The 144,179-nt window shown below is 40.5% G+C and overlaps 1 protein-coding gene across 1 annotated transcript; it reads left to right on the plus strand.

The window, feature by feature from the left end:
* The first annotated feature begins 29,678 nt into the window (after positions 1-29,678).
* SATB1 (SATB homeobox 1) lies at positions 29,679-104,912 on the plus strand. The gene is made up of 11 exons (XM_087824923.1): positions 29,679-30,942; positions 33,614-33,848; positions 37,540-37,716; positions 38,483-38,609; positions 39,376-39,499; positions 57,432-57,543; positions 59,856-60,310; positions 67,656-67,868; positions 75,571-75,726; positions 101,950-102,153; positions 104,383-104,912. The coding sequence occupies exons 2-11, from the start codon at positions 33,638-33,640 to the stop codon at positions 104,872-104,874; spliced, it is 2,271 nt and encodes a 756-aa protein (XP_087681049.1). The 5' UTR covers positions 29,679-30,942; positions 33,614-33,637; the 3' UTR covers positions 104,875-104,912.
* The last annotated feature ends 39,267 nt before the right edge of the window (positions 104,913-144,179 follow it).

Consider the following 144,179-nt stretch of genomic DNA (forward strand, 5'->3'; position numbering starts at 1 on the left):
AATGCACATGTAATGCACCTAAAACATACCTGATGACTAATGTCCAACTTTGTTTTCTGTTCCATGTTGTTGCCAGCTTACCCTTTTCCATTACCTCTGTAATGGGCACCCACTTATGCTCCAAACATTAAAAGGAGCCAAAGATGGTGAGATCCAGGCTGGGACTGTATCCATTAGATGAAACGGAGTACATTTGCCCCAAAACATTAAATAAAACCACACAGATAATCAAGTCAAAGTAGGATTCAACGGCTGGTCCTGTTTGTCTGTCCCACTTCTTTGTACCATAACTGGAGCTTTGCTGTCCTTTCAGTTGCATAAACCAGCTTCCAAGTTATCTCCTGAAGATCCCAGAGTAACATTCTTGCATGTTTGAGAGGACCTCAAAGCGTGAATGATTCTCAAAATCCAGTGATTCCCAATGCACAAATCACAGATAACCTGCATATAAACCACCTTCATGGCACACATAGCAAATGCTTAATATTTTCCAAGAACGCTGGGGTAAGCGACTGAGGTAACTGGCTCAAGGACTCTGACCATCCTAAGCCCTTCCCAGGCCCTGCTGGGTCACCTTGAAGGCCCAAGGCCTCAATACCTTGGCATAGTGGCTCTCCTTTTATAGCACAGCAGTTGGCTCATTCACATCTAAGTATGTCTTTAAAAATACACAGTAGTGAATGAAAAATCGATAGTTTTGACGAATAAGCATCCATTTTTCCTACTTCTGGAAAAATTATCCCCAATTTATCTTGGAGAACTGTACCTCCCCACTCCCAGCCTATATGATCTGTGTAGGGTGGCTGCACTCCCAAATCCAAGGTGGGCAGTGGACCCAAGGCTGGTGAGTTAAAGAACCACAGCCTTTGACCATAGTGATGAGTGCAGGTGTGGGTCCACAATGCAATTGGATCCGGTCATGGTCACGTGTGATTCTTTCGCTGGAATCTTTGAGAAAGAGGAATGCTTTGTGCTGGGGTTTCTGTATCAAAGGAATAGAAGTCTGAAGGGACTAGCTTACTATAGTAAAAGGAAAAGTAGATCAAAAATAAAAACAGAAGTTAACGCAGAAGCAAGCAGAACCAAGAGATAATTGGTGACATTACTTGGGCAGCTAGATCTCCTTATGCCTAAAGCAGTCCTTACACTGTATTTTCCAGTTGAGGTGTGTGTTTGGTTAGGGGTGGGGGAGTAAAAGTGAAACAAAACCTTGATTTCTGAGTTGGATTTCTCCCCCTTACAACCCAAGTTCCCCAAATCCATGTGCATTTCTGGATCCTAGCCTATTTCTACCAAATCTGAATTTATGGACATGGAACCAGAAATTTGTCTTTCTTTTAAAATGTTTCATTGATTTTTTTTAGAGAAAGAGGAAGGGAGAGGGAGAGAGGGAGAAAGAAACATTGATCCAAGAGTGCCACATCCATCGGATGCCTCCTGCACCCCCCCCCCCCCATCAGGGATCGAGTCCACAACCGGGACATTTGCCCTCACTGGAAATTGAACCGGCGACCCTTCTGTACGTGGGACCACGCCCAACCAACTAAGCCACCCCTGCCAGGGCTGAAATCTGTATTTTTAATAAGCATTCGATTTAATTCCTATTCACACTAAAGTCTGAGATCTACTAATTTAACCCCCTTATTTCATGGCTGAGGAAACTGAGACTAATAAAGACCAGGTACCTTTCCCAAGTTCATTCAACAATACATATTTATTCTAGGTGTGTGGGAATTAAGAGTGAAAAGAGCAAAGATCCCTGCCTTCAGATATCAAACAAACTAGCTGGTTAGTGACAGAATCAGAACTAGCATTGAGTTTCACTGCTTTCTTCCTGGTGACTTGATTTCCCCAAGGTCATGCTCTAGCAATTTCCTTCCCTACTCCAATGCATATTGGGTCTAACATACGCACTTTTATTAAAGGCAACGATTCTACATTTGGGCAGCTTCCTAGCATATTCAAATAGGAGGCGTTTTAACAATTTCAAGGTAAATGTAACTACTGTATATGGTCTGAAATTTGCAAACATTCCCACGAAAGCAATAGAGGACAGGGAGCTCGAGGAAGAAACAAATGCAGTACCCACCCTTCCCCTCAGTCTCAGGTCGCCAGAAGGTCTTTGAAGACTTGCTTTTTTGCTAAAAAGTCATGCAAAATGCCACATTCAATCCCATTGTATGCGTAACTGTTTTAGTAGAAAAATAATTTCTTCCAAAATCTTTAAGTAACAAATAAATATTCCAGAAATAGAGGCCATAATTATTCTCTGGCTTCGTGTACCCCGGCACACCAGCGAGTCACCCAACGGGGACTTGTTTCTATCCCATTTACAGTCCAGCCAGTTCATTTTCTATTCTTGTTCAGGCTCCAGGATTTCTTCTCTATTAGAACACTGACAACAATCACACTAACACAAAAAGCAACTGTTAGTTTGTACTGAGCATTAACTGTGTTGAAGTGTTGTGCATCTATTAACTCCAGGAGATGGGTGCAACTATCATTCCCCGTAATATGGACGAGTAAATTGACGGAGGAAAATTAGGAGACTTGCTCAAGGTCATGCAGGGAGTAACTGGCTGAATCGGGACTACAGTCCAGGCAAGCTGACACCCAAGTTTCCTTTGCCTATATATACATATTAATTTACTCTGAAATTCACTGAAAATACTACAATTTGCCCATGCTGCTCCTTTGTATTCAAAAATCCGTAGAACATATAAAATGGGTGAATTTCATTGTATATAATTATACCTCAAGAAAGTTGAATAAAAAAATTACAAGTTGTAGATCCGAGTTAAGGATTTCAAGACGTGCTTGTTCAGTGAATTGAGTGGCTTTAGGAACATGGATGTGCTCATGGGAACAGAACCTACAAGGAACCAGTGAGCAGCTGGTTGAAAGAATACCTAGTATTTTTACCATTTTATGGGAATTTACGGGAGAGGGTAGGGTGTTCTTACAGATCAGACTGTGCAGTGGCTGGCAAGTATGGTTTCAAAGCAAGAAAGGAGCTGACAATTGTTTAGTGAACTCAGATTTTTATTTTATTTTTTTAAATCCTCACTGAGAATATTTTTTCCATTTCTTTTCAGAGAGAGGGGAAGGGAGAGAGAGAGATAGAGGAAGAGAGGAAGAGAGTGAGAGAGAGAAAAAGGAACATCAATGTGAAAGAGACACATCGGTTGGTTGCCTCCCGCACGCCCCCCAATTGGGCCAGGGATCGAGCCTGCAACTAAGGTACGTGTCCTTGACCAGAATCGAACCTGGAACCCTTCAGTCTGTGGGCTGACGCTCTAACCACTGAGCCAAACCAGCTAAGGTTGAACTCAGTTTTTTAAAAAATTGAAAAATTAAACCTTGTAAGGACAGTCTGAGGCCCATGGCTATGGGGCAGACTATGCTAATAATATAGGATGTCCCAAAAAAATGTATTCACACATTTAAGCTGATAGCTCAATTGATGTTTCTTTCTTTTCAGATTTAACCCATTGGAATTAATTATTCAAAGTGTGTATACCCTTTTTGGGACGCCCTGTATATTCTGATGGGTAGTAAAGAGTTTAGCCTTCACTAGAAACATACATGAACTATACAAGGAGTCTAGTGTAGTGTTACAGAGCCCGAGAGTTCAGGGTTTTAGGGTCTGGTCAGCCAGGATTCCTCACAGCAGGCTCAGTAAACTTAGTCCTAGACAGTAGGTATGCTGATGCTGTGCGGATCTTTGTGTCCTGCACTGAAGGACTTAAATGCATTTTTAAAAACCAATAATCTTTATCATAGATACAGAAAATTATATCGATCAATATAAGATCATTGTGCTCTTGAAAGATAATCTAGCAAAGGAAGCGTATGGCATAAGGAGCCTTCAGAAACGTGCCCTTCTTCTGAAACATTAGCTTTCTTTTCTTTCATTCATTAACCCTGCAAATATTTATCAGGCACCACCTGATAAATAGTGGAGGGTTGTGTACTATAAAATCGGCAGTGTTATAAAGAAAGGGCTTTGCCTCATCCTTCAAGACAGTACAGAGTACTGACTATAGCCTCCCAGGATAGAATTTTCCTGTCCCTTTTGCCACCAGAGAGTGATCTTCCTAAACAGACTTGATGGTGTTTCTCCCATCCTTACAATCTTTAATGACACCCCATCTCATACGAGAGACCCCTGCCTCATGCAGGGGACACTGACATTAACCTCAGTTTGACCACTACACATGCCCCTCCCCAACATGTGTACAGTGCTTTGAAGTATGAGTAAGTTCTCAACACTTAATATTTCAGTTTTTCATATAAGCTGAATTTCTAGCTTCTCCTTAGAAAGTGAAGAACTGACATTTGACATCGTTGGCACTGACTATCCCATTTTGATGGAATGTGTTCTCCAAGCCGCCACAGTTCCCACCGCTGCGTGTGGTGTCAGCTTGGTCTGCTTTGCTCCCTCGTAGCCAGGCCCGGCCCAAGGTGTACTAAGAGTTTGCAATCCCGGGTGGGTGGGATCACGTCTAACCTCGAGGCAGTGTCTGCGAGGTCCCTCACAATTTGGAACTACTTGGTTTCATCCTTCACAAAGGCCACGCTGAATTCTGTGTCGTTCCCTAGACAACAAGCTTTGTCCTCAGTGCCTTGCCTTGTGCCGGTCCCTCTGCTGGATGTATTCTCCCTGCAGCTCCCTTCTCTGCCTAGAGGAGTCTCACTTAGCCTCAGGACGCAGTTCAGTCCTCTGTGGAACTCTCCTAAGTCCTGCCAGAGGGTTACTTGTTTCTTCCTAAGTGTTCTCGCATTTTGTGCCTCTATTAGCATCGCAATGACTTTTTCTTTCTGCCTGCCCAACTGGAAAATGTGTTTCTTGAAGGGAACTCTTAATCATCTCCATATCTCCATTCCTGATCCTTAACAGAGGGCCTGGCATCTGGTAGAGAAACATGAACATTTATGGAATGAACAAAAAGATGGATGGATGGATGGATGGATGGATGGATGGATGGATGGATGGATGGATGAATACTTCCAACAGAATTTTTGTTGCAAGATTTTCAGGTTTACAATAAGAGAAGTAACTTACTCAAAATGAAATCTCAAATTCTGATAATGATAATGACATCTTCAGATAACAGTTCTCAAAAGTTCCTGTTTATTGTACCCTTTCCAGGAAAGCAAGCCTTGAAAAAATAAGATACATATAATATTAGTAAATATATAAAGAGTGACTTAAATTGATAGAGCACCATGCTGTGGGGGGTGATATGGGTGCGACTGTAGTGCTACCTTCAAAGAGGTAATAGATGGTGAAAGAAATCACCACACATCTCCCTGCAAGGCTGGCGGCCTCTGGCAATGTTGGCAGGCAAGAATGAAGCACTTGGGCCACACGGGCAGGAAATGATCCTTTGGCTGCAGGCTATCAGGCGGGGCAGTAGGAGTACGGCAGTCCTTCGAGCTGTGCACCACAGCTCTCTACTTTCGGACACAAGGCAGGCTGCATTATCGGGCCTCATGGCAATGATTCCACGGAACCATGCAACTAGTCCTGGTCAATAGTTGTGAGTCCAGATAACGCAAGTCACTTCTGGCCATATCATTTAAATGCCAGCATGAGACTCTTCAGGGTGATCTTTGTTTTTGCCACAACCACAGGAAACACTCAAGATGGCAACTGTTTCTTCAGCCTGGGACCCTGCGTAAGAAGACATGGAACAGGCCAGCTGTTGTGCCAGGGACTCATAGCATGACCAAGAAAACAACTCTCGAGTCACAGGCTGCTAGAACTTGGGATTGTTTGCTACTCCGGCATAATACAGCCTATCCTGATTAGTAAAGCAGACGTGCTCTGTTTTGCGGCAAATGACAGAAAAAGACTAATGGTTGGAAGTTTTAGGAAGACCAATTCTGTGCAATTTAAGAAAATGCAATATTAAAGTGTACAAAGATGAAATAAACTGCTTAGGATTTGATTCACCCATTCACACAATATACACTGAAGTCTACGGTGTGTTAAGTATTCTGTAGCTCAAATCCCTGCCTTTGTGGAGGTAAGTGGCAAGTTCCCCTTCACCCAAGACGTTTGCGTTGATGGCCCCTAAAGTTTTGACTGGAAAAATACCCTACAACCCAGAGCTTCAGGATGCTATTTCCTCTGGTCTAAAAAAGAAAAAAAAAAAAAATCTATTTTCTCAACCATTCCTTTGATTCAAACAATTTACTGATTTATTGAGTTGTCTTTTCACATTTTAATGTCATTTCCCCAGCAAATAAATTCCTTGAAGGCCAATATTGTTTTATCTCTCCTTTACGTCTTTCTCATACTATTTAGTAGGCAATATATTATTGTCTATTCTCCGAGGAAAATAATCAGCTTTTGACACTAGTTATTATTATTTTATATGTTTCAGATTTACTTGTCTTTCAACTATTTATGTTTATTTGGACTTATTAAAAAAAGTCTAGGAATACAAATGTATTACCCTAATAACTTTCAAGCAAAATGCCTTTTTTTTTTCTTCCCTGAAAAAAAAAAGTCTTAGCTCTGTATTATTGAATTTGTGGCCAGTTACAATGTTTCATTAACATCTTAATTCAGTAAGTACTTAGTGTATTCCTACTATGTGCCAGGGGGCAAGGTTTACACGAGATTATCAAGATATGTTACTTAATACACTTTACCCATCATTACATAATTCTGTATTATAATAGAGTCTGTGATCTCTCCGTACAATGCTATTTGTGGGGGAAGAAAATTCAAAAGGTTGGGGCAAAATGTTCCCTTGGTTTAATGCAGGGGAGCATATCACACCTTAAATTCTGAGGGATTACTTGATAAGTTGGGGGAGTAGATGAGTGCGTAAGGGAGAAAAAAAAAATCTTTTTTCTTTTTTTGTATTTCAGTTTCTGTGAAGGTTCATTTCAGGCTCTTAGAATTGGAGAATCAGCTGCCTGCTACAAGAAATTGCTAATAAGCAGTAATTAAAGACTGCGGATTTATTTATTCTTTCCATTCCAAACCTGATGTCATTCCCAGATGGCGATATTGGTACTGGTTAGGCAATTCAGCATTTTGGGAAACTAAGGCAGGGTTTGGTGTCTCCTGGGTCCGGTAGGGGAAGGAAGCGGTCCAGGAAAAAACAAACTTTTGTGCTTTATTTTTTGTTTTTCCCATTGCTATCATTTATACCTTGTTGTCTTGCTTTACAGAACCAGGAGCAGAGGTCTTAAAAAAATGAGGGCTAGTTCTCTAAAAGAAACTTTTTATATTCTTACGTCTTTGGAACTGTCGTCTCCGCCTAACATGACAATCAACTGAAAAAGACGGATACATTCCGGTGAATTCAACACCCATTGATAGAAAAGAACCGGCAGATGAGAAAGCAGCATGAATACAGGCACTCCTCTCCTTTATTTAGAAAACCCACACCAAAATACAGCACAGTTGACGTGTTTGTTACCAGGGTTTGAAAGTGGAGTCAGCCACTGTGTAAAAGATAAAATAAGACTGCACGGGGACCAGGATTTTCCCAGAGTGCTTTATTCATAGACATTCGACAGAGAGGACCTAACAGGCTTTTAGGAAAAACTGAATTCTCAGCCCACAGTCACTTTCCAGGAACTTCACTGCACACTGTGCTCCAGGCTGGCGGGATGGAGAGCTTAGCGGTCTCCCTCCTGCTTCCATAGTTTCCTCCTCTCTAAATACAATTATTTATGGGGACTTAATGAGAGAGCAAGCCTTGTGTGAAAGGAACTCAAGAAAGTGCAGCTTCTAAAAATACACCCAGGCGGCTCTGCAGTTCTTATTGTTACAAACTGACGTTTTGCAATTCAAGCCATGGACCTAACAACCACACACACACACACACACACACACACACACGAAGAGAAAAAGTAAAGACTATGTTTCTTTTTCCCTTTGTGCAATCCCCTCAACTCTGAGTAAACAGCAGTAATTTTCTGTTGTCCCATCAATGCAAATTTCCCAAAGACGACACAACACAAAAACAAAAACAAAAAAAAACCTGTTAGCTTCCTTAGAGTTGGCGGGGGAAGAAGGGCAAGAGGAGAGGGGCAAAGTTGAATTTCAGTTTCGCCTCGGCTGGGGTCCTGAGCCTCGCGTCGCCCCTGGTGTCGCAGGGCCTTTTGGAGTTTCCGTACCCTTTGGGGAACGTTTCCTCGCCCCTCCTCACCGGCCCTCTCCGCTTCCAGCTTTTTGGAGAAATGGGACCTCAGCTCAGGCGTCATGCTCAGGGAGCAGAGCAGCAGCCCAGCGCCCGATGGAGGGTAAACAGTAAACAGGCCGGCAGGGCCCGCGCGGGGTCCCGGGGTCCGCGCCCCTTCCTTCCGCCACGTGCTCCTGCGGGGCGCAGCGCTCCTCTGCGGGGTGCTAAGGGGGCGAGGGTGAGATGAAGAGAGATGCACGGAACAGGCTGTAGGGGAAGGAGGCCCTCTAGGAAAGATCGTCTTCACCGAACACTGACGAGAAAAAAAACTGGCCCGCATGCCCCTAGTGGGGAGTGATACATCCCACGCAGGCGGGGTTGGGGGGGCGTCGGGGCCTCTCACCTGACTTCCTCCTCGGCTGGCACACACTGCAGTCACCCCTTTGCTCCCCCTCAAAAAAAAAAAAAAAAAAAAAAAAAAAAAAAAAGCCCAGCCAAACAACGAACAACAAGAGGAAGCCGCAAGCGGCAAGAGGAGGGGTGCGCGAGGTGGGGGCCCGGGAGAGGTGAGGGGGTAGGGTTGGCGGGCGTCGAGAACCGCGCCGCGCACCCCCAAGCGCACTCCAAGGCGCCCACACTTACCCCTCGCGGCTGAGGGTCCGATCCTCGGTGCCAATCCCCGTGCGCGCCCCTCGCCCGCCCCCGTGCCTCCCGCCCGCCGCCCCCCAACACCCCGGCCCGCGCGCTGGGAGGGAGCCTGGGAGCGGCGCGCGGCGGCGGCGGCGGCTCGGGCTCGGCTCGGCTCGGGCTCCGGCGCGACTAGTGTTGCCAGCGGCCGCCGAGGCTCCACCGCCAGGGGGAGAAGCCGGGGCGGGCGCAGGGGAGGCGGGCCGGGCCCTCGCCGCCCCGCCGGCCAGCCCGCGCCGCACACTCTCCGAAGCGGAGGCGACGCGGGGTCCACGGAGCCCTAGGGCGCAGCGCGCCGAGCGCGAGGAGCCGCGGCTGGATGCGCGCCGCGGGGGCTGCGGGCTCCCGCGGGGGGCGCGCCGGCCGCTCCGCTGCGCCTGCAGACTGCGGGCGCGGCGACCGCCGAGCCGCGAGCAGCTCCCGCCGGCCCCTTCCCCCTCCCGCCCCCGCCCCCTCCCCCCCGGTAACATCTCCTCCCTCCCCCCTTCCCTTCCTTCCCTCGGCCCCGCGCGCTCGCTAGCTCGCTCCTCGCCTCGCTCTCCCCTTTAAACGCCCACTTCGGATGGGGAAAGAAGACAACTTGAAGTCAAGTTGCAATTAACTTCCGCGGCAGCCGCAGCTCCGGCGGCGGCGGCGCAGGAGGCAGAAGCCGCCGCCTCGGAAGTCCGACGCCGGTGCGCCCGCCCGGGGAGCCGTTCCCGGGCTCCGGCCCGCACCCGACAGCCACCGCCGCCCCCAACGCCCATGCCTGAGTGAGTTCTGCGCCTTTGCCTCTTTTTCTCCCTACTCTCGCGCTTTTATCTCTGTCTCTCATTTTTTTCGGAACCGATCCAAACTTCTTTGCAGCACCCACCCACCCACGGCGCCCGTGGCCTCCCCTCTCGGGGGCGCCGGGCGGCGGGGGTCTGCCGAGCCCCTTCTCGCGCGCGCAGCCGGCTGCGGAGGGGTGGGCCGCTAGGGTGAGGGAGAGCGCGCGGGACGGGGGACTCGAAGATGCCAGTCGCTCTCTCTCGGGGTGTGCACGCGCTGCCACACCTGCCCGACAGACCCTGGATGAACAAACTCCTTCGGGTCGTCAGTGTGACCCCTTTTGGAAGAGAAAAGGGGAGCCGAAAAGACCGAAGGAAGCCTCCGGAGCAAGGGGGAGCCGGTCTGCGCGCCTCCCAGCCGGGCTGGCAGCAAGGTGGCCCGCGGAGTCGGCCGGGGGAGTGGACACGCTCCCCCGCGGGGCGCGGGGCAGCCCAGCATCCTTCCCCGGCCCTTCCCCGCCTTCCTCCGCCCCCCGCCCGCGCCGCGGGCTGGGAGCGGCGGCGGACGGGGACCCGGGAAGTTTGTGGCAACTTCTCCATCCCGGGAACCACTCGGGCGCCGGGGCGCTCAAGTTGGAGCCAGGAGTTTGAAAGCCGCGGCGCTGCGCGTTCCCAGCCCTCGCTGGCTGTAGTGAGACCGGTCCTGAAGGGACTCCCGGCGTGAATGTGGGGTTGGAGACGGGCCGGAGGCAGGTAGAGGTGCTGCCCTGGTTGCAGGGACCGAGACGTCACAGGAGCGGCCCCGGGGTCTCCCTCCCGCGGTCCCCACTCGAGCGCGGCGGCCTCCTCCGAGCGCCCCACGGCCGAGGCTCCCGGGGCGGCGCAGCGCCGGTGGGGGCAGCCACCGTGAGAGGGGGCGACGCTGGCAGGTGGCAGGTCCGGGCAGTGACGCGCGAGTACCGGGGAAATTCACTGAGCGGGACTCTTGAGACGGCCCCAGAATACCGAGAGGGACTGAGGGCTCCGGCAGGAGGTTGTGGCCCGGACCTCCACTAGGGCGTTGCAAATTTCACTTACAAATGTCAACCACAGGATCGCCTCCCGAAGTGCCCTGGTTGGCAACTTTGACCTCTGCGCCCTTCCTCGGTGAACATTCTCGGCGGCATTCGGAATTTCCAGGCGAACGTTGTTAAGACGTGGACTCCACAGGGTTGTAAGAGAGACGGGGAAAACAGAAAGGCGCCCCATTTTCAGGGCAGAACCTGGGTTCCATGCTTGCGTCCTGGGAGGCCAGGCCACCTGACTTTCCCAGGAGGACAGAGGAGGGGGGTAAGAATGATTAAAAGTCTGCTGCTCGGTGCCAGGTTTTGTCCGAAGCAGTTCCCGAAATCTGCAGTGTTGGTGCTGCTGACGGACGGAGTAACTCATCCCACTGAAACTTTATTGAAATTTACATCCTGTCTAAAGTGGATTTTTCTGCGATGTCAGGAATATAAGATTTATTCTATAGTCAAAATGTAGCTGCAAAAAAATTTGCCCGGTACTTTAAGACTGGAGAAAACCAAGGTTGAGGTGTTTGCTCTACAAACCTTTAATCTGCTGTGTGGTACTGGTGCTATGATTTAGCAGCAGTTCTTTATTTCTATTGCATATTATTTTAGTAGAACAGTAGTACATTCATATACTGGCTGCTCCAGTCTGCTGGCAAACATTAGCATTCAAGCTTACATTTTTGACAAATGTGCAGACAGGAATAGCATGAATAGGCATCTTAAATATTAACAACCTAAGCATCTGTTGTGAAACAAATTCAATATATTTACTCTGTTTTTCTCACATTGTTAGAAAAGGTTATAATAAGTGCATAATTTCAACTTTAGTTTGCAGAAGTAACTGGCTGTATCTTTCACTACCTCTTCAAGTGTTTAACACAATCACCAGACATAAATACTTTAATTAACTTGGTTAGGCACATTATTAAATATACTTTAAAACAATGTGCATACTATGTAACAGTAGCAAAATATGTATCCTATTTCTGCATATTTTAAATCACTATGCATTTTATAAATATACCAAGCATGTTTATTCTTCATCTCCATTTGACACTTATTACTTCATGTTTTTTCTAATGGAAACAATATTTTAAATGTAGGGCTGTTCCGTCATATGTAATACATAATATGTAAACAGTAGCTATAAAATACAAAGCACTGTTAAATTTGAGTGTGCCTACATGTAACAAGATTGTACAAGAGAAATAAAAATCACTGCTCAATTTTGTATTCTTTTCCATATAATGAATACAAATGATGTATGAAAAAGAACAGAGATTTCCCTCCTAAAGTACTAGCGCCTTAAAATGTGTCGGGGGTGGGAGAGAATGGGGAGAAGGGGGGAAAAGAGATAAAGAAAACCTAAAGAACTTCCCCAAGTCTGAATAGTTATTTCCAGAATCAATGCATTCCTCATTTTCCCACAAGCTGAAATATGTAATAAATAATAGTTCTTTGTATGTAAAAGTATTCAAAAGGAATGCCTTTTGTTCAGTTGTTGTAATAAATTAATATATTCTCTGGTTGATAATCTACAAAAGTAGTTCTTTTGTCTCTCAGCCTCTGAAACAAGAACAACAACAAAATGAATATTGGCTTATTTCTGCAAAGAAGTCTGTTGCCAGCTATAAGAACCTGGGACTTAATAAGATATGATATGCTGAGAAAGACTACATTAAATTAGCAAAGACTGAAATATCTGGAGGAGATTTTGAATTATTTTTTCAGGTGACAGGTTGTGGATTGTAAATTAGGCCTAAAAGGTCAGGTGACAGGCACCTGTTCCTCATTATTGTAAAAATCTTTTGGTTACAAACATTATTAAGCTAAAGACAACATGGATATACAATAGGGACTCTATAAAGCACTCCAGTGGTTTGTCATCTGCTCTGTAAATTTCCAAAAGGGCCATACATAGATATGCCCTTTACACAAACACATCATTTCTTTCACGATATGTTATCTTGGATGACTCTTATTATATTAGTACTTGGGATTGATGAAGTATATAAAATAAATACGTGTCACTGGATCAGTCTTCAGACCATGTCTACACATGCTGTGGTTGAATGCAAAAATATTTTAAAACCCCTCTTTTCCCTTTACAATCCATTGGTTAATTATCAGGATTTGTTCATGTTTTAAATGAAAACCTCCCTAAAATGCCTTATATACTTTTTAGATAAGACGAGTTCCGCCTTAAATGATGCCATGAAGTATTTTGCTCAGTACTTGTACGTAAGGAGAAAATTAGTTGCTATATATTGTCATAGCTTTGTGGCATATAGAAATGGGAAGAAAACCACATTTTATGCGAATGCTGTTAGGAAGGGTGTCGTCATTTGATCTTAAAGCGTGCCACTTCTCTCAGCAGAGTTCAGTAATGTTTCTGTTAGAATTAAGGAGTGTGATTTGATTTTTATGAGTGGTTTACCTTTAGATATTTCAGAGAGCAGAAAAAGCACACATATTTAACGGGCCTAAGTAGCACAAGGTGTCAGAAAAGTAAAGGTGCCAGTTGCTTTTAATTAGCAGAGGAGGAGGATTTCGAGTAAACTCCGTAACTCAGATTATTAAATTTTTTACTTAAATACGTTCTCTCCCCCCCCTTTTTTTTGGCTTTGTACAGTTATTACTTATTCTGTTAAGTATTCGGTTTTAGCATTTGTGATCAGATTACAGAGCAGTCATTACTCTTGCTTTTCAAATTGATTTGGTTTTCAAACTCCCAAACTCTGGGATGATTTTAACAAATTGGTTTACATTTTGACAGAGCAGAGTTAAGTTAATTAATAGATCAGGCACGAAAAGTCATCCACGGTAGGGTGTATTTTCTGGTAAAATGAAAGTTATGGTGCAGCATCATGAGCATGAGGCTTCAGTAATCTGTTCCTCGTGTGGAATGAACACTTCCTACTTCGAGCTAGCAGGCACCTACTGTTTATTTACGCTGCATTAAACTGACAGCTCAGCAATCAGAGGAAAAATATTACTTACCTTCCTGAAGTAAGTACCAGTTTATAGGTTAGTGCACGTATTTATATTCCTGTCACCACTAAATAACGGCTCTGCCTCCGTTTTAATATCTACCTGTGCTGTATCCAGGGCTTCAGGCTCTTCCTGGTTGGGGGTAGGGGTCGAGAGCAGTTTTTCTCATTTCCCGGTGGCAAAACCTTAAAAGTCATTTCATTTCTTGTCGTGTGAGAACCAGTTGGAAGAAATGTTCCTTTACATACCTCAACTATAACCTCAAAACCCCCAAATAATCTGCATGCCACTTAAAATAGTCATCTTAGAGCAACCTCAGGACAAATACTTTCAAACACATTCAAGTGTGTGTTTTCTAAATTAACTTTCGACCGAGTTCCAGATAGGTTACTTAAACTCTTTTGATTACTTTGATGATAACTTTGATAAAGTGTCTTGCCTTCCAAGTCTTAGATGGAATGTTTCAGTTTTTAGTGGAAATCTGCAAATAAAAGTACAAAGTAGGGCCCGTGGGTTGCTTGATAGTGTTGTCTTTCCTCTGATTCCTTGTTAATCTGTCAACCCTGCGATAAGGGTGATTTCAGCTGTCTTACAATACTAAATGCATTTCTGGTTTTCTTTTTAAATGAAAAGTCCCTTCTCTTTCAAACTCCTGGAAACATCAAAACCCTACGTTCAAGTTGAATTCTCCAACGTATGGTTCACTTGAGAACATGCTTATTTTCACTTACATTCTATAAGTAGCTCTTACACTCGTATTCACACAGTTGTCAATCTCTCATGACATGTTTCATCGACATCAGAACAGAATGTGGTCTTAATACAGCATATAAATCAAGTGTGTTACACAAGTTTCTTCTGCTTCACTATACCAAAGAAAGAGTGTCTACTACGGTAATTTAAATACTCTCCGCCAGCGCTGTTCTCAATGGTAAGTCTACGTGAACTTGATGGCTTCATGGAGTGGGATCCACCCATTATTTAGTACTTCTGAACTTATGGTACCTTTTGCTGTTTATTTCTTTAGTCTTTTCTAAGATCCGATATTTCATTTCAGAGTAAATAGATACAGATTGTGTGTCTATGTATTCAGGGTGAGATCTAGTAGCATAGCATTTTTCCAGCATATTGGCCTATTTTTAATCTTTTCAGTTATTCCTTGTCACTTCCACTGTTGCTGTCTGAGGCTTGGTTCCTAACAGAAATTCTCATCATCTCTTTCAGTGGACTTTCAAAGGATGCAGTTCAGTTTATGCCGTGATCTAGTTTAGTTGTGAGAGATGGGAATTAGTTAACTGCTACCCCAGCATTTATGTCCCTAGATTCTCCTGAAATCTCAGACCAGTTATTTGACATTTGGTAGCGAAGTGTCTCGTAATCAGAAATTAAGACTTGGTTCAGCTTCCAGTGGAGGAAAGGTCTTGCTGGATACAACATTGAACTAGGCGGTATTTTATCATGCTCATGGCTCATTTTAGAACCTGCTTATTGTTGCACACATTTTGAGTACCTTGGGGTTCAGATCCCCCAAATGAAGCTGAAATGCGTGGGGAAGAAGCCGATGTCAGTAGGCACCTGGTTGTGCCTTTGCAAGAATGCCTGTGGACCTGCATGGCCCCCTCCCCCTCCCCCTCCCCCCTCAGGTGTGCAGGAAGCGGAGGGGGCGTTGTACAGGGTGAAGTGGGTGGACTCTACCCAGAGCTATGACCTGATTTGTGACGCACCCTCAGAACTGCAGTAATGGTCCAGCTGCTTCGCAGGCAACTGGTAACCACCTCATTTGGGGATGCTCCTGCCTTGCTAGCGCTGCCAGCTTGAGCTTCCGTCATTGACACCTCAGCAAAGACTACTTTTTGGTAGCTCTCCTGTAGGGCTAGATTCAGAGAGCAGCTTCTGATATTTGGAGGGTAAGTGCCAGAAATGTTGCCATCAATTCCATATGGAGAGTCAGGGCTACAGCCACAGGGAGAGGCAGACAGTGAGTGTCTGGGGGGCGGTCTCTGCGTTGGGATGATGCTTTTTCTCAGCTAGAGATGCTTTGAGACCAGATCCCAACAAAGATTCTTCAGTGGGCATTCTTTTTTGGGTGGCAAAATATGGTAGAAAGCTCCCAGGGGAAGGTATTAGACTGTCTTTCCTTGATATATTTAAAGAAAAGGGAATTCTTCAGATGCAGTTTTCCAGGAAGCCAGGCGTAGAGCAAACCTGATTGCTAGATGTTCCTTTCTAGTCTTACTCAATGGTTTCTGTAATGCTGTTAAGAGCATGTAAATGAGAATTTGGCCTCTTAACATTTATAATGTTAAGGACTTTAAGGTAAAAGAGGTTTTATGTTATAAATATTTTATTATAATAATTATTATAAATAAAATAGAACCCAGTGTACACAGATATCTTTTAAAATGAGATAGGCTTGAATAGAGCATGTCCATAATTAGCTGTTTGATGTTGAATGCAATTTTTTCCTGTCCCAGTGAACCAGACAATGAAAATCATTGGGAATTAACAGCATGGCTCTCTGGTTCTTGATAAAGCTAACCTTTCTTTCCCCATTCAAGTATTTTAGCAGTCACTGAGATACTAAACTAAAATTCTTACACTTTGAAATTTTAAAAGAATGTACAGAATTGGTAAAATAATCCCAGTACTTCCCATTGTGTCTTTACCAATCAAAATCATACCTAGATATCCTGTTTAATGTGAGCCAGATTTCTTCAGACTATGGGGGGAAATAACAATATTTTAATAGCTACACTTTATAAAACAAATCTTAGAGGTGGGCTCTTTCAGGTGGTTGAAAAGACTCAAAAACAATTTAGAACATTATCTTAAAAGTGAAAAAAATGACAGCCTTACTTTGTATGCAGTCATTGTATTTTAATAATACTGTACGCTTATTAGTGTTATTAGAGCAGTAGACAGTTAATTACAGCCTTTTCTGAGACATGTTAACTCTATATTAAACAGTCATGTAAAAAAAAATGATGTATATGCTTACATACAAGCTGCTGCTTGCTAGACTCTTAAAAATATGCTTTTAGAATGTATGGAGTCACAGTTTAGTCCAGAATCACCAAAATGTTTTCTACTAAAACAATTTAATTTTAGAACTTTTTTCACTGGGATACAGATTTTTCCTCCTGTTTTGTTTATATTTTTCTTTCCTTGTAGTTAGTATCGGCTTGATCACTTTTGCCAGTGGCATTAGAAATTGTTGCCCCTCAGCAGTTAGACCTTTCCCACATTGTATTTTCAGATACTCACATTTTCTTGCTTTATGCTAAACTTTGGGCAGCCCAAGCCATTGCAAGCTTATTGCCTTGATTTAGCCCTTCTGAATACTTCTTTTTTGTGGAATCCTTTCAGTCATTGTTCTTTTATCCAAGTTCTGTTTTCTTAAAATGCTCCAAAACCTGATACTTAAGATAGATTTGAGCAGTGGATCACAGTGGTAGTTCTAAGACTATTTCATTTTCCGGATTTCAGACCTGAGTTTTTGAACCTTGGCTTTGGACATGGCAGAACAAATGGGTGGCCAGATGAGTTTGAAGCTGGACTTAGCCTTACTTAGGCAATTCTATCAGATTGGTTAACTCTTTGAATTTCCTTGGTTAATTTGGATATGTAGACCTTGTAGCCATGGAATGTAGCACTAAAAAAATGCACTAGTATTCCCACTTTATGATTTTTAGGTGCTGCTTATATTTTTATTTCTGTAAGATATTAAACTACAGAAAAGAAATTCAGTGTAAGGTGCAGGTCTCTGTTATATAAAATAGAGAAAAGTTCACAGTTAACATTCTGTGCCTTGCAGAGTGAACATTCATTAAAGATTTGCTAAATTAATAATAAAACAGTGAATTTAGCTTGTGCCGCAATACTGATTTAATGGGGGGGGGGACCTTTCTCTCTAATTTTCTGTTTTTACTGGGTTTATCTGAACACTTAATCTACACATGTCCGGCTTTCTGGATAATTGAATGTTTTTCTGTCTTTAACTATGTGCTCTGTCATTTTTTGACAGTAGCACTGAGGTCTGTTTTATCCCTTATTGTCTGACCTCAAGGACTAGGTGAAGCATCTCTGTTCAGGTTCATGGTCCTTTGGTGTTTGGTTGTGGTAACAAGCTGTCTACAGAGCACTCCCCTGGGTCCTTACAGTTAGGCCACCATGTAATGGTCTTCCTGATTTTCTGGGACCAAAAATACTATTTACCAGTGGCCCAAGGCTGATTGACCTCTACCTATTCTTTCTTACAGTAATGATTTTTTTCAGGGTCCCATTGAAAAAAATATCAGCCATGATTACCACATAAAAATATACTTTTCATTGTAACTCTCTCTCTCTATTTTTTAATGTTTTAAGATTTAGGGTATTTATGTGAATGAAATTCCACTCCCTTCAAATTAATACTAGAGTTCCAATGGGGTTGTATTAGCTGCATCTGAAACATTCTGAAAAGTTCTGGGCATTCTATGAAAGTTATCTAAAAAACATACTTCCTCTTTAAATTTATTTTCTTTTAAAAACATGTATGGGGCTATTTGCAAGACAGTCCTGTTTAGTTCCCGGAAAGGAAAGTATCCCGAAGCAGTACACTGCTGTGTGACCTGGTATATTATCACCCACATTCTGTCTCTTTAAAAACAGTCTCCTCTATTTGCCCTATTAATTGTTGATATGTTGCCATCCACGAGACAAAAATTAGAGCTGTAATTAAATAATCATGTGATGCTCCTTAGTGCCAGTGAGAGCAAACTCATTTTTCCAGGCCCTGATGGTCACTGATTATTGTATTACTACTGGCTTGCTTTATTTATTTATTTATTTTTTTTCATAAAATCTATCCGTAGATTACCTAATGACTGTCCTTTCTTTTCAAAATTAAAGAAAGTAGAGAACATTCAGGCAGTTAATTGGCTAGACGTCCTCGGGGATGTAAGGGAGACATACCTTTTTTTGCTTTTGGTCACCTGGTAGGCTCTTTGGGGAGGCCACGTCAGTGGTGTGGTTGCCTGCCATTTAATTTACGCTGGTGTTTTGGCCGGGATGGAGGCATATGGGGAATGCCAGGAGAATTACAAAAGGAGCTGGGTATTAAAATTCAGAAATGATTAAAATTGAAATAAAAGGATGCTGCTTCTTTGCCAGTACTCTGGCAGTCATAATGACACATAGAGATTAGTTTCCACCTTCATCTTTTTCTCCTTTCTCATTTCCTCTTGTTTATTGTTGACACATTTTCTTATGTCTGTCTCCCGTCTCTGTATCTTTTTGCACCAATGTGCATTCCTACTTCTCTCTCTTTCCTTAAGCAGGGAGAAGCCTACTTAACCTTATTATAACAATAACAGAATAGGTTATTAATATTTAATATGCACATGATTAAAATTTCTCTCCCTTAAACATAGGTCAGCTGTATTATTATTAACCAGCATGTAATTTTTCATTTAAAATATTCTTATTCTGCCCTTGCTGTTTCTGAACTGTGGTCTACTTTAGTAGTGATTTAATACATAATGTTTAGAAAACTGTGGTCGGCTAGTGAGAAAAGAACTTACCAGTCATGGATAATCAATTATGCATGAATTCAAATGTAACAGATGGAATCTGGTGAGTTAAAGTTTCTCTTTGCCTTAGTGGGGTTTTTTTTTTATTTGTTTGTTTGACACCTGTCTCATAGACAGATAAACATCTCATGTGGCATGTGAGAAATTTCCTTCTCTCTCTATATTCTCTTTAAAGTGAACTTGACTTTGTAAATTAAATTACAGGGCAGATAATTTTTTATGTGGCCTTAAAGATGCCCAGATTCTTTTCATCACTTTGTGGAGAGGGAGGCCGATCCTGTTGACTTAGGAAGGCTCACCCAGCTGGCTAGCACAGGGCGGAGCCAGCCCCCATCCAGGTTCTCTACCTTCTCTCCACTGCTTCACCCGCTGTCATTTGTCCTGTTTTATGGGAGCTGCTTAATGATAGAGGCGCTACACTAACTCTGGGTTTTAAAGAATTTCTAATGAAGACTGTGGGAGACTAGTTTCAAAGTGTGTAATATTCTCTTGTATGACCCGCAAATAGTATCTGTGAATGTGTATCATAATATGCTATATGCACGTTATATCTACAGTTATTCACACTTGGATGCTGGCCAAACAATTGGATTTCCCAAATCTCTAGAGAATGCCCCAAGATTTGGTTTATATCCTAACCTGCGGCATATTGCCAGCCACGAAGATGCCTGTACACTTGCAATGCTGAAAAATTCTTAGTGACAAAACCCCTTTGTGCAGAGCGAACTAAAAAGTTATTTTTGAGAGCCTTGTTATCTTCATGGACATATAAGTTTAATTTTAATTAAGGATAGTGTGAATGTGTAGTGTTTTCTCAGTTGTAGAAGTAATACAATGATGGGTCTTGTCCATCTTTAAAGCAATACAGCTTCAAAACAGTTACAAGCTGGTTGCCATCAAAATTTTTCATAAATATGCTGTTTGTTTCTCTCCCAAGTGTATTTATATGTATATATCTTAAAAACACAAATGAAAATAGACTTTACAGACTAAATAAAAATAAATGATTAAAAAATAGCCTCAAGGCTCACTTGTTCAGTTTTTATAGTTATACAGAAGCATTATTTATCAACTTTTTGCTTCATATCAGCTGCAAATTTGCATATATACTTATGGTTCATGTTAGTTATTTAATGAATTAAATTCCTCAGTAAACACACTAATAAATAAAGAGGCAGCTGCAAAATTGGTAACTGGATATGTCTAGCTATAGCTATACTGCAAAACTATTTTTTTAGTATTTCATTTATGCTTTTATACATAATAAATATGTAATTTTAGTTTGGTTTTACTATGTATTAGTCTTTCTTAATCATGCATCAAAATATGTATCGTAGGTATGAACTTCAGTAAGATAATTTATATGTGAATTTCCAATACATTAAAAATTTCATCATTGATATAAAAGTCCCTAATATAAAAATAAATATGAAATCTGTAAGAACAGATGATAGGAAACAGAATGCAAGACAATATATTATAGAAAATGATGATAAAAATTATTGCATGCAGAAGTAAAAATTTTAATCCTAATTATTATCACTAAAATGTGACTGAAAATTAAAGTTGAAAGACTTTCAGGCTTTTTTAAACAAAAATTATATTTTTAATTTAAAAATATTATCTAAAGTCTTTATATAGAGACATTTTATAAGTTAACGCATTGACTACATTTATACAGTTGTTACACATCTGTGGCTGCACTGCATGTAAATGTTCAACACTCCAAATACTGTTTAATTGGAAGGGTCTCTATTTCAGGAATGTAGTTCATTTTTACTGCCTTGAAAAACATCCAAAAAGAATTTTTGGACTTAACGTACTCTTGTTTGTTTTTGTTTATGCTTCATTCTCTTCTTTTGCAAAAGTACAATAGCATAGAATAAAATCTGAAAAGAGAACCATTTTCTTGCATTAGAGGACCATCAAATTACCCACTTTGGGTGGGATCTTGGTCTCTAATTACCAATCCATGTTCATTATCCTTGGGTCAGGTATTCACCATATGAATTAATTATCTTGCATAGACTGGACTGTAGCTGTTGGCGGGGAAGGAGAAAGCAATGGAAGGTTGTCAGTGAGCATGGGGTGGTTCGTCAGGTTATAGCTCATTGTTTCTCTACTTGGCATGATGTTTTCGTGATGATATATATCCGCCAAACTTAGGAATGGGTGAAAAATTGGTTTGCTTTAGTTTTGTTTAGAAGTTTTCTTAATTGGGGTAAAAGATATATAACATAAAGTATGCCACTCTGACAACTGAGCGTGCAGCTCGGTGGCATTAATTATAGTCACGCTGTGTGCAGCCATCCACACAGTCGGCTTCCAGATCTTCTCCATCGTCCCCAACAGGACGTGCTTTACTTCTGAATTAACTTCTCCCTCGCTTCAGCCAGTTGCAAGCACGACGGTGGAGTTTAGTGGCCGCGCAGGTGCGATGGTTTCGGGCGGCGGCTTTCTTCCCTGATGGGCAGCTCCTGCCCGCTGCCGTGCGGTGGCGAGCGTGGCAGCACATCAGAAGATGCCCGTGACTGACGCCCGCTCCGCCACGAGGATCTGAGCTGGAACGCAGGGCCGTGGTAACCTCAGTCTGGTTTTCTCCCTCCGGTAAAGCCAGGAAAGATGCGCTTTGACACTCCCGTCGCTGCCGGCCGGGCTGGCTCGGCGCTTGAGCGTCGGCCTAGGATCTAGGAGATCGAGGTTCGATCCCCGGTCAGGGCACATGCCCGGGTTGCGGGCTCGATGCCCAGCAGGGGGCGAGCAGGAGGCAGCCGATCAATGACTCTCACATCATTGATGTTTCTCTTTCTCTCTCCCCCTTCCTCTCTCTGAAATACATATTCAAAAACAAAAACACAAAAAACAAAACAAAACATTCACATCACTAAAGATTTGGTTATGTCTTGGCTAAAAGGGTTGCTTGGGAACAGTTGCTTTTTGACGCTGTTGGCATTAAAATCCCCTGAGCTTCCCGAGAGGACTGCACGGCAGCCAGGACTGTGATGACCTGTCACAGGCTCTTGGGAATGGACAATGTGAACACTTCAGTTCTGCTTAAGTGCAGTGACTTAGCCTGGCAGTAAGTGGTACAGTTTCAACCGTTCAAGGAGAATCTCACTCAAGGTTGAAGTTTTCTGGGAGAGAAGTCATGCTTGACTGTGTTGACAAAAGAAATGGAGGAAACTGGGATGGTTCTGGCTCCAGTAAATAATAGACTGGTTTTAGAACTTTACTTCTATGTGTAATTTTGTGGTTAGTCACTTATGTCTGTGATGGTAAATCACATACCTGTACAGGATTTCTGGCACCTTAGTAAATCTCAAGCAAGTGCAAAATGCTAGTTTATCATGGTTCCTCAAACAGCATACCTTTAATTGACAAATCAGTGATCTAATATTTGTCCCCCTCCCTTTGTTTGTTTGAATGTAGTGACTTACCTGCACATACATTCCTTAAATTCTGAGCTAGTGCTGGTTCGTAGCACAGCCTTAACTTTTCGAGTGACCTCGGGATTGGGTTAAAAACTTCACTTGAGGATGTCCTAGCAGGTATATTTGATTTCCTAGCTTCAAAACATTACCTAACCAGGGGATGCCAAACTGGGCTGTGCATTGGAATCGCCCTGGGAGCTCTAAACAACGGAATGCCTGGCCATTGCCGTGGGATGCAGCATGGACATCTGGATTACTGAAGGAGCTCCTCCGGTGAAGCTGCTGTGAAGCACATTTTGGGAGCCAGTGAGCTAACTTCTGATCCCTGCACCTGGCTTTACTGTCTAAGATTGGGAGAATCTTCCTAAAATTTCTTACCAGCACTCACTCATAAAAATAGTTCTTGGGTTCCTTTGTTCCCTGTGATGACAGGCACTGTGAGGGACTCCAGGAATACACCTTTAAGGTGCTGACAGACTTGCAGTTTGGAAGGGCAGGCTCGCAAATAGGGAATGTCACACTGAAGGACAGGTGGCTTGATGGAGCATTGAGACGGGTACAAGGAACAGCTGGAGAAGGCTTTGGACAGAAGAGGTGCAATCAAGCTGCATACTGCAGATACGGTAGGAGGGAGGTCCCCAGGTGAGAAGGGGAGGAAAGGCACTCACTCCAGAAGCAGTTCAGGGGGGAAACTGAGGCAGCCTGAAACTGTAAGCATTCTGGTGGTGGTATCTACACTAGAGCGCTCAACAGCCATCACAGGAATCTTTCCCTGCTCAAGTTTTGGATCTAAGTCTAGATAGAAATACCAACTTTGATGGAATTATTACCTTTGTGTCTTGTTAAGGTTATGATCTATACTGACATCTATGGAAGGAAAGGTGGCTTTCAATTTTTATTTTTTGCCCAATGCATTCTTGTGTTTTTTTTTTTTTAAAGTAGTATTTCTAGGTAAAAGGCCCAGGTAGTCTCTCAGGTTCTAGAAGCCAACTACAATGGCTCTTCCTTTCCCTTTATCCAGCTTTCCCTAAACTAGCATCAACATCGGCCTCTCTTTGCTCTGCTTTCATAATGACCTTTGTCTATTAAAACCACATCACAAATTACCAGTGGGTATTTACAACCACCCCAATGTAATTAGGAAACAACTTTTGATCACTATCAGTCTGGCTATAATGGAAACCCCACTTATTAGGGAAAAAACACAAAGAAAAATCTCGAAGCCCAATATTTAGAGTTGATTATCACTGCTCCTTTATCTTCCCTGAAACATATTCAAGGTTTTTGCTATTTTTCCTGCAGTATACCATTATTCGTTTGGTATCAGGATGCCCTCCCAGTTTGAGTTGGTACCGATATTAAAGCTTCCAAAAGACCTATTTCTAATGGCAACGATGCTTATTTAATGTGGGGGTGGGAGTGAGGAGGGGAATGACTCTGTGGTTTTTAGCTTCACCTCTGAGCTATTTAAATGCTCATGGAAGCCCGCTGGGCGTGGCTCAGCAGTTCAGCATCGACCTAGGACCCTGGGACCCTGGAGGTCATGGTTTGATTTCCCGGTCAGGGCACATGCCCGGGTTGCCGGCTCCATCCCCAGTAGTGGGCGCGCAGGAGGCAGCCCATCAATGACTCTCATCATTGATGTTTCTCTTTCCCTCCTTCTCTCTGAAATCAATAAAGACATATTAAAAAAAACACCTCATAGAAAGCAGCATTTGGAGTAAATGCATATTATTTTAGATGTAGTACAGGGCCCTTTCAAATGCAGACGTGTCTAGAAAGTCATCTTAAATTTGTGTGCAATGTTACACAAGCCTCACTGCATGCAACTTTACAGAAAATGATTTCAATTTGGACATCATTAGAATGTTTAAAAGTCATTCAGCACCTCTAAGACTCCAGACCAGGTCCTAGATTTACTTAGTCATCTTTGAGAGAAGTTCCCTAGGTAAGTGCTGTCCAATAGAACTTTCTGCAGTGGAGGACATGTTTTATAATCTACGCTGCCCAATACCCACATGGGGCTATTAAACACTTGAAATGTGGCTGAGGAACTCGATTGTAAATTTTATTTAATTTCAATTAATTCAAATTTAAATTATAATAGCCACCTTCCCCACTGTTACCTCCTTTGGCAATTCTGTACAAGGGATTGTGATTGTAGTTAGCAGTGGGAATGGGTTGCAAGTGACACTGGGCTTTTTGCTCGCATTTATTTATTCATAATGTAAATAGTACAAAGACAGCATATGCATTCCTGGTAATGTGGCAGTGAGCAAGTCACACCGTCTCTGTTCTCATAGGGCTTACAGTCTAGTATGGGAGACATTTATTAACCCAATAATTACCCAACTTGCTCATTAAGACTGTGATGACTTACAAGAGAGAAATGCAAGAGGCTGTGAGAGTACAAAATGGGGGCTAATACTTTTTTGTAAGATTAGTCAGAAAGTTTCATCAGAGTTTCGTTTATTCTCTGAAACAAGGAAAGCATGAGACAGCCTCCCTTCCCCAAGTTCAAGGCTGGGTCAAGCTGGCTGCAGAACCCATGGCTCTAGAGTAGAAGCATGCCTTGCCATGACCTCCAAAGACGGCAGGGTCTGTCTGATTAAGCTGTGTGCATACACTTACTGCAAACTTCTGAACCTGAGCAAGTAGATTGTGTCTTAAACTAGGCAGTTGCGATGATGTCAGTCACAGATAAGATGTGAGAAGAAGGGTGCAAATGTTTACAGGATATTGCATTTCCTCTCCAATATATGTTTTGACAACGTTGTTTGGGCTCCAGCCCCAGCTTTTTTCCTCTCTGCTCTTACAAATTTGTATTCGGTCTATTCAAGAAACGACGTGGAAATCAGTCCTGACATCCCAGACAGACAAAATGAGACACATGACAGTGGAACATATGGCTCAAATAGACATCCTTATATGGCCAACACAGACCATATTCCCAGAAATTCATATATGGAAAACACCACCTGCAGCTAAAGCCAAAAAACAAAGAGTTGACAGGACAAAAAGAGCAATATGCTACGTAAATTGTGCTGCTTAAAAAATGTAGGGAGATAGCCAACTGTATTTGAATTTAAAAAGATGGAAAAAAAATGTCCTTAGAAAGTGCTATGGTGGTAAGCATTGCTTTGCTAACACAGTCACTGGCGGAGTTGCCATATCTTAAAAGCGTTCAAATTCTAAATGCTTTCTCTGTTTATTACAAATGTATGTGCTATTCAGAACTCTGAATGTGTTTTAATGCTTTTCGGATATCTGCCTGCATATTTATCTTAATACGGTGCCATCTGAAACATGCAGTAAGTAGTCCTTTCATTATTAAGTTTTTTAAAAAAAATATTGTATATCTGTTACAATATTTTATCTTTGCTACCCTTTTTGTAGCCAGTCTGAATGCCTTCTCGTGGGAAAAAAAAATTGATGCACTTAGTTTTAACTGTACATCCACATGTTAATTAAGTTCACGTATTTGACCTGCACTATTTCATGTTCCTGAGGTTGACTATTTTGATATCTACATTTATAAAGTTTATTTTGTTTTAACTTTTTCCAATACTTGCTTGCATCTTTACTGCCAAATATAAGATGCCTGTGTAGACTAATGTTTTTCCCCCTTGATAGTTTATACTGACAGGTGCCCAGGACAGTGGCATTTTTCTAGTTACCTTTCTTTTTCTTCTTCTTTATTTCAACCTGGGTTTATACTGACCAATGCTCAGTGGCTATAATGAGTATTCTAAGGGGGAGCTACTTAATAGTAATTAAGTTTGCCATTGTATTATATGACTTGGAGGGCATAAACCTCTGTGTATCACTTTACTTATGTCCTTTCTTACAATCATATAGTTCTAAAATAAAGGATGGTCTTGAGGGGAAATTAGTATGTACATGTGATTAATAGATTCATAACTGTACTGTATCATTATTGATAATAAAGTCATTATTAGGTGTTTTTAAACCTCATTTTTCTGTTTATCACTTTTTCCAAGTCCATATCCATCCTTACTACATACTTCTATGTCTTGTGTTTGAGAATTAGTTTGTAATTCCTGGATAAAAGATGCTATTCACATTTAAAGATTATTATTTTAATTCCCACCTTACATTAGCATTGGCTAAATCGTTAGGAGGCTAAGGCAATCAGGAATCTTTTTGTCTTATTTATTGTGTAAATAATGGGATAAATGTATTTACAATATTTTATTCCAGTGTCTTAATATTGGTATTTTCAGTAACCCTTTTTTTAGTCTTATCTTTGCTCAAAATTTGTTTTTGTTTAAAAACTTTCTTTTCCTCTTTTAAAAACACTCAACTTCAGGTGAAGTTGCATGGAAATTTTTATTTTTTATTTTTGGAGTCTATAATTTCTCTTAAATTTTTTATGTTGCTATTCTTGTAAATTTGTGCAGTGTGACACTAGAATGCCCTGTCCCTACTGAATACCAGGCAGGAAAACATGTCAGGCATCACCAGTTTGAAGCAACTATTAAAATATACATCTTGGAAATTCCTAACTTAATCTATCATGTTGCAAAAATCATTGTCATAGAGATAATTCACTGCTGTTTTTCTTTTAAATATTTCCTTATTTATTATATTTCTTATACTTTAATTAAAACATTCTTCTCCATATTTCCCCACTTTCAACTTTTAAAAATTTGATCTCATTTGGGTTTTTTCCTGTTTGTGATGCTGTGTTTTATCATCACATGTTCTTTCTTTTGCTCGAGGCTTGGCTTTGTATGTGCCAAGATTCATGGTTGCCTTCCTCAATTTCGACTAACCCTTCCAGTTTGTGGGTGAAACTTGGGTGCCATTAGAGTGATATATTTTCATTGTGTCTCTCCTAAACTTGTCCTCCCTAGGAGGCCATTATTTCCTATGCTTTATCTTCAGCTTTACCTTCTGCTTTTCTTAGATTTCTAGTGTAAACAGTGTCTCTAAGTGTGTATTGGTAGCTTTAAAGAGGTTAATTAGCATATTTTCCTCTTATCTCAGTGCTTGTGTTAACTTGTTGCTTTTTTATGAGTAACAAAATGTTTATCTGACAGATTTTTTTTTTCTTTTCCCTATTAGTAGATTCTGAAAAATAATTCTTGCAACATTTTTGTTTTTGTTTAATGATTAACTGCCTTCAGGGACTGAGACGTTAGTGCTCAAACCTAAGCCATAAACACTGCATCTCTCTCTATTTTGGATGAGATTGTACTGGTCTTCATTTTTATAGGAATTGCATTTAATAGAGTATCTAAATAAGAGGATCATACTCATGTGCTTAATGACCATTTATCCAACTGGGTAACTTCGCCTAGATTGCAGAAGTATTTATTGCAACAGCAGATGCACAGTATTTACCCACCCAAACTTTCTTGTCTTTCGCAGGTGTGAAATTAGTTTAAGGATGGTGGCATCTTTCCCTTATTAATAACAAGTCAGCTCTCTTTTATTAAGTGACCCCAATTCTGTTGAACTCGGCCACCGTGGACCACGTACTTCTTCCTCCAACGTGTTCTGTGGCTCAGAAGCGAGGGAGTTTTGAACCTCCCCCTGACTCGGAGAGAAAGCTCTCGCTCCCGTGGCTCTAACGTGGGCTCTGGCAATACTTTAGGACTCACCCTCTTTGAGGATACAGATTCGCGAGAGCGTTTCAAGGCTGCCGGCCTCGGCTCCCCGGCGAACCCCGCCGCCCCGCCGCGCGCCCCGGGGGAGCGCGCCCTCCCGACCGCCCCCCCCCCCCCCCGCCACTTGCTGAAGTACCCCTACCTCCGACTCTACCCCGACTCCGGCGCCGGCCCTCCTCCCGCGGGGCCGGGCGCCCTCCCCGCCTCGCCCGGTCCTGGGGTGCCAGCCCGCGACGCTCCCGGCGTATTCCTTTTTGTGGCTTTTGTGGCGTGTGGGTGGGTGGTTAGCTTTCCCCCGGCCCTCGCCCCCTCCTCCCCCGCACTTTCAGAGCCCCCCCCCCGCCGCCGCCAGCCCCGCCCTCCTCCCCTCGGCTCCCGCTCGCACACCTGCCCCAGCCGCCCGCGCGCCGCGCGCTCCCCTCCCCGCGCGCCCCTCCCCGCGCGGCGCGGCGCGGCGCGGCGGCCGCTGCCCGGGAAGCCCCCGCGCCGCCGCCCCCGCCCCGCCCCGCGCCCTCCCCGGCGCGCCCGGCGGCGGCCAGCGCGAGCCCTCGCGCGGCGCCCTGTTATTCTGGGTATTGTGTGTAATAAATGTCGGGCCGCCTCACTCTAATCAAGCTCATTACAAATTCTTGCGCGCCCGAGGCCGGAAACCGTGCGCTCCCCCCTCCCCTGCGCTCACTCATTCACTAGTTACTTGTCTCTCCGCTTTTTAACTCGCCGCCCCCGCCCCCTCCCCCGATCCCGGCCCTCCAGCCCGGGTTTTAATCCCCATCCCTTCTCCGCCCGCTCCTTGCACCCTGCCCCCCCGCCCCCCCGCCGCCTTCCTCCTCCGCTCCGCACCCCCTTCCTCCTCCTCTCCCTCCCCGCTCCTCCTCCTCCTCCGCCGCCGCCGCCGCCGCCACTTTCTCGCTCGCTCCCGCTCCCCGGACGCGGCGGATGAGCCGGCCCCGCTGGGGAAGGGCTCGGGGCGGCGGCGGGCGGCCGGGAGGAGGCTGCGTGCTCGGGGCTGGGGCTGCGAGCGGGGTGATTTTGTATTAAAATGAGGAGGAGGAAGAAGAGGCAGCCACAGCGGCGGCGGCGGCAGCAGCGGCGGCAGCAGGAGCAGCGGCGCGGAGGGCTGCAGCCCGGGCGGACGCGCGGAGCCCGGCGGGGCACGGCGGCGGCGGCGACAGCGGCCGGGATGAGTCAACTCATAATTTAATGGGGGCCGAGGCGGCAGCGAGGGGGAGAGCGCGAGCGAGCGAGCGAGGGGGAGAGCGCGAGCAGCAGCCCCGTCCGGGGACTCGCGCTCACACGCACACACTCGGGCGCGCACACACACCTCTCCAGGGCCACCCGGCCGCCGCCGGCCTCGGCGCGACAGCGGCAGCCGCTGCCGCCCTCCAGCCCGCCCGGGGACCGAGCGGGGCGCCGGGGCGACTCCCGAGGACGCTTCCCACCCCCCTCCCGCCCCCGTCTTGCATTTTGGGAAACTCCTCATCAGTTTGGCCGGGGTTTCTGGGTCTCTCCTCCCCCTAAGTCCTAGTGCCATTGTGGTGCTTGTTGTTTACCTCGGACTCCGGCTGAGTGAGAGCGCGGCGACTTTTTTTGGGGGGGGAGGGGGCGGGGAGTTTGTCGCCGCCGAGGCGGCGGCGGTGACTGGGGGTGCCTTCTGATTCTTTCCCCCTCTTCTCTCCCTCCCCCCAAAACCCTCTCTCTCCCCTTCACTCACTCCCTGGGCTCCCCAGACGCTCGCAGCCCCGCGTCAATGGGCAGGGAGAGGGTCCTCGCGGCTGTCGTCAGCGAGGGCCGACTCAAAAGTGGCATTTCAGTGCCTTCCCGGGGCTTTTTCCGCGACCTCCTACCCCCCACCCGCGCCGTCCCCCGGCCGCTGCCCTCGGGGAGGGTGCGAGGCTGTGGGAAGAAAGTTTAAGGTTTGTTGGTATCAGTCGCAATTGTCGGGGGGAGGGCGGCGGGGGCGGTGGGAGGGGAGCGAGGCGGCCTTGGCGTCCTGCGCTCTCGGGGGTCACCGGAGAAGGATCCTGCCAAGTGACAGCCAGAAGTAGACTTTCTGTCCTCGCACCGCAACCCCGGGCGGGCCGAGGGCGGGGGCACAGCGAGGGGAGCCCTTGCCCCTTCCTGGAGACCTGTCCGCAGTGAATTTCCCCCCTTTTTCTGTTGGAGAGAATCCTCAGTCACCACCACCTCGCCTTCCCAGCTCCACCAGTGCACAGCTCGTAACGGGTTTTGCTTTGTTTTTACGATTCTTCCCCCCAACGAATCACTTGTCAGATCAATTTTATCTTCGCCCTCCCTCCTTCCCACTCTCCCCTCCTCCCCCATCGAAAACCCCGTTCTCTGAGGTTAGATATTTTACAAACCATATACGTTGTTTTTCGAATTGTGATTTTTTTTTTTTTTTAAACACTCCCCCTCCCACCCCCACCTCCATGGCTACTCTTCTAGACGCTTATTTCTGCCCTTCCCCCGCTTAGGGGGGCGGGGGTAGGGGAAGGGAAAATAATACAATTTCAGGGGAAGTCGCCTTCAGGTCTGCTGCTTTTTTTTTTTTTTTTTTTTTTAATTAAAAAAAAAAAAAAGGGACAGAAAACATCAGTCTTGAACTTCTCTTCAAGAACCCGGGCTGCAAAGGAAATCTCCTTTGTTTTTGTTATTTATATGCTGTCAAGTTTTGAAGTGGTGAGTTTCAGGTCGGTTTTGCTAATTTCACTCAGTAAAACTGCAGTGTTTCTGTTTCTAGATAGTACTTTGCTTCTTTGTCTCTTTAAAAGGTCACAGTGAAAGCTTGGCCTGGATCGTGCCGGCCATATGGAATGGATAAGGGCACAGTCTCTGAAAATGGGATTATGGGGTTCTGTGGGGGCGAGGGAGGCCGTCCAGCCAGGAACTCGTTGAGAAGGATCCCACATTGCCGAGAAATAGGTTCTTGAAACCGGAATTTCGTGCTTTGCTTTTTCTTTTAAAGGGAAATAATGGCTGTGTCTGAATTCGCTGTTTTATTCAGTAATTATCACGTGCGGACTTAGTTTATGGACAGGGAAATGGGGTTTTTCAGAAAGCAGCCTGCTTTCTGTGTGCCAACCGGACGTTCCACGAAAATGGATTTTAAAAATGTGTAACTCAGAAGAAAACTCTTCAGCCTGGCATCTGTTGAGACCGTAGTTAGGTCCTGTGCTGTCAGCCCAGCAGGCCCAGTGGAGACTGCTCTGTGCGTTTCCAAACTGAGGTTTGGTGAACTTGAGCCTTGGGCATAGAGTTGAAATGAGTAAATTGGGTGTTTTATGTGCATGTAATTTTGCTTTATAATGTAAAGCTTTTTACAAGATGACTGATTGTTTAATAGATGCTTATAGGTGGGTATATTGGAAGGACAATTTTGCATGACCTATATGATGTTTTGATTATCAGTGCATTAACTACATTATCAGTTTCATTTGCTGTGTACTTTATAATGCTCCTAAGCCTCATGACTACTTAATATGTTTTGTAGCATTAACTTTGATGCTGTTATCTACTTTTTTTTCTTCCTCTTTTTTTTTTTTCTTCTTAAATTGCCCCACCGTTTAAGTATTTATGTTTTGAAATTCATTTTCTGCTCTAGGGTAAGGCAACTAATTTCAGAAAAAGCAGCTCTGTATTATAATCCATATGTAACATTATAAAGAGTGTTTTGAATAAGTTAATAATCATCGCTCTCTAATTTTGGCTTTAGTTTAATATAATGGAGGAGAGTAATCTTGATAAAAAGTGGTTAAAAGAGGCACATTTATTGTTAATGAACCTCATAACCAAAAACAGATGGGACCTCGATCAACGGTAAACCTTTAGTTCTCAGCGTGCCACCCTGGAGTACAAGGATAAATGGCCATTATTTCTCAAACTTTAGAGTTCCTCAATTGGCATTCTTAAGGTTGCTTTTAAGCCTACAGATTACCATTGCTCCCTCCTCCCCATTCACCTCTTTTCTTGATTATAATGGACAAAGTAATCTATAGTTAAACAGAAGAAAAATATGCTTATAGGAAAGCCATGCTAATATAAGCTGGCTTTCAATAAATTGGGTCTAAATAGCTTCTCCAGTATAATAATTTTTTAAAAGTACAAGAGATGTCAAATTACTAGACAGCTGGAAGAAAGTAGTAATTATCACATTCTATCTGATTTTCCTAAATATAATCCCTCCCCCTTAGTATTGGTAAGCCCAATACTTTCAGTACTATGAAAGTTCATAATTCCACTCACCTGTTCTTATCAGCTCTCGTTATAACTATTTTAGAAGTGACTTGGATATTGTACTCATTGCTTTATTATAAACTGAATGAAAATTGATGTCCACTGTACAACTGAAAATTATCTAAGTTTTTTTGAAGTTAAGATGTTTAACTTCATTGCATACTGAGATCGTGTTTAAAAACTGGCGATTGTGTTTTACAGAAATCATCAAGATTTTTTTTGAAAAGCCAGTTTGGCACTTGAATCTGATGCTTATATCACAAAGTATTTTCAGGTTTTTTGCTACTTAAATTAAGAGCATTCTATTACCAATGTACTCCTAGATATTAACTGTAAAACATATGAGTCCTAATGCTTCAGTATTTGAAGAACTCCTCCACTAACATCCATTTGTTTAGGGGTAAAATGATCCAATCACACCAAGACTTGACTAGACCTTTAACAGGTCACGTAACTCTTGAAACTTTCATAATAGAAAACTTTTTCTACAAATTAACCTGTAAAGCCAATGGGCAGTTTAAAAATTAGATGTTTGCTACCTTCTTTTGGGGTGGTGTATACATATATATGTACAAATTTTTTTATAAAATATGTACATTTATTTAAAATATATATACATTTTTCCTCTCATAAAAGCTATATGTTAAAAATATAGGTTTAATGAATATTTACATCAAATTTAATGAACATTTCGGACTGTGATAATTTAAGTGTTCCTGTTTGTTCTGTAATGAGTTTTTAATTTTTAAAAATTGGGACTTTATAAATATAACTTAGTTTCTTTCTGGCTATACTTGTGATTGTTTTAAAAGTAAGCCCATTTTCCCCCGCTTAGTTTTGTTGGTAGGTCACAATTACCTTTTATTCATGTGTGTTGGTACAGTTTTCACAAATGAATCTGTTCCCTTGAATGGACAAAGAATGCTGTTATCTAGAAGCATAGTAACATCTGCATCATATTATATATCTAGCTGAGTAATCTTACAGATACCTTATATTTGTGAAGAGAAATCTAGGGGTAAAAAATTTATATGATGTATGTATACAAATACGGGGAGAGAGAGAGAGACTCCCACCCACCCAATTCTAATGTCATCTTCTTTTTAAATTCTGGCAGGTGATCTTTAGAGGGTAACTGAGTATGGATCATTTGAACGAGGCAACTCAGGGGAAAGAACATTCAGAAATGTCTAACAATGTGAGCGATCCGAAGGGTCCACCAGCCAAGATTGCCCGCCTGGAGCAGAACGGGAGCCCACTAGGAAGAGGAAGGCTTGGGAGTACAGGTGGAAAAATGCAGGGAGTGCCTTTAAAACACTCGGGCCATCTGATGAAAACCAACCTTAGGAAAGGTAAATACTTCCGAGCCAAATCCTGGAAAGCTGTGAGCCCTGTGTCTACCCAAGGCCACTTCGTGTGGGTGTGGAGAGGCAGACCCATGTCTTTGTAGGTTATTTTCCTTGATTCTCTCTCTGATGTGAAGTCAGTTACATCCCTGGCTGCAGTGTTGGGCACATTTTGAAACTGAAGGCTCTGTGCTCGGGTGGAGCATCTTCCTCTCCTAGAGGCTGGAATCATTGGGCATGGAGGATGCTAAGGACTGAATTCAACATAATGGTCTTTAGCTACCCGAGGCTTCCGTTGATAAGTTGTTCTTGTAGTAGAGGCTACGGAGGTGGCTATTGCTTAAACTCACCCTGATTAAGAAGAAGACACTTAAATTGTTGGGAGTGCCACCCTCACTTTTTCATAAGATTGCTAATTGTAAAAGGCAGTTTCAGAGGTCATGGAGATCTTACGTGATACGATGTAAAAGTTTTGTGATGTCATTTTTGTGGTTTGTTTTCTTAAGAGCGAAGGTATTGTTTAGCCATGAAAAACCTGATGATTCTAGGTTTTGATTTCTGCTATAATTGGGTATTTTTGATAAAGGAAGGGCAGATTGAGGCAAGTTTATGAGGGGAGGACATGTAACTGTGAGTCCTTTCTACCAATTTTATATTAAACTCGTGAAGTTTAACAACTTTGACCGTGTTCAGCACTGTTGTTTATGTAAAGCAGTGTCTGTGCTGGTTACAATGTGTGTGCCTCGTAATGGTCTTTATTTTGTCTCTGAATAAATGTGTACAGGATTCAGATTTTCCTTACATTTGCTAAGCAAAGGATTAAAAATGCCATCTTTTAGCAACTAAGAATATTAAGTAGACAAAGTTAGAAGGCAGAGGAATTTCATTGTGTTTGATGCATAACATTTATCATACAATCATTTATTTTTTCCTTGGTTTGGCGAAAACAAAGAATATATTGATCCTGAAATGAACAGACACAGCAGTCCGTATTGTTAGATCTTTATCTATTAAAAATGGAAAAACAGCACTTCAGCAAATTCTTTGGCCTCTACTCATGATTACCCTATTTATTGATTGTTTGCCAAGAATGTATGCATCTTAAGAAAGCCAGGGTAAGAGCATTAAAAATATAATTTATTACGGCTTTTCAAACAGAGTGCATTAATATTGTACTGTGAAGCACTGGGGCTCTATAAAAAAGACTTTCTGACGCCTGCAAACATATAAGTTCCATAAATTCCTAAATAGGAGATTTCAGCTGTCTCTGGTATTATGTGATATTTGCACAGCAAACTTTAATGCCAGGACAGTTTTAGACAAGGATTCTACAGACTTCACTGCTCCTTATGGCAGACGTGCTGTTTACACAGGCTCATAAACCTTCAGCAAAAGCTTCTAAGACTGCCTCCAGGTTTAAATCATGTGGTATTTTTAGCATCCAGCAGTGACCAGTGCACTCCCCCTTTAATGCTGGAAGGTTATGAAGTTGCTGTAGTTGGAAGTCTCTCCAAACACTAGCACAAATAATCAGACAGTTCAGAGTAGGCTCCTGTTTAGCATTACTCCCAATATCGGGAGGGCAACTGTGACAGTTTGCTGGAAGGTTTAGCAGCTAGGTTTGGAATGAAATGACACCATTGTCACTTTATCACTAGCCACCTTTAGTTACCGACAGGGTACCTCTGAATAAAGTTGAAAATACATGCACTGTATTTCAGTAGTTTGTAAAACCTACAGTTATGTCATAGGTCTAAGGAACAGCATGTAGTAGAACAAGTCTGTATCATCTTTTAAGGGGAAAAATCAATGCGTGTGTTTTTGTCACACTAACCCAACTCTTTGAAGACATCAGGACCAGGAGGGGAAACCAGAGAACAGTAATTTCACTTCCTGCTCAAAGGATTTTTTTTTCTTAAAGCATTGCATTGGTAGGGACTTATTTCAAAATGCAGTTTAATTGTAGAAGGTTCTCTGTTTATTTCAAACAACAAAATCACGAAAGCCTTTTAGTGTTAGTGTTTTGTTTTTTAATCTTATTTTTGTGCATGGTTTCTGTTTGACAGGTGCTAGATAAAAATTGTGGCTGAGATGTGGCTTAACAAAAAGGGGTTGAATGTTTTTGTTTACTTGTTCAAGAGATTTTGCTACAGTGCCTTCAAGCCAAGAAAGAAATCACCAGTTTGTATAGTGCTATATTTGCTGTGGTCTCCCCAAGTCGTCTTCTGATCCCTGACGGGTTCTCTCTCTGGTATAAAACAGCTGAATGAATGACAAGAATATTGGCAAGCTCTACGGCTTGTTTTTTATGCCTAGCCTGTTGGGCACCTCCGGATGAGTTTGTGAGTTTTCTAAGTAAACCTAAAGGTTTTTTTGTTTTGTTTTTTTGTTTTTCAGAGCTAGCATCTCTTGTGAACAGTTCACTAAAGCCCTGGTGAAGGTGCACATGTAGAAAAATGTAGCTGTGTTACTGCCAGCTTTTGTTCGCAGAATAGAGCATTTTTAAAGGGCATCTCCGGTGTTAGTAGAAAATCCCAATTTTTTTTTTTTAGCTCTGGCTGGCATGCACTAGACATCCTCAGAAGTTGGTAGGATTCTGCGAGTCCAGAGGGCAGAGCTTATAGAGGCATTAATGTTACAGGACTAATTGAGGATCCTGGGTGCCCTGTTAGAGTAACCCTTGTCATCATTTATGGTAAAGATGATACCCTCCTGGCAGTTTGCCACAGTACAGTTCAGATGCATCTGCTTTTAACCCCTTTCTGTTCATCACTGGAAGGCTGGCAGTGCGCTGTAAACACCTTGAGTGCCACAGCATTCCGTGATTTCAGTTTCCGGAAGCCTCTTTTCTAACACTGGCGTGGCCTGTGCGTATTAATCATCTGGCTACTGAGGTACTACATTAGATTAAAGTAAATAAAGAGAGAACACCAAATCTACACAGATTCCTTTATCCTAACATGTCCTGATGAGGCCAAGTTCCTTGTCTCTCTGTCATGTTCACCCATTTACTATTAAAAAGATCGTTCATTTTAAAGACACATGGTTACTGTGATATCTTTTTTAGGTAGATTAAATGAGTAGCCATGAAAATAAATCGTATTTATCTACTTTATGCATATACTGAAATCATATATTTTGAGCATCACTTTGGTTAAGTTTTGTGTTTCTTTTATGTAAGCGTTTTAAAGTAAAATCTTTGAAAAGGAAGAAAAAGGCTAATAATTTTATAGTCAAAGATAATTTGTTTGGGCACAAACAAGAAATTTAATATAACAAAAGCCTGTAGGAAGCATGAAGTTGGTTCTCGTGAAGATGATTGTAGTGAGGTACATTTGCACACTGTATACCATTCACAACAGATCAGACAAGACACTTACTTCCCTCTCGTCAGCATTGCTATTTGACCAGAAAGGTAATTCTGCACTAACTAATTTTACTGAAAGCAGAGCCTGACTTACTGTAGGACCAAGTTCACATTCTATTTAAGTATTCCTCTTACAACTTTACAGAAGAAAAGACTGTGTATGTTTGCGTGTGTGTGCCTGTGTGTCTGTGCCCTGTCTGCCTGGAAACAGTCTCTCCCCTTCTCTCACTGTTGTGAAGATTTATTTTCATGGCTTAGTTTTTTTCCTCCCCCAGACTGTATTTCTGAAGATTGTTGGTTTGCATCTCTCTCTCTCTGTCTCTCTGATAGGAACCATGCTACCGGTTTTTTGCGTGGTGGAACATTATGAAAACGCCATTGAATATGACTGTAAGGAGGAGCATGCGGAATTTGTGTTGGTGAGAAAGGACATGCTTTTCAACCAGCTGATAGAAATGGCATTGCTGTCTCTGGGTTATTCGCACAGCTCTGCTGCCCAGGCCAAAGGTAAATAATGCGTATGTGGGGCTGGAAAAATTGCTTGGCATCCTTTGTTTACCTTGCAGAGAAAGCACTGAATATTTTTATTCAAAGAACTGTAGCCTGTGTATTACATTGGTTCCTTATAGACTGTGGCTTTAAAAAATTGGCTTAATTCAGTTTGGTTTAGTTAACACACATTTTGCTCATGTGGAATGTCGAGGTAGATTTTTTTTTTTTAAATTACTTCAGCTGAATCATTAGTATGCTTATTGACCTTAATAATCTGCTCCACTGAGGACCCACAAGGAAGTGAGGAGCGTATTTGAGCAGATGGACTGTTGAGAGTCAATTTGCATTTATGACTGAATATCTAGTTCTGTTTCTTTTATTCTGTTTCTGATGGTTTTATGGGCTGTAAAGTATTTTTCAATGCTGATTCCCTTTGCAATAGAGAATCTTATCTAAATCGTAAAGCCATTTAGAACTGGTTCAGCTATGTCTTATTAGAACTTCCTGTTAAGTTAGGGAAACGTGGCCTCTGCATAGGTTTTATTGATGGGGTTTGATTTCCAAAATAATAAACAACCCGACAGTCATTTACATAATTTCACAATTTGGAAAGCTAAGCTATGAATATTTTCATTGACCTGCCTTTTGGAGGGAAGGGAGTCATTCAAACAGAAATAACAATATTGCTCGTGGTGGGGGCCATGAAAGGAAAAAAAGACCCACCAGATATCTTATCTGAAGGGTACAACGTTTAGTGACATATTCTCTTTATCTGGAATAGGGCTAATCCAGGTTGGAAAGTGGAATCCAGTTCCACTGTCTTACGTGACAGATGCCCCTGATGCTACGGTAGCAGATATGCTTCAGGACGTGTATCATGTGGTCACATTGAAAATTCAGTTACACAGGTGAGTCAGGACAGTGTTCGAGGGGAAAAGGGTCTGCTTGCCTGATTTTTTTTTTTTAATGAAAGCATCTCTGGTCAACCTTTAATTTTTATTTCCTCTGTGTTTCAGAAGGGTTAATTAAAACTGATTTTGTCACCTTTCCCTTTCTGCTTTATTTTCCTAACTTCAGTGTAGAATTTAAAAGCAGCCCCCCCACCCCCCAAATTTGTAGGTTTGTGCAGGTTATCAAAAGACAAGACTTTTTATATTTAGTCAATTAAATGATGCATTACAAGAAGGCATTTTACATAAAGTTTACTTAAGAGAAAAATATTTTTGCATATCATGAACAGTGCCATCTGTGTACATTTTGTGAAAGAATGCCTTGTTCACTATTGCCGCGCTCTTCTTTATTTATATATTTTTTTACTGTTTCAATTCGTATGAACAGAGTCACGAAAGGAAAATGGTTAATAACGTTAATGCTCCTCCCGATGGCTCCTGAGAAAGCAGTACACCTTAAATTGTCTTCCCAAGCGCATCCGAGCAGGAAGGTAGAAGTAACATGAAAAAATAGCCACCACAGGCAGCTGATGTATAATTCATGCATCGATACAGCAGATGTGTTGTATAAAGTAATTAACTAATCGGAACAATCAGGAGACCGAGAGCAATCTCCAGATGCATCTGTTTGATGCGCAAAATGAAATCTGTCTGTCTTAAAGGAATGTTTTGCAGCGGGATGCAATCTTGTAATAATCCCCTTTCTAATCTATGTCTCAAATAGTTGCCCCAAACTCGAAGACCTGCCTCCTGAACAATGGTCGCACACCACAGTGAGGAATGCTCTGAAGGACTTGCTGAAAGATATGAACCAGAGTTCGTTGGCCAAGGAGTGCCCCCTTTCGCAGGTACTTAGCAGAGCGGGTGTGAAACAATGAGACCTCACGGCGGCCCTGGTTTGAGGCTGGATGGGGCTCCGCCGCCGAAAGCAACTGGTATGGGAAGCGAGGCTCCGCCAGAAATGCAAAGGGGCTTGACCACTGGTGACTTTAAAAAATATGCCCGATTCATCTGAACGGAGCCTTTACACTTTTCCTCCCCCGGGAGAAGAGGGAAGGAAAAACAGCTCAGCAGAAGACTCTGCCAGCTTATTTTTCGCTTCCCCTTCTGAGCGCTCCGAGCCTGGAAGCTGCATTCTCCCGAGGGCCGAGGGCCGAGGGCCGCGTGCCCTGTTCAAGGGACAGGAAAGGCGGCGACTCCAGGAGCCTTCGGTGAATGGGCTGTAAGCGTTAGCGTGGGAACCTTGGTCATGCTGCCCAAATAAAAATGAGAGTGCAGTTTCCCGAGACTTTGTTCATTACAAAAATAACACAAATTAACAAAGAGCAGTGAGTAAAAATAATTACAAAAATAAGAATAGAAATCTCTTCCCTGTAACTAAAGGCTGAGTGGTTATTGTTTGTTAGGATTTTCTCACCAGTTTGGGGGCACTGGTTTACCTTTTCCCCCCTCCCCCCGAGATGCCTGTTACACCACCAGGGGTTTTTCAAACGAGTGCTTGATTTTTTAGAATGAATTTTGATGGAGAGCACCTAAAACTATAGCTAGAGACTGTCCCTGTTTCTAAATGTAAAACCAAACATTTTTGATAGTGCTCAGCTAATTTCAGGTAAAAAAAAAAAAGCAAAGGTGCTACGAACCAGCTTTTCGTGGGCTGCCTGTGTGGTCACTGCGTAGACGTGGTCTAAAGCCATCAAACGCAGTGTGAGGTCATTCCATGACTTAGTATAATTAAAGTGCTGATCTAACTAGATTTTTAGGTAGTTGTTTTTTTTAATTCAAGTTTAAAATGTAATTCTGAATGTTAGTCTTGTTGGTCATTTGAACTTGAGCCGTATGACTGCTGTAAACATTTCTGCAGTTGAGGTAGTCTTAAAATGATGCTCATGAAGGTACTGGGCGCCTTTGGAAGGAAGCTTGTGAGCTTTCGTGCTCCCTTTTCATGGGAACTCCATGCGTTTCAGGTTTGCTGCGTTACAGTCTATCAGCTTTGCTTTGATATTTGTTAGCAGTTATAGGAGTGAAGCAAATGAATTAAGTTTATAGTTAATGATGACTTTCTATGCTTTTTTAAGGTGAGTGTTAGCCACAGGTAAAATATCCTCTGGATTGTTAAGTATGAGTTTCTTGAAATTCAGAGCAAACTCTTTTTGTCATTTTAGCTCATCTGCTTCTACCCTTCCTCTCTCACCCTTGGAGTAGAAAGGATGTGAATTTATACCCATCCAATAAAGTAATTTAAATTAATTAAACACAGTTAAATCAATGAGGATGATATAATGAAGCAGGTGACTCTTACCTCTGGGAGTTTGGGTTTTGCAGATAACTCCAAATAACATGTTACTTGGTTACTAGCATTTGAAAATTTGAAATGTCCTAGAAATAAACTTTTTTTAAATTCAGAGTTAATACTTGTAGAAACACCCAGAATAGGCAGCTCATGTATCTGCATGTTACTAAGTGTCCCATTGATATTGGAAGTAAGTTCAGGCAAAGATTTAAGGTATTTACTGTGAGCTGGAGAAGAGGGTACAAGTATTTATCGATATAGGCAGTGAGAACTAATTGTTAAATGACATCAGCATTCAGCCAATAAACTCCACCTCACTGTAGCTTATAAATATAATTGTGAATTTACTTAATGTTATCATGGGAAATGAATTGAATACTGGCAATTATAACATTAAACCGAATGACAAAATGAAATTTGGGACTTAGTTTTGGAGACATATATTTGGTGAATTTCTGGAGAGAGGCCTTTAGAAGAACATGCGTCCATGTGTATCTGGAGACTTTACTGCAGTCATTCAGTGGTGAAGCTAAGCTGTACTTTCAACACCAGTTGTAATTACAGTCATCTTTTCTTTAAAAGAATCTTTTGAAAAAATTCTGCACAGTTTAGCGGTGGCAGCAAATGTTTGCAATTAATTTAATATTTATACTATGAAAAAAATGCAGCCCGATAAATGAGGGACTTATTTTATATCCTGCTACATCATCTTCTGTTCTTCCTCTAGAATAAATTCCATGAATGTGATATTCAATTAAGAATGTTTTAATAATGAACTATTTTCCATTTCTTTTTTATTTTATTTTCTGTCATAACTTATTAGTTAAAGATGAGAAATATAGGCTCTCTAAGGCCTAAGCCCAAAATATATACTAAGTTTGACAAAACTTACTCTTTCTTTCTCCTGTGGCTAAGATTTGGTGATGAAGATACTATAGTGAGAAATGCATAGCAAATAAACATTGTCTCTGTCTTGTACAAAATAGGACCCGACACCAAGAAATCCTAAGTGTCAAGACCTTTTTACCCCCTGTGGGGTTTTGGTTCATTCATTTAAGAACTTCCAGCACACAACTCAGGGTTCACATTTTGCTATCCATTAAGAGCTTGGCTACAGGATCCCCTAAGATTATGTTGAGCAGAATGTCCACCCTGTGGGCAATAGCCTCCCTTTGCAGAGTAGTAGCCAGGAAGGAATGGGAAGGGGGAGCCAGCAGGAATTTGCCTTGTGGTGTCTGACAAGCCCTGCCTCCGATGCTCTTAGGAAGGTTGTCTCAGACTCCTAAGCAGAAGTCCATTTTGGACTTGGAATCATAGAACTAGGAGGTGTTACTTTCCCAGACTCCTCTCTGGACAGATGAAGGAGACAGTGTCCCTGGAGATTAAAGTCAAAATGCTGGTTAGCGACTGACCCCAAAGTCCTTTCCCAGTGATACGTTTTAAAGTGCTGATTTAAAAATGAATACATAATGTTTTGGTGCAGTAATGTTTTCTTTGATAATATTTACGAAGTTCTCTCCAGCTGCAGAAGTTCCATACATGTGCATGTGGTTTAATTTATCACTCAGACCTTTCTTTATTTCTGGTACTGCTTTCCTGTCATAAGTCTGCCCACATAGATTGACATCCATTGATTAAGTTTTGGTACCACATGTTTGTTTATTTTTGTAAAATGTTCTAAGACATAAGAAACGCCTAGCTTGTTAGAGGTCTGAGGTGGGGCCTTGTGTTGCTCTTGCTCCTTTCAGTGGGTGCGGTTAGGTAAGTCGGAGGTTGTATTCTGCACTGCAGGTAAGGCAGACAATGAAGACTGACTCGGGGACAGGAAAGCCTGTGGTCATGAGAACTTGGAGAGTATGGATTCGGGAGGTCAGTTGGGAGTTGAAAAAATACACATTTTGACTTAAAATGAAACATTTCATTTTGATTTTAGTTTTCCTTGAAGTTTTAGAAATTGACCTTAAAAATACTGGGTATATATATACATACATACACACACACACACACACACACACACACACACACACCCTTCAATATGAGGATAGATTCATTTTGTTGAAAGTACCATAAGTAAAAAGTCAGTTATTATTTCTGCCAGCCTAATGCCTTCCTTCTGAAAATGTTTAGGTCAAATATTCCTGAGAGATTCTCATCTGATATGTGCATGTTTACCACCCCTCCCCACCACGCACCTGTGTGTATACACACACACATCATCACAGCCTTCACATTTGTAAGGCACTGGATTGTCTTCTGTTTCATTGTTTTCTGTCTCTCACCTGGGGAAAAGTACCTCCAAGCCCAAGTCCTACACAGAGCAAGCAGGAATTGTCATTTTTATTTTCAAGTAGCAAAAGCTATATAAAATGAATGAAAATGTGAACGTTGCATTTAGAAGTAATATTGAGAAAAATGATTTTTTGGTTTTCATTTTCCTGCCTACATCTCAGGATCTAATATGTGTTAGATTTTTTATTATGTATTGGCAAAACAGATAAAAAAGGAAACCATCCTGCCCTCCTGAAGCTTAGCATTTAACTATGCTCATACTCTGAAACTTGACAGTCATTTCCACAGGCATTTAATAAACCTGTGTTAGTTGATTTTCAGTCTGTATTATAAATAACACTGGAGCAACAATTTGAAAAGCCCTATCTGTTACATATTTTTTAACTGCACTTTGTGTAATTTTTTTTCATAATTTTTGGACCGAAGTGACATTTAAAAACATTTTTTTAGCAAACATTGATAATCACATTCTCTCAAAGGATTATGCAGCATCGGTATTCATATATTGTATTTCCTGTGAGAGCCTAACCTATGACATTTATTCACATAGTTACATATTTATACATTCAGAAATGTGTATCCTCAGTCTGCTGAGTGACATGAGGATCCTATTTCCAATGTAATAATAAGGATGATCCATCTTAATAGTTGAGGTAATAATAGTTAACTTTCATTTAGTGCTTTTGATGTATCAAAAGCACTTCTATCACCCTGTTCTATATTTTCCCATTTTCAGTTCAGGAACCTGAGGCATAGGATGTTTAAATGAGTGCCCACGGTTCCATTGCTGGTAGAGGGGGAAGACTTCTATCTGGAGCTAGTGTGCTTAGCCAGGTATCCTCTTGGTCCCGTATATAGTGAAAGACTTTTTAAAAGGCTTTCTGAAATTAATTAATCTAATACTTAGATTTCTGTGAAGTACTGATAACTACTTAGAGTTTTCCAGTTGTGTTTCTTCTCACTATTGAAATTTTTCTCGTAACGTGTTTTTATATCTTTGATTTGTCGTTTGTACATTGACTTGCTTTAAAAGTACCATCATCTCGTGCCCTTCATTTTGAGCATGAGAGAGTGATTTCGATTACAGGCTCTGACTCCTGGAATAATCTGGTGTTTGAGGTTCCAGAAGGCTTAAGTGTAACAGCTCTGTGGCAGTCACTTCTCTCCCCCACCCTCACATCCACCTCGATCAGTAGGTATAACGGAGCCAGTAACCCTTTGTTTCGAGTGAACCCCAAGACAGTGCTAGGCGTTTCGTTGGAAACAGTGGGCAGTTCTTGTGTCTATTTGAAAGTATAGACCTTAGTCATCCGTTGGCCTGGTATTATAGATGAGAGTGTAGCTGGCAGCTCCACTTAAAATGAGAAAGTTTCCTGCCCTGGCCGGTGTGGCTCGGTTGGTGGGAGTGTCATCCCGTCCACCAGAAGGTCGCAGGTTTGATGCCCAGTCAGGGCACATACCCGGGTTTCAGGTTCCATTCCCCAGTCTGGGTGAGTACTGGAGGCAACCGATCCATGTTTCTCTCTCTCTCTCTCTCACACTCTCACTCTCACTCCCTCTCGCCCTCCCCCACTTCCTCCCTCTAAAATAAAAACAGTAACAACAAAAACAAGCTAGAAAGTTTCCTGTTTGAGGCGTGCTTGTAGGATTTTTGTACTTGGTCCTTCCTAGTATAATAGTACAAATCTTGTTCTTAATTACCATGCATTTTGGGGAATACCTATATTTCCTTTTTTAAAATTACAAAACATCCCAGTCTTTACCCTACTGACCATGGGAACACCAGCTTATGAATACCTGCTTAGCCAGGCACTGAAGTACTTGATACTAATTGGATTTTATTACCACTTTCAGCAATTGCATTAATGGCAAGATCCATAATGGAAATGGTAAACCAGTCTTATGTGCATAATTGTGTGAATTGCAGAACTTACACCAAATAATTTTTTCTGCCTCCATTTGTGAACCAGTTATTGCTTCATTCTAGTTCCTCATTTCAGACAGTGAGTTATCTGCTCTGTATTAATATTATAATAGACTCTACTGTAGAAGTGTCCTCTAAATTGCAAGTTTTACTTTTTGAATCTCATTTTTAGCTGGTTTAGATACATAAAGGTTTTACTGTAGCTTGGTGTTAGTTCTCTATCACCTTTTAGAAATATTAATCAAAAAAAGCTGAACTTAATAAAGCATCTAACTTAAAGTGGATTGATCTCAAGTATTTTATGGCCACTATCTTTTCACAATAGTACAACATAAAAGAGCCTAAGCCATGCCAGTTTAGGGATGCTTAACAATGTGTAAGTACTTCATTTTCACTTAATAGATTTTTACCTCTGCTTTGTTTTAGATCTTGAACAGGTTTCCTTTGACCTCAAAATCACTAATGCAAGAAAAATTACCATATCATGAGAGCATTTCCCCTATATTTTTTCTGATCTGCAGAATAATAAATACTTCTAAGGCTTAGGAGCAGACATGGCCTGGGTGAAAGCCTATTAAATGCTATTTTCTAATTGTTTTCTTTTTTTAAGTTAACCAGTACATGCTAATTAATCTGTTTTTCCTGCTAAAACAGAGCTAGCTTTAGAGTGCTTTTTGAGTGTCTTTTTTCACAATTATGACTTAAATTTCAAGTTGGGCTCTATCTGGATTTGCTTTTTAAACCTGCTTTATTTCAGGTCAGATTTTGTGCCCCGTACAAACTCATAACCAAACAAAAAAAAGCCCTAAATTCAGAATAATCCAAACAAACAGATACACCCATTTTTATTGTTTTTTTTTTTCTTCTTTTTCATTGGAAACCACTTGATCATAACAGGCTCTGAGCATAGAAAACATAAGAGAGCCTTTAACATAACAGGGGAGAGCCTTAGCCAGGGCTCTGCAGCTCATTGCCAATTGAAGTAAGGAACGCTCTGGCTGCTGGGACTTTTAAATCTAGACTTAAAAGTTATTTGTTCTGTTTAGCATTTTTAAAATGATTCTATTAGGAATTGTATGTGCTTCAGTTTTAATTTTAACTCATAATGATTGTAAAGCACCCTGGGATGCTTGCATGAAGGGCGCAACAGAAATGCAAGATTGTATTGTGTTCTAATATTCAGTATTATTACGGGGTGCTGGAGTTTCATCATGGGCAATTCATAAGGTTGCAGAATTCCTCATTGTAGAGAAGGTGTCTGACTTCCTTTAATAGCCTCTTTTTCTTTCTCTCATTCTTACTCTAAAACTTTATCCTTTATAATCATCCTCTTCTTTTTTTAAAAAATACTTTGAATCACAATATTTCCCCATGAACATGCTGATCTAATTTAATTTACTCAGGGGTTAAAGATGCAAACCAGATGATATGTTGAAAGTTAAGAGTGACACTTTAGTTGTTAGCCTTATTTGAGATCACATTGTTTATCTAGGTGACAGGACACAGGGTACTTCATTGGGTACCACCCCTGTCCTGGGCTTGTCCCATTTCACTGTCAATTCAGCGTTTATTCCCCGGCAATTAAAAAATAGGGAGCTAACTGAAACAAGTATTAACTGTTCGATACTTCACAAATAGATATTTCCCAAAACGTGTTGAAACTCCCCCGGGTTATGTTAACGTAGGACTGAGCGTGGTTGTGTTTTCTTCTTGTTTCTTAATGGAACTATTTTTTGGAGAAGTGTGTTTTTCCAGCACCTTCCTTCTGTCCCCCTTGGGTGGGTCTGCGCGTCCCTGCCCCGCGACATCGCTTTGACTCCGAGCTGGTGGCGTTCACATGAGGTCAGGCTGGGAGCTGGGGCACAGGACTGTCCCTCCCCAGGTCCCTCATCGGCAAAGTAGAAGACAATAGTGCCATTTTTTTCAGGGTGGTTATGAGAATTACATGAGTTAATACTTGTGCAATGTTTAGAACAGCACTTGGGTGTAAAGTAGTTGATTTTCTAAGACGCGGGCTGGAGAGTTTGAAATTGCGTGTGCAGGTGCTGCATAGTCCAAGAAACTTTGCTGCTATGTAGAAGATTTGATGTAAGCTTCCTTTTCATGGAAACGATCAAGAACCTTCCATTTGTGAAGAAATTAGAGGACCATGTTATAACTTATTCTCACTTTTAAGGGACCCTTTAGCATCGTCCTTGGGATCATTAAAAAGCGCTGATGTATTTTAAAATGGAAGTGGGGAAGACTCAGGCCTTGTGCTCTAAATAAGCACGATGTCCAGTTAAGCACGATACGTTAGACTGAACAGTGTCAAAGAAGAAACAGATGCCTCTGGGACTGTCGTCTGGCCGTGAGTTTTCCCCAGTGTCCTTTCCTATGACTTTCCTCACACCACGGCCCACGCTCAAGGCTCTGGTCTCCCCGTATGCACCCATCATAGTACTTTCTGCATTGTTCTGAAATTACCTGTGGACTAACTAGGGATTAAGTTTTATTCATCATCGCAGTCATGAATGCCCGCACACAGTAGGATCTCAAAAATATTTGGAAAACTGAAATACCCTCATAGAATTTTCACCATCTTAATTTCATGAACCAATAAATTCTGTCAGTAGTTTTATTATTAGTATTTTATAGCTACTCTTATCTGCAGTATCCTAAGTATCCTACCTTATAAAATATTTTTCTTATTAAACTGAATTTTGAATTTACCTAACCAAGAGCAAATTGCTTCTGAGCTGTTTTTTCCTAAGAAAACCTACTCACATTCCAAGCTGTTTCATATTTTTACTTACATTGTAATGTTCTTAAATATATGTATAAAATATATATGTTTGTAAGCAGAACAATAGTCTTGGGGGGATACATGGGACCCAGAGATCTTAAAAAATGCTATAAAAGACCTAATTATACATCACGATTAAGCACAATCTTCAGCACCATATTTCTATGCACATTTTCCATTTTTCATAATTGAACATATATTTCAGTGTGGTTACTACTTTTCATTCTGTCTCAAAAGTGTTATAGTTGAGATCCTCAATTTCTTTCACTGAATCTAAAATCACTTTGAGTTAGTAAAATCTCTTCACTAACATTTTTAGTTCCATTTTTCCATTTCTCAGAGTCAAATAATTTATAGACAAAGATGCTGATGCTGCCAACACAGAAATGCTAACAGTCAATACCACCCCATGTGAGCTCACAATGTCCATTCCTCAGTTGATGTTCTTGGTCCACATTTGGCCTTGGAGACTTTGTGTAAAGCTGTAAACATATAATGTGTGTTTCAGCTATATAAAGGTCCAGAATCACCTGAATTTAGGGAGAGCTGCAGGTGTAGATAACTGTCCAGCCATTCCAGAATGTGCCTCGGGGACTTGGTTTGTCCCTTTGTCCACCCCTGTGCATGAGCACCAGCTCAGCCTGGAGCACACACCTCCAGTGATGGACACGGCTCATTAATTCACGATGTCCAACCCATCCAACACATTTTTTACCATTTCACCACAACTAAGGAGGTGATTACCACTATACGGCATTTTCCTAAACGGAAGCATTTTTGTAATATTGATAGAGATGAATCAGATTAATTTGGTTTTTTTTCTGACCTAACCCAGAGGTGACATTGATTTACATTTATCTAGTGGACATGAGAAGTCTTGGTGGATAGCTAATAATAATACACAGAAATCAAGGACATGATTTAGCTCCTAGTCTCCTGTAAAATCTTGGATCAGATCTGAATGGGGTCCACAGACCCTGCAATGAGCTTCCTCAGGTTTGTGCAGACCCAAAAGTTATAAGGCACCTTTGGGAGCATGTGTGGGGATAGTTTGCCTAGGTTTCCTGAGATTCCCAGAGTTCTGTTGGCCTCATCAAAAGCTAAAAGCCAGACTGTTTTTCCTCCCCAATTTTTAGGCAGTGTGGTTTAAAATCTAATAGTATTCCTATAAAGAAGGAATGCAAAGAGGGAATATAAAATCTGTGAAGAATTACAGAGCCTAAATCTAGTGTTTACTTTTAGAAAAAGAGATTTTTCAAACTAGTTACCCATCCCACCCCCTCACTCTGTGGCTTAAAGCTTTTCAGTATGTTCTATGTAGGACCCCTGGAACTTAACACAAATTTAGTATCTTTTTTCTGCTATTTCTAAGCACAGATGCTAGAAAATTTGATTTCCACAGAGGATGGGAGATTTAACCACACAAGGGCCGTCAGAGTAAGGATAAGCAAGCATTCTCCAAATGTGTAAGTTGATAGAGATTTACAATTTTAGGAAACAATTTTTGTTATAAAAATCAAACTCATTGGCTTTAGATTTATCTAAGAAAAAACTTGTGAAAATCCTATTTGGAATAGCATAATGTTTAGCTGAGTGATGAGTATATTTTTAACAATCATAAGCAAGATACCAAGGGATTTTAACCATTCTAAAAATAGACTATAGTTGGGTACCTTTGCACAGTGAGTGCCTGAGAATGGATGATGAATATTACAATTGCATCTTCTTTAGTCACTAAAGGAGACCTTATAGGACCTCTGTTCGGGAAGACATACAGATTTCATAGAATCTTAAAGCTGTTAAAAGGGACCTTGGAGAATTTCTAGTTCAATTCCCTTCCTATTGCAGAGGAGCAAGTGTAAGCCTCTCTGTGCAGTTAATTTGAAATATTATACACCCTTAGTAATAATATACCTTTTAACAAATATTTTCTAATTTAAGCTCTTTACTAACATATTCAATTAATTTGAGTAAGAAGGTTTCAGTGTAATAAGAAAAATCTAGATAGGTACTTATACAAAAGAACTGAATAGAGGATCTGGTCAAAGATATTATCTGGGTCTTAGTAAAATTACTTTAATTACGTGAAAAAGCCATATGAACTGTGAACCCACGTTTTCTTTAAAAATTATGAATTGGATATTTAAATAATTAAATAAAATTTCTGTGTTTGAAATGATTGCATTTTCATCTTTAGGAGATGTGCTCAGAAAATTAAAACAGAATTGGATATGGTCTCTTTGTGCTTCCTTTTGTGTTCCTGTAGAGCTTTGTATTGAGTTTCCGTTTTTAGCGCATTTTAGTAACCCTTATAGGGTTACTTTGTGTGACAATGCCATTTTCAGGCATTGGGATTGATCAAGATGGCAAGAGCCATAACTATGACAATTGGAGTTTAAGTAAAATTTAGAAGTGATTAGTCTCTTCTCAACAAATTGAGATTCTGAATATGCCCCAGTTGTATCTCCCAAGAGAATAGCTTAGAAAGCAATAGAGGATCCAGAGGGAAAGATTTGGGGAACATAAGCTAACATGCACAAACAGAATATTACACTTAGAAATCCTGCCATTTGCTTCTCATAAATTGAAGCCCATTTTCCTTCCTTCCCACCCCCAAATACCAGATGGGGACTACCTGTTAATTTTCAACAAATTTGTTCCATGTCACCATCTCATAAGATGCCTTTTAGAGCTTGTTTGTAGGATTAAATATCCTTTGGGATTAAAAGAAAACCCCATTTTCTGAAAATTCTATTAAAATTGTATTTGAATGTGGAATTGATTCTATTTGACCTGAAATTAAAGTTTCACCTTTGAGTTTCCCACATGCATACCAAAAAAAAAAAAAAAGCTGTAAAAATTCAGGCCATAGGCAGGCAGGACATGGAGAAAAGGGAAGGGACATCGGAATGTACGAAGTCGGACTAATGAAAAAATAAAAACGTAAAAGAATAGAGAGCCAGCAGTTTGACAGATTGTTCAGTAAATGCTCATTTTATTGAAAATTATAAAAAGGTGCTTAATGCCTTTGTGCCATTAATACAATACATAAAAAGGTTACTGTCAAGATTAGTGTTCCAGTTCTGAAAATTAACTTTAGAGCTTTTTGCATCACTCTACATCGACTTAGAAGCTAAATTAAAGGCGTGTGTGTGTTTTGCATGTGCAGACATTTATCTCAGAAAACAATTATTTTAGACTTTACGCCAAAGACATTAGCAGTGATGCACTTTCATTTAAAGCTTGGACATAACTGATATATATATATATACACACACATCAGGCAAGGTAGAACCATGAAAATCTCCTTACAGAATTAAACCTGTGCAAGATGATTTCTCTTGCTGCCTCTCTAGAGTGTTCCAATTCAAAACATACATTTCCTTCCTACAGAAAAAGATATTCAGATTCCTTAGTTGAAATTAATTAGCATTCAGAAACCAGATAGCATGTTTTTGGGTATTCATGAGATCTCTGTTTGAAAAAAATGTTTTTAACTTGTAGAAATGTGTTGCAACACACAGATGGGAAGAAAAAGAAAAAAAAATCTCTTTAGCAAGCACTGTGTGTAAAAGGAATATTACATTTTGCACGCTCCTGATTGCTCTGTGTAAACAGTTTTTGACATCTGTCTTTATAGTTTTCGAGGAGAGGAAGACTTTGTTAAAAGAATCATTTTTATACAGCAGTCCCCATTTCAGTCTTGCTTTACCTGTATTATGAAAGCAGATGGTCTGCATGTCTTTTGAATATTTATAACTATCAAAAACAATCTCTTGCTATTCACCCTTAGGCTTATGAGATGTCAGGACTGTTCTGGTTGAAAAAAAATCATCTTGGGTGTTTACAGAAAGAGGATTACATTAAGCTGAAATGACTATACATTTTCTAGTTTAATATTTGTCCATCAGCTGTTTAATCGTATTTAGATAATTGTGTAAATAAGACGTGGTAGCCTTTGCCCTCTCTGCTGATGGAGCCTGAAAGCTTTAAACGGGGGTGAACCACCATTTTGTAGGTTCTCTTGCCCACCTCCGTGAAACCATCAGCAAGTCTTCAGCAAGTTTTGGTCGTGATATTCCAGACCTGTTTAAAAACACAGCAGAACCGTGAGCAAAACGCCAGGATGGAGCCCGCGTGCATTCTAGGGGGTTGCAGGCCGCCGCTCCGGCGTCCGGTCATTAGAGCGTCTTGTAACAAGCAGGTCGGTGCCACACTCCGGGCGCCCTGCAAGGTGACATGGCTTTCTCTCTTTTCTCCATGAGCGTGCAGAGCTTGGAGGGTATTTTGGAAAACTTTTGGTACGGTGAGGGTTAACTGTTTTTTGACTGGAAGCTGAGCAATCAGAGATAACAGATTTTGCTGTGGTTGGTTGATTTGGCAGAAAAGCATGAACAGTTTTGGTTTAAATGATTGAATAACCTGATTAGCATTGTTTTGGGGTGGGTTTTTTGTTGTTGTTAAAGGCACAACAAAGCAATTTTAAGGGTAATCAGATCACTGCCTTTCCCCAATTGATGAACTTCTTTTTCAGAAGGCTTCACCTCGCCCCCAAACCTCTTCATTGGCTACTAAGGTGACCAAGTAGAAGAATAAAAGTATCTTCCCTTAGTTTCTGAATGTGTTATAAATACATACCTCCAGTGTATGTCCCATTCTAGCAGGGGTTTGCAAGAATATAACGTTTTGAAAGATTATGTAACCTCCCCTGATTTCTTGTGGGGTTTTGTTGTTTTTCAAATTTAGAGACATGCAGTATTTTAGAGCAGAGGTCCAGAACGTTCTCACTATATGTGCGTCAGGCTTTAGAAAAATTCCACCCTTACCTTTTCACAATTAGAAAGGTTATAAATAATGTATTTGGCTGCAAAGGAAGCTCAGCCTGTGGCAGATGGTATCATTCTAGAGTGCCGGGGTTTCTGCGAAGATGGCATTCTTTCAGATCGGAACTTCAGCAGACTCCCAGAAAGAGCCGAAGCTCCTCCTAGGGAGTAGACATGTGCTTCATGGATCTTAGAAAAGCTTACAACTTGGCTCCTAGGACGAGTGTATCGTGTCACACTGGGGTTATGAGATCCACGGCCAATTTCTGCCAACTTTCAAATTCTGTTTCTTGGCATGGAAAGCTGTGGCGATGCGCTGGTCGGTGTGTGTACCGTTTGAACTTGGGATTTAAACCGACTGAGTTTTGTCGGCCTGAGTCCTTTATTCCCTGAACATGGATGTTTTACACTGACTGGCCACTGACTGGGAAAACTTGCGATAGAAATTGTGTCTTTCTCCAAGAGCTCTGGACAGCTTGTATAAATAGACACCGGGAGGGGACTGGGATGGCATAATCAGCAAGCACTATGACTTCCCAGACATCCATGTGGATGCATTTTGGAAAAACCTGGGCAGGTATCTCTTGCAAACTAATGAACAAAGATTCTTTAAATTATGAGTTTTATTGTAACACCCCAAAGTGATGATTTTAAAGGAATCATTTAACACCTAAGCTGCCATTCCCTTTGACTTTAAGTGCACACACACACACACACAGGAGGGTTTTCTGGTAGTCTGCAGTAATAGCTTATTTCAGTGGCCTTTTGTTGATCAACTAATATGTTCCCAGCCCTGTCTGTGATGAGCGCACGCTATTCGGAGATCAGAACCAAGGCTCTAGTAGAAAATCAGCAGCATAACAAGTGCTCTAGTGGTACCACGTGTGGGGTGTTTGGGACGTCAGGAAAGGCAGAGCAAAGATACCTGAAATACGTCCTCAGGGATGAACAGCTGTTAGCTAGAAATGGGAGAGGGCCTGGCCGTCCGTCCAAGCCAGGGAAGTGGTGTGTGTCTTTCTGATGTCAGCTACCAGGTGCAGGCCAACTTTAGAAGACACCATCAAATTTGAATATTGCAACCAATGGAAATACTATGTTCCTTGGTATTTTCCCTTTGTTCCCACTCGACTTGTAACTGAGTACAATCTTCATTCTTCATAAGAAAATGAATTTTCTTTAAAATATATCATTTGAAATTTTACCTGATACCTTTCTGTTATTTTACAGCACAGTCTTCCAGCTGATCTGAAATGTGATCATATAATAAAAGCCCAGTGAGGAGGTGGTGGCACAGGGTTGTCATAGTAATTAACATCTCTTAAGTCCATCCTTGGTATGTTCCAGGCACTATGCTAATTGTAGCGCATTCATTACTTTCTTTATTGTCTGTCCACGGGCAGACAGTATGGCTCTTGAAGTCATTACTTTTCTAGTCACTCGCCCAGTGCTTAGCACATAATAGGAGTTCAATAAATATATGGTGAATGAATGGAAAAAAAAAAAAGCCAGAATGAATGGAGTCTCAGAACAACCCCATGGGGCGAGTGCTGCTCTCACTGCTGTTTAGTATGGGGAGTTGTGAAGAAGTAGTCGATTCGACTGGGGTCACACCAGCAGTGTGCAGCACATCTTGGATTTGAACGTAGATTTAGCTGATTCTGTTTCGTCACATGAATGTTTAGTGTGTATGTAATATCTGCCAGACATTTGGGCTGGAAAGTAATATGGAACCCGAATCTTCATGAACTCACAGCCTCATGTAATCTTTTTAAACCAACGTCTCCTTTTGATTGACAAGAATCCCAGGCCTCTCTCCTTAAAAACATGGATCTTGGTGAACTCCTTGTACACCCCTCCCGCCTATGAAAATATTATCAATCTTGACTTTCATTTGTATTATCAAAACAATAGGTGTTTCTTTATGATTTTCCAAACTGAAGATTATGACACTGAGTATGATCTTTCAAATGCCATGGGCCCCATAAGATTCTGAAATCTCTCTTCCCTGCCCTTGAAACTTACTAGTCTAGTCAGGTGCTATGCCTGAGATTTCAATAGGATTTTACCACAAGAAGAAAAACAGTGTCTATTAGTGGCTACATGGGAAGTTTACTGCATGCATATTGTTCCGATAAAAATTGAAGTGACCCCAAGTTGCCTAAATTATGGAATATTTTCCAGCCCTCAAGAAGCACAGAAAGATAGAGAACCTAAAAAGTTTCTTTGGCATACGTCATAACCTGTGGATTAGCCTTTGATTTATGTCTTGCTTAGGCTAATATTTACAGTAATCAGTTCCCTAAGCACACACCAGTCGGGACAGAGTGGAAAGCATCCAGAAAGTCTCTTAAGGACAGAGCCTACCAGTTAGAGTTAAACAAGGGCAGGGGGAAGCTCTGATGATCATGCACATATGGATATTATTTTTCACATATGGGTAATAATGAACTACACAGCACTATTACATATGGGCTCTAGTTGTATAAAAATATTTCAGACTTTTTTTTCCACACACTGTGTATTATTCTTTTTTCCTCACATATATATATTTCTTCACTGTTGATATACCAAACCACATTAAATTGAAATGATCTGTTTACATATCTGTCTTCCTAATAGATTGTAAGCTTTTTTTAGGCAGAGGCTCTGTCTTGTCTGCCCTAGTACCAGCCAGGCACATAATAGGTGTGCAGCAAAGAGCAAAATTCACATATAGAACTATTGGCAAACTAAAATAGATTGGATGTTTGTCAAAAACCTCAGGAAAATTTAGATATTCTAAACATTTCTGAAAATTAAGACACATGCTATATCTAAAATTTATATGAACTATTATATTAACATTTAAGAAACTGCCAGAATGTCTAGGTGTAAGAGTAATAATTTTTAAAAAATTGAAGCAAAGTGGAAGAACATCAACTGTCATCCATTTTCAGAATCACCATTATCCATCAGCGATCTCAATAGTTTTATTAGTGTCTGACTTTATTGATCCATTATTACAATAGAGTAAGGTGATTGAAGCTGACGGATTGTTAACTGGATCGGGTGATCCTCTGGCTCTGGTTCTGGCAACCTTGCTAAGTATCTTTTTGTACTCTGGACTGAGGGAGGCTCTTAGTAAGATTGCAAGCTTCTAGATTAATGGCAGGGCATCATGAGCCCATTAAGAATGTCTTTTTAGAGAAATAAAATGAGGAAAGTACTATAAAGTAGAAAGTGTCAAAAAAAAAAAAAAAGGATATCACAATTTTTCTTAAGAAAGATAGCCATGTTTTACATAAATAATGCAATTCCAGCTTATCCTTCCCTGCAAGTTCTTCAAAGATCCTCAAGATTTGCATATTACAGAATGTGTTCCTGTTGCAGAATTAACACCGGTAATGGATGTTAGGAGAGTCAATAATAACCAAAAGAGCTTTAAATTAGAAGTCGCTTAAAGAAGATAATTATATAAAAATACTTTTGTTCCCAAACTGGCTTTTCTGGTTGTTCCCTGCTCCCAAACAATGCTGCCCTCTGTCAACTATGTCACTGTAGACCAACTGAAGTTGAAATGCAAGTTCTCATGTTTCTGCACATGGGAGTGGGGGATGGGTGGGTGCTGCAAAGTCTCAATTATTCCTAAGACGCAACTGGAAATTAATTTAGCTGCTACTAGAGGATAATATGGGTGTTATGGTTAAAAATAACTGTGAATTAAGTCACTGAAATGACCATAACTAAAATTTGCTGGGAAGAAAACACTTTTCTTTGTTGAAAATGAGTTCGAAAAAACTAATAGATCAAAATCATTGTTATTTTTGTCTTCATTTTTGTGTGTTAAACTGTTGGCTGTTTTCAGGATGAAGACAAGTGACAGAATAAGTCATATTCTTTTTCATGCCATCTTTGAGAAATTTAGTACATATAAAATGTACATATTTAAAATTTTTATGGTTAGTTGGAAATTCAAAACTCAAAAATTGTAGAATTTTTTTCCTTCTGATAAAGGATCTCTGAATAGTTTATTTTCTCCTTAAATGTGGTCAGGCAACCTTTGAACAGTGTTAAGGCAGTTAATGTGCCTCCAATTGAAAACCAAATAATAGAAGTGGGAAATGCAGGTGGTGTTTCCCAAACTTTAATGCACGCCCAAAGACCCTGGGGATCTTGGTAAAATGCAGGTGGCGATTGACTAGGTCTGGGGTGGGGCTGCAGTTTATGAATTTCTAATAAGCTTCTAGGTGATGCTGATATTGCTGGTCCCTGGCCCATAGTTTGAGAAGCAAGGATGTAGAGTACAGACTCTAAAACTTGAAGTAGCATTTATTTGAGAACAATCATAAAGTCATCTTCACATAAGTGGACTTATTGGGATCAGTGTAAGTTTGTCAGCCTAGGAATAGATGACATTGTTGAAGGTTCCATAAATACTAGAGCAAAGCCTGTGTGTTTGATAAGCTTTTTTATACTGGTCTCAGTGGGTGGTGGCTTTCTACTTAAATAAGCATTTGATGATCTACTTGATGAGTTTTAAGAAGTCGAGGCTTTAAGGTTAAGTGTGAAACAAAAAGAAATGTATTGGTACTCAGTTGATTAAAAAAAAATACAGTTTCCACAATTGAAATCCTTTCTGTGTTCCACCTTGTGCCTCTGTATTACAAACGTTTCCCCTCTCTTCACGCAGAGTATGATTTCTTCCATTGTGAACAGCACTTACTATGCAAATGTCTCAGCAGCAAAATGTCAAGAATTTGGAAGGTGGTACAAACATTTCAAGAAGACAAAAGATATGATGGGTAAGCAAAAACCGTTGCCACGGTGGCTACATACCATTAAGTGTCATTTGGGGGTTTATCAAAGTCACATCTAAAGCCAGGTCTTTTGATTGCCCAATTAGAGATCAATTTAGAATGTTTCTTTGAGGGTGGGGAGTGGGGATGAGTATAATGAGATAATTAAATTCAATAAATGTTTGTGTTTAAATCAGCCAAACTGACTTGGTTGTCAGACATGCAGGAAATCGAGGCGTCAGGAGGGGAGCTGCCATTTCTTAACATCTCAGTGAAGACCTAACCAGGCCTTGAATAACTAACATTAGCTGTGATTTCTCTCAGAGATAAATCATTCTTTTATGTTTTTCGTTTTTGTTCAAGAGAAAGAGAAAGTGCCTATTTTTTACATCCAATTTTTGAGGAAATTAAATTGTATTTCTAGTTTCCACAATTGAGAGCAAGTGATTTTTATGGACCTAATCCCCAGCCCTGCATGTAGGTGCTTTGGTGAACACACTGCTTTACCGCCCATCCCAGAAAATCATTGCATCATTTCTGAACTTTTAATTCCAATAGAGCATCCTATCTTAACGTAACTTTAGGTCAATATTTGTTACTCAGGAAATACATTAAAATTATCTGCAGTGTAAAATGACAGATAAAAGTTGTGTGTTGTACCTAAGCATTTAGATTATGACATTTTCTCCCTATTGAGTTTGTGTTTGCCAGAGCAAACACTGTGATTAAGGTTAATGTTTTAATTTCTATTAATGTTTTCTTTCACATAACTTGTACCCTCCAAATAATATATTTTAAAATAATACAGGAATGGGATATTTAATATGCATAGCATTATGCCCTGTTTTACATCTATTTCTGTTTACTTCTGTTACATTCATTTAATAACAACAACAACAACATTTCCAAAGATTTTAAGAGACAAGAGAATCTGAATTTTGAGCATGTTTTAGCTTTTAATATTTGAAGCAAAACCATCCATCTACCCAAACAGATTCTTTGCCTTTTATAGCTTAGAGCTATAATGAAGACAATGCATCATTTTTGGAATAATTGCTTGAATTACTATTCCCTGTGAATGGCCCACTTGGGCTGATATCACTGGTAAAATGGAAGGTTTCTTCCCCAATTCTTAGTTATATTTGGCATATATCAGTGATTATAGAAATATGATAAGTTCCTCTAAATATAAAACCTGAATATTTAATGAAAAGAGGAGTGATGATTAAAATCCAGCCAGAGCCTATACGTGGAAAGTATGGCGTGCTCTTTAGAAATCCTCACCTGTGTCCATACACCGTCGTGCCCAGCGTTTCTAGTCAAGAGCATCAGGCCAGTCTCCTCCTCGCAGCAGCAAAGCATTTGACACACTTCGAGCTGACTCTCAGCCAATGCATGTGAGGGATGTAGCCAAGGGAGAAGCATTCATCTTGGGTAGGTGGTAATAAATTGCAAAATCATGACAGTATCCCCATTGTACCAGAACAACTCCCCGCCTCTTCCTTGAAAGATTGTCTTTAGCATCTGGTGATAGCTATAGCTTCTTCAAGAAACATTTGGGTCTTAGCAACCCTGGGTAGACTGGCTTGGAATACAATAAATCATTTGCCTCATTCTAAGAAATATTTGCAGATATACCTGCTGCCCATGATGGTTAGAATTAAGTAAAGCAAACTGTATAAGATACTCAGCCCAGTGTTCAATATGCACTCAGTTATTATTACTTGTCATTATGACCACTTTCATTATTTATTATATTGATTGCTACTTTATATTCATGTCTGGGTAAGAATTGAACGTTGACAACATTTATGTCATCTTTTTTTCTTTCAAACCTTTTGCCTAGAGTGATAACAGTTAATATATATCATGAGAAAATACTTGTGTATTTCTTTTTTGTTTAGTTGCTTATGATGTCTTTTCTTAGCTCGACTCACTCTTTCTAGCTGCCATTAAGCAAATGGCATTCTTCTAGAAGTTATCTTAAAGTAAACATTGCTTATCAGCCTTCTTGGAGTAATGAAAATGAATAATAGTTTGACCCCAAAACTAGTTATATAGAATTGGAAAATAATTGATTTCATGCCTTAAGTCTAAATGATGTTATAAAATTAAGCCGGTATTGTACCACTTTTAAAGTTTGTGGAGTTGTGCAAAAGAAGGAAGTAAATACACAGCAGGTTGAGTTCTGTCTTGAAATTTTCTTCCTTTAATTGGATTTTGATGTGCCTACTGTCTCTGTTTAGGAAATGATCAGGAATGCTTACCAATACCCATCCTTGTTGACTTACCATGACTTTACTTTCTGTCCATCTTAGTCGAAATGGATAGTCTTTCTGAGCTCTCCCAGCAAGGTGCCAACCATGTCAACTTTGGCCAGCAGCCGGTCCCAGGGAACACCGCCGAGCAGCCCCCGTCCCCCGCACAGCTGTCCCACGGCAGCCAGCCCTCCGTGCGGACCCCGCTCCCGAACCTGCATCCTGGGCTTGTGTCGACGCCCATCAGCCCTCAGTTGGTCAACCAGCAGCTGGTGATGGCTCAGCTGCTGAACCAGCAGTATGCAGTGAACAGACTTTTAGCCCAGCAGTCCTTAAACCAACAATACTTGAACCACCCTCCCCCTGTCAGTAGATCTATGAATAAGCCTTTGGAGCAGCAGGTCTCGACCAACACAGAGGTGTCTTCCGAAATCTACCAGTGGGTGCGCGATGAACTGAAACGAGCGGGCATCTCCCAGGCAGTATTTGCACGTGTGGCTTTTAACAGAACTCAGGTCAGTTTCGTTTTTTTGCTTAATGGTTCTTCTCTCTCTTTCTCCTGCCTTCGGTCCCGTGCATCCCGATGTTTCTTCTTTGACTCTGCGCTAACAAAGTAGCGTGGTCCTAGTCTCTGTTCCTGGTGGTGCCTCAGTTGACTCCCCCCTTTCCCGACCCTAACCCTCCTCCTCCAGGAGGAAGCTGGGCACCGCCTGATCCTCATTCAGGGGCCTCGAAAGAATAAGTGAAATATGAAAAATGTTTCCAGCTGGGATTACCCGTGCTCTTCCCTGACGGAATCAGAGACAGTAGTAGCAGGTTGAGAAAAGTCTCGTGACTTGGTCAAGGCCACTGGTAGGACTCCAGGCGTCTAGCCTACAATTTTCCCCATGTTACCACCCACATCGAACATGAGTATGTAAATGTGCCCTGTTGAAGTTCCTCTACAACCTCAAAAAACATCTTGGGACTCAATAGCAATTTCTGCCATTTAATTCTAAGAAGCCATTTAGAAAAACATGTATGACTTGCTAGCAAAAACTGTTTCCCGGCTTCGTGCTCTCCCTCCCTCTTCGCATTGCAGCTGCCCTTCCTCCCACCTCATTAAGGGGCCCCTGGGGTAGCTTTGGTCTGCAGGCCTCTGTCTGCATACACTCCCTGTGTCCACACCTTTGTCCTGGGCAGGTTGCTATCATCGTGGAAGACGCTTCAGAAGACAGGGAGAGAGGGAGATGGGAGACAAAGGCCCAAGATAAAAAGTTCTAAACAAATTGATTCTGTTAAACTGTGAATGAGAGGATTTTTAATCTCCCTTTTTGGAAACTAGAATGATATATATGGTGTTTATTTTTGGCCCAGGCACACTAAAAAAAAAAAACTCTAAAAGAACATGTAACTTTGATTAGAATGGGGACATGATGTCCTTTCAGCTTTCCTGTTTTACCACTGTTGGTTCTTTTGTCAACTTCTTTGGGGCCCTGACTCATACTTTCCTCCCATATATATATATATATATATATATATATATATATATATATATATATATATATATATATAATTTTGTTTATTAGATGATTATAAGAATAAAATTCTGGTACAAAAATAATCTAGCATTAATTCCTTGTTGGCAGAGTTTCCATACCTAGGAGAACCCCAGCTGTAACTTATTTTTGGCTTGCCTTAACTGGACTGAAAGTCAGGAGGCCTGACAAAGCCTTTAACTCTGTGTTTTCAGTTTCTTTATCTGATTTTTTTGTACATTGTTTGCCTGTTTTTAAAAGGGTGATTGTAGAAGGTTCTGTCTCAGGTTAAAATTGTATGGTTTTGCCTAGTTCTGTATTTTTACAACTTAAAAAATGTGTTTATTATTAGCTGATAAATTTAGTATGACACCTAAATTCATTTGGGGAGTAATTATTTTTAAAAAATTAAATGAGTGAATGAATGGATCAGAAGTCAGCCGTCTGGTTAGATACTCCTGCTTCTGGCAGGATTCTTTTTTTTTTTTTTTTTAATGTAAATAGCAGTCATTGCTAGTAGTTCTCAGTACTGGGCAAAAAATAGATAAGAGTTGTTGAACTGAATTAAAACCCCACAGACAAAGAGAACATTGACATAGACACAAATGCCGTACAGATTTACTGATAAGCATTTTAAAAATTGAGGAAATTGTTTCTTAAAGCGCTGGCAAAAGTGTACTTTATATGGTGAAGGAATGACAAGAGTCCAGCTGAGGGAGACAAGGGTGAAGTCACCACCCCTTGGGGTACTTCTCTTCTCTGGGGCTGTGATGTCCCAGCCGTTACTCTGAAGAGTTGACCATTTGTTCTGCCTTTGGTTCTTACACTGACAAATTCCACAAGTATCTATAGGATTTGTTACTGTAAGAAAGGTAGAATTCCCTTTTTATGCCATATTAATCACTTTGAAAAGATAGTCGCCTCTGTGGTTAACATCAAAAAGTGACTTTCTTTTTCTGAGAGTGAGAGAGGGAAAACCTGGTACAGTGTGATACCAATGTCTCTTTATTAATAATCACCAATTTAGAAAAAGACATCACCAAAATATTATTTGGAGCTTGGAATAGTAGAGGGGTTTGGTTTTACACCTTTACAGTGGTAACTTCTCTGCCCAAGTGGATGCTGGCCCATATTTGAAGCTGTCTGATTTAACAGAGCAGTTTTCTATGTACATTGAAGTGTTCACTTTTTGGGAACTAGGTTTTGAACGTGCAAGCAGGCGTGCACGCATTTTTGGTGTCACGCTTAAGAACCATCACACACATGCATCGAGCGCACGCACAGCTACATTTCTTTTAATGATTATACATTCATACGAATGCATGTAGTGTGTTTATTTCAGCGTATGCATTTCAATAAAAGCAGGTGCAGAGTGCGGGTGTGTGGTGTGAGTGCGGAGTACGAAAATACACATGCTGATGCATATGTATAGACGAGGAGCTCTGCAGAATTAAATCGCACATCACAATGTGCAATTCCAACTCCAGGTTTAAAAAATTAATGTAAAATATGTACGTACAAATGCGGAGTTATATGATATGATCAGGTAAAGACATGGGTACCCTGTACACAGTGTGTTAAAACATTAGTATAAAAGATAATGCTGTTATGACTCGAGACAATTTTAGTCATTCAGCTCTGCAGAACTCTGAAATCCTGAATTTCATGTTTTAACTCTTAATTGGAGAATTTTCTCATCACCGTAATTGGGCCTCCTAAATTAAATCATACTCCTCTCTTAAGACTTTCACACATGACTATTTTTTTTAAAGTCTACCTTTTCTGAAAATTTATGATGAATTTATATAATTACTTGTTTTAAGTACTTTTTCCCCTTTTGAATTAATGGGCATATGTTCTTTAATTGCTACCGAAGACACCAGCTTTTAGCAGATGTCATTCATTCAGTTATTCCTACTTGATGTCTTTTTAATGGAAACCTATGGCTAAAAATAATTGCCAAAGCTTCTAGATTTATACTTTTCAGTTCACTTCTCTCTATTATTGCCGTTTAAAGGTTGTGACAGACGAACATACATTCTTTAGTGCCTTTTTAAAAATAAAACCCAGAGTTTAACTCTGATCCCATCCTGTGGCTTTTTTCCTTTTTTCTTCCCTCCCCCCCCCTTGTCTTTGGCACACTTTATTTTCCAGTAAAATAAAGAATGAAGATGGATTATTCAAAACTGATAACAGTAATGGACCATCATGTAATGTTTTATTGAATTTGAGTTCTGTAAATTATGTGGTGGAGAGAAATCTGCCTGCTTAAGTATAAGAGAGATTGCTACTGTGTTTCTCTAATTCTTCACAGTGTAATTTAAGAAAAGTCCACTCTCCATATCACTCTTGAGTAAGAGGTAAAAAGGTGCTATTACCCCAATGTGACAGCTCTCGTTTAGCCTCCCCAAATGACAGAGATAAATGTGTCTGCTTCTGACTTACTTGGCGTAAGTCCAGCATAGTAGGTGAAATTTGAACATGGTCTTTCACCTGGACATGTGTTTAAAAATTCACCAAACCACGGAGGCAGGTAGCCTTGAAGAATATTCCACATATTTTCTGTTTAGTAGGGAGGTTTTATCAAATCATATTTTCCTTCTGAGGCTTTGAAGTTCCATGAAACTGATAAAATCTATTTGAATCAGTGATTATGTTCAAAGAGGAGACAAACGGGAGGCCAGACCGGCTTTTTGTTCGGATTGGCAGTCTCTATCGCTTATCTGTTGTTTTAAAGAATTCATAATTAGCATTTGGAAGTACTGATAATATTTATTGAAGGTTTTTTTTCTTTCTTTTACAATTACTAATGAATTTTACTTGTAATAACTTGTAAACTCTTTTTGGAATGTAAAAAAGGTTTAGGAATTCATCAGTAAGTTTGCCCTTTAATTGAAAAAATTAGAATTCTCTCTTAACCACCATGTAATGACAATGCAGAACCATTTTATGCTTTCGTATATAGAGAACATACCGAGTTATTTGAAGACATGACGTCCCAGTGAAAAGCAGCTTCTCATTTCCAATAAAATTAATATTCATGAGGTGCTGATAACTTACTACATAACATAGAAATTCTCAAGTTCTTTTCAGAAACAAGAATGGCTAATGATTTTGTTTAATTTTCTTCAACAAATTTATTGAGCACCTATGATGCACAGTATTGACAATATATTTTAGTCCTGGCGTTTCTGCATACTCTCTGAGATAGCAGATAAGGTAAATAAAATGACATATTACTTTTTTGCATGAAGAAGAATTTTTGGTAAGAGATCCCTCTTACTGTCCTCGATGGGGGGTTACTACAAGTGACCTTGACCTAACTTGGCAAGTCTGAACTGTATTTTCCACTGTGGGAAAATGGGAAACAAGGGTCACATACATCCTGAACCCATAAATGCAGCTATTCAAGTAACAACAACCTGAACAGGACCAAACATTCATGGCCATATCCGGATTCTAATAGTCATTTTGCATCCAGAATTATTCTCAAGCAACATAATTTTTTTTTTTTTTTGGTAATTAACACATTCTAATAAAAACATTTTCTAACAATATTTTCAAGCATTTCCACCAGAGGGCACTCCCCTCATTGAAAGCCTGGGCCAAAAAAAAAAAAAAAGAAAGAAAGAAAGGAAAAAAAAAAACTCTGAAGGTTTCTAAAACACCTGAGATGTCTACACTGGCTGCTTTAGAGCTCTTAGTGTTCCAGGGTTTGAAATATCGCTTTAGACCTTCAACATATTACAAGCAGAAAAACTGCACTTGCTCTAGACATAAAATTAAGTGGAAATAAAATCTTTTGCCCCTGAAACACTTTATATGCTCAAATGGGAAGGCATGCCAACATCAGACTATGGGTAGAGAAATTTCTCAATTCTCTCCCAACTGATCTGCTGTTCTTCTGCCTAAGCCACACAGCAATGCCTTGGTCTTATGTTAGCAAGACTTGATAGAGACTATTCTTATGTATTTTTTCAGGTGTTTGCTTTTCTCACTGTAGTTCTGTGCTGTCGGAAAAAATTTTTAATAGAGATATATTATTTTATTTGAGATTTATAAATGTCTAATTTCACATTTCCCAATCTTCAATATTTATAGGCTCCCTTTTAATCTATTTTTAAAATTACTGAACACTTAGTGTAGATAAACATCTTACAAAACACCACAATAACTTTTCATTGAAGGCTCACCTTGAGTAAATGAATAATTATCAGTAGAATTTACCCATTGGTAGCATATCTTGTTCCTAAGTTTCTGTCACCCATTTGCAATGTTTTCCTTTTGTGGCCTGAATACACATAATTTCTCCACTTAGTAAATATTTATCAAACACTTACATAGTAGGCATTGTGCTGGGATAACAAAAATGAATATTAGAATATTATACTCAAGGAATTGATAACATTTTATTTATTATACTGTATGTTTCTCTCTATTTCTGTATAGTTAATACATATTATTACTTTGCCAAGCACATCTTTTAATACATAACATTTGGTAGGGAAGTGTGGAGAACATGGGTTATTTTTTTACACCTATTTTCAAACATTTTTTTGAGACCTGTATTTTTCGGTTTTAATGTTGACAATCTACACAGTCGATCTAATTAGTTGGCCTCGTGCAAATTAAATAGCTGGGTGATTGACTGCCTGTTTGACTGAATTTTAGTTAAGGGACTGGATGTTTTGCTCTTGTGTAAACTCGGTTGCAATATTACTTGTTAGTATTATGCATGAAAGGACGCGTTCCCTTCCATCTTCAGTTACGTGTCTTAAGGGCGAAACTGCAAGTGTGGGTCTAGTTCCCAGACTTTGGTTGCATAGACCAAGTGAGAGATTAAAATTTACTCCAAAGCCCCCTGAGCCTGTTGGAGGTTCTTTTTTAAAAAGCAGCCTGTAAACCATTTTTAAAGTGGTCAGTGCATTTATGTTGTCTGCACCTAATTTACATTTAGGCAATATGGTACATCGTCCCTGGGGAACAAAACTAGGCTTATACTTCTAGGAAACCATGAAAAAGCCAAGTGCTATATTCTTGGAGGAGAATTATTTTGACAGGACACTTTACCTCCCCTTCCCCAAATGTACCCATTCACCCTTTCTGCAGAGCGGTTGGAAAGTGAAATTTGCAAACTGTACAGAGATCTTGACAACATTTTATTCTGAGCTATATTATGTTAAACTGATATTCTGCCTAAATGTAGAAAGCAAATGTACCTTGGCATTCCAGGCATTTTTTAATATTTCAATTTTATATAATCGCTTAAAATTGGGGAAAACCACCCATTTTTGAAAGCGTTATTACAAAAAAAAAAAAAAAAGTACTTTTTGGAGAGAGAGACACCTTAAAGGAGTATACTAATGTTTTGTAAACTACTACTTCTAGAGAGAAATACTTTTAATTCTCAAGAAGTTTGATAATTACAAAATTGGGTAATATTCTTTTCCTTCGGTGTGCTATCATGGATTTTTGAAATGTGGAAAGGGGTTTTTGTATTTCAAATTTAACCTGTGGTTTCTGAAGTTCAAAGTGTCAGCCTGTTTCCAAGAGGTATACTATAGCAAGCAGTAGTTAGAGCCACTGGGGCTGGCAGTGTAGTTTCCTTACGTGATAAATGCAAGAATCATTTGTCAGTGACTCTCATAACTTTAGAATTAAGGAATAACTTAAAATGCTGCCTGTGAAGATACAGCCTGTCTTGGATGAGGCTTTTGTAACATTTTCTGAATCCTCCCGAGGACATGCTTAGAGGGGGAGAGCCTGAGGTGAGGGAGAAGCGGGGCCCCGCAGCCTCCGGGCAGGCGAAGCCCCCGCCGGGCCGCCCCCGGGGACTGTCTGTTTCCCTCGGTGGCGGGCAGTTCGCTTCTTTGGAGGCTCGGCTGGTCCTGAAATAGCTTCGCCCCCGCATCCTGGGCCGCGGTGGCCCGGCCTCCGTCCAGGCCGCCTGAGGACCCGCAGCCACGCGGTCGTCTTAGGGCGCTGCGTTTACCCTTCACTCCCCTCCCTCTCTCGGCAAGTTCAGCTCCTCGGAGGAAGGAGGCCAGTGAGGCCGTTTCGGTTTATGTTGTATGTAAAGCAGATGCTTAATAAAATTAAGAATACTCCACCACTTCAGCTGTAACTAACAGGCCTGCAGAGTTAGTGCTCCTGGCTGTTCCTTTTCTGAACACAGGGGAGGGGAGGGGGGGAAGGGGAAGGGAAAGGAAAGGAAGGGAAAGGAAAGGAAGGAAGGAAGGAAGAGAAAGGAAGGGAAAGGAAGGGAAGGGAAGGGAAGGGTCGCGCTGGCCCAGCAGGGCCGAGCAGAGCGAGCTCCCTCACCCTGTGCCTTTCGCTCCCGCAGGGCTTGCTTTCAGAAATTCTCCGAAAGGAAGAGGACCCCAAGACTGCATCCCAGTCGCTGCTGGTCAACCTTCGGGCGATGCAGAATTTCTTGCAGCTGCCGGAAGCTGAGAGAGACCGAATCTACCAGGACGAGAGGGAAAGGAGCCTGAACGCCGCCTCGGCCATGGGCCCTGCCCCCCTGATAAGCACACCGCCCAGCCGCCCTCCCCAGGTGAAGTCCCCCTGCCCTCCTTGCCCTTCGGCTTTGGCTTTTTTTTAAAAAAAAAATGTCTGATGAAGAATCTCAATGAGAATTCAGAAAGATAGATGGACAGATTTTTGTTTTAAAAAAACAAACAAAAATGTATAGAGTTGCTTGGGGGAGAATTTGATCTCATATCACTAATTATGGTATAAAAACAATAAGCTGCTAATTAGGGGAAAGAACTGCATTGTATTGCTTGCTCTTTGGGGTTCTTTAGGGGTGAAAAGTAGTCTTTAAGTGGGGTGTTTGTCTCTATGACTATTAAGTAAAGAAGTATTTTAAACTCAGTAGGAAAAAAGTAATAAAGTCAGTTTTATCCCTGTAAGTTTTAGAACCACCATCTGAATAGTAAATACATATAAATAAATAAATAATTCTCTTTGTATTTATGCTTTCCAGTGCAAACTGCAGCTGGTGCCCATTACACATCATCTCGTTTGTAATCTTTCATAATTAAGTTTAATACAATCCTTGAAGGCAGCTTTAAGTGGAGCTGATAAGGAATTCCATCCGTATTCCCAGAAACGGGCACATTTCCTATTTTCCAAATTTTTACACTTTTTAGGAAGGACCAAAGTCACCTTCCAGGTAACTTTGTGTATGTGCATCTGCACTGTGGTGTTGTTTTCTTAAATTTAAAAGGCAGCCTAGTAACTATTATGAGAATTCAAATTAATTTTCAGTACGAACTAGTAGATAAAAGTTTGATCGTGGATTAGATTTATAATCCACAAGCAAATACATTTCTTACACATATAATTTGTGGCATGTACAATTCTTAAAAATAAGGTCAGCTAAAGCTGAATAAAAATTGAATATGGAATATAAACTTAAAGTATTTATGTAACATAGTGTCATAATGAAATTATACCTTGATGTTAATTTGTTTTCATATAATAGTAAAAAATATTAATACATTTCCAAGTAAAGAATTATAGAAAAAACTCATTCAACACTAAAAATGAAATTGCTACAGATACTCCATAAATAAGGACTAGATGTTATATTTAGCCACTTGTCGGGGGGGGGGGTCTTAAACTGTATATTGTAATATTTTGGAATGATGATTCTTTAGAGATGTCACAAACGTCCATGTTCTCCATTTTATTTAATGTAAATCAATTAGGTCTTGATGTCTATAGGAGCAGACTGTAAGGAAGTCATTACTGTAATTGTGAATAAGAAAGTCATGCTTCTCTAGCAGAAAATGTGTGTGTGTGTGTTTATAGGTAGATATGTATACACACACACATATCCACCTGTGTACACACACACACACAGTTATTGAACTTGATATGTAAAGCCTTCTATAAAGTATTTCTTAAGAAAAAAAATGAGGAACTCTTTATATAGATACATAACTTTTATTGTAAGAGTGACTAAAGAAAAAATATTGTACTTTGGACTTGGTTTAATGCGTAGTGTGGTGTTTAGAGTTAATACACACCAGTATTAGTTAAATTTGTCATTACCATCATCATCACTGAAAGGCCCGTGGGCAGTTATCTTACTTATTACTTAATCTGCAATATCAACCAAAAAATGTCTTATTTAAGACCAGTATGAACTTTAGCATTGAGCTTCTCCTTTTTTAAAAAAAAATATCCAGAAATTTAACTTAATGATCCTCAGTACAGCTTTTGTTTTGTTTTTAATTTTTCTAGGATTTTAATGCTTCTGTTTTTCGGATGTGATTCTGCTATCCTTAGTCTTCATTTTTTTTCCATATACTATTACGATACTCTTGAGTAGCTTTCTGATATATATCTGATATATATGTCTAGAGACTGTATTTGCTGATAAGTTGGGATAGAACACATAATTTACTTGGCTTGAATTATTGATTAACCGATTGAGCCACCCTTAGCAAGAAGGGTTGAAACCAAGCCCTTAGCCAGGATATTCAGACAGTGTTGAACATACAAAGTATGTTGATACTGTAGAGTCTTAGTGAAACTCTTTCAGAGAAAAAAAATGGTTTCTATTAATGCAGTATTAGTGGCTATCTAACAGAATTCTGAAATGATTATCTGACATACGTGTATAATTTTATTTCACTGCTATAATATAAATCTTTATGGTATCTTATTTGCCCCACTGAGAATCCCTTTGCATTGTTTAATATTATTATAATAGAGCTCACAGTCAGTTTGTTCACCTTTTATCTTTTAATAATGATGCAACGAATTACTTTTTAAGAAATTTTTAATGGATTAAAAGCATTGTCAGTGTCAGACAAGTACTTTAGATTTGGAAAAATGTGTTATAGAGCAGTTGAATTAGTAGTTTTGCAGCAGTCGAAATCTAGTGCTTAAACTGGAACCAGTACGCCACCTGTAAGGTTTTAATATGCTTATTACAAGTGATGAAAATAGAAGGGGGGGGGGATTGAAACCATGAATACAGGAACAGACTGCAAAATTTTGCCTTTTTTAATTTTATATTTTGCCAGAGAGGAGTCTATGTGAAATGACTGTGCTGCAGTTCATTTTCCCCCAAAATGAAGAGATTTGAAAATACATAGTGAGACAAGCCTTGGGCTACGGTTAAAACCCAACCTTGATCTCTTTCCAAAGAACTGCATGTTGCAGACAGAGACCCCGCCCGCCTCTAAGCCCCAGAGATTGGGTTCTTTTCCAGCTCCTTCTGTGGAGTTTAGGCCACACTGAAGGTGATTTAGACGGTCCTGGCTCATACCAAACTGAGGGACTTACCAGCTTCTAAATCATCTTCAAGCAGGGCCTGCCTTGGTTGTAGTCAAGCCCTAGGTTTTATTCGCAGGAACACCGCCCCTGGGTAGGCCCGGACTGGCCTCAGGAATCCCCAGAGCTCTTGGCTGGCCCTGCGGGTGAGGTGCCCCTCCGCACACCTGTCCTTTGCGTGTCCCTTGGGGCAGCCATGCGGTGAGCTGCTTCTCATGGGGGCAGCGGGCTCTGGCCCAGACCTGTTTGCTGACAGCCTATTTTCACAACTTGTGCTAATTCAACAGATAAGATTACCTTGCACTTGGTAATGGCTCACGGTTTTCTCAGCACCTTGATGTACATTAATTTATTGTATCCTCAGACCAGCCTTTTTGTAGGAGGAAAATGAGAACCAAGTCTAAGGATTACTCAAAGTTTTCCAACCCTCTTTTAATTCTGTTGCTCTTCCCCCTTCCCCAGGCCACCTGCTAAAAATAAATATAAACGAACATGATAGAAAAGGGAAAATGAAACTCGGGGATTTTTTCTGTTTGTCATAGAGGATGGGAAGTTTTATTATTAGGTTAGGAAGAGGAAAGACAGACAGGGGTAGAAAAACGTTGAATGTTTGACAGATGACCCCTAGGCATGTCTGAGATTGTGGAGGATGCCCCCCCTCTACTTTGGTTGTTTGAAAATATCTGAAAGAACCCAATCCTTCCAAACCTTTAAGACTCCCCGGTCTTAAAGATTGCTTTTCTGACTCTGCTTAGCAGATTGAGTGTAAACCAGATGAGTTTATTAGAGGAATTTTATTAATAGTAATTAATTATTATTTCCTGGGAATTGTCTATTCCACAGAATAGACCAGTTTTACGTTGATTTCTCTTTAGATACGTGCTGCTTCTAGTTTTATTTGTGTGTTTTAATATGTGTGACTTTGGGAGGTGAATTAGCAATCTCTGTTTTCATAAGGACTGTGTGAAAGCCTGTAATTACCAAATTATAACTTTTACATTGGTTATATAATTCTCTCTTCCCTTTATTTTTTACACCTCCTTAGTAATTCTGTAGTTTCTCCTAAAGGAAGATGTGCTATTTTATGCTTTAGAAAATGTACAAAGTTTATATAAACAATGTATCATTAATTTATGTGAAATGACTGCATTCAATCTGGTAGCTGCACCCTTCTGTCTCTTTACCACAACCTCGCCTATAATATAATGAAACATAGGTCTAGTTATGGGCAGGAGCTTAATACATTATTAAAATTTTATTTGTTATGAATTCCTTGACCAGCATTATTTTAAGATCTTATTTATGTGCTTGTAAAATGTTTCCCATTAATAGTCATCTTTTAAAAGCTAGAGGACTAGGAAAATAATTAATATTGTTTCTACAGCCATAACCCTCCAGACAGTGTTAATATATAAAAATTTGATAATGTGGACTACATCCATCACCAATAAGAATCATAACATTACTAAGGAAACATTTATAGTTTACATACCTTGAAAAATAAATTCAGACTGGATTTGTAAAATTAATAATAAAGTCATTTACTACTAAAAATTAGATAGTAATGAACTAGATTTAGCAAAGGGCCACCAAAAAGCAGGTCCAGCATGTCTTAAAAAATAAGAATTTTTCCAAATAAAGAACTTCCAGTGGTTTCTAAGATAAGCATTAGCATCAGACAGACTTTTGTTTGCCCATGGACAAATTACTTAGACCTCTTTGTTTTAAGAGCATTTTCTCAATCTTTAAGAGGGGCAGTAATAGTACCTACTCAGGGCTATTGTGCAGGTTAGAGTTAATGTCTGTTAACACTATGCCCAGCACATAATAAGCAACTAATAAATTTTAGTGTTTATTATTGTCATAATTATTAGTAAAACTACATGAAACTGTGTGGGTGCATGCATGCACGCATGCGACCAGCTTGCAGGGAATTGCCCTGCCTCAAGGAATAGCGCATGTTCAGCAACGGGGGCCCAGTAGAGTTCATTCAGTGTGCTGTGCAGGTAATATGTAGTGTATGTGTAGCATGTATAGTTCATTTGTAGTATGATTTGATGCATGCAGCAATACATGAAAAAACAAAATGGAATTTTCATGGAAAATGTGTGTTCTGCGGCGTAATTTTAGTGAAATACAAGGCGGACCCTGGAGCTGCACCCTGGCCCACGTGGGCAGGGCCATGGGGAAGCGTCAGTTCCTGACTACTTCCCGGCGCCGCCGTAATGATGGAGTAGGACACCCTGCCTTGATAAAAGCTGTTCAGAAAGCAACTGCATTTATTTCACCTCCTGTGCTATTTGCGGAGAAGAGCTGAAGAGTAGTTTGTTTTGCCTGGAATGAACTACTTTATGAATTTTAATGTGTGATATAATATTAAAAGCTAAACCAGGATTAAAGAAGATTCTTTTTGTACTAAGCTAAAATAGTACTTAGTAGAGTGAGGTATAAAAGATTTTTGTTTCCATTTTTACCTGGGGAAAAATTCAGCTTTCATATTTTTGAAAAGCTGTCCAAGTCAGTTCCCCTTAAGCAGTAGCTTGTGTTTTTTTGTTTTAAAAAAAAGTGATTCCAGAATTCTAATAGCTTATCTATGATAAGATGCGTGTCTGAGCCAACAAGATGATAAACAACTTTTCTAAATCTTTTTTCAAATGACTAATACAATTCCTTTATATTTTTAAAAGTTGTTGCTCTCACTTCCTTTTTTTAATTTTTGAATGTCTCATGTATTTATTTCCCACTTTTATTTTGTGTTGGCCACTAGGAAAAGATTGATTTTTTCCCCCCCATTATGTAAAATTCTTGCTTTTTGATTCAAGTTGTAATTGCTTTAACAAATGTTAATCCAAAGACAGTTTTCGAAACAGTATCACAGTGTAGAGACAAATGATTGTAGCCTACCTTGAGGATAAAATCTTAAACATAATTTTTACAAAAGAATGCAAATTACTTGAAAAACATGAAACGCCAAGTTTCCAAAGCCTGCTCTCTTTGAGCGATTGCTAAGCAGATTGCTGCCACGGAACTATTTCTTCCAGTGCACTGGACTTCGTGCCCCCATTTCCATAACATTCAATTTTCAAAGCGATTGAAATGGCTTTTCTTTTCTCTTTCATTTAAACAGTGAGAAAAATAGGTATTAAAAGGGACCCCGTGGGGTGATCAAATCTATCCTTCTGCCTCAAAGCAAGACCACCCCAGAGCAAAGTTGTGAATCTCACCAAAGCAACTTTGTAGGCAATTTATGGTGATGCGTTAACTCTTCTGGCTCCTAAAGTGGTGTTTAGCAGATTATTGCTTCAAAGCCCTGTGCGTGTTGTAGTGGCCTCCAGTCCTTAGTATGCCTCCGTGAGTGCCCCCGCTTTCTGGAGTCACAGAGCTGGAAGGGGACCCCTGTCTCTAGTGCACAGCGTTGGGACAGGCAGAGGAGGCCCAGCCAGCACCTGTCCTGCCTCCCCTTCTGGGTCCTCACTTCCAGCTGTGGTCCCACCATTTCACAGCACTGTCCATTCAGTGGTTAGGAAGGTCAAGGTGGAGAATCTAGCTGCCTGTCCAAGACGAGCCAGAGCTGAGTTACTCTGCCAACTGTCTGGAAGTTCAAGGGATTCAGAAGGCACATTTGAAAGGGACTCATAGTTACTCTCTAAGTGCAGAGAGTTGAAGAACCCAGGATAACCTCTGTCCCACTTTTGATGCCAAATATTTCGGGACAGGATGAAATAAACCTGGAAGACTTACAGCCAAAACCTCACTCGTTTATTCTAAAATGCATTTCATTTCCTAGTGTTTACAGTGTATGAGAGAAATGGTCCAAGATGCTAAATTTCTAGAGAACAAAAACCTGGGTTCTGTAAAGGACTCTAAGAAATCAGGCCCTTAATGAATCACTTTGCCAGGAAAAAACATGTTCCTGCATCTGTGGTAACTTTTCATTTACATTTTCATCATTTCCCCAGTGAAAAAAACAGCTACGTAGTTCATATGTAAGATTACCAGACTGGTCAGTATAACTGTGTAATAAAAATTAAATTTGGAGTTTTAAAGATTAATAATAGCATTAATAAATTTTGAGGATGTGGTTTAATTTTTCCCTTAAAATTCTGTGGTGGTTTTCTGCTGGTATCTGTTTATCATTATCACCAAAAGCATTCGTAGTAATTTTTCACTCAGGATTATACATTTTGAATATAATTTTTAAGTCACTGATTATATATTTTGTGTAACTTGCAGCAATGTTCTGTTAAATATTGTGAAATATTTCTGATAGTCTGGTTCCACAAGTCAGAAAGAAATAGTTATATACAGGGGTGCCAGGAAAAGATGAAATAATTATACAGAACAGCTTGGACATGCACGTGTAAAGCGCAACCAGCCTTTATGATAATTAAGCAAGGCACTCTACCTGTTTCATGGATGGATAGAAGATTTAAATACGCAGCTCTGCAAATGGCTTTGTTATGGAAGATTTTTAAAATGAAACATGAGGAAAAGGTATAAAATAAAGGGCCTAAAATTAAAAAGGCCATAGTATATAATAGCTATTAGTGATGCAATTGTGTGTTAGGCACCGGGCACCTAGTGTAGATACAGCACTGTGCATTATGATCTTAATTGTGAATTTCCTTTGTTAGAATTGCAATGGAAGGTAATTGGGAAACAATTAGTTTAGGGTTTTCAAGTCTTTGAAACTATTTCGTTTTCCAGAAAACTTACTTTATAGCATTATAATTCCTGGTTGTCAGCTGGCAGTTGCTGTCATATTACAGATGCAATCACCTGTGACAGTGTGACTTCCTTAACTTAAGCAATCTGATCTCCGGGTAATAACTAATGTTGAATGACTGCGCTGTTGATCACCTTGATTGTAAAAGGAGCAACAGTGTCTAGTTTGGATGCTGAGCCTGAGAAGCTTCAAAACAATTTGACCAGGGAAAAATGACAATCATGTTCAAAATGTTTTATAGGTGAAAACAGCTACTATTGCCACTGAGAGGAATGGGAAACCAGAGAACAATACCATGAACATTAATGCTTCCATTTATGATGAGATTCAGCAGGAAATGAAGCGCGCTAAAGTGTCCCAAGCACTTTTTGCAAAGGTTGCAGCAACCAAAAGCCAGGTAAGAGCCTCGACTAGGCATTGAGAATGTTTATCTATTTTCAGGGTATCTATTTTCAGTATGAATTCCCATCACTGAGAGGTCACAGTCTCCAGGATTATTTACAGAGCTCTCCGATGAAACAAAATGTTCAGATTCTGGTAATAGACATTTGGTTTTATTTCTTCCAACAGCCACTCCAAAGACCCAGGATTTCTTAGTAAATCCCTGAGTCAGTTCATAGTCGTTTTCAGAAGAAGAATATTATAATGTATAGGAAGTTTCTCAGTCTGGTCCATGTAATGGAACAAATAACTTGAATTAGTATTTTTTCATTATTACTTAGATCACCTTAATTTCTATCCTAAAATACTAGAAACAGTATAGTTTCTTCTGCTCCAGCTCCAGCATCTATAACTATTAGGTGCACTTATTGAAACAAACTGATACACACATACATATATTTTCATATGTGAATGATTTTAGTTTTTCTATAGGTAATGTGACACCCAAATTGAATTACAATTAGAAAAATTGTCCATATCTGATCAATTATAAGTGAATAGATTTGAATTGGAAAACTTGCAAATCCCTACACAAGATAAAAACATAACAAGGAATAGATAATTCAGTTCTATATCAGTACAATTGTCATATATTGATAATTTATATTTATCAAAAGCCCAGTCACCTATATGCATGAACTCACAACTATCTGTAAACCCTTGTTCAAAGACTGAGTAATTCTTAAAGGACCAGAAGAGTACTACACTGTCTTTCCCTTTGCAAAAAGATTTGATAACACTATCAAGGTGAGAATTTAGAGGCAGTCAAGGGCTCAGGTAAGATTTCAGGAACTTGAAATTTTAAACAAATGTATTTTTTATTATCATTAATGAACGCTTTTTTATAAAACAGCTTGACTGCTGTCAACTTCTGACAAAAATATGCAACCCTGAGAGTGTTTACAGTATAATATTTTTTTTAGCTTTTCCTAAAACTTCACTTTATCAGCATTGATAGTGGTCCTTGATGGGAGTTTTGCTTTAGGAAATGTTCTTGTTTAAGTTATAGGCTGGATGAAATACTTAAGGGATATCTTGGAAATGTTATAGAAAAATGATTAAACTCAAGCTGTGGACTGTAAAAATTATAGCTTTATAGGCCACATGCCTGCCTACCCTTCAATCACTGTCAAAGTGATAATTTCTACAATAATATGTTTCTTTTATTGTGAGATTCTAAACATCAAGTGCTGTTTAAACATTAAACTGAATTGTTTATGTTAGTGCTGTACTCAGCGTGTCATACATCAGGCCACCGTAATCTCTCATGGAATGTAAAATTCTGTCATGAATCATGGCTTGTATATCGGAAATTACTGTAATTTTGATTGGAAATTACAGGGCTCTTGAAATGTTTCTAATTATGATAGAATGTTAGAGCCGCTTCAAACCTGTGTGCTTCTTCAGATGTCTTCATTTACATGCCAAGACTATGCATTAAGGAGAAATGTCCTGTTCTCACTTTACCCCTCACCCACCCACCCACCCTGCACATTCCTGTTTCGGTTATTTAGTCTAATTATGATGAGGATCTCATATTTAAATGTATATAATCTTGCTTTTCTTTCTGATCCTACATCTTTTCTGACCTATCCAATTAAATTATCAAGAATAACAGACTATATTCCTACAAGGCCAAATACTTTCTCCAAATCTCCAAAATAAACAGAGAAACTAGACATGTATTATAATAAGCGTCAGGCATAAAACAAACAAAAATGAATATGAAAACTTTTTGCTGTCATTTAGTTGCTTGTCATATGCCATTTAATCTGGCTCCCCTCCCCCAATTTCCTTTCTGACTGTGGGAGGGATTTTCAACTTTTTTCACCTTGTGGCACACGTAAACTAATGAATGAAATTCTGCCGCACACCAAAAATATATATGTTTTGCTGATCTGACCAAAAAAAACAGGTATTATTTTGATTGATTTATAAACAATAAGTAATTACCTACCCTTTCTGCTCCAGAGTGACTTTTTAAAAATTAAGGTGCCTATACTTGTATATAAGGATTTTTAGTACCATGAGTTAGCCAATCAGAAGCACCCTATTGTGCTGTGACCGGGAAGATGCATCCCTATTATATGGTCTATGTACTTACGGTTCAAGACGGCATTCACACCAGATCACTATTGTGTTGGCTGTTATTATTATTTTTTTTAATGTATTTGACAGTCTGAGGGAAAAGAGATCAGTGCCCCTGACTAAATAGTCAGGTATTACATGTTTTAAGAATTCTTGCAGCGCACCGGTTGAAAATCACAGGACCATAGCCTAGCCCCTTAGGGCTAGCAGCCTCTTCGCTACCTTCAGTCTTGCTTTTAAACGGTATCCCCACCCTCCCTGCCTGGGCCGAGTGACTGATTTGGGCCCTGTTCGGAAAGTGGTAGCAGTTGGCTGATACGGTCATGTGCGTGACGGTCGGGGGTGTAAATATCCTTGCTCTCTGTACCCCTGCCCCGCAGAGCTCCCCGTGAGTCTTTCAGCAATGTCAGTTGGCCGCTTCTCTGTGTCTGCTACAGTGGTGTTTCCCAGAACCCCCAAAGCTGTTAGCTCATCTCTTCATCGCTGGTTGAAAGGGAATCCAAGGGGCCAGTTGGTGGCCACCTGGAGTCAAGCAAACTGTTAACTTTATTCCCTCAGATAGTGATTCCTACATACGAATGCACTGCAACTTCCTAACAGAGCATTTCTGTAGTTCTGTCTTAGTTGTGCAGTTTGGTTGTTAGCTCTACTTGTTTGTGAAAATATGTAGAAAAATTGATGGTTACTTTAAAATGAGACAGTCTAGAAATGATATGGATCCCTGAGAGAGGAGATCTGACTTGACAAGGGAAGGTAGTCATTTACTTAACCTCTGTTCTCCTGCCCTGATTTTTGTGAAGGAAACAGAAAAACTAGCAAACGAATTGAAAAAAAACCTTTCAAATCAGATTGACCTTTTTCAAATCGGAATTCCTAACTTCTGTTTACGCCTTAGAGATATGTAAAGGATTGTCAGAGTGAGGCAGAGGCCCTGAAAATGGAGCCTGGGTAAAACGGCAGGCGCCAGTTACGTCTCGCTCAGCCCGCCCAGCTCCATCTGCTGTGTCTGGCCCTGATTCTCCAGGTTGACTTAGCATTCGCCATCTTTCTCCTGCTAAACGCCTCGTGCATTCCGTATTATCTACGTTTAACTCTCAGAGTAACCCTGTGAGCTGTGTACCCCCGAGACTCACCTGACTAATAAATAGGAGAGCCAACCCCAGGTCTCTGCATCTGTCCTACTGTTTTAGTGTCTCCTCAGGGTTCCAGGTGGCATCAGTAGTGAAGTTACACCCCACTCCAGGAAAGAGGAATTGGGGTCACTGGACTGATTGATAGTGGAAATAGTGGGGGATTTTCTTTCACATATTCTCGGGACCTGGGTTTTTACCAGCGTAGGGCCGGAGTCCACTTTGTTGCCCGATGGGGAAACAGGGGAGACGTGTTAGAGAACTCATAGGAGGCTATGGGCCTGGCTGTGCCATTGATACTATAATATTGAGAAATTATTTAACCTTTTTGAGTCCGAGATTCTTTTAACATGGGAGGAGGTTACATGCTATAATGTATGCAGAAGAGCTTTTAAATTATATAGCACCATACACAAATGGAAAATGTCTCCCAATGTGCTAAGCAAGAGGCTCAGCCCTCCACACAGGGACATTTTTACTGTCTCTTCATGTATTTCAAATGCCTTTCATTTTAAAAGGTAAAGCTGTAGGTAGATGCCCTGAATGACACGCAGCACAATTATTTTAAAGTTACTACAGTCCCACAACGTTGTGGAGCCAGACGCATCATAGCTGTGCTCTGCACTGACTAATGCACGAAGTATTTTCAGTAAAAGAAGCCAGCTCTGTGGATTCCACCGTTTCACGTGTATTATCTCTCCTCTTCCATGAGTAATAGAAATGAGATTGTTTTTAACTCTAATAGAAATGTCTGAATAAGATATGTGGGTGCAACCTGAAGGTAGGCTGTTTTTGTGCTTGGATAGGAAAGCCTTGGCTAATGCAAACTTTAAAAAGATGATATGCTTTAAACATAATGCGAATAGCTACAAATGAGTACACTTTATATTCTGGGTGTTCAAATCAGCAGCCGTTTTTTCAAGTGAATCATATTGGAATTTTATCAAACATTTAGTCTGATAACATTCAAATAATTATGAGAGCAGAATTCGCTAATTTTACTGTTTAAAAAAAAATAGTTGATTTGGGTAATAACCATTACGGTATCAAGGTTCAGTTACTGTTCATTGGTTATAGTGTTTTCATATGGGAGATGGAAATGGAATTTTTTCCTTAATGGTGGCAGATGTTGGAATCTAATTTTATTCCACGGCAAACCCCCGGAGAGCTCTGAGACTTAAGGTGTATGTCCAGCAAGGGGACATCAGCAGCGCTGTAGGCCTTGCCTTGTACATCGACTTGTTACATTGATTTTCATGTTTGCAGGGGTGGAGTTTGCAGGTACAGGAGCACAGTAAGAGTGAAGGGCTTTCACAGAGCGACACTGCATCGCCACTTGTGTTTAGAAAATGATTTCTTTCCCGTGCTTTATTGAACAGGGTATTTCTTTCAGGTAAAGCAACTAGATGATGAAAATTCCCTTTGACTGTACATGCTTTCAAGATAATCTGCAGTCTCTGCCTACCCGTCCTGTAGAGTCAGAGGACTCTGGCTGCTACAACTTTGGTTGGTTCATAGGTACAGTTTTTAACACTAAGAAAGAGGATTTCTGCCTCTGTGAAGAGCACGGCAGTCAAAGAGACCAAATAATTCAAAGCCTTTCGCTTTCTTCCATCCTTCCAGACACTTTTATCATTGAGATTGAAGGCCGCTAGCGTGAGAGAGAGAAGGGAGGGCAGAGTACAGAGAAAAGAAGAAAGCTTTACTGCTCCTTGGGTTCATAGGTGGAAAAAAAAGCATCTTTTTTTACCTTTGGATTTGGAAATTCTTAAATGGTGATTGGAATTCTTAAATACAGTAAGACATGATATGTCATAAAATGGGTTAGAAATTGGGCTAGAAATGTAGTGTTCATTGTCGGGAATAGGAATCTATAGTGATACAATCGGGGGACATCGGGGAACCACGACTGCGCTCTGCATTCTGGCACGCGAGGGGAGGCCTCTTTCGCTTTGTTAGAGTGAAGTTGCGCCTCGAGGAAGCCACACTTTGAAGCCCTGTGCTGATTCACTCTTTCGGAATGTTCATGTGACAGACTTTGCTGCAACACGACTTCACCTGTGTAGCCTCCCGTTAAGACACACTGGGGGCCCCTGCGGATTTCACAGTCCCGGCTTCTGTTGTTTGGGGCCCCCCCTTTTCTAGCAGTCTTTGGGGGGATCTTTTTACACTGTGTTCTCATGGCACCTTCTTGGGCAGATGGAGTGTTCTTCGGCCAGGGTCTGCGGGGAGAACTGCCTCTTTACAACTTCTCCATCTAGTGCTTTATTTAATTGTATTTAAGTTTATATATTTTTACTGGGTAGAGGAGACCCTGGGGAGACACAGCTTCGGTCTCCCTGGATCACCTTCCAGGAGGAGGAGGGGGCAGGAGCAGGAGAGTGAGGAGGGAAGACCACGCAGAGGGTGGCCGTCTCCGCCGTGGCGGCCTGTGCTGCTTCCTTGAGTAAGAAGGGTGTGGAGCCCCACCGGTCACCTGTGTAAGGTGTTCTGTGCTGGTAGCCGATCTCTAAAAATCCCTTGTGCCTAAATATTGGGAATCTATATCGCATTTAGTTTTCTAAATATAGAACTATCTTTATATCTCCAGTTGATTGTTAAACGGGACTATTGAAATTAAAGGCTTTAAGTACATAAATATTGACATACTCTAATGGCTTAAAGGCACATGACTGTATGTTAGATGATGTTTTAAGAGTTAGTTAAATTTGTGGATCTGAGTATGAGCTTGTTTCATATTTCTACATTCTAAAAACAAGCATATGTTTTAGTAAATCTAGGGTTTGATTGAGGTCCAGAATTATTAACTAGAACACTTACTTGCTCATTACATTTTTAGCGAAAAAGTCATGTAAAGGGGTGTTTTCCCCCTCTTTACAGATTTCTGGTTATCTTACTGCAACTTTCAAATCACTTCAAAGTTTCACTCTTTTCCCCTAAGTTAAAAATTAATTAACTAGAGTCATGTAAATACATTTTATTCATTCACCCACTTAATAAGTTAACTGTTACAAATATAGTCATAACTCATTAAGCCCAGTTTCTCCATCTTTAGAAAAATATCGTAAGAAAATTTTAGACAAGCTTTGAAAAGAATCAGTTTATGAATATTGGGCCAACTCTTTAAAGAGGATCATGATGTGAGGAAGTCCAAGGAAGGTCACCACAGGAGTGATCCACTGTAAAGCAGGTCAGTGTGGCCCTGCCCGGGTGGCTCAGTTGGTTGGAGCCTCATACCAATACGCCAAAGTTACGGGTTCCATCCTGGGTAGGGGTGCATACGAGAATCAACCAGCGAATGCATGGATGGGTGGAACAATGGGTTGATGTCTCTCATTCTCTCTCCCCCTACCCCTCCCTCTTCCTCTCTATCTAAAATCAATAAATCAATAAAAAATATTAAAGCAGGTCAGTGTGTACATACTAAAGCATTAATTTACTAACTATGTCCTTGTAGACTCTGCTTTACTCCGAGGCCACCTTTTGACCCAAAATGTTAGTGTAAGTTGAAAAGTGTGGACTAAGAATATCCTATGAAAGCTCTTCTTGGAAACTCCTCTATAATCAACTTTGACAGTTGAAGAGTTAGTGCGTGAGGACAGGGTCGTGTATCTGCAAAATGGGACTAGGAAAGAGACCAAGCCAGTGGGGTTTAACTCAATAGGAATTCATCTTAAAACACAGCCATTCAGTTAAACTCAGCATATAACTGTAACACTGATAAAAAACCCTTTAACAAAGTACCAGGTTAAAAGACGAAGTGTTTTCTCAGAAGTCTCAACAGTTGTCTTTTATGTTTTTGGTAGTAAAGGTAGGTTTTATTTTAGCTTTATCTTTCTTTTCCCTCATATGAGAAATGAAAATAAAGGCCCTGTGAAATGAATGAGCTATGAAAATGCATTTATGCAAAATGACAATAGAAAAATAGCTCTGGAAGAAACTGCATCATTAAAATTGCACATCAGTGAGAGGTGCTAAGAGAGGGATAGAACTTATGTTGGTAATACGAATCTACTGTGGAATTTTTTCTGCCCCGCCGAAAGAATACCTTTTGTATCTTAAAAGTAGCATTTGAGATTATTCCTTTTTAAGTACAGTTGTTAGCTTTTATACATGCAGTTCTTTTGCATGAAAAAAATGACACAGCTAAATCATAGACCACCCATTTAAAAATATATGTACAGTATATATTTTAGATATTAGTACAAATATAGCCATCCTATAATTTATCATTAAATACCTTATAAAAATATACGCTCAAATCCACTGTGGTGTTGCCCTGCAATTGTTAAATTCATGAAGTCTGTTTTCTAGGTCTTAATCCACTTTTGTTGTATGTTCAGAGAGAATCGGTTCTCCTTTGATTTCTTGACTCAACAATTCCAGTTGTCTTTGTGTGTGTTTTTAAAATAATTCCCTTCTCAACCCGTGTGCTTGAGGAATTGGGTTTAAACACGCTGTTTCATAAACTGCCAGCCTCCTCGGCCGCCTCGGCGCCTCTGCTCCTGTAAATCAGATCATAGACAGCATGCTGTCGTATAATAAGGTGTCTGATCCTTATTACCAGTTTGTTGATGCACAGACTCCTTCAAATTGACCATTGCAACACATGGTTTCCCCTGAAACTAGCTGTGATAATTAGCGTGGTTCTAATGAGACAGAATGTCACTGATCTTGTGCTGAACTGTCGAGTATCGACGCTGCGGATGGGAACTGTCAGAGCCTGCCATCTGTGACAGCGCTTGGCATCTTCCAGCGGCAAGGTAGAGCATGCTCAGTAGGGTCTTTCCGAACAAATGGCCCTTTCCTTGACGGGACTTCTGCGCTCTGTTCAGCAGAGGAGCGTTTGCCCCGGCTCTGGCCTGCACCAAATCCGTTTCGAGATCCAAACGCGAATCAATATTTAAATCTCCGTTACGTGTTACATAAGAGAGGAATCTTTTGTTTAGCAGGTGAATTTTAAGTGGCTTCCCTTCCCGTGTTTTTGTGTGTGTCTTTTTTTCCCCTTCTCCCAATTGCTCCATATTGTCAGTTAACAGGAATGTAGTCATTTAAGATACTTTCCCCCAATTTTAAAATTGCCTTGTTTAAGGGAGATTTGTTGGGGAGTTGGGATGGCTCGTAGTGTATAAAGCAGGCTGGTTTAACACAGAGAAAGGGGGAAGGAGAGACTGTGCATAGGAGCACACGTTGAATAGAAGAATTAAAATGGACAGGACAGTTAGATCTTTAGGCTCCAGAGAGGAGCAGAGATTTTTGCTGGAGTAAAAGTCCAGCGCTGCTTATCATTCCAAAATATGCTTTGTTGCTTTTTATTTCCTCCTCTCTGGCAGACCACACAGGGCTTGTTCTGAAGAACATTTTCACTAATCTGATCAGGCAGCCAAATACGCCGGGAAAACTGCTTTAATGATCCCACTAATTACCTCAAGTCAATATGAACTGTATTATTAGACTGAGGGAAAATATTCCATTAGGTCTCCCCCTTGGGAGTTCCTCCGCTTTGTGATGTCACTGAAGCCTTCACCCTCTCGCTTGTAATTAATTTTATTTACACACGCAGGCACGCACAAGGTCACACCTGCACAACCGGCGCTGGCCAGGGAGCTTGTGGCACTCGGGCTTAATCAGATCTGTCATAATTACCATTCTGCATGTTTCTGACACACGCTGTGAAATATTTCAATTTAACTGCCGCTACCAGCACAACCAGATGTAGTGCGAGTGTGGCTGCATTGGAAATATTATTCCTCAGGATAAACTCTCTCCTCCTCTCCCCCCCTTACAGCTAATGTGGCACAGAAGCTGATGTATCCTGTAAATCTTGAATGCAGCGCTAGATTGATAACAGGCGATTAGACAGTTTAACCACAAACAGCTTGTTCATTTTTCACAAATGAAAACCACATGTAGTGTAACTAAAATTTCAGGCCACCTTTTTTTTTTTTTTTTAAAGAGTTGGGGTATGTATGTGTGTGTGTTTAACAACGTGCTTAAATAAAAATAAAATACAGTGAAAAGAAGTGTCTAGAAAAATGGAGAAGTTGCATAGTTTTTTCCAGGTTATTTTTATCCAAACCTTCACCGAATCGCCTTTTTGCCCCACTTTCACCAAAACTTGAATAGGAAAAAAAATTTGTTCTCCTTTTGGCTTTCCATTTTTTGGTAAGATTTTTTTTAATGGGTGGGATAATACCCCTTTGAGCTATGCCTTTTTAATTTTTTCAGTGTTAAACCTTTTATTTGAACATAAATTCTGAAAGAATTGCTACAGTTGGGCATGTGTAGTTTTTTAAAGGACAGTTTCCCTACTTTTTTAAATGAAAAGTGGGTGGTTTAGGCTTTATGGTCATATCCCAGACAATCCAAAACCAGAAATGGACCCAGTCAGAAAATGTATTTTTAGAGATGTTTATGGATTCGCAGAACCACTTTGAAAGGTAGAGTTGAAAATCAGTGTGGATTCTGTGTCTGTAGAAATATTGGAGATAACCGGGCAGAGAGTGCAGGCACAGTAGGTAACCATATAAGGCCAAAGTTATCACCAGCCTCAGAAGAATCCAGCCATAAACAAGTTAAGTATTGGGGCCATAAGAAGGCAAATTAAGCTGGTGGAAGACTAAAAGTTAGAGAGGGGAAAGGGATGGGAGCCATGGTGATTTAGTCACACCTCAAGAGAGGGTTCACAGCACCCGCTTTAGATAACACCTACTGTGTAGATGGAGCCTAGTGAAATGGCTTTTAATACCAAATAAAATACGCTTTCTTATCTTTGTTTTACTACTTCAGTTATGAACCTCACATAGACGCTTCTAGGATTCTCTGGTGATTCCTATTCTCCAACTGTTAAGAGTGGAATATTTTTGGCCCTTGGTTCCCTTGGTCTATTTTCCCTCTTACTTTAGTTATTTTCTCAAATTAAAAAAAAAAAATCTTCCCAATTTTTTTTTTTTTTTTTTTTTTACTGGAACTTCCTTCCCTCTTGGCCTGGCTATTTTCTGTGTGTTTTGTGTTTGGTGCATGATATCTTCCGACTCTGAAATCCACCATTTTTCTGCCTGGATATTGCTTTAGAGGAAAAAAGAACGTATTTGCCGCTGAGTTAGAACCTTCTTCCATCTCAGCTGCTAAGCCATTCACAGGGTTAATATCAAATCATGAGGTCAGTGTCTTCACAGGGCTTTAATCTACCCTCATCGTCATTTTGCAGGATGCAGTTCTTGTGGAAGGGTTGTTTCAATCCCCACATCACCGATCTGTCACAACACTGTTTCCTGTTGAGTGTAGATAACACCTCAGAATCCTGTGTAACACGGAGGGGAAGGCACCCAGTGCTAATTAGTGAGATCAGCCCACCGCTGCTCTAGTCACTTGAATTTTTGGTTTCCCAAGAAGAGGTTTGATAAATGTAGCCTAGTTGTGTGGGGATAAGTCCAAGAAATAGGAACAGTGGAGGTTAAATTTAAAGTCCAGCTTAGGACTTCATTGCTACTCCCCTTGCTTTAATAACCCTGAAGTTTTTGCACAACTACTTGAAGATATAAGCCAGCATGCAAATTGAATCATGTTTCGTAATCAGTGGGAGAGCTATGCCACTTAGAGGAACCTTTTATTGTTCTTTTGCAAGTGTAAAATTTCTTTTACAACCTGAAAAATCATCCCTAGTTTTCCATGTTTTGCAAACTTTAGTTTTTGTGTGTGAGGATTTCTTTGCGCCTAGCACACCTGTTGATACGGATGGGAATAGGAAAGAGAGCACAGTGAGCGTTGCTGTTTAGGGGTGCTGTGGTATGGGTGGAGTTGGAGAATATTCAGTATTTTCGGTATGAGCATGCCTTTCCATTAAGTTTAATTAGACTTCAATAATCCCATTGTCAAGGAAAATCTTTTAATTTTACTTAGGGAACCTGCTCGGTCCCTGTCTAATAACAGGACAGTTTTCATGCATCTGTTAGCAAGTCACAGCTGAGGATTCATTCGCAGTATTAGTTAACACGCTTTATCCGGCCCCACCGCGGTCCATCTTCCTCAGCCATCCTGCAGTTGCTCTTCCTCGGTGCTCTCAAATCCTCATGAAAATATACAGGAAGGAGAATTGGTTCCTTTTAATTCTGTTTGCTGTTTCCTCTTGGACCCGCTGTCTGCATTTTTCATGATCATTGATGAGGTCATCAATATCATTTACAGTGGAGTTCATGTTTTTATTCTGAGCTGAAGGGAATTTAGAGGTCGTGGTTCCTGATACTCTACATCAGATAGAAATAAGGTAAGTTTGCAGACTCACAGATGGTTTGCGTAATAATACCTTGTACATCAAATTTATCTTTCAGAGGAAGCATTGAGAGTTCCAAAGAGTGGGGGCCCAATACCACTACCGCCTGTCGTATTGCTTAACCTCTCAGGCTTTGACCTTCCCTTTGTGAAGGTGAATAGGTTGGGTCAGATTATGTCTAACGTGCTTGCAGTTCCAGGTTCTGTGAGCTTGTAAACAGGGGCACAAGTGGGGAAGAGGGTGCTCTTTTGATTGAAGGTACTGCCGACAGGTGTGTTGGTCTGAGAATGAGACAGAGGAGGTGAGGTTTTGAGTAACGGAAGGGCTCGGTTTGGGGGGACAAAGTGCCATCTTGGGGATGGTGCCAAAAAGAATTATGAGTGGTATACAGTGAGGAAAATGGACTGCTTGGAATCCCGTGTGTGAACTCCGTGGTGTGTAGTGCCAGATGAGCTCAGCACTGACACAACCTCACTGAGCCCTGCTGTTAGAAAACTGGGAAATCTCTCCTTATCGGGGACCGGCGAGTCAGCACGTGCAGAGAGGAGGCGAGCGCCCTTGGGCTGGCGAGTGGGCTTGGCTTAGTATGCGGTGGGTAGTGGCTGCCAGCATGAGATAACTTGAAGTTTGATGAAAGGTTTCCTCTTTAAACATATTTTGGTTTTTTAACTGCTGTCTGAAAGTCTGCCCTTACGCCCCCCCCCCCCATTCTCTCTCTCTGGGTTGATGTAAGTTCTGGGAAGAATAGCACATTACAGAGGGAAAAAATGTACTCAGTCCCTCAGGTTTGGAAGAGATTCGTGAAAAAGAGAGTAAACAAGGAAAGTTAGGGAGTGACAGCTGGTTTGAGGGACTTTCTTGATGCCCATATTTACAAATTCATAAATTGGTACCTGCAGTGTTCAATAGCTGCTGAGGGGTACCCATCCCCAAATGTCTCCTTTAAATGTTTACCCGTGTTACTTACGGTACCAGCAGGAGTGCTGGTTGTCATGGGTGCTGCTTAGCTGGCCCATTGATGGAGTATTTGGTGGTTGAAATGAAATGCAGATTAGGTCAAAATAAATTACTTTCAACAAGGTCAAAGGAAGTGAAGGCGGTAAATAAAATATACATTCACAACCAGACAAATGCCATTAGGAAACCCAGCTCAGTCCGTGCCAAGCTGTTACTGTCTAAATTGCCTTCTTTCTTCCTGGCTCACAGTTAATTTTTGCTTGTGTGTTTGGAGATTGGGGGAAGGGTAATAGCCTAATGGGTAATAATTTTATTTTAGTATTTTGATTAAAGAGACTAAATAACATGCACCCTGGATAACCATAAGGACTAAAGCCTTACCCATCAAGCTTAATCTCTGGACAGAAAGTTCTGTTTATATTTGTGGGAGAAGTATAGCATCGTAATACAAAGTTTCGAGATGGTTATGTGCTCAGTTATCTTTTCCCTAGCCCCCCCCCCCCCCCCCTTACCATCTTTCCTACTCACTTTCTTCTCTTTAGTCCTCTTGGACTAGCTTCCCTCTGCCCTCAGATCTTAAAGGCAAATTCTTTATAACCACTTGCTCTTTGAAAAGTGATGACAAGGGCCATTATTTGATTACTGCTGGCTTCCTAGCGTTCACGTAGCCGCCCCCTCCGCCCCCCACTGTTGGGTCCCTGTCCTTGCCCCCCCCTCTGCCCTGCCGCCTTTCTCCCTTCTATTTGAGGATCCAGGTGTCTTTGGAAAAACTTGTTAGTGTTCCTCTCCTGGCAGACAGACATTTCTCAGAGGATACTCGGCTAATCTTATTTACCTTTATACTTACTTGGATGGTATGAAGTTAACTAAGTTAGAATACTGAGGCTTTATTCAGGGGTTGTAAACCCATTTTGTGAGTTTGTAACAGAACCAGGAAAACACAGTGAGGTATATACGTGCTGCTAGCGTGATTGGCCGTCAGAGAGTGTCAAGCCCGAGAACTGTTGTTTTATGAATGAAATCTCATCTAGAACTGAGCTATATAAATCAGATAAAAATCTTCCCCCATTCTGATGGACCTGAGGGTTGGGCGGGCAGGACCTTCTCATCGACGCCCCCCCTACACATACACAGCCAAGGCACTGCTGAAACCCTCTGATGGGGACCTGGCGCTCCTGAGACACTCAGGGACCATCGTACTAGTGATTAGCTGTTTTCCTCCAACCCAGTCTCTAAGAGAAATGGTCCTTTCTTGGCAAAAAACAAAAAACATGATAAGGAAATCTAGTTCGTCAATCAAAAACCCAAACTTTTCTAGTCTACTAGGAGCTTATGTAAGATAGTTCTAGAAAAATGTTTGAAATATGTGTATATATACACTTTTAATACTATGTATACACATATACATCATGTGGGGGGGCACCCTATCCGGGAGTCTTAACCTTCGTCCTACCTTTCCCCAAGGTGTTCATGAACTTGGATAGAAAAAAATTTTTTCATTAAGGTATAGTAAAATTTGATATTTTATTCAATTATCAATGTAGGCAACAAATCACAATAATTTTAGCAATACCTAAGAATTTATCACCAATAAAAATCACAAATATTTTCATATCATATCAGGTTATTATAGTATCTCAAAATATTACTTACGCTCATCACTATAAAATTGTAGGAGTTATTAGATCTGTTGCTAGATCTTATTTAGTGCGTTAATAAAGAAACACATATTATGTCAATTTTTGATAACTATTTCATAATTGGTTTTTCTCATATTATGTATTTTATTTCAGGCAAATAAAAACATTGCTCTGAAAAGGCATCATCCATGGGCTTCACCAGGTTCCAGAGAGTCCATGACACAAAGGCAATGAGATCAGTGATCAAATAAATTTTGTGTAGGAAGAAATATTATATTTTTTTAAATATAGTCACTGAGGAATTCTTGAATTTACCTGGCAAACATTTGTTTGCTATTTACTACTTTTCAATGTGCTCATTTTTCAAGTGCCCTTCGCTCCCAGCACATGTAAGTAGGGGTTACGAACTTTGCAATAACATTTAAAACAACAACACAAACAAAAACCTCGTGGGTAATCTGCAACATCCTGATGCCACATACAGGGCAGCCCTTTATGAGAGAGCTCCTTTGCCCTTAGACTAGAAATTGTTGCCAGTTGAACGACACCTTTAATATCCCCTTACACCTGAAGTTTAAGCTGTTCTTACCCCGCTGGACAGTAAATGTTGGGAGAAATGACTCCCCATTGCGTCCGTCCCCAAATTTCCTCTTACCCGGCACAGTAGGTGGCACACAGATGGCACTTGGTAACTATTTGTGGAAGGGCGGGATGCTTCAGAAGCACATTTCCTCTGCTCACAATTTCGCCCTCACAAAACCAGCGCATTCCTAAGGGAGCCCGGGTGAGGGGTGGAGGCGCTGAGCTCGGGAAGTCTGGTCCCTCCTGCCCCCTGCCCCGGGCCCTCTCGGCCTGTCTCCCCAGCTTCAAACGGCCAGCGCCCCAGCTTCCCTGTCTCCTTTCATTGGTAAAATTACAACCTGGCCATTGTCACTGGGACTCGCACGATGTTTCCAGAAATATTTATGCTTTCTTTTTTCAATGCTTCCTTGTAAATTACAAGATTTGAGTCCCTCAGGCCAACTTCGGATTAGTAGGTTTGCATAAATGGATACAATGATGTGGGTTTTGACCACAAAATAGGTGTTATTTTATCCGCAGAATCATAAGCAATTTGGGAGCTCATAATGAACCCTCCTGCTTGACTGCTCCTCTTAGAAAACGAGTCCCTTAACTTTTACAATCCCAACTTGTCTTCCCCCTTGTTTTAAACATTTTTTGTTATCCTGGAATACTTAAAATTTTAATTCCCAGATCCTAAATATGCATAATGGGGAGTGAAGTTATTTTAGGAATATCTGCATTGTTGAAAGGTTTTATATAAGCCAAGATGCAATGGCAGAAATATTTGTTTAGAATAACATGGTAGTAAGTTATTTGTATAAGCAAACGATGACTGTATGAGATAAATCGTCACCTAAAAATTATGCATTTTGTAAGTTCGTATTTTTACTTTATTTTTGCACTGGGCATATATGGATCTTCATCAGTCTTTTTTCATAGTTTCATAATTTTGAACAGAAAAATATGTATCTTAAAATTATAATAGTGACTTTAGGATACAGCATGGCAAGAAATTTGCTTCCTAACATTGCAGTATGAGAGCACATCTTTATTTGGGTTGAGGGCTTTGGAAAAAGTGAAGTTTTTCATTAAACTGCTTCTTTAAATAATCCAATGTATTTGCCTCTGACAGAAGCCTTTAATAGTGCTTCCCTGCCTCCTTAAACCCAGCAAGCTGAGCTCAGTTTGAATCTTAGTTCTGTGAAATGCATCAACAGCATTACGAATGTAAGTTATGGGACTTTGCTACCATACATGATACCCTCAGGAATTAGGAGTATACAGTTTCTTGCCGCTAAATAAACGATCCAGATTTTGCCATTCTTACATCTTTCTCTGTGCCCCTAACTTACTGCCACTTTAGTGTGTTGCAAGGAATCTTTGCTACAGTTTTATACCCACTCCTTGGAGGGTGAGCCTCAGGGGTCTCCGAGCCCCTTGGGTGAAGGAAAGTGAATCGTGTGCCCCTCAAAGGGCTGTTAGTGTTGACTTTTATTTATAAATATAACCAGATAACACAGATGGGGGTGGACTGAAGTAAAACACACATCAGATTTAATTAGTTCATGGAAAACATTCCAAGGGCCTGAACCAGAACAGCAAGGATGGCAGAAAGGAACAAATTCAGGAGACCTTCTGAAGGGGCGGAACTGACTGGAATTTATCATTGTCCACTTACGGAGGAAATAGACAAGAAAAATAAGATTTTTAATTGAAACTGTTTGCTGTTTTTTTATTTATTTAAAAAAAAATGAATCCTTACCCAAGGATATGTCTATTGATTTTTAGGGGGGGGGGGGGGGGAGAGAGAGAAACCAGTGTGAGAGAGAAACATTACACTCAACGGGTGACCAAACCTACGACCTAGGTATGTGACCTGACCAGGAATCGAACCTGTGGCCTTTCAGTGTTGAGGATGATTCTCCAAACAACTGAGCCACATGGGCTAGGCCTGTTTGCTATTTATTTAAAGTAAAAATCAGTATGTAGCCACTATAGAAAAAAGTAAAAAAACACAAGCATAAGGAAGAATATAAAAATGCACATAATCCCAATTAACTAGAGATAGCCTGATTTATGTTCTTTATATATGTATATGTATGTACACACATATATATATATATGCATGTATATACACGTCTCAAAGATGGATAAGGGGATTCAACTTAAAAGCTTAATTAAACCAGTATATTTACCTATCAGGACGTGCTGTAGGCTAACTTAGACATGTATACATATATATGTGGTTTATGCATATAGTATGTATGTCTTACATTCATTTGTATGATATACACACCTTTGAATTCCCTATTGAGGTGTATTTAAGTTATATTTAACTTTTGCTATTACAAATAATGGTAATGTGAGCATCAAAAAAGGCATTTGTGTTCTAAAGGTGCTTGCCAGATGTTTGTACATGCAACATTTTCACAGTGCCCTTCAGAAAGATTGTACTGGTTTATACTTCAAATGACAGCCTTTCAGCACAGGGGACTGGGTGGGTGGTGATGCTACTGAGTTAAACTGCGTAGGAAGAGATCCTAGTTTGCGGGAAGAAAAGACTGGGCTCTGGTTGGACTGTGGTAATTGAGTTATTTTTGTTAACTCCCTTGGTATTCGAATTCCTTTGGATTATCTTTGTGATCATGACAAAAACAATAGTAGCTGACAGTCACCAGTGTGTGCCCAGCCCCTCGCAGGAGTTATCTCAGCTCTCACAACGCCCGTGAGTGGTGCTAAGACTATATGCCCATTGCAGAGAGGAGGAACTCGAGGTCTAGAGAACGTGAATAACCTGACCAAAATTACCGGGGGCTAGTAAGTAGTAGAATAGGAACTCGGACTAATACCCAGGCTTCCTTAACAAATGCATCTTAGGGATATAGTGCCCAGAGTAGACAAGGTCGCAGCGACATGTTCTCAGGAAAGCATGGTAAAGAGCAGTGGCAGAGGCTCCAGGCCCGGTCAGTTCAGAGCAGCTGGCCTGCTGCTGCTTTTCCTCGCTAATTCCTCTCACTCTTTCCTCCCACTGCCCTCCCCACTCGAAACATCGCCCTTCCTTAAAGCCGAGCCAGCGCCACCGGCCCAGGAAGGGCCGCCTGCCCCACCCAGCGCCTCTGTCCCGCCCCTGCCCCCGGCTCCCACTTGAGCGTGGCCCTCATCGACGGCTAGCACATTCGGCCTTGCACTAAGTAGGAATTTTTTGTGTCAGAGCTTCCCCGGTACCCTGTGAGCATTTGCGGGGAGAGCTTTCAGTTGAGCTCGTCAGGCCTTTGTGGGGTTCGCGTGGCCGGCCCCGGGCTGCCGTCCTGTCCGTCCGTGCCAGCCGCAGGCCCGGGAGGTTCAGGCGGCCGCTCTGCACTTTGCGGAGCGGCCCGAAGGCTCGGGAAGGGAGTTCCCTCAGCTTCCCCCGGGAGCGCCCGCCTGGGGACACGGAGCCGGCGGAAGGAGGGTGAGTGCTTGGATGGGCAGGAAACAGGGGGGCCTGCCGGTAGAGGGGTCGGAGGCGCGGAGAGCAATGTGGGGCCCCCCGGGACCGAGCGCCGGGGGACCGCGGGCAGCTCGCGGGCGGCGAGGCCACCTTGGGCAGCAGTTTGAGAGAGACCGGAGCGGGGCTTTTCGTCCTGGCCCCTGTTCCCAGGGGCACCTCCAAGGTGGCAGGGGCGCCGGAGGCCTGCACAAGCCTGTGCGCGCCTGCCGGGCGGCCGGGCGCTGGGGCCGACGGGGGCTTTGCTTTCTGCAGGAAAAGCCGCACCTCTGTGGGGACACTTGCTGCCTCGCTTGTCATCAAAGCTCCCGTCATCACTGCTGAACCCCCCCACCACTGAGAGAGGAAAGGAGTGATTACTGCAAAGTTCTTTAGTTCAGAAATCAAAATAATTGTCCAGGGGAGTAATTTTACAGCGTGTGTTGCCTGAGGATGGACTTCAGCGGAGAGGCCGCCCAGCCCGCGAGGCGGGGACGGCGCAGTGGAGGGGCCGCGATAGAAGCGGAGGCTGCAGCCCACAGGCCGCGGGCGGGCCCCGGGAGGGGGGATCTTCTACGGACACCAGCTTTGGAGAACAAAGAAAGGGCGAAAACTTCAGTGAGGTTTTAAGGCCGAGTGTATAAATGTTGAACAAGAGCCAGATCGTATCACTGAAGTTTATGTAATGTCAAAAATACATCTTAGATCGAGAGGCAATAACACAAGCAGTTCTTCTGCAGAATCTGTATTCAAGCCAGACATAGAAGCCAGGATTAGTTTTGTTTAAGCTTCGAAGGAACCATCTCGAAAGTAGGCTTGAAGTATGTGGAAAAAAAAGAAACGTTTAAGTTAGATATTTTCCAAATAGAATGTATTAAAAATAAAATTAAGGCTCTCGGGAGAAATTCTCTATTTCACTCAAATTAAGAGATTATCTTCTCGCTGGCTGGTTGAATGTTGTTGTTGAGAATGTCATACTTTTATCTTCATTCCGCTTCTCAGATTCTCCCTCCTGAAAATATTCTTTAAAACCTGAGATCTCCTTGGCTGAAAAACTTTTTAAGTGAGAACTTTTTATCTACTCTAACCAGATTGTCATCTGCTAATCTTGTTATGGACCAAAAGAAAAAAACACCATCCTTACGTGTGCCCTAAAGTCAGTGGCCATGAGAAGGTAGAAAACTATGGAAGACACATCATTTTCTCTTTTTTGCTTGACTTTTAAGCAAAACTGAAAAATAAATATGATTCTGAATATTCCTTCTAAATTCACTAAATTTTAAAGGGAACTTTCACCCGGATTGTATAAACGTTTCTTTTTTTATAACAACAAACCTCCAGAAACTCTGCTTAGATGTGTTTACCCTCTTAAGGACAAAAAAACGGCAAAACCTTACTCAAATGAGAAATGTATGGAGAGCCGTTTTGTGTCCTCTTATTACCACAATATGGAAACGCAGAGATTTTTGGCTAAGATATAGAGGGCCTTACATAAACTGTGGAGTCTGGAGAGAGTTTAAAACAGAAACAGTTTAGAAGTTTAAAAATAGTAATATTTTAAAAGAGTACTTGATTAAAAAAAAGTTTTTTAGCAAATATAAGTATTAGAAAACACACCTTGAAAATAAATATATTTGGTGACACATATATATACGCACACACATACATATTCCCTTTAAGTATGTTTCTTTTTAAAACCCATCTTTGAATAAAGTGGATGTTAATGTGCTACTTTTAGAATGGAAAATGCATTTACTGGTACGTCTCTGTTCAGATTTATTTCCCAGGTTTCCTTTAATAAGACCAATGTTAACAAAGCAGAAAAATTGACTCACGGACCTGCTGAAATTCTCTTCACTATACACAGTGTCGATGTTATTAAACTGGGGAGAAAGATTAATGTATTTCCTACTAATTCCATGGAGGAGAACATGTATCTTTATTAATGTTAATGGGTTGGCCTCTCATTATGTTACAGCCTAATCTGCTTTTTGCAAAGGTTTTTCTTCTAAAGAACTTCATAACATTTAAAGGTTAATATGTTAGGTAAAGAACGATATCTTAAGAGAAGCGTTTTTATTACAGGACATGATGGGATGGTTTTTATTAAATTACATGATGATTTGAATGGGGAAGAAGAAAAAGTGCATCGCTTCTTGCCCTCAACTTTAATGCCTTTAATCAAATAATGACCTTCGGGAAAATAGTTAATTTTAAGCATTTGGAAAGATCAATACCACTTTGCCACCAAAAAATGGCCTGGATGATGAAATTTGATGTATTTAAAGTATCATTTCACCCTTTTAACCTAGTAAATAATTTAAAATGCTTTCAGTATTGCTTTGCCACTGTTTCGTCTCTCACTGTTCAAAGTGTGACCATTGTTCTCGAAAAAAGGTTGAAGTTGGTGTTTGAACCTCCAAGCCTTGGACTTAGAAGTGGGTCCAAGGGTTGAAGTTGGTGGGTGGGTCCATTAGCCTAGCGTGTCTACATCAGGGCCCTGAAGAAGTAATATATTTCAGTACTATATTTGAGACAGAATGTGTCTAAAACCTAAAAAGTGTGAAAGTGGAACCCTTCTGGAATGCTCAAGGGGTGGCTTTAAAACATCAGTAGCCACTTTGTATCTTTCGTGGTATCTTTAAACCTTTATTCTAAAGGTGAAAGAATCAGTAGCTCTGACAATTAGAACCCATATCCTCCCTCTCCCCCCCAGCTTATAGAACATTGATATGAAAATACCCTTGAGTGCCGACAGCTTTGTAAATAAAAAGAAATTGCCCTCTATTAGCATGTTTGTGGGCAGATTAAAAACTGTCTTCATTAGCATAAGTAACACTTACAGATTCTTTTAAAAGTAGAAAATTATTTGCTGAATGATAATTTGCTAGCTTTATAGTTAGTTGTTGTTCAGAATGTACTCATTCAAAATGCCTGGTGTAGTTTAGTCTGCAATCCTGTGTTTTTTTGTGGTAGAAGTACTATTTAATGGATTATGTACTTAATCCTGGTTCCTACTACTTGCTAAAATGTAATTCATGCTTTCCACTAAAATGTTTGTATCAAATACCTCCCTATTTAGATTGATTTCTTTTAATATCATATATTATTATGCTATGTGCCCCAGAGATTGGAACGAAATACTTCTGCAAATAACACATAAAAGATGGGGGATAAATACAGACTATAAAATGTTTTGCTTTTTAGAACTCAAATTACCATTCTATTTTTTTAAATGTATTTTTCCGTCTTAGTTGTAGCAAGAATTATTTGTCATTTTCTTTTACTTTTTATAGCTCTCGGGTTTAAAATGTATATGTACGTAATGATCACATATACATATCTGTATATTGTATTTAAATGACTTTTTTCCGCAGAGAATATGGAAGTCTACTTTCCCCTGGAAAACTAAACTGTGTTGCATGCTCCCAGCTTTGTCACAGACCTGGCCCTGAAAGGTTTCTCTTTTTATGTGTGAGACTCTATAGATACAATAAATTCACTCGTGAAATAAGGTTCCTTTCCTGACTAAATTAAAATCATCGTGCACCCCTTATCCGTGAAAATGTTAGACGCAAATTTACTTGAATTAACTGTTGTAAAAAGAGTGGAAATCCGAGATTGAGTTTAGTTGGAAATTAGCAGCTGAGAGAGGAAGGTGCCAGGATTTTTATTTAAATGTGGTACAACAAGATTCTGTCAGTAAAGCACATCATTAGAATATTGAGTTTAGAACTGCTAATTTTTCCTTTAAAATGAGCATACAGTCATGTGTTTCCTGGACCATAATAAATTGCCATTGTGTTGTCATTGAGTTTGTTTTGCTTTTTTCAGTACTGGTTTGGCAGTCGCTCTGTTTTCCCTTTTCCCTCCGCCCTATCTCATATTCCTTTAATCGATCCCTAACCAAAACCAGTCCGAAGAATGTTATTTATTTCATGCAGCCTTAGGTTTAGCATCTTTTGCACCATTTTCTTGCTTATAGTGGCTAGACTTTTGCAGATGGTTGTTGGTTACTATAAAGTACGTAACAGTATTTCCTTTGTGGCAGATGGATTTAAGACTTTTAGTTCTCAATAAATGTAGGTTTACAATACATAACTTTACAGGATTTGTGTGGTATATAACAGGTTCGAACATATTATCTCAGAATTCATCTGCATGGCATTTTCGGCTTATTCGGGGTCCATGCCAGTTTTTTTAAGTAATAGGGTGAGCTCTGTGATTGATAGCAACAGCTCAAGGCGTGATTTTGAATAGAAACAAAGGGTTTAGAACAGAAGGTGTCAAATTAAACTTTGTCAGTTTGAAAAGTAGTAACATCCGGAAAGTTTTACCGATTTATTTACATGTGGCTACTGTTTATATTTTGCCCGCTTTATATGCAGTGTAATGTTGCTTGGCAAATTTACTACATTTAAAGTTTAGGTTGTTCCTTGTGCCATTTCAGTTTTCTGAGACTGGATCAGTATCATTATTTTAAGGCTTTTAGTCTTTTGTCTTTACTGTTCATTGAATTTAATTCAATTCAATGAACAGTTGTCATTGAATTTAATTTTGAGAGTAGTTGCTTACTCCTGCCTATGGTCTTATAATATTTCAAGTCTCAGACACCTCTCTTAAAAATGTAATTATGGTCACATTTTGCAACAAAGTGCTTCATTTCAATTCCTCTCCTCTACCAAGTAAATCTATAAATTTATCATTTAAAAACCAATACAGTACTTAGGGGAATCATTATTCCTTATTTGTTAAATATTACAAATATTCTGACGTGTTCATTTTCTTCACAAATTTATATGCTCTAACAATATCACTTACGGAAAAGTGGCCTAGAAAACGGTATGGGGGAATTAGAAAGCATTTGGCTAAAGTTTTTCAGTCGCTTTCTGCAAAACATAGATTAGATTACTGTCATCATTAATAGAATCTCAATCGATAGGATCCGAGGTAGTCAGAATATTCCAGGGCATTTAAATAGTATTAGAAAAAATTCATCTTACTTTTGCCGGTGTAAATTGGGAATGAGCCAATTTATTTCCCTGCTGACAGAGAACTAGCGTGTCAAAATATCTGTTTCCCATTACTTTTTAAGAGCTACACACATCAAGAAAAGCACCCTCTTTTTGTTTTTTTGGAATATCCTTGTAGAACTAACAGTTCCCAGCTGCACCGTTAAATATTTTTCTAAGAAGCATCTGATTTCAGTCTCTTAAAATCATCGTGTTTCTTGAAAGGTTAGCAGAGACATGCTTCAAACTTCTAATTCATCAAATTATTTTTAGATAAGGAATTAGAAGTATTATTTAAGGGCAGAGGTTAATAGCAAACTACTGGAAATGTTATGTTAGTCATGGGCAATTAATAAAAATAAGGATCTATCTCATAAGCAGAGACACAGAAGTGACAATATGAGCAAATATTTGTTGAATGAGTCGGGGCTCTTTTTCTGAAATATTTGTTAAACCAGCATGCATGTGATTGTTTAGGAATTAGCTATCATTATTAGCCATTTTAAAAGAACTAATGATTTTCTTTTCCAGAGAACATCTGTGATCCACATGTTTTTTCACATATATCCAAGTGCTAACTGATCTCTGCATTACAAAGTTTCTAAAGGATTTGAAAATTATTGGAGTTTTCAGCTCTCCCCAAGAAGCTTTTCTTACATGAATCGTTCTTAATTTAACTTTTAGCAATTTTTAGTTGCAAGCATTAGTTTCTTTAAAAAAATTCTCAGATGCTCAATGTTGAGCACTCACTGCAATAAGACTAGCTAAGTAAAGAAAACAAAACTTTTCTTTATGAACCTTCTAACATCTCTTGAGAGAGAAATAAAATGATAGTATTTGCTGTGTTAGGCATGGGGGCCTGTCAGTTGCCATAGCTGAAGAATGGAGACAAGGGGAAGGAGGAAAGTCATATAGTTAATATTCAGACCTACAGGAAGATAAATCTAACGTCTTCACAGCATCAAAACTTAGAGGTAAAATATAAAGAAGTAGCTTAGATGTAGGGAAATATAAAGTGTTTTCATGGCTTAATCTGGATTGTAAATATTTGCCAGTAAGAGCTAAATAATCATCTCCAGGGCACCATATGCACGTGTGTCTCAGATATTTCAAATACTTGAATACAATTTTGTAGTTAATATCGTGCTCACATAAACAGAGCTGAAATATGACATATCATATTATTCTGGAAATAAACATAGAATCGCCATGGTTAGAAGAGAAGCGTGTTCAGTGACACTGTAATCACCATTTTTATTTATTATTCGGCTAATACTGGTTTAGGCAAATCTTCAGTTTACTGCCTGCTCCCTTAGCCTTGAATTATGAGTTCAGTGGCACTGAATGAGTGCATGATTGCATGACCGTCCCCATGTACATATTTGTTTAATTAAAAGACCTGTTGAGGATGAGAGCTCTCTTAGAAGAATTGGTAGATCTCGTGAGGTTTAGCAGCAGTCACCCTTGGCTGGTTAGTAGATGGGCCTTGGGAAGCTAATGTATCAGTTCTTTCTAAAATCTCTCAAATAGGCCATTTCGGGGAGAATGGGCCATGCTTCTTTCCACCATATATTGCAGTTGGAAAGAGAATTTTTCTCTCCAGTGGTTCAGTTTGAGAAGAAAGGGAGGGAAGTCATACTATTCTCACTCCAGAGGTAACATTTAAAAACAAAAGCATAAAAGCAAAAACAAGCAAACAAAACCCTCTCCTTGGCTAGTTCTAAAAATCAGATCATAAAGAAAATGTACTTTATCCATTCACATCCAACTAACTGAGATGGAATTTTCAAGAAGCCCCTTCGTCTTAGGTGGGGTTCCCTAAAGCAGAGCCCGAGGTGGGGATGGGTGCATGTGATTGGGTGAGGGACCTGAAGGAGCAAGAAGGATATGGGGAAGGGTCCAGCGAGAATGTGGGCTCAGGTAAAGTCTGCGTGGATGGGGAGCGGGAGGGCCGTCTCTAGGGAGTCAATTCCTCTGCAGAGCACAGCAGTAGATTGAATGGCGGAATGAGTTGTCGCGTGGGGAAAGGGGCCAGAGCTTTGTACCACTGGGTCAGCCAGTCACGGCCACGCCGGGTGAGGGGCCAGAGAGGAAGTGGAGTAACTGTCCAGGCGTCTCGGGGTGAGACGGCCCAAGACACTTCTCCAGAGAAGAGTGCGGCTGTGAGGTCTCAGCAGGCAGCACAGCAGCTGGGGTGTAGCCTTGGCTGGTAAAGGGGGGCTGGTGGAGATAAAGAGGGTTTGAGATGCTGATTAGAAAATGGACAGTGTCCTCAGGCTACGCAGTTCTCAATCGATAACCCGAGGATCAAAAGCTGGGCCTTGGAACCCGTCAGGAAGGTTCCGATTTTTGGCATTCATTGGGCATTTCATTCTTTGCTCAGAAAATCTGTTAACATCCTTGCTTGACAAGTCATACGCGTCTACTGCGGTGGGCAGAAGAGCAGGACTCTGAGCTGCCTTTTCGGAAAGTGCTTCCTTGAGGATGCTCCCGGTGCCCAGTCTGACCATCACGCCCTGCGCTGCACAAAGTTCTTGCTCACACAGTTGCACGTGACCTTTCTCTTCCGTGCGCGCACACCCCCACACAAATACTCACACCTAGTTTCCTTTCTGATACAAAAATTATAAGCCTATGAAGTCCTTTCCAAAAATTATTTTAAAAATCTGTCCTCTCTCTTCTTAAGTACCTTTAGGAGCTCAGGTGGCCACTCATCGGACGAGAAAATGGGGCTTTTTCTCAGCTTTGCTCTTCTCCTGTTCCACATGTCACAGAGTCGGTGGTAAATGTGTCTTGCCCTCGGAGTCTGAAAAATATCACCCTCCTTTCAGATTCAAGTCTGAACGTTTATTAGAAACAGAGCCTGTCTCTTCGGCAGCCACAGCTATTCTCAGAGTTTAAAAAAAAAAAAATTTTTTTTTAAACAGATTGGAGTGTTTTGAGCTCATGAAAAAAGTTAACTTCACAGGGTCTTTCCGTATTCAGCTCCTAATGGAAATGATCAGCACCCCCACAGGCACGAACTGACCTCTTACTCCCTTGTCTCTAAGGGGTGGTTGTGTGAGCTGTTACGCTGGAAAGAAGACCCTTCCCCGGAGAACAGGACCCTGTGGGAGAACCTCTCCATGATCCGCAGGTTCCTCAGCCTTCCTCAGCCCGAGCGCGATGCCATCTACGAGCAGGAGAGCAACGCGGTGCATCACCACGGTGACAGGCCGCCCCACATCATCCACGTGCCCGCGGAGCAGATTCAGGTTCGTTTACCTTGGCCTTGGCCGATTCCACACAGCGCCGGGTACATAGAGCCGTGCAACGCAGCGGGGGAGTTAGCGGCTCCCTCCTTCCAGCAGGCTCCACGCGGGCTTTTTAGCAAGAGAGAGCAATCCACCGCCGACTTGCTCGGGGAAGAAAGGAAAATTAACACTTTTTCCAACATGTGTTTTGTGTTCCGCTTTCTTCACTCCCCACCCCCAAAGTGGCAGGAACCCCCTTTTACACTTCTTGTTTGGCAAGTGTGTCTTTGTTAGAATCGGGTTGTTTGGTGTGTGAGAGCTTAAATTTTTTTTAAAAATCAGACTTTAAAACATACCACCTTTTTTTTAAAAAAAAAAACAATAACAGCACAAACTAATACCTACACTGCCCCCAAGGAGAGGAATTACTGCTGTTTTCTGGAGAGGGATTTTGTAGAATCACAACTGTATACCTTGGCTTCTGTCCAAAAGGAGGGAAGGGAAACCTAATTGGAATCTTGCTTCCGACTCCTCTGCCCCTCCTTCACTGTGTAGCTGTCTCCCTGCACCCTCAAGGAACACAGGTTAGGGGTGAGTCATGTCTGTTTGTCTTTCCTTTAGAGCCCCTCTCCCACCACCCTTGGGAAAGGAGAGTCTAGAGGCGTTTTCTTACCAGGCCTGCTGACCCCTGCACCGTGGCTCGGTGCTGCTCCTCAGGTGAGCGGGCACAAGTTACCTTTGCCAGCAGGAGAGGGACACAGAGAGGGGGTGGCTTAAAGACCTGCACCCTTGGTCAGGATATTCAGACTTTTAAAGGACACACTAACCATGGCAGTGGGCAGAGACCACTGTGCCAACAGATTCAGCCTGTACTTAGCTTGTTGTGTCATGGGACTTGTCTCCATTCATCCACTGAGGGAACTCCCCTAAGAATTTAGATGGGGAAGCTCTGGGATCAGGTAGTTTGTTGGTGCTCTTATGGCCTCGATTGCTTAGGAATCCTGTTGAAATTGAACTTGAGCTGTATAACTTACTTTTGTTAAATCTAAGGGGCTGTTTTTAGCTTTCCCCTTTAAGGGGAAATGCCATTGCCTTCCAGAGCCCTAAAATTCTTCTATCTTTGGTGAATCATCTGCATTATTTCTGGGTATTGCTGGGGGGAAAAAATACATATGTAGCTAAAAACAATAATAGGGTTATCCATCCACTAGGAAAAAAGAATCCTTGAGTGTGTATTAAAGATAAATTGAAAAGGAGAACCCCTTAGGATATCAAGCACTAAAATAATTGTGAAAGCCTGGAAAAACTTTAGCAGAAGCAAAAAAAGAGAAAGATACACGTTAAGTAATAAAAATAGGACTTGTTTGAAAATGTAAATCGTTTTTAATAAAATTGCTTCTTAGGGGGATAAAAGGAAACGCTTAGGCTCCATATGAATGTTCTGATATTTTGCCGCGTACTCGGGTTGATCTGCCTTGCTGAGGAGTCACGGGTAGAGAGCACAGTTCCGTACGTGTCTCACACATTCGTTCTGTGTAACTGTGGAAATTACAGCACACATACAGATACTAATTATAAAGAAGTGTCTGTGTACACTAAATTTAAATCCTAATCACATCTGAATTTACTATAGACAAAACAATTCGCTAGCCATTGTGCGGTGGATTGGACATTTATGTTTCGGTAAGAAAAAAACTTGCCTTGTCAGCCTTGTGCAATTTGGTGAGACATTGTGTGTGAAAGCGGAGCCGTCTGGTAGGAAATTCCCAAGTGCGCGCGTCTCGAAACCGCCTTGGACTCCTAGGGGATAATGCTGAAGAAGAGCTGAGGACTGTTCACTTCATGGTCATTTAAACACAACCTCCAGTGCGTGCTCCGTGTTTCAGCCACCGGGACCTGGGGCAGGACACACCTCCCTTTCATGGCTCTGGCCTTTGAAGCCCCTCTCGAGCTCCCTATTCAGTCTTTGTGAATCGTTCACCTCCTCGCTCGCTTCGCTCTTTGCGCCTGATGTGCAGCCTTCTGGCGACGTTGCAGGCTCGCGTTTGCAGAGCGCCGAGTTCCCACTGGGTGAGCCAGCCAGAAAATCAAGGCGACGGGCTCCGCCGACCCCCGAGCAGGAAGCCCAGGAACACCCCCAAACACCCAGTCCCTTCCTAGTTATTGATTTTCCCCCCAAGGCTGTGGGCCAGGTAGCTGCGCGCCCCGGCCCGAGCGCGCAGAGCTCTCACTGTGCCTGTTCCTTTGCAGCCGCAGCCGCAGCCGCCCGCGCCGCAGCCCGCGCCGCCCCCGCCGCCCGCGCCGCAGCCCGCGGGCCCGCGCCTGCCCCCGCGGCAGCCCCCCGTGGCCTCGCCGGCCGAGGCCGAGGACGACGCCCGCCAGAAGCCCCGGCCGCGCACCAAGATCTCCGTGGAGGCCCTGGGGATCCTGCAGAGCTTCATCCAAGACGTGGGCCTGTACCCGGACGAGGAGGCCATCCAGACTCTGTCCGCGCAGCTGGACCTGCCCAAGTTCACCATCATCAAGTTCTTCCAGAACCAGCGCTACTACCTGAAGCACCACGGCAAGCTGAAGGACAACGCGGGCCTGGAGGTGGACGTGGCCGAGCTCAAGGACGACGAGCTGCTGAAGGACGCGGAGGAGAGCGCGCAGGACAAAAACGCCAACACCCTCTTCGCGGTGAAGCTGGAGGACGAGCTGGCGGCCGAGGGGCGCACGGACGCCGCCGACCTGAAGGACTGAGGCGGGCGCCCGTCCCGCAGCGCCCCCGCGTGGCCAGCGGCGCGGAGGCGCCCGCGCTCGGAGCCCGCCGCCGCCCCCGCCGGGCCGGAGCGTCGTGGGAAACCCGCGCGACGGGAGAGCCGAGCGGGCCGCGAGGCCGCCCTGCGGACTGCGCGCAGCGCCGGGAAGCGCTGAGGATTGTTTGGTGTTAACGATGCAGATCTGTGTTCTCGGGACGCACCGAGGGGCGGACCCCGTCAGCATGATACCAGTGATTTTGATTTTTTATTTTTATTTTTTAAATAATTATTATTATTCTGGAGCCTCAAACAAGCATTATAACTTCTGTGATGATGATTTCCTTCCTTTAATTATCTCTGTAACACTCCACACTGATCTTTCGAAACTCGCCCCTTATTTTGAAAGAAAAAAGAAAAAAAAAGAGAGTTTGTTACTCTATTGTATGTTACAAAAGAACTATAGACTGTGGAATGCAGTTTAAAGATGACATATGCCAACAAATGCCTTGTATTATATGGCACTGCCGTAATTCAAATTTGTTTTTATTTTGGAAATAAAAGTTCACTGTAATTTTTTTTTCTCTTCATTCTCATTGTTAAATGCTTTTTTAAAAAATGAAAAGAAAAATGTGAAACACGATTTAGTCATTATTTATTTGTAGATCCTGCAGCATCATGTTGTAATTAATTTTTTGGAAGTTTCCGTTAAATGTAATATTGCTTCTCTTGTTACCATACTGATTCTTTTCTATTTATAAATGTATTTTGATGGGCAGTAAAACAAAGTGTCTTAAAAAGTTTTAAATAGAGAAAATGTGCTTTACACAGTTGCCTATAAAAAGTGCTCTATGTTATCCAAGCAATTCATACTATAAGCTTCACTCTTATTGTTGTATGCAATTTTTACTACCATGCAAATAAGCTTAGGTAAATAAAACTAATAGATCACCTTAGAAAATTATGCAATTAATGTGAAAATAATTGATGTTTGCAATGTGTCTTCCTTTGGTTTACAATCAATTTTAAAGCTACATCTGTATAAAATTTCTGTATAAAGGTGTATTTCTTTTTTATGAGTTTAAGGCTATGAAAACACCAGCTATTTTGTTACAGCTGGCTGTTTTTATAAGTGTATCACAATTTTCTTTATGCAGAAATGTTCTGATTAGGAGTGGTTATTGACTGTAACTACGCAATTAAAATTGTTTGTATGGTATGACATGGGAGGGTCTGTCTGCTTATGTGAAGTCACTTTCAGGAGTCAAAGATGGCCCTCTCGGTTAGGTGCATGTTAATACTTTCTGGATGATATTTTACTGATTCTTAAAAGAGCGATTGGAAAGAAAAGTCACTCGACACACTGTAAATTTAAATCACAAACACATGCTCATTTTTAAAGTTTAACTATGAAGATCGTAACCTGTTTGGGGTTAACATTTTGCTTTTAATAAACAGGTAGCAGGATGGTCTGAAGACTTGCCCACAAAAACATAAATCCAGTCTCCAGCAGCTATGTGCTTAGAATGGATTCTTCTGCATTTATTCCACAGTACTTCCTTCATGGCAACACTTTTTTTAAAGCTAATGTACAAATGTTTTTAAAGGCCATTAATAGTAACATAAAATAAGTAGGGGAAAAAGGGACCTTTTGTATAAAACTCCTTAATAAGCAGTGTATTTTTTTAAGGTTATAAATGGAATATAAGTTAACTCAGTTCATTTGGTTGTGTATGTCATAACTAAGAACCACATGAGAAAGTAAGAACAACACACCTGAAACTCAAACACAATCGTCAAGATACAAAATTAGGTGTGCTAATGGTCATAGGAAGGATGGGGCCAGTGTTACAGGTTTTTATTTTTATTTTTGTATTCACTTTGTATTTTGCTTCCTTTTATTAAGGTTTCCTCCATGTTAATAGGGGTATCCAGGTTCCTTAAAACTTGGTCCTGAAACGGCCCATTCTTTTCCTGCCATTGCCCTAGGCCCTGATAAGCCACGCATTGCTAGGCAACTGGGTTGCTTTAGTGGCGAACTTTTACTTGGGTAACTGAAATGGGATCATTGAAAACTCCCAATTCAGTTCTCAAAAGTATTTACTTTTGAAGCACAGCTGAACTACTATGAAGGCAGCTGGTTTGCTGCAAACTTAACATTGATTGAAAAGTTTTCAATTCTCTTATTAAGTGAGAAAACTTTTAAACAGTCTTGTGCACTAGAGTTTAAAAAACCATGTTGAGCAAAAGAAATTTGAATTAAAATACAAATAAGATTTCACGTATTAAAAAAATATAAACTAGTATGCCATGAAGTTTTTAAGAAAACTATCTTCCTCTTTTTTCTGAGTTTAAAGAAAACCCTAGAGCAAAGAGACTTTTTTTAAATCAGCCCAACACTGAAGGTATCAGAAGTATGAAATTAATTTTTTTTTGGAAGGAGAAATTGGGTTGCAAATAAGATTTTCCCATTCGCAGTCTAACTTTTGAAACAACATTCTCAATGAATTGCTGAGTGTTTGTAAAAAATAAATGATTAACAAAATCCTTAGGCCCTTTAACTTTGGTAGTGTAATCCTACTAATATATTTTAAACCAAAAATAAAGCACATGTCATTACACAATTACTGTTTTCAGGAAAGATGGCACATTTTGGAAACGATTTTTCTGGGTGATTTTCCATATCGCTCCCCCAGTGTCATTTTTCACTCGTACCAGTCTTTTTATTGCCGGTGGCTATGGTAAAATTCCTTGAACAAGTTTCATGGTGTCCGAGTTTAAAAGCGGGACATGACATAGCGCTTTGTGCTGTTAAGACCTTAGCAGAGTCAGGTAGTTTACGGGTAATATTCAACCTTGTACATCTGAATCTGTCATGGATTCCTTCCCTCAGCACTTTGCCACTAATTTGTATTACACACTGTGGCCATATAATACTTGCACATTATGCAAAAAATAATGTTGATAGTATCTCCTTGGCACAAAATATGCAGAGTTGACACACAACCTTTGAAAACCGAGGTAACTAATATGTATGTGTGCCCTAGTTGTGTGGCACTTGGTTACAAAGTCTGTACATATTATGTATAAAGTGTGTATAGATGAACATTTAGCCCTAACGAATCCTGAGCTTAAAATAAGTGTTTTTTCTAAGTAGTGATATTTATATCTGTGCTTATCTAAAATATAGCTTGAGTAGAAAACATTTTCAAATGGGTCAAGATTGAGGAAAAGTGACAATCCCATACATTCCATTATTAAAGTCTGACCTATTCCCTGTTGTTATCATCAGCCAATATTAAGGTCCTTGAATGTCACGATATTATCAATAAATGAGCTATTCTGAACTGCCTGGTGATATTTTCAAAAAAGAGCAATTAAAATGTATATACCCTATTCAATAGCCTATAGAGATAGGACTACTGTGTTAAAACAAGCCAGAAATTTGCATGGTAGTGTGGAAACCAACGGAGGTCCAAAAATATTAATATCTAAAATATCAAAAGATATTGATGCTATAGTTTACCTGACAAATAAATATTTTTGACTTTTGAAGGGGGTGTATTACGGATTCAGTGTTTCTTCTGGGGAAACCCTTTTAATGTAAATACTACTTGCATGTCTTTTGACAAAGGCTAAGCTACAATCTATTAACACACGTTTTTGATAAAATATAAAGTACCCTTATTAAAGAAATGTGGTGGAAGGTGTATGTCCAGGATACCTGTTTACAATACCAAATGTTAAATAAAAATAGTTTGGAATTGCTGTTTACAAGATGAGCAACATTTTTAAGCCTTTCTTATATTACCCTACTTACGTGGATCATGCATTTCCAAATTTAATTTATCAAAATCTACAACAGCCCCGTTATGGCTTCTTGCTTATACCAAGGTTGTATATTAAGTCACTTTCTTCCCTCCACTATTTTCTGCTAACATCCCTACTGTGATCAAAGGCACACGACCTGGGCCCTGTTCTCTGCAATGAGGTGGTTAATGGGGGATGCATCACAGACCAGTATGTTATATTTGTTGCCTTGCAAAATAAACACTCGCAAAGAAACTCTACAGCGTATTTTGCACTAGGTGAAATGTTAAACATTATTTCTTTACTGCTAGTTGAATTTTTTTACTGTTACTGAATATTTGCTTTTTATGATATTCAAATAAGCTTTCATCCCAGTGACAGTCTCTAATTCATGCCCGCAGGCCCCAAAAAAGAAATGATGCTCCCTCCGTGTGTTGCTCCGATTTGCCACTCGCAAAAGAACCTCTAGTACCTGTTAGATGGGCATGCCGACAAGGTTCAGACATTGAAATGTGCCCGTTAGTTCACTGAGTCTGTGGCAATGGGATGCAAAATGGGCATCTGTCCAGAGCACAACCTGACCAACAGCATCTTAATGTGGGGCCAGGTTTCAACTACTCCACCTTTGTTTCCAATTTTAATTTCCAAATATTTGTTTTACCATCTCATGCAAAGGATGCAAAGGCTCCCTACCTTCTGAGGCCCCCTCCCTACCATCCTCCTCAAATACGCTTAAAGTGGTGACAGCCACAACGTGTTGAACACCGCACCATACAAGACCCACGGCAGCGCTACAGGCGATCTCCATTCCGCCGGAGGAGCCGGGCCTGAAACTCCCAGTTCCAAGGTCAGGGAGGGGAGACAGGGTCGCTGACTTGTTCGCTAAGTGGCCACGTTGGTCCGAAACCAAGTCTCCTCTCTACAAATGTCTGTCTCTACTTTCTCTTTAAAAAAACCAAAACTTTCTCAAATGTAGAAAATATGGGGGGAAATTGCAGTTCAAATTGTTCAGAAACACAGTGTAACACGTATTTTGCTAATATAAAAAGGTCATCACTAAAGTAATTAAAATTCTGTGTATGAAATGTTTCATCATGAAATACCCCAAAACTCTGCCGTGCTGGTGAAAGACCCATATGCACCAGATTGAAAAAAAAAAACCCATACACTTTACTATAGGAACTTTCAAATACACATGAATTTTCTGATTTCTAGAAAGAATACTAAAAAGTTGAAGTTTTCCCCTGAGCCCTCTGAGAATTTTCAAAAAGCCAATTTTAAAAGGAGAACCTGGGAGAATTCCACAAATATTTGTACCATAAAAAAATAGAGGCAAACCAGCCTCTCTTTATTTATAAACAATACGTGCTTTCATATCATTGTTTAAACTAAAGTACATAATTTTCAGTTATGCATAATAAAATATGTAATTAAGCAACATTCCATGGTGGATTAAAGAATTAAAAGCTTCAGGTGCAGAGAAGAATTTGTTGGCATTTTCCCTTTCAAGGTGGTATTTCGAGGTGTTCCTTTCATTTTCCTTTGACACCTTATACACAAATAAATAGACAGAAACAGGTGAGAAGCAGAGAAATGAAGAATTGGCGCTACTACAATAGACCTGGAATACATAGCAAGGCAGAATATTTGCAACATGCCCACGAAGGCTAAATTAAAAAGGACAGGAATCTTTTTAGGCTGAGAAGAGGGGAAAAAACAACTCCAAACAGGAGTGTGTGTTTCAAGAAATAGAAATAACATGCCCAGCCAGCGTGGCTCAGCGGGTGAGCATCCACCTAGGATCCAGGCGATCGGGGTTCGATTCCCGGTCAGGGCGCATGCCCGGGTTGCGGGCTCGATCCCCGGTCGGGGGCGTGCAGAAGGCAGCCGATCAATGACTCTCTCATCATTGATGTTTCTATCTCTCTCCCTCTCCCTTCCTCTCTCTGAATCAATAAAGATATTTTTAAAAAGAAAGAAATAGAAATAACATAAAAAGCTAACTTCATTAGGTTATGCTTATATTTTAAACTACATTAAACTGATTCACATTCCATTTGGTACAGTCCAGTAAACTTACTTTTCAAATGAAGAACTAAATTTAATTAATAATTCTATACTAGAAACACTAAAGTTCACAGAGGTATTTGCAAGTATTTCCTGTCAGCCTGTGGCTTGTATTTTCATTCTCAACAGTGTCCTTTAAAGAACAGACAAGTTCTTGATTTTGGTGAAATCCAATATAACTGTTTTTAAAAGGTCTTGCTTTCATTGTATCTAAGTAATATTTGCCGAATCTAAGGTCACAAAGATTTTCTCCTATTTTTTCCTTTTAGAAGTTTTATAGTTTCAGGATTTATATTTGAATCCACGATCCATTTTGAGTTAATTGTTATATATGTGACAAAGTACCAAGATATAGATCAAAATATTCCCCCCCCCATTATTTTGCATATATATTTCCAATTCTTCCAGTATCATTTGCTTAAAAGATTATTCTGTCTCCATTGAATTGCCTTTGCATCTTTGCCAAGAATCAGTTGACGTTATGTATGTGTGTCTCTTTCTATTTTGGTTTGTCGCTCTTTCCACCGAGATCACAGTTTTAATTACCATAGCTTCATATTAAGTCCCAGATAATCTACATCTTTAAACTTTATTCTTCTTTAAAGTTGTTTTGTTGCTTCTGGGTTTTTCATTTCCCTATGAATGTTAGACTCAGCTCATCATTTTCTACCAAAAAAATCTGCTGGACTTTCACCGGGATTGCTTAAACTGCACAGATCACTTGGGGAGGAACCGGCCTGTTAACAATATTGAGTCTCCAGTTCATGAACTCGCTTTCTTTCATTTCTCTTCGCAATGTTTTATAGCTTTCAGTGTACAGTTCTAGCATGCTGGTCAGATTTATCCCTAAATTATTTTATATTTTTTATTCTATTGCACGTATTTTTAAAAATTTTGATGCTCAGTTATTTGCTCTTAGTATACAGAAACATACTTGTTTTTTGTATATTGATCTTTTATCCTGCAACCTACCCTAAACACAATAGTTCTAGTAGCTTTTTTGTACATTCCAGCAGATTTTCTCTATAGACCATCATGTCATCTACAAACAGTTTTATTTCTTCTTTCCAATATAAATGTCTTCTTTCTTTGCTTTATTTTATTTTCTAGAGTGTCCAGTACAATGTTAAATAGAAATGGTAAGAGCAGATAGATATCCTTGCCTCTTTCCTAAATTTATGTGCTAGCACTGTTCTAAACCCTTTACAATCCCAATTAATTTAATCCAAATAAACTACCATAAAAGGGAGGTACATTATTGTTATTTTATTATTGGTAATTAAACTAGGCAAAGAGTTTTTATGTAACTGGCCTCAGTGGATGTGGCTCCCAACAACTCGTTCACCTCTCAAAATGCAGCTATAGTTTTTGCCTTGGCATTCATTGTTTTATTCTTATTTGCCACAAGGGTCATGGCTTTAGCACTCAACTCTTGATTAGGTGGTCAGGGTAAGCCACAAAATCCTATTTGACCAAAATAAAGTTCAACTATGGAAAGGGGGTAGGAAGAGGATTGTGCTAAAGAATAAAACTAGCCCTAGCTGTTTTTGCTCAGTGGTTAGAGCATCGGCCCGCTGACTGAAGGGTCCCAGGATCGATTCCTGCCAAGGGCACGTACCTCAGTTGCCGGCTCGATCCCCGGCCCTGGTCGGGGTACATGCGGGGGGCAACCAATTGAAGTGTCTCTCTCACGTCGATGTTCCTCCCTCTCTCTCTCTCCCTTCCACTCTCTCTGAAAAGCAGTGGAAAAAACATCCTCGGGAGAGGGTTAAAAAACAAAAATTTAAAAAAAGAATAAAACTGAAGAGACGGGAGCCAGAAGAAAGAACAGGGACACAGGAAGAGAAGAATGAAGACGTTGGGAAGAAATAGGAAGACTGGCTGGTAAGTGAGATAACTCCAAGGGGAAGCATACCTTCTGCATATTTTTATATTGTAAGGAAAACAAAACAAAGCAAAACAAAAACCATGGCTAACTGGCCCCTTTTAATGATTGTGGAAACACTGTCTATTTTTAAATTCAGTGATTCCAGTAAGTACCCTAATTTGGGGGAAAAAAATTTATATACATAATGTTAGAAATGGAACAAGTGACAATATCAATGTCTTAGATCAGAGTTTGGCAAACTATGATCCATGGGCCAAATCCAGTCTGCTACCTGTTTTGTAAATAAAGTTTTATTGGAACACAGACATGCCCATTTATTTACTTATTGTCTATAGCTGCCTTTGTGGTATAACAGTAGAATTAGAGTGGTTGTGAAAGAGACTCTCTGGTACCTTTATGGAAAATGTTTGTTGACCTCTGCCCTCGACTGTTAAGCTGTGCCTAGGTTTACAAAGGTAGAGAAACTAAAGCAATTATCTGGACAAATTGTGTCAAAACAAAATAATCATTTCAGTATTTTTCAGGAAAGTTGGAGCATATGTTAACTGGAATACTCTTTCATTCTCAATTCCATGTTTCATATGATGTGTATGAAGAACCTAAAGCATTCAATCCACTAATTACGTCATTGGCCTACACAAGAGCCCTAAGACCAGAGATCCTACACCCTGTTGCTCACCAGTAACTCTCCTGTGAATTTAGAAAATTATTGACTAGAAACTTCACCCTTTCTTGATAAACTCAAGAAGTGTTAATATTCTTGGCAAAATTGCTTTTGCACTAATTGCCGTATCCATCTGCTCTGTGAGATTGATTAGACCGAGAGAACATTTGTTCCTACTAAAATCAGTGCTTCCTGGCCCAGCAGAAAGCTAGGTCTGTCTCATTTCCATCCTGAGAGGACACGTCACTGACAACTGTAAGCTTCTCCTTTGAGGATTTGAGATTAACTTGTCACTTGGGCTTGATAGCCCTTGAGGAAGTGATTCTGTCTAGAGAGAGTTCTGTTGAAGTAAAACAAGACCACAGGGATCTAAATGATTCCTTCTTACACAGAGAGCCTGCACTATTTCAGAAAGGCCATTTCTATAGACCCTGGGCGCCATACCGTGGAGAAATGTTCTACTGACCACTGGAGAACCCAGGAGGTGCAAATAGCCCTCCCCTCATCTGTCTTAACTCTAAAGCTTTTGAAATCTGCAGGGACTGAGTAATGCTGTCAGTGTGCCTATGGGAAAGCAGATGCATAGCCTAATTCTGTCTGGAGTGGACTCAATATATTTATTTATTTATAAACATACACCTATCACAACAGCCTCTGAGTAAAAAAAGAAAATAGGAAACACATAAAACAAAAACTTATAATAAATATTTATCAAAAATAGCAACAAGCTTCTGCTATTACAGTCCTCCTTGTGGACCTTATTGCAACACCATATTGGACAATTATCCCAGAACCTGGGTATGTGTGGTACAGTGTCCTACATGAACCGAGCAACTTGATTTTACAGATCTAGTGTGAAAAGATATCTTTCTCTGGAAACCCACAGAATGAATCTGAAGAGAATTGTATTTAACAAAATTTTATACTCACTTTACTATGGGCCAGGTAGTGTGAGTTTAACATTACCGTTGCCAGAGGGGTACACTAGAGCAGGGGCCCCCTCATCCTTGTCTCTCCACAGATACTTATGTAAAGCTGAGTCTCCACTGGACCAGAAGGAGTTTGAGGAACATAAAAAAAGACAACGAAGTAAAATTTTTAATAATACTATATTTGTGCATTTTCAAGGACTGCAACTTCTGAGATTTTTGTTTTCTTACTTTTTGGTGGTAAAATGTCTCTTTTGGGAAAAGGCGGTGATAAATGATCAGAGGAACATTTATTTTTTACTGTCTTTGTGTGGTGTAATAAGTAGAAAGCAACCACCTTTAAAAATATTTTATTTGGTTTTGTTTTACATACCCATGAAATCATAAGTCTGAGAACTTTCGAATTGAATCAGCAGTTCTCAAATCTTTTGGTCTCAGGACTTCTTTATAGTTGTAAAAATTACTGAGACTTCCATTTCCAGGACAATGGAGGAGACATACTTTTTGTTAGTCTTCCAGCTAAAAACCTTGGATATAAAACAAACACTGCAAGACTGAAAGGCGGCAAGAGGAAGGCAGACCAGCTAGGGGCCTCAGGGCTCAAGGAACACAGCAGTGTGTTCCGTTCATTTCCTTCCTGCCTCATATATCCTAAAACTGGGAGCTGAAGAAGGCAGCAATCCAGAAATGTCAGTGGGTGCAAACAAAAGAAGCCCCCCCAAAGCCTGCTCTCGTTAGCCAAAGGGAAAACAAAGGGGAAGCCTAGCAAGGCAGAAAGTTTTTAGATAGTAACTGCCCTACTCCAGCCATACATCATAGAAAAAAACTGCTCTTCACCCCCACCCAGGGCAGCAAAATTGAGTGGTGAGCCTATATTTCCACACTCAAGAGGCTGTAACAAGGTGCCCCAGAGGACAGTCACGTCTTTCACCACCCACAAGTGGTGACAAAGCAATCCCACATCCCCAAAATGGTATCAGTGGAGACCACATGAGGAGCTGTAACAAGGTATTCCTACTTTTCCTAGGCACGCAGATACAACTGGAGTCCTAGTGGGGAGCTGGAACTCCCACTCCCCACCTAGCAACAATGAGGAGAACCCCTCCAGATGTCAGTGAAAACCAAGTACGGAAGCTGGACTCCCACTTCCCTTGCCAGAGCAGTGTCAAAGAAAGTCAGTAAAACAGAGGATTTAAATAAGACGCAGATTCTCATAACATAATACCCCAAAGATCCAGATTTCAGTAACACACACATGCACTCACTCACGCATGCACAAAACAAAACAAAACAAATATACTGAATCCTATCCCAAACCAGAAAATCTCAAACCGGGTGTAAAAAAGACAATGACTAGATACACACACTGAGATTACACACGTTAGATTATCCAACAGAGATTTAAAAGCAATTCAAATGCTTCAATAAGCAATTACAAACATGTTTGGAACAAATGAAGAAATAGAAAATTTAAGCAAAGGCATAGAAGATATAAACAAGAGCCAAACAGAATGTTAGAACTGAAAAGTAAAAAACTGAAATGAAAAACTGAATGGAGGACAAAGAAGGCAAAGTTGAAAAGTAATTGAAATAATGGCTGAACTCCTCCCAAATTTAGCAAACGACATAAACCTGCAGACTCCATAAGCTGAGCAAACCCCAAATATGATAAACCCAAAGAAATCTACACCAAGACACACTATAACTGAACTTCTGAAAATTAAAGATAAATTATCTTGAAAACAGCAAGAGAGAAACACCACATGACAGGGAGAAAACATTTTGAAAAACAGCGGATTTCTCACATGAAACCTAAAGGAAGTGGCGCAATGTTTTTTGAATGCTTTCATGTGTCACTTAACAATGGGTATGTGTTTTAAGAAATCTGTCCTTCGGCGACTTTGTCATTATGTGAATATCATAATGTACACTTACACAAACCGAGATGGTATAGCCTACTATACACCTACGCTTTATGGTATAGCCTATAGGTCCTAGGCTATAAACCTACACAGCATGTTACTGTACCGAATACTGTAGGCAACTGTAATGTAATAAGTATTTGTGTATCTGCATAATTAAACATAGAAAGGGTATAGTAAAAATACAGTAGAGGAGATAAAAATTGGTACACCTGTATAGGGCAATTACCATGAACCGAGCTTGCAGGACTAGACGTTGCTCTGGGTGAGTCAGTGAGTGGTGAGCAAATGTGAAGACCTAAGACATTATAAGCTTTTTTCTATTTTTAAAGTTTTTATATTTTTTAACATTTTAAACTTTTTTGTTTTAATGCACAAACACACATATCAGCCTAGGCCTACACAGAGGCTAAGGAGGGGATGTGAAGGAAGTTGTCATGTCTCAAAAGAGCAACACGAGGGCTCTTTGTGGCGATGGAAATGTTCTGTACCTTGATGGTATCAGTGGCAAAGTCCTCTGTGATATTGTGCTATAGTTTTTAAGATGTTACACTTGGAAAAACTGGGTAAAGGGTACGTAGATTTCTCTGTATTATTTCTTGCAACTGCATAGGACTCTACAATTATCTCAAAATAAAGAGCTTAGTTAAAAATAAATTATTGAATTAAAAATAGAACTACCATATGATCTAGTAATTCCACAATTGGGTATAAAGCCAAAAGAATTGAAAGCAAGGTCTTGGAGAGATGTTTGCACACTTATGTTTGTAGCAGCACTATTCACAATAGCCAAGAGATTGCAGCAACCCAAATGTCCACTGATGGATGAATGGATATGCAAAATGTGGTCTGTACATACAAAGGAATATTACATTCAGCCTTAGCAAGGAAGGAAATCCTGTCACATGCTGCAACATGGATGAGCTGGGGAACATTGTGCTAAGTGCAATAAACCAGTCACTAAAAGCCAGATACTATATGATTCCACCTGTATGGTATCTATCTTAAGTTTTCAAATTTATATAAATGGAAAGTAGAATGTTGGTTACCAGGGCTGGGGGGGGGGGGGGGTGAGGAGAGGTGTTGTTTAATGGGTATAGAATTTCAAATATGCAAAGTGAAGAGTTCTGGAGATCTATTTAACAACAATGTAAATATACTTAACACCACTGGCTATACACTTAACAATGGTTAAGGTGGTAAGTTTTATATTATGTTTTTTACCACGATAAAAAAAATATATAAAAAAATAAAAATATACTATTGAAGAATCCAAAGAGCTTTTGTTTCTGTAGATTTTAACTATTAACACTTTCCATATTTGACATTAAAACTGAAAAAATTTTAAAATATTTATTTATAAACTTAAAAATAATAAAGAAGTCATTACCTGTTAAGGTAAATAACATTTTTAATAAAAAAAGTTATGATATATTTAAAAATAGCGAGAATAGTAGCATTGTTTTACATTTTGCAATTTCTATAATGTCTCCCTCCTCAGAAGACAGCTGGATTTTCGTATCTGCTTCTGCAGGCAATCTGCTGCCATGTTACACATTTTGTAGACTCTGGAAAACTGCACTGCACACTCATGAGTAAATAAATCAAATAACAACTATTATTATTATGAACATAGTTTCAACCTCACAGATCTCTTCAAAGGTCTCGGGGACTCCCACAGGTTTCCAGATGAACTCTGAGAACCACTGAACAAGGCCATTCATCATCCCAGCCAGCCAGGGCTTTGTGACATTGAGTTATGGGCTACAGTTCCTGACTCTCCTGTGGCTGGATTTGCATTCACATCTTTGCCGTTGCCAAGCACATTTTCCCACCCTCGATTCTGGGTGTGGCCATGTAACTTGTTTTTGCCCTGTAATGTTAGTCGCCTTGAGGCAAGCAGAGGCTTTAAATGTCTTGGGTAGCTCCTTGCCCTTCGGCTGGAGGGCCACAATAAATACACATGGAGCTGACCTGAGTCTAGCTCACAGTGAGAAACCAAGTTCTGACAAGTGCCCAGACTGGGCAGAGCCCATCTGAGCCCACCCTGGATCAGCTGATTTGACATGGAAACTGCAGACTCGTGACAATAAAAATAAATATTTATTGTTGAATGCCACTGAGTCTTGGAGACCGTGACAATGGCTGACAAATTGAGTCCTAAACCCTGCCAGTTGAAGAGAAAGAAACACCTTAAGAAGTAGTTATTCAGTTAGGAGGAATGGAAATTGATGGAAAATCTTCTTCAAAGAATTACGACCAAGAATGCTGCCTTAAATAAGATCAGAACAAAAGAAAATTCACTAAATACACAGCCCAGTGTTTTGAAAGACAGATTCTTTGTTGAGAGACACTATAAAATATTAGTGAAGGATACTCAGGAAGGAGGAGTTCTCTTTCCTTCATGGGGGTTCTTTTGTAACAGGTGGCTTCATGGCTCATGACTGACAATCTTGCTGGCCAACCCAGGAAAAGGAGACTGAATATCAAAAATTGTGAGAGAGGTAAAAGAGATGATGCAGAGGGTGTTTTGCCCAGAAACTTGCAGTGTCTTAGTGCATTCTCACTAATGTTCTATTTGTCATGTTTTACTTTTATGAAACTAAATTTTAAAAGTTATCTAACAAATATATATTGAATATATTCTATTTTTAATTTTTAAAATTTCCATGAAAGCAGACCCTAGGACATAGACCTGGGTGCCAGTAGTATGTCTGGGACAAGAGTGAAAAAAGTTGGTGAAGTGAGACAGGGAATGGAAAAAAGCCAATGAAGTGTGGGTTAATCAGTAGATTACAAGGAGAGCAACTGGGGCTGAATCCCACTAGAGACTCAGAGGAACCATGTAGAATGAAACTCAGAATTGTCCCCTAAGGGATGGAAAGGCTATTTATCCACTGAGTCTAACCTCTCCCTGGTGCCAGGTTGCCTTTGGGTTTCTCAAATCTCCATCACTGGTAGTTATTCTTAACCTAACTTTTTTGACAAAGAGTTTTCAAATACAGCAGAAAATCCCAGGGCTACTAGAATGTGCTTGGGGGGTGGAACAGGCTAACTGAACATTTTCCAGATAACTGCTTACCTGGGATCACTAATACACCACATATTGATTAAGACCATGGCTTTCATAATGTGGTCCAGAGAGAATTATCCTTGGTACTTTTTAAAAACACAGATTCCGCCCACCTGGGCATGGCTCAGCGGTTGAGCGTCGACCTAGGATCCAGGCGATCGGGGTTCGATTCCCAGTCAGGGCACATGCCCGGGTTGCGGGTTCAATCAATGACTCTCTCATCATTGATGTCTCTATCTCTCTCTCTCCCTCTCCATTCCTCTCTCTGAAATCAATAAAGATACATTAAAAAAAAAAAAAAGTCTCTGCAATAGACTATAACTCAGAAGGAAAAGAACTTTGTGAAAGAATGGGTTTTACTTAGTCTTACAGTGCTTTACTTTTGATTCTGAATCTCTACAAAATACCTGGTCTGCTTGCCAGAATTGGTCGATGAAATCCCACTGTATTATAAAGGAATGTATTCTTGGCACCTCATAGAGTTCTTTATTAAACATTCAGCTGGCTCATGCACTAAAGTTATTTAAGGGCTACTCTATTAGTGATGTCTTAGGTCAAATGACTGCATGCCCCCCTTTGTCACTGAGAACCTAAAGCGGACTTGCTTCCGCCCAGACCTTCACCACACAGACCCAATCTCAGCCCCAAGAGCTGGGTAAGTCAGAGACGCTTCATCACCTCTTCTAGAGTACCTGTCTCCATTCCGTATTTTCTTGACTCTGCCCTCAAGCAAATTCTTCCCTTCTAAACTAGTCACCAAATGAAAGTCCCCATGAATATCTGTGAAAGCCATCGAATACACGTACTGGCTTGGGAGTGAGTGTTGCTCTCATAGTTGCCACTTGGCTCCCAAGTCAAGTCAGAAAAATACCCCTTTACATTTATTAAAAAGCATCAGCTCTTAGAGGGATAAATGTACATATCATTACATATAAAAAGACTTGTATAAGTATCAAGGGAGAACGCAGAGGTGTGGGAAAGCTGGGATGGAACCATCTGGAACATTTATATTGAAATAGCTGTTTCTTGGATATTTATTGAAAGCATGCCTATTGACAATATAGACTCTTCTATAGCTACTGAGAAATAACTTCCTTCTTAATTCCACATGTAAAACAAAAGGCATCATTATCTTTTAATTTTGTTTTAAATAGAAGAATTTTAAGATATAGACCTATACCATCATATTTAAGGCTGCAATAAAAATCTGACTTTGATGTTTCCAGCTTTAAAACCTGGGTTCTGTGAAAGAATGAAAATACTGATGGCTGAGCAGCCATGGTCAGCTGAAAACTTTAATGATGTTGGTCAAATTCTATGCCAAAAAGTTCCTTGATACATCAGATATGAAGCAGTCTTTCAAATAAGTTATGAAGTTCCAATCAGTGGCGCTGGAATATTTCCAAGACTATAAACTGGGAGTAATCCAAAACTGAGTTCATGTATTAAGTCAATGTATCAACATAGCATCTAATATGACTTTTGCTTTATTTCTTTGAAGTTGCTATGCTCACAAAATACACAAAAAGTGAAAACATGATCATGTAATTACAGTAAATAATTCTACTTTTCATTAAGAATTTCCTTCAATATACACTTACATTGTAATGGTAGATCCAAAACATTGTTTTATAAGTAACAGTCATGGTCAGCTTCCCTGGTTCAATCTCAATATCTGCTCCAGTAGCCTTTATAAAGATGACAAGGGCTTGGTCAGTGTAGATAAACAGCAAGTGAGGGTGCAGGAAATATCTCAGGCACAGCCCACAAGACATGGTAACTGCCTGATGTAGGTAACGATGAAGAGAGGCAAATTTAAGATAATTCCTCTGTTGTGTATTTGCTGGGTTTTTGCCTTTGAGGTCATCGGAATTGTTATCCTACTCACCAAGGTAAACAACCAAAGAAAAGACAGAGTAACCTATGGGAGAAGAGGATCGTGGTTCTGGGCATCATATTTGAAAATGTCCTAGGTCTCATAGTGTACTCGGACTGTAAGAGAAGCCAGACAGGTGACAGAAATGTGGGAACCGACAGCAGAGTCAGGAGTTGAAATAATATTGAGCAAGCATGTGGGATTGTACTGATAAAAGACAGGGCCTTATAGAAGACCCTTAAAGAAATCAGAGATTTCAGAATCAGAAAGCAGAGCCTAGGAGATCAAAGAATGCTGCAGAAGCAGGAGAAAAGCCAGGAGAAAGTGGTGTGATGGAAGCTGACAGAGAAGAAAATGTCAAGGAAGGAGAAAGAGCGGATATTGTTTTGGACAGCAGGGGTTTGAATCTACTCCTGGATATCCTGCATTGTGAACAGTGTTGGTGAAAGGCATCACCTGCTTTCCGTAGTGAAACCAAAGTGTCCAGGTACATACTCTTCCTGCCCTGGGCATGCACAGAATCTAGGCTGGGCCAGTGAGGATGTCTCTTCCAGGACTTAACAATTTTTAATGTAGACAGAAGACAGGGAACAGTTAGAATGAACTCACCACAGAGGTAGTGTGGACAAGACTGGACCTGGAATATTACTATAGTGGCAGTTTTTTTACCCAGTTTACTTGTCCATCTTCTAGTTTCCTATTCATTTTTCCAATAAATTCACTTTTATTAAAGATAAATAGCCAATGTAGAGGTAAATAAGTTATACCTTTTTTTAAAAAAAAGGTAATCTATAATGGTTTCACTGTATAACTCGATGAGTAAACTCAGGTTCAATAAAATTAAAATCATCCAAGGGACTAGAACTCATGTATCTTAACTTCTAGCCTAAGGTACTTTTTTTTGCCCTAAATTGTGCATTGTGGTAAAACATACGTAACTTAAAATTTATCATCTTGAGCATTTTTAAGTGTACAGTTCAGTAATGCTAAGTACATTCACACTGTTGAGCAACCATTGTCCAGAACTCTACATCTCAGGCTAAGGTGCCTTTCATTGTTCAATTGGTGGCACACGGCCACCCAGACAAACCTTCCTTCCCTGGCTTCCTTGCAGCTAGGCCCGGCTGGCCAGCGGATGTGCTCGAATGTGACCTGTGCGGCCTCCAGGTTGTATCCTTGATAGGAAAGAACATGTCCTTCTTTCCCTCTTTCCCTCTTTCCCACTTGAAATAAGTGTGGCTCACGGGTCATGCTGATGAAGGTACTGCGTAGGGATAAAGGCGCACAAACTTCAAGAATACCCTTGACATCTGCATGCAACAGCACTGCTATGATAGCTCTCACTATTACATGTTAAAAAAGAAATTCCTATGCCATTTAAGCCACCATTAATTGGGGTGTTTCGTTACAAAAGCTGAACCAACTGCACCTGATACAAACATACTGAACCTTATTTCCTTTCCTCCCCTCAAGTATCACAACAAAAATATAAGGGATTTATATTCTTTCCTTCTGAAATGTTGCACAGGCCAATGGTCACATTGAATATTCTTGGACCCCAAATCCAAGAATGACCTTTAGTTTATCCTGTTAGCAAGGTCAAGTTGATGGAGACACAGGTGTATATAATGCTACAGTTTCGTGCGTTAGGGGACGCTAGGAGAAAATCTATTTTGGGCAAGTTTGAAGTGAGACTTTTCTACTAAAACAGCTTATCCAATAAATAAAAGGAAAAAATTATCATCTTTTTTATTCAAATGTATTTCTGGAAGATAAGTGTGTGCAGGTGGGGCGGGGGATGAGCAACAAGAACACTGCTCAAACATTTCAACGTATTCTTACACGTGTGAAAACTAGGAATATTCACTCAGGAGCTGGTGGTTCCACCAGGTGGTGAAACGCTGGATAAAGAAAGCAGGAAAGCATGTTTAAGGTTTGTATTTAGCAAACTATAAAGAGCATTATAAATGTTATTCATTCTAATTCACAAAAGTCTATAAAACACTCACTGTATATAAAGACGAATTATGATGCCGTACACCTTCTTCTAGAGGCTTCTTGGGTAGATAAATCAATCATGTGCTACTTCAAATAATGACAACAAAGCTACTTAATTTTATTCTCAGTAAGGTCACTCGGTGTACTCAATATAGATGCTCAGTGCCTTAAAATCGCTCATCTAAGGGTTAGATAGATCTGTGTACAAATCCTGACTCAAACACTTGATAGCGTAAGATTTGAAGAAAGTTACCTAACTTTTCTGAGCCTCAGTTTCCTTACCTGACACTGGAGATCATCATACTTGCTATAGGGTGATAGGATAATTAGAGAATATAATTACATAAAGTTCTTAGCCTATTAGCAAGTGCTCAGTAAACTGTGCCTGCTGCTATTATTTATTTGTATTATTACTATTGCTAAATGGTAATTTCAATAAAATAAAGCTTGATAGATATGAATCCCTTCTCCAATGTTTTTTCTTGACCCTGGTGATTTCATACAAGTTTTTAAATGTGAATATTAAATTTTAAATTAGAGAAATTTCAACTAAAACATTTTGTAAAAATGTTAAAGGGAAATTCTACTTTATTTTCATTACCAAAAATGTTTTTATGAGCTTCTTGATTGTTTTAATGACTGCCCTTTCTCATTTCATAGTTACACTCCTCATCTGAACCTTCCATGGTGCATTCGTTTCTAGTAGGCTTACTGGGGCTTTCTTTTCACTTTTGTTATAACCTTGGTATATGCCAGCAAACAAGATGTGTGGTTTCCCTTGGTTCTGTCCACTTGTATGGTGGCAGAATTCCTTATATATCATGACAACTACGAGGGAAGTTGATGGGATCACTCCAAGGGCCACACCCGCCTTCTAGAAGGCATCATCGACGGCAGCTCCGCTTTGCTGGGACGGATGTGCTGCTACTGTCTGGCTGTGTGATTCTGTGAACGAGCAGAATGCTTGGAACACAATACTCCCTGATGCACGTTTCCCAGCATTCTGCTTACCTTTGTGTTCCTGTTACAGAGTTTGTTTAAAGGGCTAAATCCACTAGGATGGGAGCAATTCCCACAGCGTCCCGTTTGTCTTATCGGTTTCATTCTGGGCATGGCTGTTTCTGTAGCTATGTAGATTAACGGAGTCCTAACAGGAAAGAGTGGCATCCTTAAGAGCAAGAGCTGTAGCGCAAAGAACAGTTTCTAGTTTTCTGTTTGGTGAAGATGTGGATTCTGAGTAGGGGACAGACAGTGCCAGAACATACAGTGGGGGACATACAGTATCTTTTTACTTCCAGGTGCGATCTGTTTCACAGGGGTGGTTAGGCATTTCATAAGCTGAAACTTAAATAGTTTTGTTTGCTTGCTCAGTTCTTTTGTCTTATATTTAGCAGTTAGTCCTTTCAGATTCTAGCATTAAATTGTTCATAAATCAAAGTTTTTAGAATTGCTGTGAGTTTTCACTATTTTCTGGTCTTTATATGAAGTTTTGCTGTGTTGACCAGCCAGGATGGGATTTTAATCTGAAATATTCTCTTGACATGATTTACATGAACAAAAAAAGGTATTTTAAATGCCCAGCAATAGGGGATAAACAAAATAAATTATGACTTATCTTTATGAAAGAACACTTGTAGTCATTAGATATCATACTGTTGAAGCATATTTAATGGAATGTGAAAATGCTGACAATTTATCACTTGGTAAAAAATTACAAAACAGTACATACAGTGTGGTTCCAATTTCGTAAGACATAAAGAAAAGAAGACAGAAAAGATATGTAATATAAAATTCATGGAGGTTCCCTGGGCAGTGGAACATGGGACAACTTCTATGCTTTACTTTAAAGGTGCTTTATATTTAAATTTTCTATTAAAATATGTATTAATTATTAAAATAAGAAAAACAATTTTGTAATTAGCAGTTTATAGCTACAAGTTAATTTACTTGCAAAGGAGTGAAGTATTAATATTATATACATAGTGGTTTGGGGGTGGGAAGAGAAATATATTCTCAGGTATAGACAGAAATTTCTCCATCTCACCAAGAGCAAAGATATGTAAGAACCACAGTGTTCTATATTTAATGTAACACTAACTAGGTATGGATTTATTGTCCTTCAAAGTAATTGATATATAAATATTATAACATGTGTGCATGTATACACACATGTGTGTCTTCTAAAATTGATTTGAAGGTATCTGATGGCCTCTCTAATAGGATACTGGAATCTTATATCCATGAGAGGACATCTGGCCACAATAAGAAAGTTAACCTAGAGCCCAGTGGTTCTCAAAGTGTAGTCCCTGGACCAGCAGCATCAACATCTTTTGGCTCATATTACACATGCAAATCCTCAAGCTTCACCCCAGCCCTAGACCTACTGAATCAGAAATTCAACCCAGCCCTCCAGATGATTCAGATACATACAAATTTGAGAGTCACAGCTCTGGACATTGATTAATGCCCATTGAAGTGGGCATTATAGAAAGAACAAAAGCCTTTTATAAGTATGGCCATGAAGAAACAAAACCACTCTGAGAGGCAGAAGCATCTCTAATACTGAGCTAAATGACTATTCAAAAGATGCGAACTGTCTTCTGATTAGTGTCTAACTGAGCAACAGGAAAGTGAGAACTTGATCTGTTTCCTCGGCGGTGCTGGTGTGCCACATATTAATATATATTATAGTGGAAATAAAGAATAAAAAATATCCTGTGTACTATAAACTTTATGTGAGCCCGTCAGTTTAACTCATATACCATCACTAGGTAAGAATTAGCAGAGGCCCAGAAATATGCTACCCTGGGCTTCGTGGAAATGACTTGCCACCCCTGTGGGAGAGGGTGCCGATGGGGATGTGCCGTGTCTAAGGTCACTTGCTGGTACCAGTGCTTGGTGGTAGGGATATGAGGGTTAAGACTGAAGGTCCTAGAGCTCAGAGACCCTGAAGCAGGATGGCCCCCCTAGTCTCCCTCTCTTCTTATACACCTTTGACAAGAAGAAGGGGCCTGGGCCACCTCCCATTTGGGAAGAGGCATCTTTCTGTGGAAGCCCAGATGGGGAGGATCTGACACATCTATTATAGACTTTAGGAGGAAATCTCTTTCCTCCACCTTACTTGTGGCGTCCTTTGCTGGAAGATGAGCTGCTAATGATGTATGTCACTGGGATGTAGGTGTGGGTCCAGGCAAAGGGGCCATGTAGAGTATTAGGCTTACAGGTAGCCCAGGTATTGGGAGTCTTTTTCCTCTCAGTAGGGTTCCCCGATTTAGCAAAAACCAAACCAAACCAACCCAACAAACAAAAATACCCAAATGCTCAGTTAAATTTAATTTTTGAATTGACAACAAATAATTTTTTAGTATAAATACATCCTGTGCAATATTTGGTACTTACTATCCAGTATAAATATATTGTACACATTATTTTAGTATAAAATATTTCATATGTATAATATTAAGTATGTTATTTTAGTATAATTAATGTTTCATTATATTATATGTCTGCATGCCTTGGCTCATTAGATTGGGCATTTTTGGGGGGTCATGGATTATACTTTATATCTCTAGTATGCAATATTTGGGCAGTACTTATACTAAAAGGTTATCTGCTTATCTAAAATTCAAACTTAACTAGGTGTTCTATGTTTTACCTGGCAATCCTACTAGATAAACTTAGCTAGTGAGGAGACTTCTTTAGGATGTGGGACAAAAGCATTTCTAAAAAAGTGAGATGTTGCCTGAATATTCATCATCCTTGAACCTGGCCCAGTAACACATGACTGGCTGTGAACTTGGGTGTCCAACATTCCTGTACCCCACTCATTCTGACATTATCTCAATACGACTCACAGTGAGCAGTTATACACCAGACTAGCTATATATTTTAAGTCATTCTGGGGGAAATAATTTCCAAGTTTTTCAAGAATGTTAAAAAAGGGGTAAGGGGTGAGCTTGGCTCTTCGCATGACCCAGAATTAATTTCTTTTAAGAAATATATTTTCCTGGTTCACTCACTACAGAAAACACAATTATGCTTCCTCTGCATACAATTTCTAAATAAAAGTAACATTACTGATAAGCGGGTCCATCTCTGGGACTGGCAGGAAAATTCAGCCAGCAGCTCAGAAAAGCAGTTGCGATTTCTATGTGGTTTTCACATTTCTGCCTCAATGGCAATTTTGAGAACCAATTTCGCAATCCCCCCCAAAAACATTATTTTAATAAGAGGAGAAACCATTTTATTTTTAAAAATCGAGCCTGAAGCTCATCAAAGAAGGTTAAAGGAATCTATTTCATGTTCTCCAACTTGGCCTATTTGTCAGCCTGGGAGCACATTCTATGAAAGGCTTTGTGTGCTGCTGGTTTTCAGCTGGGAAGCTGTGTATGAGCTATTGCTCCTCTCCCAGGTGAGAACAGGTGTACGCCACTTTAAATTTCCCGTGGATCTGATTGCATCATTTGTTATATTATCCAACATAATGACATGAAATACGTAAATAATAAAATGCCAGTTGCCTGCTGAAAATTTAAAGTGGCAGGTCCTCTCTCTGCCATTGGAAAGGCTGCTGTTGATGGAGCTTCCCCTGCTGAAAAATGACGACCAAGCTGAAGGGAGCCACAGGGGAAAACTTACTCTGCTGGCTGATAAAGTGAAGACAGAAAGAAACAGCAGGACCTCGCCCTCTCTGCACTCCACACAACTGCCGTATCTTCCTGCACATATCGTATGCTTGACGATGCAGGTTAGCTTTAACGTAAGCCTTTAAATCATAAGACTATGGGAGGAGCATATGCAAAGGTCAAATGCTCTGCTATAAAAAGAGTAAAATAGGTTGCAGCATTCTCTACTTTAAAAACAAACATATATACTGTTGCTTGTCTTGTTATCCAAGTGTCAACTTGATAGGTCAGCATTCGTATTGGGTGGAACTCATGGCACAGGGAGGGAGATGCAGAGCAGAGCAGGTTGATTGATGACTTCCCCACGAATTTGGGAAACTCAAGGCAAAACTCATCCCACCAAGGCAAATCCTGTTTGTCTTACTACCTAGATTCTTTAAAAACCCGAGAATTTCCCCCTGAACTTTGGTAACATTATTGGCAGATTTCCAACTGCAGTATAAACAAAACGAACCCCAATTATATGTGCAATTCGATTCAACACAGATGCAGCGAGCACCCGCTCTGGAAGCTTTGTCTGAGGGTTGAGGAACACACACAGTTTCTGCTCCCAAGGGCCTTTGGTCTTGAAGATGATTTTAATACGAATTCAGTTTCAGATTTATAATAATCATCACAACCAAGGGATGAAACATAAACAAACCTTCGTCAAATTACAATGCTTTACCTCGAAATCTTTTTAAAAAAGAACAGAGGTGTCTTCATTTTTCAGCTGGCGCTCTTTGACCGCCGGGGCAGAAGTGACAACTGGTGCCTAACTCACCAGCTGTCTCCTGATAGCAATGCTAGGACGAGCGTTGTAAGGGATAAGTTAAGGATATGGAATCCGAGGCGAAATAACCCATGAACAAACTCACGTTTGTCCTAATACTGTTGGGCTGCTAGTTCTGGACTGACAGAGATGAGACACACAAAATATATTCCGGAGGCCCTGCAGGAGACACAAACAGTGCGGTGAAGGACTTAACAGAGGATTTGGCCATGGAGCAGTTGCTGGGGTGTTGATAAGGAATGGGTGCCAGCACTGTACACAGCCCTGAGACTTGCCAGCTCCAAGTATTATCTGCTTATGAATTAAGAATGCATTTTGATGGAGCTCTGCTAATTCGCCTAAAGGGATGAGGGGAAGAGCTACAGGAATGAAACAATCTGCCAGACCGCTGAGACGCCGGCGACCTCGGTTATATGCAGGTTGTAGTTATATAGGTATACGTGAAAGGGGGAATGTTATATATTTATATTGTTTTGGGCAATGTTTTGGATGGTGCACCATCTGACTATATCTATTCTGACGTAAAACATCATTTGCGACAAAAGGGAAAATGAGTTTTGGAGACACTATTCAGAACTCTCACGACGTCCTGTCTGTTTTTTCTTCAGGTATGTTAGCATCCCGTCTACGCTTTACACATTTCCCTTCCCTATGCTCTCAACTTACTTCCTCTCAGCCACGAGAGCGGAAAAGTGTGAATCTGCGTGAGACGGAAGCAGCATTTCCCCAAAAGCCGACCAGCTACACGAAGTTCCATTATAGTTACGTGGGTACATGTTTGATGTCACTTATGTATATTTTTGAAGACATAGATTTCACCTTATACCTCTATGAATCCTCTCTATGTATTGTTCCTTGAACACAATAGATGCTCACTAATAACTAATGGAATAGATAAGTAATTCTAGAAAAATGGGAGAGAATCATTCACAGACCTCTTGCATTCTATGTGTCATCTACAGATTACAGATAGAACAACTAAGGAACAGAAGTATTGAAATTTGTGTGTTCACAACAAATAGTGCTTTCTAGTTCCACAACTGCCCAATTAACACTATTGCATTATAACAGATCTCGATTGTGCCTCCAACATGGGAGAACATAACTCAAGTTTGTAGAATGAGCTGTTCTTTTTCCTCAAACCCTAGTTCCACTTGATCTTGGTTTTTCCAGTTAAAGAGTTCACAGTCCCTGGTATAAGTAGAGATATATAAAACTAGTTCTCATAAGATTGGCCAGTAGAGACCAGAGAACTAAAAGGTAAAATAGTTAAGCCATGAGTCTGGGATAAAATGTTCAAGGTATGAATCTCAGCTCTACTAATTGCTAGTGACTTGACCTTGGCTTGCATTCCCTCTATATATGAGGGAAATCATTGAGAATTAAATGAGAGAAATCATATAAACTACATGGCACATAGTAGGATGTGGTCTGTGATATAAAGTTACAGACCAGGGAAGGTGTGACCATTTTTCCTGATGAAAGCTGGAAGTAAATTTTGAGTTAGGCCTTAAAGTATGAGCAAGAGATTTGTTTCCTTTTTTTTTTTTTTTTAAGGTGCAGAAACAGGGAAATGAGATTCCAGACAGAGGAAATAGTATGAGCAAAGGCACTGGGGTCAGAAAATATATATGCTCAGGGATCAGGAGACCATTCACATATGGTCCATAGGTGACACCCAGGGCATAGCAAAAAAATACATAGGAGATGGATAGAAGGCCATTCAAAGCCACAGGCTTGCTCACAGCACAGGGCATGTTAGAACCTACCCCTTGACTCCCAATGAATGATTTCTTTAACAAATACCACCAATCTTCCTGAAACCAGAATTTAAATTCCCAGCAATTTTCAGTATCTCGAAGGAAGTTTAAATGCAGTAGACATAAATTGCCGGGTAGAGGATCTTTATTCAACCCCCTGAAAGCCAAGAGCCTACCTGTTCTGGGTGAATATTAAAGCCTTCTCAGCATGTGTTGACAATGAGGGCAGATGTTGCTGCCAATATTTTTAGATAGAATTCAGGGACCTGCTAAGAATTCTGAGCAGCTGAGCATTTCACTCTCCATATAGGCTATTAGTCATCTCACAGACATATCTTTAAATGCCTGAGGATGAAGTTTGCTCATCTAGATCATGCAATTCCAACATCAGCTGTTTGTGGATGGTTACTTAGTAATTGTGATTTAAAGAAGTGCAGTGGGGTCCATTTAGAGTGGACCAGCCTATTTATAGACAGGAAACCCAGAATTACTGTCTGGCTTGGGGAAAATTATGATTCTACTCATAATGACTTCTTACTTTCCATTACTTTCAGCTAGAGGGAACTAACAACTGTACACTTTTAACTTTGCTTTTTGATTCACTGTCATGAGTACAATGATTAGCTTAAAGTGTTGAACAGCATGTAGGTGCTCAGCATATAGTAGATGTTCGATGGCATATGACTGGCATATTTTCAATAAATATTTGTTGAATGAATGAATGGATTAATTGATTATATCTGCTGACCTATATGTTTCAGAAGTGTGGAACATTGGTTGAAACTGAAACCTATGACCATGTTAGTATTATTTGTAAAAAAGAAGCAAGATTATGTTTTTAGAAAGATTCATGGGCAGGTGTCAGTTTACTGACCTTGAGCTAGTAATTTAACCTCTCTTATTTCCTCTTTAGAAAAAGGGTTTGAACTCAGTGATAATTAAAGTCCCTTCTAGCTCCAGAACTCTATCATCCAAAACTCTGATTTGGCTGTTACCAGAAGACAAGGAACTGTCCCTTGTAACATTTGCCTAAAGTTGAATTATTTGTTTCACATTTAAAGCACTGCGACCCATCTTAGATTTCTTTATGAAAATAATGTTTGCTTGAATGGTTCGCTGTCTTATTTGAGTGTTTTTCTTCCATGAGACCATTGCACTTTGAGCCTGTCTTTCTTGTCCTGAGTCATTTTTTTAGTCTGGTGTCTTCTGCCTAGCTGGGCATCTTGAGAGGCAGCAACTCTGCTTCATTCATCTTTGTGTCCTGTAAGTACCTAATACCATGCCCTGCAGAACAGAATCCCTTCTTTACAATCCCAGTGTTATTTGTTTAACAGTCATCCTGGAATAATGGTTCCACCCTAATTTGTGGGTTTAATAAAATGCAGCTGCTGCAGCAGCCAGCCCATCTCATCTCTCCCTCCCTCCCTGTGTTCCAGCCACATGGCTGCCTTTCAAGTCTTCAAAAACACCAAGTTTGTTGTGGCTTCTAGGACTATGCCCTGCCTGGAATGCTTTTCCCTGAGGTCCTCATTCAGGCCTCGGCACCAAAGTCACCACCTCAGAGAGGAATTTCCTGGCCACCCTCTCCAAGTTCCCCATTCAGCAAATATTCCCTCCTCCTTAAAACCCCACTACCTGAATTGATCATAGACTTTAGACATGTTTTTCTTTGCCACTAGAACATAAGCCCTGCAGAAGCATGGAGTGTGTTTCACCTTTTTTCTCCCTCTATTGCCAGCAGCTGGGACAGTGCTTGGCAGGGGAGAGGTGCTTGTTAAGTATTTGTGTGATGATCTAAATGCCCTCTCCCTCGGCCACCACTGCCAGCTCCCTGTCACCTGCTGCCCCTTTCCAATCTCCACTTTGCCTGTGACACGCCGTGGTCACTGACCGTCACTCAGCACTCGCATGCAACATCCTTTACCACACTTTCTTTTTGCTTCAGCAGCATCAACCAGACGTGCCTTGTATCTGCCCCATTTTATAACTAAAAATGGGAAATGTAATCTGTAAACAAGTAAAGATTTTCTTTTTCAGGGAGCAGAGAAACAGTCTTTGAAATTTTAATGTGATGCTATTGCTAGACATTACATGATTATAATAATGGGAACGGAGTTGAAGGCATACCGGAAACGTGCCAGTTTATGGAATAAGAGCATGCTAATAATAATTGTTATTATAAGGCTTCATTAGCACTGATACTATCTTGGTTCTATATATAGAAGACAGAAAAATAAAAAGCTCATCCTAAGGCAAGGCAAATACACTAATATTTAAAAAATAACTATAATCTGATGACATGAGAGAACGCTTTGTGTGTATTATCTGTACAGCTTTCTGTGCGAGTGCTCACAGAGCAGTTGCCTCCAGAAGCCCATTAAATAGCATGCAGGCAGGAGAAGTGGAAGCGGTTGCAGGCATAATCCCGCTCTAGTTGCAAACTTCCAGGCTGGTTGCTCTTCAGTGGATTTCTCCCCTTACCCTTGCTGTGTGTCACAAAGGACCGAAATCTGTATTTCCCAGGCTCCCTTGCCAACCGGCTTTCAGTTAGACCCCATCGATGGAAGGTCCTCGCAGGCAAGCAGACGCGGGCAAGGGGACAGCCTCGCGTGTTTCTCCCCATGACTCCCTGCTTTGAGCTGTGTCTCCAGCAGCGGCTGCTTGTTCTCTCTGGCCCAGCTCCCGGAGGGAAGCCCTGGCATCTGGGCTCCGGCTACACCACCTCTTCCGTGTGTCCTTCCAGCCCTAGAGATGAGAGCAACGTTCTGTTGCTGTTAATCCTGGGCAACCTTACCAGCTCCTCTTTTCCTTTCTGTCTTTGCAATATCTTTCTAATTATTTCCTAATACAGATGCTCCTTGACTTATAATGGGGTCATAAATCGAATATATCCTAAGTCGAAAATTCATTTAATACACTTTAGGAAAATACCCTAAGTTGAAAATGCATTTAATTCCCTAACCAACACCATAGGAATTATCAAAACAACAGATGCCCACTGCCAGTGCTACCAGATATAACTGGAGTGAGGAACACTTGGGGTGATGTATGTAAAATGTTTAGTAGGTGTTCAGCCCATAACACACCCTAAAAAAGATGAGTTATATTAATAGTGGTTATATAAAGCTGTGTGTGACCCCAGTACCCAGACTAAGCACTAACTGATGATTTGTCAGAGAAAATGAGCTGGACCAGTAGGAGCTCTCATATGACTGACCCCATATTTACTTTTAAAAATCGAGAACAAAGCCTTAACCAGAGATCATGAAGATCGCAAGCCTACATATGGGGCTAGACTTGGAAGGCAGGTACAGGGGGTTCTGTAAACTTGTGTGAGGAGACACAGGGGAAGTCTGGAAAGCAGCAATTTGACTGACTAGACATGAGAGAAGTCATGAGAGATTTGATTGTAAATAAAATCCTGCTTATCAAAGAATTCTTGGCCTTTTGTGACAGCTTTTGTCCTCTTAGTTCTAGATGAAAGATACTTATGATTGTTTCTACTTTGGTTACATGGTACTTATGAAAAGAGGGTATTATTTTTTTAATGGCATTTGTTGAAATAGAAAACACAGCCTACATGACTAAAGAAACTTAGGACCCTCACATTACCCTCCCTTTTTGTTCAAACTCTATTTAGAATTATATACTATCGTGTAATACAAAAGATGTTGTTTTTCCACCATCAAATAGGGCAAGTGGTGGTTTGCATGAAAGCTTGGATGTTGCACAACCATTTTCCTGAGCTCCTAGGGAGGTGCTTATATCCTGCCTCCCTTTAGCATATGAGGCACCTTCGGTTTAAAATGCAGATATTCCTGGTTACAGTTGCTATGTGAAATGTTATGAGATAGAAATTACTGTCATAATTAATAATAGGTAAAGGTTTTACCTTTGATGTGCTGCATTTTACATTTGACTGAGTCTTTTCGATTGTATTTATTGTACACCTCTCTCATCCCATTGGTGTTCTGGCTGTTGGTGTGCTTAGCTTGATGTCTGTTTCTATTTAGTCAAGGCTATTAAAGCCTTTCAGACATTTTCAACTACTCAGTAACCCATATGGTTTGAGTTTAAAGGGAGATTTACACTATTACATTCTTGGATATTAAACCCACTTGTGTCCTTCATTTTGCTGTCCTTAAAAGATATTGTGATGTATTAAGAAAGTACATATAAATCTGCGCTCACAGTAGCCAAAATAAGAACAAAGACAGTCCAGAAATTTGGCTCTCCCAAAGCCAAAAATTTTACCAAAAAAAGATCCCAAACATACATAAAATCGTTACTACTTACAAAGCCCATTCACATATCCCAGGGAGGTATTTAATGTAACCAGCCATCGGGGGGGACACTGAGTGCTTTTATTTGTCCGGCATCTTTTCTTTTTTTTTCTGGGAAGAAGAAAAAAGAAATCTTATTTTTGCCTTGGGAAATGCCTCCTTCCTAACTGAATACAATACTGGTGAACCTCAATCAAGGTGACATGAGTCTCCTGGCAAAAGGATGTTTGTTTGCCCTTCGATGTGTCAGCTCAGACAGCTGGCTGGGGTTCTATAAGCTCTCTAGGTTGGTTGCTGCATCCATAGACCTAATGCATTCCTCAGTAAATTATATTGAAAGGCCAGAATCCCGTGACATAATGTAGAACAATGGTTCTCAAAGTGTGGTTCCCAGACCAGCAGCAGCAGCAGCACATGGGAACTTGTTAGAAATGCAGACTCTCAGGCTCCACCCAGATCTCCTGAATCAGGAGCTTGAGGGGTAGGGGGACAGCTGTGTCAGCAAGCCCTCCAGGAGATTCTGATGCCTGTTCAGGTTGAAGAACCACAAATGTAGGGGAGTGAATTTAAAGACAGGGAGGCTGAAACGCAGGTAGTTTCTGCCCACTCGCCCTCTATCTATGCTCTTCTAGAAGGCCCAGAAGGTTTTCTCATTCAGGAAAGTCTTGGGCACAAAATCATAGCAACAACTCTCCTGGCTCTTCATTCTAGGATGGCAACACTCCTAGAAACGACTACTGTAGAAACTCCCCCTGACTTTAGCGGGCATGATCTCATAGTGGCAGACACATCAGATGCCAATTGTATACAGGCATCAAGGCCGGCGAGGCAATCAAAAATGTTGAGCCTATTCTGTCCCACAGATATTTCTAGGTGTGCTTAATTAAACATGGGCTGCGAGGATTGAAATTAATAAGCAACCACGTTTAAGTCTTTCTTGATTTATTTAATAAATAACCCAAGACACTCCAAGGCTGGTGACTAGAAGTCCAGCTCGAGCCATCACCCTAGAGCCCATAGCCCCTCGCCCAATCCCAGACCCCATCAGTTATGGACCCAGAGTCCCAAGGATGAAAGTTAGAAACTCTGGCAAACGACGTCTACTGTTACACTACTGGTGCTTAATGCGTACTTTCCGTGTTGCTCTTCCAGAAAGGGGCCTGCACATATGTATCAAGGTCACTGCACTGGGAAAAGGAACAGTTCATGGGCAGTTTGTCTCAGCTCTGCCTCATGGTAGATCCAATAGGACTTTGAATATATCCAAGAGTTAATTCCCCAGATTTTAATATTTGGTTAGAATAGATGTTAGCAACCTTCAAAATCCTTCTTTAGATCTTTGCATAACTCATGGCTGTTACAGAAAGGGACCAGTTGAACTGATGCTGCTCCAGCTCCATATCGAAGAAGTAAATTAAAAGGCATCAGGGAGCCCTGTAGGGATTATGGTAACCAGAGCCCCTGTAACAGACTTGATGAATGGAGGGGAAGTGTAATATTCACGCACTAGTCACTAAAGCTAAGGGTGGAGTTACAGAACTGATGATGAGTGGTGTCCATCTTCAGTATCTTGGCATGGTGCAGTGGTCAAGAGCATGGACACTCCAGCACCAGACTATACCCGGGTTTGATTCCAGCTCTGCCACTTACCAGCTGTGTGGCCATGACTGTCACTTAGCCTCTATGTGTGCAAAGCTTCCCATGTATCAAATGGAGGGGCAGTACTAATTTCTAGTGAACAGATTATGAGGAATGAGTGAGTTAATATTTACAGAGCACTTAGTACAGTATAGAGCACATACTAAATGCTCTATGTTATAGGCAATCAGAGAAATTCAGAGCCATGCAGTAGTTGCTTTTATTTATTCATGATCCATGGCTATATTTGTCCTGTAGATCATTGTGTCAAAGGTTTAAGCTGGTTCAAATCAACTGTTCTTGATTCGCTCATCTAGACAACGGATGGTCGTTTCAGTGCATCTGTGTTTTTTTCCTAGGGCTGCTGTCACAAAGCATCACAGAACAACAGACATTTATTTTCTCATAGTTCTGGAGGCTAGAAGTCCAAAATCAAGCTGTCAACCAGGCCACATTCCCTCTGAAACTTGTAGGGAGTCTTTCCTCGCCTCTTCCTAGCTTTTCGTGGTTTGCCAGGAATATTCATTGTGTTGCCACATGGCATCCCCCTGTGTCCCTATCTGTGTCTCTTCTTCTCTTCTGTGTACACCACCCATATTTGATTGGGGCCCACCATACTTCCCTTCCCCCTCATGACCATACTTCCCCTCATGACCTCATTTTAACTTATTATATCTGCAGTGGCCCTATTTCCCAATAAAGTCACATGGTGAGGTACTGGGATATAGGACTTCAAAATATCTTTTTGGAGAGATATCATTCAACCCATAACAGCATCTTAAAATGAATTTTAGTGCCTTTGGATAGGCATATGTTTTTTGTTTTATTTTTTATTTTGCCACAGGTCCCACCACTCCTTATTGTCTCACATCTAATTTGCTTTATGAATTTACATGACCTGCTTTCCCTTTGCTCTAGACCATGAGTATTAACTGACAATTGAACCACAAAAAGAGAAAACAAATTTATAAAAATGTCATATTCAATACTGGATCATATTCCATACACCTAGAAACTCTCATGTGTCTGTATTTGAATGTCATAGAGAATGTCAGATTTTTAACTTTTCTTCTTTTGAAGAGTTCAAGCTTTGGATTCAGATTTATTTGGACCAGAATGTGGCTCCACCACTCACAAACTATGAGTCTAAACTGAGCTTGTTTTATCATCTATAAAATGGAAAAATGAATATTCAAAATATAGAACTGATCTGATTACTAAATAGAAACATGTATCTGAAGTATGTAGTATAGTTCCTAGCACATAGTAGGCTCTCAAAAAATAGTAGCATAGCACTAGCAGTAGTAATACTGGTAGTAGCAGTAATAGTTGTAGTTATTCTGATATTGGTATTAATATCCAAAAGGCAAAGCTGTACTTCAGCCATACATTTTTTTTTTTTTATATTTATTGATTGCAAATTCTTACTCCTTTTTTTACTGATTATATATTTTATTTAGCATCTTTTTATAAGAAAGCAAGACCTTAGTACTTATTTGTCCTTGCACCACAGGGTCTTGCCTTCTCTTGGCACAAACTGACCCTGTTTGTGACCGGCTGGCAACATTAGTACACCACCTGAAAATTAATTCCATATATTTTTTTATATCCATTTACATTTTCTGCATGCTCTTAGCATTCAGACTTCATGTATCCTTGGGTCTATGTTTGCATTATTTGTTCACCCCTAGAGAAGAAAGCCAAAGAAAGATTAATTCATAAAAAATGAATGGTTGTTGAAACTCCTCAAAGCCTTGATTTACTGCATAATTAGTAGACAACACTAGAAAACAGAATATCTTTCTGCCTGTGAATTAAGTAAATTGATTAATTCATTAATTACGTATGATAACTCCATAGATAGCATAATTGTATCACTGGTTAACAAAACACAGCAAAAGAATCAAGCATGTTTTTAACATGGTCAAAAATTTAATTTACAATATGGGGTTCCTCTCTCAGAATCCTAATTACAGATCTAAGGAAAGCTGTATGTAGTCTGAACATTTCTGGATGGAGGGCTGTATTGCTTACAAAGCATGCCACAATTAGGAATGATTCTTTCTGCTCCCAGATTTTCATCCCAACCAGAAATCATTCATTCATTTATTTATCATTAACCAAATATTACTGAGCATTATCTGTGTTTCAAGTACTTCTGTAAGCATTTGGGATAACAGCAATGAACAAATTGAACAAAGATCCTCGCCTTCATGGAATATACATTTGAGAGCTATTCTGTGCATTATGGTAGCCACTAGCCACATGTAGCTATTTACATCTAAATTTAAATTAATTAAGTTAAAAATTCAGTTCCTCAGTCCCACTAGTCAAATTTCAAGTGACCGATGACCACACATGGCTAGTGGTTATTATATGGGACAGCACAGAACATTTTCAACATTGCGGAGAATTAGCTCAGACAGCGCTGTTCTAGAGGGTGGAGACAGAAAAACAATAAATAATTAGATAAAGAATATGGGTTTCTACTGTGATGAAAACTCTAAAGGAAATAAAAGGAGGATATGACAGTGACCATTTGGAGACAGGGATGGCCACTTTTTAGAAGATGATCGGGACAGATATCTCTGGAAAGCGTGCATTTTAACTAAAACTTAAAGAATTCAAGTCTTTGAAAAGCTGTCAAAGCAGAGTCATCGGCATGTGCAAAGGCTCTGAGGCACAAAAGAACTAGATGTGTGTAAGGGAGAGGAGAGAGGTGAGCAGGGCTGGAGGGTTGTGAGAGAGGGAGGGGGAGCAGGAGACGGAGTAGGGGGGAAGCGTGAGGAAGAGGAGGGCTTCGTGCCAAGGTCCATGGGAAATCACCGAAAGCGTTCCAAAGAAATGACGTGTCCTGATGAATATTTTAAAATAGAGGCTTCTGTGTGAGGAACAGATTGGACGGGGGCAAGAAGAGAAGGTGAGATACCTGTTCAAAGGTAAGGTACTAAGGTAAACGAGGGAAATAGAGCCAGAAATGTGGCCATGCAGTTGGTCATTAGAATGGAACTGAAATAGAATTGGAAGGAGTAATAACTGGAGTGCTCACTGAGTATGTGTTAGGAGGGAGGAAAACTGGGAAAATCAAAGATGACTCCTGAATTTCTACATTGAAGGGCGGAGGGGAAGTGATAGTACCATCTCCGGAGACTGGGAAGATGACCCAAGGGCAAGCTTGAGGTAAATTCACATGATTTGTTTGGTTGTGTTAAACTTAAAATGCCAGTTAACATATGAATCAGAATGTTAAACAGTAGATAGTTGGATCAATGAATCTGGAGCCTGCAGGAAAACTAAGGTCAGATGTATGAATCTGAAATTATCATCAAATAGGTGGTATTTAAATCCACAGGTCTGGAAGAAATCGTCAATGATGAATGGAGGTAGAGAGGAAATAAAAGAGCAATCCCGGAGACATTCCAACATTTAATAACAGGGTGGAGGGAGAGGAGCCAGCCCAGGGGGCTGAGAAGAACTTGGGGGGGTGGAGGGAAACCAGGAGCATGTGGCAGCGTGGAAGCCAAGCCCGGGCTGGGAAAACTGCTGAGAGCAGAGAAAGGTGAAGGCAGGGAGGTGTCACTGAACTATCTGCAGCAGATCTTGGGAGAGCAGTTTCAGTTGAGTAGTGGGGACATACGTCAGAATAGAAAAGGTTGAAGCAGAAATGAGATGTTAGAAAGGCCCTGGCAGTGTGGCTCAGTTGGTTGGGCGTCATCCTGTGTACCTGGAGGTTCCGGGTTCCATTCCAGGTCAGGGAACAAGCCCGGGTTTTGGCTCGATCCTGGGGAGGGGGCTGGTGTGTGCAGTATGCGAGGGGCAGCCCGTCGATGTCGAGCTCTCACATTGATGTTTCTCTTTCTCTCTCCCTCTCCCTTCCTCTCTCTCTAAAAATCAACTTTAAAATCTTAAAACAAAACGCAAACGGAGACAGCTGAGAGCAGAATCATTTTAGAAATGGGGCAGAAGGTGCAATGGGACATGGTCACAAAAGAGGACCTCTTTTGGAATGGGACCAAGAGGAGCAGGCCTGCATGCTTCTGGAGCTGATGCAACAGCAAGGAGGGAAGTGATGGACTAGAAGAAGGAAGGGAAGGCCGTAAGAAAGCAGCATAAGAGGGATGCAGGGCACAAATGGAAGGAGTTGTTCTTCTATGGCACTAGGAGGAAAAGCAGAAAATGTGGGTCCAGATGCAGATAGATTTGGAGATTACATGGCTGGCTGGAAAGGTGAAAGAGTTCTGGTAAAGTTGTCGATGGCGTCACAACTTCACAAATCAAAAAATAATCTCAAAGCCACGCTTGTAAGATGCAATAGAACAAATGAGTCTCTCTCTCTCTCTCTCTCTCTTTTTTAAATAACCTTAGGCTCTGAGAAGAAAACATTTGGGAGTCCCCTAAAAGTCATCAGCTGAAGGATAGGGCTTCGTTGTCAAATCCTGACTCCATCTGTGCTGAGGCGTGTGACTTTGAGCAGGTTATTTAAATTCTTTCAGCCTTTGCCTCTTCGTCTGTAAAATGGCAATCACCACATACTTAGCCCATTAAAGTTCTGGATAATATATACAAAGCATATCTACACGAGGCACTTTTGAAAAGACAAGCAAAGAAAACATAAAGGCAGCAATCAGAGATTGCAATCAGAGACTGAGGAATGAGGTGGGCACAGTACCACGAATGTCAAGGAAAGAGAGGATTTCCAGAGTAGGAAGTGGGCCACAGGCTCACATGATACAGAAAGATACAGGAGAGTCAGGCTGAAGAAGGCCCTGGGTTTGCTCACGGAAATGTCACGGGTGGCCCTCAATGGCACGGTTTCTGTGAAATGGCAGGTGGCAAAGTCAAAGTGTATGGGATTTAGACAGAAGCAAGTGTGAGAACACAGAGGCTCATTCGGTGAAGTACTTTTCAAGAGTTTCAGTGGTTAAGTAAGAATAGATACAGGTAATCTAGGAGCTGAGTTGGGACAAGAGAAGGCCCAAGCGAAGATGTATGCGGGCAGTGGAGCCATGCCCTAAGCAGGTGACAAGTAATTACCCAAGGGAGAGAAGGAGCGAAGGAGAGTGGCCATGAACGCAGGAGCAAAGGGTCTCAAGGACTACATGAAACTAGACCTTGGGGAGAACAGATACCCTTCTGTTCTTACAGACAGAAGGCAAGGAGGGCTGGGAACTAAAGGGATCGGGTTGTCGGGTGGTACAGCCTCTAAGTAGAAAAGAAGCGGGGGAGCGAAGGCCAAACGCAAATCAGAGTCACTAGGAAACCTGAGGAATTTAGAAATGGAAGGCGCAGGTTTAATAGCATCAAACATGGTAGACTGGGAAGTCCTCAAAGTTGGGATTTATTAGCCTGGAAGACAGATTTTTTTCCCCCAATAGCCTGATTTCCAAGAAATAGAAATGCCAATTTATTGATCTTTGGTTATTTTTTACATATTAGCAGTTCTCAAACAGGACACAACCCACCAGTTCAGGTCTCTCCTTCCTGGATTGCCACTGAGCTTCTGACCATCATTCTAAGATACTTCCCAGGCCACTCTATTACTCTAAAAAATTTTTTTCTCTCTCTTTTTTTAAAAAATATGATTTTATTGATTTTAGAGAGCGAGGAAGGGAGAGGGAGGGAGGGAGAGAGAAAAGCATCAATAAGAGAGAGAAACATTGATCGGCTGCCTCCCGCTTGCCCCCTACAGGGGATTGAGCCCCCAGCCCTGGCACGTGCCCTGACTGGGAATCACACTGGTGACCTCTTGGTGCATGGGACTACATTCAACCAACTGGGGACTCGCTGGGCAGGGCTGAGATTTCTTTAGGTATTCCTAAACCCTTGAGTCACAAACATGTTGAATTTTCCTCTAACTTGCTAATAAAATCTATTGTGTGGAATGTATTCATTTAATTCTTAGTAGAAAACCTTAGGCTGTTGCTTCTATGAAAACCACAAACAGGATGTAGCTAAAAAGCAACCAATTCCCAGACTGATGTAACAGGTGCTCATATTGGAATGAACTGTCCATCAGGGCCTCTTATCACACACACACTCTCTCTCAATCTCTCTCTCTCAATCGCTCTGTCTTTTCTCTTCCTCTCTCTATCAATCTGTCCCTCTCCACCTCTCTTTCTCTCCACTGTCTGCACTCCACAGAAGGCCTGAGCTGTACAGTGGAAATATAAGACAAGTTATCTCCATCACAGCCTCCAAGCCCATTAATCAGCTGGCATTCCCAAACCTCCAGGTTCCAAAGGAGTCTATTTATGAAATATCTGGCTATGGTGTACAATAAACAATGCCAGAGTGAACTAAAAACAGACTAATTTAATAAGCAATTTCTTTCCTCTACACTGTTTAAATTTACATAATCAACTGGCTATAATATTTAGCATACTTTTAATGTTTCTCATTTGTTTACACTACAATTCTACTACAATTCTGTGTTTCAGCCTTCTCCATTCACCAAAATATTGATTGGCCAACAAAGGGTACAAAACAGCAAATATTCCACTGGTGATTATTACATAGATGTAAAGGAAGTGAGAGAAGGATCTACAGTATTTTTCTTGTTAATTACAAACCTAATATTCTATTAAAATGCATGAGATGACAAAACCTCAACACTCTTTAAAGCCACTACTAGCAGATAAAGTATTCTACCGAAGTATTAATATTAGAATCATTAAAATAGTTTTATCAAGAGCACATTTATCTCCAGATTGGAAACAATAGCAGCCTGAAGGAGAGAAAATCCCTTGTGTATTGTGGTATGAAAACCAACAGCAGTTGAGCCACATAAAGTCTTCTTGTGGCTTCACAACTAAAGCAAACAAAGAAAATTCTCGAAGCCACAGTTACAAGCTGCATTTGAGCAAATGAGTCTATTTTTCATCACCTTGGGCTCCGAAAAGAAAACATAGCAGAGTTATCTTGATAAGGAAAGAGCTCAGATATTAAAATACATTAACTTTACTTTAATTGATTTAAACAGATCCAGAGCTTTCCGAAATGGATATGATGTTATTTCTCCATTAGTGGATAAAATAGATCTGTTTTAGATTGCCAAGCTCCATCTCCATATCTCTTGTCTGGTAGGGAGAGAGAAACCTCTCCATTTCTTAGTCTCTTACAAAACCCAAAACAACACAGGAAAGCATATACATTTATTTGCTGTAGCTATATGGTTTCTTTACCCTTTCCTCAAAATGCCTTTGAGTAGCAGCAGTGCCTTGTTTTCCTATAGCTCAGAACACTGTAGTCAAAGAGCAATAACAACAGATAACACAAGTTGACTTTTGACTGTCCAAGCACTGTGCTCCATACATATTATTCTGTTTAATCCTCAAATGACCTTTTGAGGTAGATTTCATTATATATCATCTTCATTTACACAGATGAGGAAACCAAAGTGCTGAGAGGTTGAGAAACTTGCCCAGACAGGGAAAAGGTGAGATGAGCTATAAAGAGGCAATTGCTCTTTACCAAAACTTCATGATGTGGCTTCTGGAGGAGTGATAGTTAAATCAAAGGCCAAGGTCAAAGTTTCTCCTATACAGCATGAAAATAAAGCATTTACATCGACCCCTCCCATCCTCCCACTGAATTGGTTTCTTGCATTACTTCTGTCCTCTCTGTTGCACTCTTTGTTTCTGCAGCATGACTTATAAAAGTCAGAGATAAATATGGACAGGCTCACAAGATATCACGTCCAATGCCCCATTCAAGATGAGGAAACTCAAGCTCAAACAGGGGAAGTATCTAATCACAGAACCTGCTTATGGCAGAGTCCACTTTGAGCTCTCGATAGCTCTTAGGTTATTTTTTAAAAACATGCTTATGTTGTACAAGATAAAACAACAACAAACAAACAGAAGTGTAAGGATAGGCTTCCATTGCAACTAACTTCCTTTTAAGTAACGATTTCAAACTTAGGTCCAAAAAACCCCAAAACCCAGC

Source organism: Miniopterus natalensis, chromosome 15 (assembly GCF_054644295.1).
Source record: "Miniopterus natalensis isolate mMinNat1 chromosome 15, mMinNat1.hap1, whole genome shotgun sequence".
Classification (NCBI taxonomy): domain Eukaryota; kingdom Metazoa; phylum Chordata; class Mammalia; order Chiroptera; family Miniopteridae; genus Miniopterus; species Miniopterus natalensis.

What these genes read in the sequence shown, in the direction of transcription:
- SATB1 (XM_087824923.1), top strand. Translation starts at nt 33,638, where the DNA reads ATGGATCATTTGAACGAGGCAACTCAGGGGAAAGAACATTCAGAAATG. An exon ending in GAAAACCAACCTTAGGAAAG is followed by an intron (nt 33,849 to 37,539) that starts GTAAATACTTCC and finishes TCTCTCTGATAG; the next exon opens with GAACCATGCTACCGGTTTTT. An exon ending in TGGCTTTTAACAGAACTCAG is followed by an intron (nt 60,311 to 67,655) that starts GTCAGTTTCGTT and finishes TCGCTCCCGCAG; the next exon opens with GGCTTGCTTTCAGAAATTCT.